The sequence below is a fragment of the Convolutriloba macropyga genome, chromosome 4 (genome assembly GCF_964194025.1).
Source record: "Convolutriloba macropyga chromosome 4, txConMacr16.3, whole genome shotgun sequence".
NCBI classification, from domain to species: Eukaryota; Metazoa; Xenacoelomorpha; order Acoela; family Convolutidae; genus Convolutriloba; species Convolutriloba macropyga.
The window spans coordinates 79,235,643-79,370,847 of record NC_134471.1 but is presented as its reverse complement, the minus strand read 5'-3'; the positions used below and the strand labels follow the sequence as shown (position 1 = coordinate 79,370,847).

Sequence of the window (135,205 nt, the reverse complement as noted above, 5' to 3'; positions counted from 1 at the left end):
CGATTATTTTCAAAGTTAACTTTGAAGTTTTCTTTCTCATGGAAATACTCTGACTGAATTTCACATAAATATAAAGCTGTCTGCTGTTTGAAGTTTTGGGAGGACAATGCGAAGCCCTGTATTCGTTAGTTGAAACCATGGCAAACAAAAGTAAAACACTTGATGCCAATGATTGGTTTGAGATCGAGGCTAATGTTTTCTTTGAATCACTCTTCAATAAAAACTTTTTCATCTAATTTTGAATCCGTTGGCGGAGAGTTGCCCGGAAAGAGCACCAGATACATATAAGCAAAATTTCTACCTTATCTCGACAGGGCGTCAATGCTACCAAAGCTTAAAATTGAACCTTTGTAGAGAAAGAGTGGCTGTTATCTTAATATTAAAACATTTCTCAAGTTTAAATCTTCAAGTTAAATGCACAAGAAAATTTAATTTACAATGCTTATGTAATAGCTGCAAAGCTGTAAGCTGAGCATGGGTTCGTTGCAGTGTTATTGGTTAATTTTTTGTCTTATGTTCTTTTGTTTAAAATTTGATCTAAAGTTGTAAGTTGTTAAAATATGTTGTGAACATTTTTTCACGTTGGTGAGCTGATATTTTGCTTGATTTTTCACGTTTGTCTTATGGATTTCGGCGTGATCAAAATTGCAAATTGCAAAAGTTGCATCGCTGAACTATCAAGGTCGCTAACTGGCATGCAGAGATCGCAGGTTCGAACCCCTCCATTTTCAGAACTGTGCGCATAAGAAGATCTATCTTATGCACACCCTCTGAAGTAAATTTCTTAGACTGTTGTGTTCGGATATTGATATGCGTGACTACAACACTCAACAAAATGATTTTCGTCTTTTAAAACTTAAGTTTGAATTGAATTACGAATGAAAAGATTTCTGCCAAGTGAATTTGAACAAGCCCTATCAAATGCTTGCTGAAAGTTATTCCATATTGTAAGTAGCGCAGTTTTTTGTTTTTTTTAATCAAGTCTTAAAACTGTTTTTTTTTGCCATGGAAATTTATTTGGCAACTATTCTTGCGGGCTTTGTAATTATTTTTATTCTAGTTTATCATCAACTCGAATGTTTTTGCATTATTCCTTATTTGCTTTTATACTTGTATGCGGTTACGTGCCCAACTTTACGGTCTGCCCTTTATGGTGAAAAGCTTTTCTGTTTTTGACAATTTTTCTTAAAATTTTTGTGTTTTTTTACTTTTAGCCTCCCCGAATTTTTATATTTCCGCGTTATATTTCTCGTTTTGTTGTTAATAGCCGCCCTCATCTTCTCAGCCGGCTTTTATAGCGCTCCTATTTTTTTTACTTCGTCGAACTTTTTTTTCGCTTTACCCATTTTGCCGCTTTTTCGACATTTTGCGTGAAATCTTTTGGACTTCTCTAGGCTAGTTTCACTCTTCTGTCATTCTGCTCAAAGTGCCTTTAAACAGCAGCTGCTCAGCAAAGCAATTCAAAATGAGAGTCAGTATAAAGAAATCAGTCAGAAATAGAAACGGGGATATACCCATAAAGCCCATTTTTAGATGCTACCTATAATGCTTATTGGTATTGATACTAGACCCTGTAGCCTCTCACTGAGAGACAGGAGCATGTTCAATTTCGAAATGACATCAAAATAAATCGCACTTAAAAATGTTTTAATACAAAAATCAATTTTTGTTGATATTTTCTTTTCTTTCAATCCCAATAGAGTTTTGGGAATCAACGGCGGCTATTTTCCGGCAGTTTGCCGGGTATGTTTTGTGATTTGAACTGAGGCATTTTTTTACGTCGCATTCTTCAAATCGACATTTAATTTCTGAATACAGTGAGTTCAAATTTTTTTGGCTCTTGAGACAATTTTGAAGCAGTTAATTTAATCGTGTCTTCTTAATGCAAAATTTTTGCTTGGCCGTTTTGACTTTTTCTGGAACATTATTTCGCTCTCTTTAGCGATTGAATTGCTTTTGACCACGCGCAATACGCATCCCCTTTTTCTAGATTTCCGTTTCCAGACCCCAACCCATCCCCCAACTAGTGAGGTTGGCCTCTCTAAGTTTAAACTAGCTACAACCGTAGCCAAAGCCTTGCTTGTCTGTTGTTCGAGAGCAATTCGTACGACGGTAATCGATTTATGATCTTTTTCCCCACAGGAACTCAACAAGGTCGTGTCCGCGTTTTGTTGAATACTATCAGGGTTGAAAGAATTTTTGGATCTTTTCCTTTTGTGCTACCTAGCTGAGTGGGTGCATATTATTTGGGTCCCACAGACGCACGTGCCATATTTTTGCATAGTGATTTATTATGTAATGGCACGTGATCTGCAACGGGGGGTGCATTACGTGATGGGGGGCACAAACGGAAATGATCCGATTTTGTTGTTATAGCAAAAGTGCTGACTTGGAGACGCTGCAATCATACTTCATAATGTGTGTAAAAGAAGCAGATGCGCTGAGACACAGAAGTCAAGTTATGTCAAATCTTCAAAAGAGTGACTACAACAAACTCTGGTTCGGTTTCAAAGATGCCAACTTTGACCAGTTCTGGTCTGTGAATAGACGTCTAATTGAGAGGATTTATGATGAACCATTCAAGTACATTCCCTTCAGGATTTACGATTCTGAGTTGAATTACAAAACGAAATTAGGTTAGTTTGTGTTTGTTTTTTTTATATTTGTAGAATTAACATCCGATGAGTTTGATGATACGGTTTTCTATCATATGAGGAGTTACGTCGTGCAATATTACCTGTACAAGTGTTTGGCAACTAGCTATTGTTTTCTGTTCTTTCATTTATATACTTTCATGATGATTTTGATGAGCCATATTTCTACTATGCAGCGGCCCTAATTTGCGGCAGTTTATTGCATAAAATCTAAATGAAAATTAATTAAGAAAAATTTATGATCTTTTCCGTTTGTGCCCTCTCCCCTCAGCTTAGTGGGTGCATGTTATTTTCACCCCCCAGACGCAGGTGCCATATTTTTACATAATGATTTACTATGCAATGGCACGTGCTCTCTTACTGGGGGGGGGGGCACAAACGGAAAAGGTCCAAATTTTCAATACTGATTTGAATTTCACCTCTTTCAAAGATGTCTGAATTGAACTCCTGAATCTTGACTGGTATGAAAGATTCTCTATTGAGCTTCAATTCTGATTTGTGGCGCGGCAGTTTATAATCAAAATCCCGTTTATATTCTGTCAGAGTTATTGAGGAATTCATCCGGCGTTAATCGGTTGTCTATTTTGCTTAGTTTCTCCTGTTTGTTACGACACTGGTGACGTTGCCACTCTGGGATCTCTTTTGAAACAAGTGCTTCCAGAATCAACATACTCCAAAGTAGCCAGAGGTCTGCTGTCTATTCTAATACACGGACTGGAACTGAAACTAGACATACCAGTTCAGTGGATGAGCGAGAACTTGTCATACCCGGATAACTTTTTGCATATTGCCTTAGTTTACCCGAAGACCAATTTAGATTGATTGATTAATCTCCCTTTAACGGCTGAGCAGTATAGTTTGTTTTTTTCTTCTGGTCAATAGTGATAATGAGTAATGCCGTTTCGGAGAAATCCTGCAAACATCAATGGCTCATTTCCAATATAGAACCTTCCCGGTGAAGCCAGAACATAAAAACCCGCCGCAAAATATTAAATTTCTGTAATGGGGGCATGTTTTCGAGCCAAGAGGCATACTTGAGGAAAGAGCACAAACTTTAAAACGAGAGGTAACACCGCTTAGAGTTCAATCAGCTGAAATATTTTTAACGGCCGGAGGGAGAATCTGTGCTCTTTCCTCTTGTAGTCTTTTGGCTCGAAAACATAGCCCACATTATAGAAATTTAATGTATTTTGGCGGGTTTATATGTTCTGGCTTCACCAGCAAAGTTCTATAATGGGAATGAGCCAGCATTAAAGCTTTTTCGTGTTGAGTTTTGAAGTTTAAATGGTGCTCTAGATTTACAAATTTAATATTTTAGGCATTCTTTCTATTGCGTAACGCTATCAACATCGATCAGTTGTTACGTATCAGTTGTTAAATGACTGCACATCAATAATGATTTTCAAGATATAGGAAGCAATTTCACTGAAAACATGCCAGCGAAAATACGGTTTTAAATTACTTCGTGTGACTGATTAACCTGATTAACTGTGTTGCTTTGATTTTTGATATTATACAGGTATCTTTGATCAGATACAGTTACATGTTGTTTCTTTTCAGATATGATTGCTATTAAGCGATAACTGAGGATTTGTTCTTGCTCCAAATCAACTTATTCGCTGCTTCCTTTCTTGATTCCGTTCAAGTCCACAACCTCACTATTTATTTTCTTCTTTCCCTCTATCTCTAAAAGCTAAAAGAAATGCCCGGTCTTACACCTTGGGACTTTGTTCCTCCTACCAGCCCTATTTCCCTGAGGTCTGCAAATCGTCTGGGGAAAATGAAGTCATCCTTGACGAAGTACTGGACCGATCCGGATAAATACATTGCATTTGTAATGGCGGGCACTGGCATTCTCTTCGCATGTTTTGGAAGCGTTCTATTCTCAATCGGAATCGGGCTACCTATCGCCTGCTATCTATCCTACAAAAGGTTAAATTTTATAATTTACTTCTCTTTCAGATTCTGAGAACTTTTTATAATCATCAGATTTTTTAAACATTGAGTTTTGCTGAAATAGAGTTGAAGGATTGTTTTCGAGTTTGAAAATGAAAATTCTTCCTTTTAAGGTCGAACAGTGACATCTACACAAATTCGAGAGTAGTGCTCCACGATCTGCTCAAATTCCCAAAATACGCCGGCCAAGTTCTGGCTATGCTCAAAAGCGCCCAACAGGAACAATTGTTTCTCAACACTGACACAAAGGAAGACTTCACAACCTCGAACCAACGTGCAATTTCGCAACCAGCGGCAAAGGTTGAAACAAACGAGGAATCTGAATCAGCTAAGAATGACATTTTCACTTCGAGTATTGACAAAATTCAGTTCAAAACTGCCTTCGCCGGCGATAATATGTTCCCTCTCAACATAGTCTTGCTGGCCAAACCGCTCAACCCAAATATGAAAATGTCGGTCCAGGTTGTGGGCTATCTATGTGTTGATTTCATTGACAGAATTTGCTCTGAAGATGTGCAAAAGCACGTGGAGATGTTGCTAGCAAACCGACATCTTGAGCCGAAAGTATTTCAGGCAGAAATTGAGAAGCTAGGAGTGCATTATGATTTACTGAAACGAGAACGCAAGGATCTGTTTGCGTACACGTTTGGCACGGCGTGTATTTTGAAGACTATTGTCATCAAACCAGAATTTAGAGGTAATCTATTGCTTTTCGAGGACTTCTCTACCTTAATTTGATCTGAAGACTGTCTAATTGAGCTCATTGCGTTTTTTAAATGCGTTTCTCCCCAAAATAGAGAGGGCCATATTAGAAAATTTGACGATGCTGTTTATGAATGAATGATCTTTGCTTCGGGGTACCAATATTAGCTGATTGTTTCATTTGCAAATTTTGCGACCTATAAGTGATGGTTACGTGACTCTGCTTGAAGTCACTGAGAACTTCTGCCGTTTATCGAGAACCGCGAAGCGTTTCAAGATATTAAGTCAGAATATTAAGTGATTTCTACAGAATCACGTAACCATGCTTGAAACACGAAACCCGCACGTTTTAAAATGACGGAAGTCAACCTCTGGCGTTTTAACTTCTGGCACTGCAGACTTTCGGCATTCTTAAATGTGCACGTGCGTGTTCTAAGATCTGTTTGTGACATGTAAGATTTAAATTTCAATTTTTTAGGAAACAACCTCGGTCAAGTCCTGTTTGCCTACGCAATGCAAAAACTGCGAAAGATGTCTGTAATAGATGTTCTAATCTGCAGAAGAGATGCATATGTTGAACATGCCTTGATGGACAAATTCTACGGCCGATATTACACCCCGCCCGATTTCTGCACCGTGAACGAAAATCTGCACCAAGCATTGAGGCGTGAAACAATTTTCTTCCCTATATACAAACACAAGCTCGATCACGCGTGCGACATTGCCCTTGAAAAGTTCTTCACTTTTGAAAAGCTGAAGAAAAATACAATACCCTATTTCACAAAAGATTCATGTTCGAATTATTGTCTTGAGGAGCGCGAGGCTTCTGTAGAAATTGTAGGACCATCAAATCGTGGGATAGAAGACAGCAGTAGCAGTACTTCCGCCATAAAGCACGACAATAGTGTCTACTCGAGCTTGCAATAAATATTAAAATATTTGACGCTGCTAAGGTCACTAAAAAGTTCTGACTGAAATTGAGAGTCATGTAATGACTCGAATTGTTGAGTCTTAACTTGATCGTGACTTTAAGAGGGTCGTAGTCTCTTAAATGGCATACGAGCAAATTATTGTCGTTCGAGAGCCCCAAAATTAAACCTTGCCATTTTCAGTTTAAATTCGTGAATGTCTTTTTCAGGCGGCTGATATTGAGTTTATGAAGTTCATTCTCATCTTCAAACTGATTTATTGCTTTCCCAGTGAAACGAAACTTGAAAGCCTTGAAAAGAAACATACTTAGTCATGGATAATCTTGCCAAGATCTTGGCATGTTATATGGCAAGATATCAAGATATGTACGAAGTTGCACGATCTTTGCAAGGTTACCAAAGATCATGGCAAGACTTTCAAGAAAGCTTAACCATGAAATAGCTATATTTTTCATTTTTCAAGTATTAAAAATTCAATAGCACCCAAAAACAATTACAACAAAATCATAAGATTGAGCAAAAATTATCAAGATTTAACAAGACTTAACAGTTCGAGGTCTTTCACTCAATATTGTGGTTTCAAAGGTCGAAGTCTCATTCGATGGATACATTGCGTGTAATTTGTGTTGGTTTTGCGTACAATTTAGTTTGCATTCGTGAGCACTTTTTCTACTCTGTATAATGGTATCCACCTGCTTTGCTGTTTATTCATCACTGCTACTTGTGTTGTGCTTTTTGGGTCAAGGATCAGGCAGTATGATTTGGGTTTTAGTGTTGTGGCGTTGGCTTTTCTGTCATAGTACTTTTTATATTTCAGATAAGACGAGATAAGGTTGTCTTGAGAAAAGCTCCGTAGTTTTATCTTGTAGCTCTTTACTGCAGTCGTATTTTGGGTGAGACTCCCATAATTTTGTGTTTTGAAAGCTGAGGTCCAAAGGGTTTATCGGTGTTCTGCCGTGAAAGACGTCAGATGGCGTGCAACCAAGAGCTGGTGCAAATGGTGTCTTGTGTATGAATACTGCAATGTCAACGTATCTATGCCAGTCCGACGAAGTTTGGTTTTCGTTGATTCTCAAGTTTTGTTTGAGCGGTGCGTGGTTTCTTTCAAGTAAGCCAATGGTTTGCGCATGTTTCAATGTGCAATGTTTGAGCTCCACCTCCAACAGGTTTGCTAGTTCATTCATTAGTTCGGATGTAAACGCAGGTCCAATGTCACATATGATTCTTGAGCGAATGTATGAGTGTCTCGACAAAATTGAGACAAGGGCTCGTGCTACGATGTCTGCGTCGCCTTTCATAAGAGGTGTGGCGAAAAGGTACTTCGAGAGGACATCAATACCTGAGAGAATGTACGTGTAGGGAGAAGGGTGCATCTTTTCCACCAGATCTATTAGTAAGAGGTCTGCTGGGAAGTTTTGCAGACGAAAGTGGTTGTAATGGAGGTTTCAATGCAGATGTTGGTGCTGGTTTTTTTTGCATGTGAGGCAGTTTCTGAGATATTCTGTTAGCCGTTCAGTGAAGTTCGGGAAGTAAAATCGTTTTCTGATTTCTGCTATTGTCAGTGAGACTCCTTTGTGCCCACTCCAAACACTGTTATGAACTCTGTAGAGTACTTCCTTCTGTAAGTGCGACGGGACGCAATATTGTTTAATAAATTGGTTTCCAGTGTGGTTATAGAACTTCGATGAAGGACGCCTTCTGTTATCGATAGTCTTGGGAACTGCTTGAGATACTTTTTTAGGTCACTGGATAGATATTGTCCTGTAGTAGGTGAACCTCTCTCAAACCAGAGCAGTACCCGTTTTATATGTTTGTCTTGTTGTTGTTTGGCACGCTGGTCTAAAGGTCCGTGCCCATGAGTGATGAGTTCATCCAATGGGTTTTTGTTCATGCATGGCGTTTATTTGTTGCGTTGCAGGTGCAAGAATTTGCAGTTGAACGTCAGCTCGAACATTCATAGGATCTTCTCCGCTGGTTTGTTTACCCTCAAGTAAGTATGTTTTCATAATTTTTGGGTTGTCGTCATCTTCTGAGCTGCTCAGATAACTGATTGAATTGTCAGGTGTATCTGCTGCTGTGTTGATTTCGATTTCGTGCATCGGTACCCGTGAGTTGATGCGTAGCTCGAGCTTCTCTTTCGGGTTCATGTGTATTCTCGACAGATAATCCGCTGCTAAGTTGGCTTTTCCGGGTATGTGTCCCAGTATGATGTCGAAGCTGAGTACATGGTCGAGAGCATTCGAAAGGGTTGGCGGTATTTTTGTTTGAAAGAACGTAGTTTGTTTGAAAGAACAACTGATCTGTTGTCTGTCAAAATGAGAACTGGTTTTTTACATCCCGATTTAATATTCGCAAAGGTGGCTAGGGCAAAGTGAACTGCGTGAAGTTCTTTCGCATATCGAAAAATTGAGTTGGTTTGGGTGGAAAATTCTAGATCCAAAACTGACGGGTTCATAAACTTTCAGTTCCTGATTATCTTCATTTGTTGTGTAGTCTTCTATCATGAGTACGTAACCTGCTGCGTAAAAGGATGCGTCGGCCATTTTAACATATTGCTGGTCAAATTTGGGTAATCTGAGTGAGAGGTCGCAGGCTGTTCTTAGATCATTGTTAGCTTTTCCAGCATAACTTGGTGTTCTTCTTGTATCACGAAATTGGTGTCTTTGCTTAGTAGACGATAGAACGGTAAAAGTTTTTCAGCAAGGCTCTGATGAAGGCTTTGTAAAATTGAAAAAAGCCGATCATTCGTTTGACTTTTGGGTTTCGCGGCATTCTGAATGTTTTCAGAAAAGTTGTAATCTTCTGTGTAATTGGTGTGAGACCCTCAGAGGTTATCGTATTACCAAGGAATTGTATTTCTCTTGACTCCTAATGCGCATTTGTCTGTTGCGAGCTTCATTCCTGATTCTCGGATGCATGTAAAGACTGCTTGAGGTTTTTTCAACATGTCGTTTGTGTCATGTGCATTGAAATTCTTTGGGTTTTTGAGTATACAGGTCTTGTGTCAATTTGACTGAGAATTTGTGAGTGTAGCCAAAGTCAAGGCGGAGCCTTGTGAATATATCACTGAATTCTACTAGAAGCTGTTCTTTCTTTATCGTTGTCAGAGAGTACGCTGTCGCTCCATTTGAATGCGTGTAGAAAAGTTTTCCTGTCTTCGTTTTTCGAGTGATTGAATTGCTTCAAGATTTTTAAACTTAACAAGTTCGTCATATATGCGTTTTTCAACTGCACTCATCTTGGGGTTAGTTTCTGTGTCGGGATTAGTTTCTGTGGTCGGAAACCAGAATTGGTTTTCGAGTATTATTGTTATATGATTTCTTTCGCCTTTTGCTGTTCTCTCTATAGATTTTTCTATTTGTTTTATTGTTTGATTGGAAAAGTTTTGGCTCAAGTGGTATCAGATAGCGCGCTTGCTCTTGTGTGATAATTTCGAATGTTGCTACTGGAGAATTTTGTCTAATGTGAAGTGGAACTTTGTTGTATTGATTGCAAGTAGGGTGGTAGTTTGGTTTTTGTAAGCTTGTCAAGCGTGCTTGTTAGACCAAGGCCCAGTTTTTCATATTTGACAGTAGGCTCTATGAGTCCAATTTGTTCGTGTGCATCAGATTCCTCTAATAGGATTAGTTCCAGTATTTTTGTTCCCCAGGTGAGAGCGTATAGGTTGTTTTGGTTTTGAGCATGATTTTCTTCCGGCTGTTGAGACGTTTTATTTGTTGTTGCCTTTTATGTGCATTAGATTTAGCTGAAAAGTAAATTCTGGTGTTTGGAGTAGTCTGCTGTGGGCATCAATAATAATCTCATTTTTGTCAAAGAAGGGAAGCCAAGAAGGATAGCTGAAAGTGTTTCAAACACCATGAACTGTTCCTCAAATTGTAAATGGCCAATTTTGAATGTCAGTTGGACTGTAAATAAAATGGGTGATTGGTGTAGGAAAGCTGTAGAAACGTTTATTTCAGGAGGATTTGTTTTTTCTGGCATAGTACTTTTTATATTTCAGATAAGACGAGATAAGGTTGTCTTGAGAAAAGCTCCGTAGTTTTATCTTGTAGCTCTTTACTGCAGTCGTATTTTGGGTGAGACTCCCATAATTTTGTGTTTTGAAAGCTGAGGTCCAAAGGGTTTATCGGTGTTCTGCCGTGAAAGACGTCAGATGGCGTGCAACCAAGAGCTGGTGCAAATGGTGTCTTGTGTATGAATACTGCAATGTCAACGTATCTATGCCAGTCCGACGAAGTTTGGTTTTCGTTGATTCTCAAGTTTTGTTTGAGCGGTGCGTGGTTTCTTTCAAGTAAGCCAATGGTTTGCGCATGTTTCAATGTGCAATGTTTGAGCTCCACCTCCAACAGGTTTGCTAGTTCATTCATTAGTTCGGATGTAAACGCAGGTCCAATGTCACATATGATTCTTGAGCGAATGTATGAGTGTCTCGACAAAATTGAGACAAGGGCTCGTGCTACGATGTCTGCGTCGCCTTTCATAAGAGGTGTGGCGAAAAGGTACTTCGAGAGGACATCAATACCTGAGAGAATGTACGTGTAGGGAGAAGGGTGCATCTTTTCCACCAGATCTATTAGTAAGAGGTCTGCTGGGAAGTTTTGCAGACGAAAGTGGTTGTAATGGAGGTTTCAATGCAGATGTTGGTGCTGGTTTTTTTTGCATGTGAGGCAGTTTCTGAGATATTCTGTTAGCCGTTCAGTGAAGTTCGGGAAGTAAAATCGTTTTCTGATTTCTGCTATTGTCAGTGAGACTCCTTTGTGCCCACTCCAAACACTGTTATGAACTCTGTAGAGTACTTCCTTCTGTAAGTGCGACGGGACGCAATATTGTTTAATAAATTGGTTTCCAGTGTGGTTATAGAACTTCGATGAAGGACGCCTTCTGTTATCGATAGTCTTGGGAACTGCTTGAGATACTTTTTTAGGTCACTGGATAGATATTGTCCTGTAGTAGGTGAACCTCTCTCAAACCAGAGCAGTACCCGTTTTATATGTTTGTCTTGTTGTTGTTTGGCACGCTGGTCTAAAGGTCCGTGCCCATGAGTGATGAGTTCATCCAATGGGTTTTTGTTCATGCATGGCGTTTATTTGTTGCGTTGCAGGTGCAAGAATTTGCAGTTGAACGTCAGCTCGAACATTCATAGGATCTTCTCCGCTGGTTTGTTTACCCTCAAGTAAGTATGTTTTCATAATTTTTGGGTTGTCGTCATCTTCTGAGCTGCTCAGATAACTGATTGAATTGTCAGGTGTATCTGCTGCTGTGTTGATTTCGATTTCGTGCATCGGTACCCGTGAGTTGATGCGTAGCTCGAGCTTCTCTTTCGGGTTCATGTGTATTCTCGACAGATAATCCGCTGCTAAGTTGGCTTTTCCGGGTATGTGTCCCAGTATGATGTCGAAGCTGAGTACATGGTCGAGAGCATTCGAAAGGGTTGGCGGTATTTTTGTTTGAAAGAACGTAGTTTGTTTGAAAGAACAACTGATCTGTTGTCTGTCAAAATGAGAACTGGTTTTTTACATCCCGATTTAATATTCGCAAAGGTGGCTAGGGCAAAGTGAACTGCGTGAAGTTCTTTCGCATATCGAAAAATTGAGTTGGTTTGGGTGGAAAATTCTAGATCCAAAACTGACGGGTTCATAAACTTTCAGTTCCTGATTATCTTCATTTGTTGTGTAGTCTTCTATCATGAGTACGTAACCTGCTGCGTAAAAGGATGCGTCGGCCATTTTAACATATTGCTGGTCAAATTTGGGTAATCTGAGTGAGAGGTCGCAGGCTGTTCTTAGATCATTGTTAGCTTTTCCAGCATAACTTGGTGTTCTTCTTGTATCACGAAATTGGTGTCTTTGCTTAGTAGACGATAGAACGGTAAAAGTTTTTCAGCAAGGCTCTGATGAAGGCTTTGTAAAATTGAAAAAAGCCGATCATTCGTTTGACTTTTGGGTTTCGCGGCATTCTGAATGTTTTCAGAAAAGTTGTAATCTTCTGTGTAATTGGTGTGAGACCCTCAGAGGTTATCGTATTACCAAGGAATTGTATTTCTCTTGACTCCTAATGCGCATTTGTCTGTTGCGAGCTTCATTCCTGATTCTCGGATGCATGTAAAGACTGCTTGAGGTTTTTTCAACATGTCGTTTGTGTCATGTGCATTGAAATTCTTTGGGTTTTTGAGTATACAGGTCTTGTGTCAATTTGACTGAGAATTTGTGAGTGTAGCCAAAGTCAAGGCGGAGCCTTGTGAATATATCACTGAATTCTACTAGAAGCTGTTCTTTCTTTATCGTTGTCAGAGAGTACGCTGTCGCTCCATTTGAATGCGTGTAGAAAAGTTTTCCTGTCTTCGTTTTTCGAGTGATTGAATTGCTTCAAGATTTTTAAACTTAACAAGTTCGTCATATATGCGTTTTTCAACTGCACTCATCTTGGGGTTAGTTTCTGTGTCGGGATTAGTTTCTGTGGTCGGAAACCAGAATTGGTTTTCGAGTATTATTGTTATATGATTTCTTTCGCCTTTTGCTGTTCTCTCTATAGATTTTTCTATTTGTTTTATTGTTTGATTGGAAAAGTTTTGGCTCAAGTGGTATCAGATAGCGCGCTTGCTCTTGTGTGATAATTTCGAATGTTGCTACTGGAGAATTTTGTCTAATGTGAAGTGGAACTTTGTTGTATTGATTGCAAGTAGGGTGGTAGTTTGGTTTTTGTAAGCTTGTCAAGCGTGCTTGTTAGACCAAGGCCCAGTTTTTAATATTTGACAGTAGGCTCTATGAGTCCAATTTGTTCGTGTGCATCAGATTCCTCTAATAGGATTAGTTCCAGTATTTTTGTTCCCCAGGTGAGAGCGTATAGGTTGTTTTGGTTTTGAGCATGATTTTCTTCCGGCTGTTGAGACGTTTTATTTGTTGTTGCCTTTTATGTGCATTAGATTTAGCTGAAAAGTAAATTCTGGTGTTTGGAGTAGTCTGCTGTGGGCATCAATAATAATCTCATTTTTGTCAAAGAAGGGAAGCCAAGAAGGATAGCTGAAAGTGTTTCAAACACCATGAACTCTTCTTAAAATTGTAAGTGGCCAATTTTTTATGTCAGTGTGATTGTAAATAAAATGGGTGATTGATGTAGGAATCCGGTAGAAACATTTATTTCAGGATTTGTTTTTTTTTCTGGTTTTTGGTAGAGGTTTTTGCTTATTTCAAAATGTTTCTTTGACATGGCGCTGCTGAATGCTCCAGTGTCTGCGACTGCTTTCATTATTAATGTTTCGAACTGCAGAGGTATTATAAATACATTTTCGCTATAGTTTGTCATGCTATCTGGTATATGTTTTAGAAAAACATGCAGGTTTTTTAGTTTTTTATTGCTGTTTGAATGACATATTTCCAGCGCGGTATGCTGATTGTCGTTCTGGACAATCTCGGGCAGTGTGCTCATTGCTAGCACATGTTCTGCAAAATGTTCTCATTGATGTAGGAGATCTTTCTGTACGTCCATTACTTCGGTCGTTTCGTTAGAAGTTTGACCTTCCTCTCGAATAACTTCCTCGACCTCTTAAAACTTCCACGGTTACGTCCTCTGCTGTTGTAGTTGTTACTGTGTCCTCGGCCATTTTGGTTTCCATTATACTGGTATGTTTGCTGTTGTAGTTGTAGCCTCTGTAGTTATTTACTCGTCTGTAGCTGGAGTACTGATTACTCTCCACGCGCCGGTGCGATGGCTGTGCTACTTGCAATGATGCTATTCCTGCCGCCATTATGCTTTCTATGGCTTGGGCCACTGCAGGGTTTCCTGATGCGTTTAGTGTCTTGAATGCCGTGGTGTATTGTGATTCGGGGTTTATCTGATCAATTCTGACTCGTCGTTTGATGATAGCGCATAGTTCGTTTACAGTGACGTTATCATTCTTTTTCAGCAACACTTTCTTGTACTTGAAGGGCATGCCTTGAATGAATTGTTCTCTTATTCGTCTTGTTCTTCCGTCTGTGCGGTCTATGTGAGCTGCAGGATCGTCCACAGTTGCGAGGTTGGCGAGGCGTTGCAGATCTGTGAGGAAATCATCTGGTTGTTCTTTCACAGGATCAAGTTTTATCGATTGCAGAACGAGCTCAAAGTTTCTTCTTTGGTCTGCTCCTGCATATCGGTTGCGTGGTTGTTCAAGCGAATCGTCTAGGTCGTTTCTTGTATTTTCGGCGAGTCGGAAGTAATAGTTGAGTGCATTACCGGCTAAGTGTAGGTGAAGATATCGTGCACGTTGATGGTGCTTCAGGAATTCTAGATACGGCAATGCTTGCTCTCAGTAGTCCTTCATATCTAGGCCAGTTTTCGTTTGGTAGTCCTGAGAATCTTTTCAGATGTACGTAAGGCGGACTTGGATCTACCATTTTCTTTTAATCAGTTCGTTGTTGAAATGTCTTTGTGGAACGAGCAATTTGTGCGCTTCTCCAATTTAGCTGTGTCACAGAGTTTGCTGTTTAGGCTATTTGATTTGTCTTTTTTGTTCTTCGCTGCAATTTTTTTACTTACTTTTCTGTCGATTGTTTTGTCTTTGAAGAAAACGAACGGGTTTCTAGGGTGATAGCCTTCCAACAGTGTCATACAAGTATTGTTGTGGTTTGCGTTGTATTTTCTCTCTGCTAGCAAAACAAAAAGGTTGATGCTCAAATAATTTCGAATGGGTAAAGTTGGTTTGTGCTTGTGGTTTGGTTAATTACACGAATTCGATAATTTTGAAAGAAATTGTAAAGTTCTGAGTTTTTTGTAATACGGATCGGTTTGATATCGGTTTGATTGTCTTCTTGTGCGATAAAATAAAGGCTAATTCCAGTGTTTGTTTTTCTAATGATTCGAAGATTGTAAGTTTTTCCGTTAATGGCTAATTCCATGAGTTGCAAATTTTTTCTTTTTAACAGAAGTAAGCGTTCAACATCTGTCGCCATATGATAACTCTTTTTAGTTTGCTTATACTTTTTCTATCTTTTAGAGGCGGCTATGTAGGTGCTAGGGCCAAGTGCTATGTTGTATGAAGACAGAGTTATCGTTGCAATATCCCTTCTAATAAAGGCTTTTAATCGCAAAATTTTTGCTAAGTGCTATTCGGACCGCGGGTTTGGTGAAAATGCTCTTTTTCTGCTATAAGTTTTTATTCAAGTATTTTCGTAAGCAACTGAACTGTACTGAGCAGAATCGTCTGTCTGAATTTGAAGATAATAAAAGCGTGCTGTATAAATTTACAAAAGTCTTTCTCAATCAAAATTCAGCATCGTCATAATTGTTGTCAACGCTTGACTCGAGAATCAATCGGATCCCAAATACTTATTTGAGGAGGTGAGCCTACAAGGGAGACGGTATTCGTTTCATGAAAATAATAGGGCTCACATAGAAAAGCCATTTAACATACTCATTGACCTTGAACTCGGTCGTTTCATCCAGTGGCCTTATCTTTCTTGAATATGCAACATCTTCTCGTGGACAAGAGCGGTTGTTGAGAATTTTGTTGGTTTTGACTTATGGTGATCGGAAAGCGCTCTGTAACATAATCGTAGACTATCAGGGAACACACCTAACAGAATACAGTGCATGTAGTCTATCGGAGCTGTCAATGGGAGGCCATCGATTAGAGCCGCAATAGCAGTTTTTCAATTCAAGCCCACTACATTCACTAAATTTTCAACAGGCAGCAGTGGGGCAAACTCAACAAAATTATTGTTATCAGAGGGCTGGCGTACATCTCCATTTTGAACTCGGCCCTTTCATCCACCGGCCTTATCTATCTTGAATATGCAACATCTTCTCGTGGACAAGAGCGGTTGTTGAGAATTAGGTTGATTTTATCTTTATGGTCATCAGAAAGCGCTCTGTAACATAAACTTAGAGCAGTTGGACAAACTCAACAAAGTTATTTTTATCAGAGGGCTCGCGTACATCTCCATTTTGTAAAACCGGATTTTTGGCGGGAGTTTTTCCGATTGTTTTACCATGTGCAGTACAATAATGGCACCCGTAAAAGCTGTTGAACTTAAACATATTTAGCATATGGTTTTCGGCACCCAAATCAGCTAGAAGTAATTTAGACTTGAAAGACACGCGGAACGATATTCCTTTATTTCTCAACCCAACACTCAAAGACAACTCAGCGTTTAAGCTGGGTACCAGCTCATTCCATTTCGGATATGATTCCTTTGAATAACGCTGCATAGAAATATTTTGCCGAGACAACCTTTTTCGGGTTGGTAAGTCAGCAGTTTGTATCAACACTGGCCAAAGAGTTTTTCGGAAATTAGACTTTCTAACAGCTACGCCATCAGTGAACAAATTCCGGAACCGGGCAAACAGTTGAACTAAAGTCTTTATACGGATTATCTTTGCGGTGTTCGCTGTACTCAATTATCTCACTCAAGTGTTTCTGAACATTATCTCGTAGTTGAAACCGAAAATTTGCTACAATGTTTTCGTGGCGAGTTCGTCAATATTGTTTCTTCCTGCTCGATAGGCTCGTTATCTTCATGCATTGACACAATGTCTTTGCAAAAGTTCTCTAGAAGTATCTCAGCTGCGGCAACGCTGTTGTAATTGCTTGACTCGAGAATCGGTTCCCAAATACTAATTTGAGGAGGTGAGCATACAAGGGTGACGGTATTCAGTTCATGAAAACAATAGGGCTGACATAGAAAAGCCGATTAAAATACTCATTGACCTTGAACTCGGCCGTTTCATCCAGCGGCCTTATCTTTCTTGAATATACCACATCTTCTCGTGGACAAGAGCGGTTGCCGAGAATAAGGTTGATTTTATCTTTATTGTCATCGGGGAGAGCGCTGTAAAATAATCTTAGACTATCGGGGAACACACCTAACAGAATACAGTGCATGTAGTCTATCAGACCTGTCAATGGGAGGCCATCGATTAGAGCCGCAATAGCAGATTTTCAATTCAAGCCCACTACATTCACTAAGTTTTCGACAGGCAGCAATTGGGCAAACTCAACAAAAATATTGTTATCAGAGGGCTGGCGTACATCAGAGGGCTGGCGTACATCAGAGGGCTGGCGAGTTTTTTTGATTGTTTTACCAGGTGCAGTACAATAATGGCACACGTAAAAACTGTTGAACTTAAACATGTTTAACATATTGTTTTTGGCACCCAAATCAGTTAAGAGTAATTTAGACTTGAAAGACACACGGAAGAACGATATTCCATTATTTCTCAGCTCAACACTCAGACAACTCAGCAGTTAAGCTGGGTACCAGCTGATTCCAATTCGGATGATTCCGTGGAATAACGCTGCTTAGAATTATTTTGCCGGGACAACCTTTTTGGAGTGGTAAGTCAGCATTTTGTATCCAAACTGGCCAAAGAGTTTTTGAAATGTAGACTTTTTAGCAGCTACGCCATCAGAGAACAAATTAAAACTAAAAAAGGTCATCTAATTCGGGAACCCGGCAAACAGTCAAACTGAAGTCTTCATACGGATTATCTTTGTGGTGTTCGCTGTATTGAATTATCTCATTCAAAAGTTTCTGAACATTATGTCGCAGTTGAAACCGAAAACTTGCTACACAATGCTTTTGTTGGCGATTTCGTTACTATTGTTACTTCCTACTCGATACCTTCGTTGTCATACAACGGCACAACGTCTTCGCAGAAGTTGTCTAAAAGTATCTCAGCTGTGGCAAAATTGTTAACGCTTGACTCGAGAATCAATCAGATCCCAAATACTAAATTGAGGAGATGAGCATACAAGGGCGACATTATTCGGTTCATGAAAGCAATAGGTTTCACATAGAATAGCCAATTAAAATTTTCATTGGCCTTGAACTCGGCCGTTTCATCCACCGGCCTTATCTTTCTTGAATATGCAACATCTTGTGGACAAGAGCGGTTGTTGAGAATTAGGTTGATTTTATCCTTATGGTCATCAGAAAGCGCTCTGTAACATAAACTTAGAGCAGTTGGGCAAACTCAACAAAGATATTTTTATCAGAGGGCTCGCGTACATCTCCATTTTGTAAATCCGGATTTTAGGCGGGAGTTTTTCCGATTGTTTTACCATGTGCAGTATAATAATGGCACATGTAAAAACTGTTGAACTTAAACATATTTAGCATATGGTTTTTGGCACCCAAATCAGTTCGAAGTAATTTAGACTTGAAAGACACGCGGAACGATATTCCATTATTTCTCAACTCAACACTCCAAGACAACTCAGCATTTAAGCTGGGTACCAGCTCATTCCAATTCGGATATGATTCCTTTGAATAACGCTGTTTATAAATATTTTGCCGAGACAACCTTTTTCGGGTTGGTAAGTCAGCAGTTTGTATCAACACTGGCCAAAGAGTTTTTCGGAAGGTAGACTTTCTAACAGCTACGCCATCAGTGAACAAGTTCCGGAACCGGGCAAACAGTTGAACTAAAGTCTTTATACGGATTATCTTTGCGGTGTTCGCTGTACTCAATTATCTCACTCAAGTGTTTCTGAAAATTATCTCGTAGTCGAAATCGAAAATTTGCTACAATGTTTTCGTGGCGAGTTCGTCAATATTAATTCTTCCTGCTCGATAGGTTCGTTATCTCCATGCATTGACACAATGTCTTTGCAAAAGTTCTCTAGAAGTATCTCAGCTGCGGCAACATTGTTGTAAACGCTTGACTCGAGAATCGGTTCGCAAATACTAATTTGAGGAGGTGAGCATACAAGGGCGACGGTATTCGGTTCATGAAAACAATAGGGCTGACATAGAAAAGCCGATTAAAATACTCAGTGACCTTGAACTCGGCCGTTTCATCCAGCGGCCTTATCTTTCTAGAATATACCACATCTTCTTGTGGAAAAGAGCGGTTGCTGAGAGTTAGGTTGATTTTATCTTTATCGTCATCGGAAAGCGCTGTAACATAATCTTAGACTATCGGGGAACACACCTAACAGAATACAGTGCATGTAGTCTATCGGAGCTGTCAATATTAGGTCATCAATTAGAGCCGCAAGAGCACTTTCCTTTCACGCCCACAGCATTCACTAAATTTTGGGCATTAGTTGGGCAAACTCAACAGAGATATTGTTAACAGAGGGCTCGTGTAAATCTCCATGTTGTAAAACCGGATATTAGGCTTGATTTTTTCCGATTGTTTTACCAGGTGCAGTACAATAATGGAACCCGTAAAAACTGTTGAACTTAAACCTTTTTAGCATGTGATTTTTGGCACCCAAATTAGCTACAAGTAATTTAACTTTGAAAGCGGAACGATTTTCCTTTATGTCTCAGCTCAACACTCGAAGACAACTCAGCAGTTAAGCTGGTTACCAACTCATTCCATTTCGGATATGTGATTTCTCTGAATAACGCTGCTAATATTTTTTGCCGAGACTATTTAGCAGCTACGCCAACAGAGACCAAATTCAAACCGAAAAAGGTCCTTTAATTCCGGAACTCGGCAAACAGTTGAACTGAAGTCTTCATACGGATTATCTTTGCCTGGTGCAGTACAATGATGGCAACCGTAAAAACCGTTGAACTTAAACATATTTAGCATATGATTTTTGGCACCCAAATCAGCTACAAGTAATTTACTCTTGAGAGCGGAGCGATGATCCCTTATGTCTCAGCTCAACACTCGAAGACAACTCAGCAGTTCAGCTGGGTACCAACTCATTCCAATTCGGATATGATTCCTTTGAATAACGCTGCTAAAAAATATTTTGCCGAGACAACCTTTTTGGGGGTGGTAAGTCAGCAGTTTGTATTCACATTGGCCAAAGGGTTTTTCGGAAGGTAGACTTTTGAACAGCTACGCATCAGAAAACAAATTCAAACAAAAAAGTTTATTTAATTTCTGAGTCCGACAAACAGTTGAACTGAAGTCTTCATATGGATTATCTTTGAGGTGATCGCTGTACTCAATTATCCCATTCAAGTGTTTCTGAAGATTGTCTTGCAGTCGAAACCAAAAATTTGCTACACAATGTTTTTATGGCGAATTCGTCAATATTGTAACTTCTTACTCGATACGTTCGTTATCTTCTTGCATCGACACAATGTCTTCGAAAAAGTTCTCTGGAATTATCTCAGCTGCGGCAACATTGTTGTCAACGCTTGAATCGAGAATCAATCGGATCCCAAATACTAATTTGAGGTGAGCATACAAGGGCGACGGTATTCCGTTCATGAAAACAATAGGGCTCACATAGAAAAGCCGATTAAACTCATTGGCCTTGAACTGGGCCGTTTCATCCAGCGGCCTTATGTTTCTTGAATATGCAACATCTTTTCGTGGACAGGAGCGGTTGCTGAGAAATAGGTTGAATTTATCTTTATCGTCATCGGAAAGCGCTCTGTAACATAATCTGAGACTATCGGGGAACACACCTAACAGAATACACTGCATGTAGTCTTTCGGAGCTGTCAATGGTAGGTCATCAATTAGAGCCGCAAGAGCACTATCCTTTCAAGCCCACTACGTTCACTAAATTTTCGACAGGCATTAGTTGGGCAAACTCAACAAAGATATTGTTAACAGAGGGCTCGCGTACATCACCATTTTGTAAAAACGGCTATTAGGCGCGAGTTTTTCCGATTGTTTTACCAGATGCAGTACAATAATGGCACCCGTAAAAACTGTTGAACTTAAACATATTTAGCATATGGTTTTTGGCACCCAAATCAGCTAGAAGTAATTTAGACTTGAAACACACGCGGAACTATATTCCATTATTTTTCAGCTCGACACTCGAAGTCAACTCAGCAGTTAAGCTGGGTGCCAGCTGATTCCAATTCAGATGATTCCTTGGAATAACGCTGCTTAGAAATATTTTGCCGGGACAACCTTTTTCGGAGTGGTAACTCAGCATTTTGTATCCAAACTGGCCAAAGAGTTTTTTGGAAGGTAGACTTTTTAGCAGCTACGCCATCAGAGAACAAATTAAAACTAAAAAAGGTCATCTAATTCCGGAACCCGGCAAACAGTCAAACTGAAGTCTTCATGCGGATTATCTTTGTGGTGTTCGCTGTATTGAATTATCTCATTCAAAAGTTTCTGAACATTATGTCGCAGTTGAAAGCAAAAATTTGCTACACAATGCTGTTGTTGGCGAGTTCGTTACTATTGTTACTTCCTACTCGATACCTTCGTTGTCTTCATACAACGGCACAACCTCTTCGCAGAAGTTCTCTAAAAGTATCTCAGCGACTGTTGAGAAATAGGTTGATTTTATCTTTATCGTCATCGGAAAGCGCTCTGTAACATAATCTTAGACTAATAGGGAACACACCTAACAGAATACAGTGCATGAAGACAATCGGACCTGTCAATAGTAGGCCATCAATTTGAGCCGCAAGAGCACTATTTCCTTTCACGTCCACTACATTCATTAAATTTTTGACAGGCAGCAATTGGGCAAACTCAACAAAGATATTGCTAACAGAGGGATCGCGTATATCTCCATTTTGTAAAAACGGATATTAGGCTTGAGTTTTTCCGATTGTTTTACCAGGTGCAGTACAATAATGGCACCCGTAAAAACTGTTGAACTTAAACATTTTTAGCATATGATTTTTGGCACCCAAATTAGCTACAAGTAATTTAACTTTGAAAGCGGAACGATTTTCCTTTATGTCTCAGCTCAACACTCGAAGACAACTCAGCAGTTAAGCTGGTTAGCAACTCACTCCATTTGGGATATGTGATTTCTCTGAATAACGCTGCTAAAAAAATATTTTGCCGAGACAGCCTTTTTCGTGGTGGTAAGTCAGCAATTTGTGTCCAAACTGGCCACAGAGTTTGATAGACTTCTTAGCAGCTACGCCATCAGAGAACAAATTCAAACCAAAAAAGGTCATTTAGTTCCGGAACCCGGCAAACAGTTGAACTGAAGTCTTCATACGGAATATCTTTGCCTGGTGCAGTACAATAATCGCACCCGTAAAAACCGTTGATTTTAAACATATTTAGCATATGATTCTTGGCCCCCAAATCAGCTACAATTAATTTAATCTTGAGAGCGGAGCGATATTCCCTTATTTCTCAGCTCAACACTCGAAGACAACTCAGCACTTCAGCTGGGTACCAACTCATTCCAATTCGGATATGATTCCTTTGAATAACGCTGCTAAGAAATATTTTGGCGAGACAACCTTTTTAGGGGTGGTAAGTCAGCAATTTGTATTCACATTGGCCAATGGGTTTTTCGAAAGGTAGACTTTCTAACAGCTACGCCATCAGAGAACAAATTCAAACCAAACAAGGTCATTTAATTCCGGAGTCCGGCAAACAGTTGAACTGAAGTCTTCATATGGATTATCTTTGAGGTGATCGCTGTACTCAATTATTCCATTCAAGTGTTTCTGAAGGTGTCGATATTGTTACTTTCTACTCGATACGTTCGTTATCTTCATGCATCGACACAATGTCTTTGAAAAAGTTCTCTGGAATTATCTCAGCTGCGGCAACATTGTCAACGCTTGAATCGAGAATCAATCGGATTACAAATACTGAATTGAGGAGATGAGCATAAAAGGTCGACAATATTCGGTTCATGAAAACAATAGGGCTCACATAGAAAAACCAATTAAAATACTCATTGGCTTTGAACTTGGCCGTTTCATTCAGCGGCCTTATTTTTCTTTAATATGCAACAATTTTTCGTGGACAAAAGCGGTTGTTGAGAATTAGGTTGATTTTATTTTTATCGTCATGGGGAAAGCGCTCTGTAACATAATCTTATACTTTCAGGGAACACACCTAACAGAATACAGTGCATGTAGTCTATCGGAGCTGTCAATGGTAGTCCATCAATTAGAGCCGCAAGAGCACTTTTTCCTTTCACGCCCACTACATTCACTAAATTTTCGACAGGCAGCAGTTGGGCAAACTCAACAAAGATATTGTTATCAGAGGGCTCGCGTACATCTCCACTTTTGAAAACGGATAATAGGCGTGTTTTTCCAATGGTTTTACAAGTTGCAGTACCATAATGGAACCCGTAAAAACTGTTGAACTTAAACCTTTTTAGCATATGATTTTTGGCACCCAAATTAGCTACAAGTAATTTAACTTTGAAAGAGGAACGATTTTCCCTCATGTCTCTGCTCAACACTCGAAGACAACTCAGCAGTTCAGCTGGGTATCAACTCATTCCAATTCGGATATGATTCCTTTGAATAACGCTGCTGAAAAATATTTTGCCGAGACAACATTTTCGGGGTGGTAAGTCAGCAGTTTCTATCCACACTGGCCAAAGGGTTTTTCGGAAGGAAGACTTTTTATCAGCTACGCCATCACAGAACAAATTCTAATTAAAAAAGGTCATTTAATTCCGGAACCCGGCAAACAGTTGAACTGAAGTCTTCATACGGGTTATCTTTGCGGTGTCCGCTGTACTCAATTATCCCACTCAAGTGTTTCTGAAGATTGTCTCGCAGTCGAAACCAAAAATTTACTATACAATGTTTTTCTTGGCGAATTCGTCAATATTGTTACTTCCTATTCGATAAGTTCGTTATCTTCAAGCATCGACACAATGTCTTTGAAAAAGTTCTCTGGAATTATCTCAGCTGCGGCAACATTGTCAACGCTTAACTCGAGAATCAATCGGATTACAAATACTGAATTGAGGAGATGAGCATAAAAGGGCGACGGTATTCGGTTCATGAAAACAATAGGGCTCACATAGAAAAACCAATTAAAATAGTCATTGGCCTTGAACTCGGGCGTTTCATCCAGCGGCCTTATTTTTCTTTAATATGCAACAATTTCTCGTGGACAAAAGCGGTTGTTGAGAATTAGGTTGATTTTATTTTTTATCGTCATTGGGAAAGCGCCCTGTAACATAATCTTATACTTTCAGGTAACACACCTAACAGAATACAGTGCATGTAGTCTATCGGAGCTGTCAATGGTAGGCCAACCAATAGAGCCGCAAGAGCACTTTTTCCTTTCACGCCCACTACATTCACTAAATTTTCGACAGGCAGCAGTTGGGCAAACTCAACAAAGATATTGTTATCAGAGGGCTCGCGTACATCTCCACTTTTGAAAACGGATAATAGGCGTGTTTTTCCGATGGATTTACAAGGTGCAGTACAATAATGGAACCCGTAAAAACTGTTGAACTTAAACCTTTTTAGCATATGATTTTTGGCACCCAAATTTGCTACAAGTAATTTAAGTTTGAAAGAGGAACGAATTTCCCTCATGTCTCTGCTCAACATTCGAAGACAACTCAGCAGTTCAGCTGGGTACCAACTTATTCCAATTCGGATATGATTCCTTTGAATAACGCTGCCAAAAAAAATATTTTGCCGAGACAACATTTTCGGGGTGGTAAGTCAGCAGTTTGTATCCACACTGGCCAAAGGGTTTTTCGGAAGGCAGACTTTTTATCAGCTACGCCGTCACAGAACAAATTCTAACTAAAAAAAAGGTAATTTATTTCCGGAACCCGGCAAACAGTTGAACTGAAGTCTTCATACGGGTTAACTTTGCGATGTTCGCTGTACTCAATTATGCCACTCAAATGTTTCTGAAGATTGTCTCGCAGTCGAAACCAAAAATTTGCCATAAAATGTTTTCTTGGCGAATTCGTCAATATTGTTACTTCCTATTCGATAAGTTCGTTATCTTCAAGCATCGACACAATGTCTTTGAAAAAGTTCTCTGGAATTATCTCAGCTGCGGCAACATTGTCAACGCTTAACTCGAGAATCAATCGGATTACAAATACTGAATTGAGGAGATGAGCATAAAAGGGCGACGGTATTCGGTTCATGAAAACAATAGGGCTCACATAGAAAAATCAATTAAAATAGTCATTGGCCTTGAACTCGGGCGTTTCATCCAGCGGCCTTATTTTTCTTTAATATGCAACAATTTCTCGTGGACAAAAGCGGTTGTTGAGAATTAGGTTGATTTTTTTTATCCTCATGGGGAAAGCGCCATGTAACATAATCTTATACTTTCAGGGAACACACCTAACAGAATACAGTGCATGTAGTCTATCGGAGCTGTCAATGGTAGGCCATCCAATAGAGCCGCAAGAGCACTTTTTCCTTTCACGCCCACTACATTCACTAAATTTTCGACAGGCAGCAGTTGGGCAAACTCAACAAAGATATTGTTATCAGAGGGCTCGCGTACATCTCCACTTTTGAAAACGGATAATAGGCGTGTTTTTCCGATGGTTTTACAAGGTGCAATACAATAATGGAACCCGTAAAACTGTTGAACTTAAACCTTTTTGGCATATGATTTTTGGCACCCAAATTTGCTACAAGTAATTTAAGTTTGAAAGAGGAACGATTTTCCCTCAAGTGTCTGCTCAACACTCGAAGACAACTCAGCAGTTCAGCTGGGTACCAACTCATTCCAATTCGGATATGATTCCTTTGAATAACGCTGCTAAAAAATATTTTGCCGAGACAACATTTTCGGGGTGGTAAGTCAGCAATTTGTATCCACATTGGCCAAAGAGTTTTTCTAAAGGTAGACTTTTTAGCAGCTACGCCATCAGAGAACAAATTCAAACTAATAAAGGTCGTTTAATTCCGGAACCCGGCAAACAGTTGAACTGAAGTCTTCATACGGATTGTCTTTGTGGTGTTCGCTGTACTGAATTATCTCATAAGTTTCTGAACATTGTCACAGTTGAAACCGAAAATTCGCTACACAATGTTTTTCTTGGCGAGTTCGTCAATATTGTTTCTTGCTACTGGATGCGTTCGTAATCTTCATGCATCGACACAATTTTTTTCAAAAGTTCTGTAGAAGTACCTCAGCTGAGGCAACATTGTTGTCAACGTTAGACTCGAGAATCAATCGGATTACAAAAACTGAATTGAGGAGATGAGCATAAAAGGGCGACGGCATTCGGTTCATGAAAACAGTAGGGCTCGCTTAGAAAATCCAATTGAAATACTCATTGGCCTTGAACTCGGCCGTTCCATCCAGCGGCCTTATTTTTCTTTAATATTCAACAATTTCTCGTGGACAAAAGCCGTTGTTGAGAATTAGGTTGATTTTATTTTTATCGTCATGGGGAACGCGCCCTGTAACAATCTTATACTTTCAGGGAACACACCTAACAGAATACAGTGCATGTAGTCTATTGGAGCTGTCAATGGTAGGCCATCAATTAGAGCCGCAAGAGCACTTTTTCCTTTCACGCCCACTACATTCGCTAAATTTTCGACAGGCAGCAGTTGGGCAAACCCAACAAAGATAGTTATCAGAGGGCTCGCGTACATCTCCACTTTTGAAAACGGATAATAGGCGTGTTTTTCCGATGGTTTTACAAGGTGCAGAACAATAATGGAACCCGTAGAAACTGTTGAACTTAAACCTTTTTAGCATATGATTTTTGGCACCCAAATTTGCTACGAGTAATTTAAGTTTGAAAGAGGAACGATTTTCCCTCAAGTCTCTGCTCAACACTCGAAGACAACTCAGCAGTTCAGCTGGGTACCAACTCATTCCAATTCGGATATGATTCCTTTGAATAACGCTGCTAAAAAATATTTTGCCGAGACATTTTCGGGGTGGTAAGTCAGCAATTTGTATCCACATTGACCAAAGGGTTTTTTGGGAAGGTAGACTTTTTAGCAGCTACGCCATCAGAGAACAAATTCAAACTAAAAAAGGTCGTTTAATTCCGGAACCCGGCAAACAGTTGAACTGAAGTCTTCATACGGATTGTCTTTGTGTTCGCTGTACTGCATTATCTCATTCATAAGTTTCTGAACATTATGTCACAGTTGAAACCGAAAATTCGCCACACAATGTTTTTCTTGGCGAGTGCGTCAATATTGTTTCTTGCTACTGGATGCGTTTGTAATCTTCATGCATCGACACAATTTTTTCAAAAGTTCTGTAGAAGTACCTCAGCTGAGGCAACATTGTTGTCAACGTTAGACTCGAGAATCAATCGGATTACAAAAACTGAATTGAGGAGATGAGCATAAAAGGGCGACGGTATTCGGTTCATGAAAACAATAGGGCTCGCTTAGAAAAGCCAATTGAAATACTCATTGGCCTTGAACTCGGCCGTTCCATCCAGCGGCCTTATTTTTCTTTAATATGCAACAATTTCTCGTGGACAAAAGCGGTTGTTGAGAATTAGGTTGATTTTATTTTTATCGTCATGAAGAACGCGCCCTGTAATATAATCTTATACTTTCAGGGAACACGCCTAACAGAATACAGTGCATGTAGTCTATTGGAGCTGTCAATGGTAGGCCATCAATTAGAGCCGCAAGAGCACTTTTTCCTTTCACGCCCACTACATTCGCTAAATTTTCGACAGGCAGCAGTTGGGCAAACCCAACAAAGATGGTTATCAGAGGGCTCGCGTACATCTCCACTTTTGAAAACGGATAATAGGCGTGTTTTTCCGATGGTTTTACAAGGTGCAGTACAATAATGGAACCCGTAAAAACTGTTGAACTTAAACCTTTTTAGCATATGATTTTTGGCACCCAAATTAGCTACAAGTAATTTAACTTTGAAAGAGGAACGATTTTCCCTCATGTCTCTGCTCAACACTCGAAGACAACTCAGCAGTTCAGCTGGGTATCAACTCAATCCAATTCGGATATGATTCCTTTGAATAACGCTGCTGAAAATATTTTGCCGAGACAACATTTTCGGGGTGGTAAGTCAGCAGTTTCTATCCACACTGGCCAAAGGGTTTTTCGGAAGGAAGACTTTTTATCAGCTACGCCATCACAGAACAAATTCTAATTAAAAAAGGTCATTTAATTCCGGAACCCGGCATACAGTTGAACTGAAGTCTTCATACGGGTTATCTTTGCGGTGTCCGCTGTACTCAATTATCCCACTCAAGTGTTTCTGAAGATTGTCTCGCAGTCGAAACCAAAAATTTGCCATAAAATGTTTTTTTTTGGCGAATTCGTCAATATTGTTACTTCCTATTCGTTAAGTTCGTTATCTTCAAGCATCGACACAATGTCTTTGAAAAAGTTCTCTGGAATTATCTCAGCTGCGGCAACATTTTCAACGCTTGACTCGAGAATCAATCGGATTACAAATACTATATTGAGGAGGTGAGCAAACAAGGGCGACGGTATTCGATTCATGAAAACAATGGGGCTCACATAGAAAATCCAATTAAAATATTCATTGGCCTTGAACTCGGCCGTTTCATCCAGCGGCCTTATTTTTCTTGAATATGCAACAAATTCTAGTGGACAAGAGCGGTTGCTGAGAATTTGGTTGATTTTGTTTTTATCGTCATGGGAAAGCACTCTGTAATATAATATTAGACTATCAGGGAACACACCTAACAGAATGCAGTGCATGTAGTCTATCGGAGCTGTCAATGGTAGGCCATCAATTAGAGCCGCAAGAGCACTTTTTCCTTTCACTCCCACTACATTCACTAAATTTTCGAGAGGCAGCAGTTGGGCAAACTCAACAAAGATATTGTTAACAGAGGGCTTGCGTACATCTCCATTTTGTAAAACCGGATATTGAGCGTGAGTCTTTCCGATTGTTTTACAAGGTGCAGTACATAAATGGCACCCGTAAAAACCGTTGAACCTAAACATATTAATCATATGGTTTTTGGCACCCAAATCAGCTACCAATAATTTAACCCTTGAAAGACACGCGGAACGATATTCCATTATGTCTCAGCTCAACACTCGAAGACAACTCAGCAGTTAAGCTGGGTACGAACTCATTCCAATTCGGATATGTGATTCCTTTGAATAATGCTGCCAAAACAATACTTTGCGGAGACATTCTTTTTCGGGGTGGTAAGTCAGCAATTTGTATCCACACTGGCCAAAGGGTTTTTTGGGAAGGTAGACTTTTTAGCAGCTACGCCATCAGAGAACAAATTTAAACTAAAAAAGGTCGTTTAGTTCCGGAACCCGGCAAACCGTTGAACTGAAGTCTTCATACGGATTGTCTTTGTGGTGTTCGCTGTACTGAATTATCTCATTCAAAAGTTTCTGAACATTATGTCGCAGTTGAAACCGAAAATTCGCCACAAAATGTTTTTCTTGGCGAGTTCGTCAATATTGTTTCTTGCTCGGATGCGTTCGTAATCTTCATGCATCGACACAATTTTTTTCAAAAGTTCTGTAGAAGTATCTCAGCTGAGGCAACATTGTTGTCAACGTTTGACTCGAGAATCAATCGGATTACAAAAACTGATTTGAGAAGATGAGCATAAAAGGGCGACGGCATTCGGTTCATGAAAACAGTAGGGCTCGCTTAGAAAAGCCAATTAAAATACTCATTGGCCTTGAACTGGGCCATTTGATCTAGCGGTCTTATTTTTCTTGAATACGCAACAACTTCTCGTGGACAAGAGAGGCTGTTAAGAATTAGGTTGATTTCATCGTTATTGTCATCGGAAAGCGCTCCGTAACATAATTTTAGAATAATAGGGAACACACCTAACGGAATACAGTGCATGTAGTCAATCGGAGCTGTCAATAGTAGGCCATCAATTAGAGCCGCAAGAGCAATTTCCTTTCACGCCCACAGCATTCACTAAATTTTGGGCATTAGTTGGGCAAACTCAACAAATATTGTTAACAGAGGGCTCGCTCAAATCTCCATTTTATAAAACCGGATATTAGGCGTGATTTTTTCCGATTGTAGTACCATGTGCAGTACAATAATGGCACCTGTAAAAATTGTTGAACTTAAACATATATAGCATAGGTTTTTTGGAACCCAAATCAGCTAGAAGTAATTGAGACTCGAAACACATGCGGAACGATATTCCATTATTTTTCAGCGCAACACTCGAAGACAACTCAGCAGTTAACCTGGGTACCAGCTCATTGCAATTCGGATATGATTCCTTTGAATAACGCTGCTTAGAAATATTTTGCCGTGACAACCGTTTTCGGGGTTGTAAGTCAGCATTTTTTATCCAAACTGGCTAAAGAGTTTTTCGGAAGTAAGACTTCTTAACAGCTACGCCATCAGAGAACAAATTAAAACTAAAAAAGGTCATCTAATTCCGGAACCCGGCAAACAGTCAAACTGAAGTCTTCATACGGATTATCTTTGTGGTGTTTGCTGTATTGAATTATCCCACTCAAGTGTTTCTGAAGATTGTCTCGCAGTCGAAACCAAAAATTTGCCATAAAATGTTTTTTTTTGGCGAATTCGTCAATATTGTTACTTCCTATTCGATAAGTTCGTTATCTTCAGGCATCGACACAATGTCTTTGAAAAAGTTCTAAATTCTAAGTTCGAAAATTTTACCGAGATATTCTTTTTCGGACTGGTTACTCAGCAATTTGTATCCACACTGGCCAAAGGGTTTTTCGGAAGGTAGACTTTTTATTATTTACGCCATCAGAGAACAAAATCAAACTAAAAAAGTCATTTCATTCCTGAATCGGGTAAAGAGTTCAACTAAAATCTTCATACGGATTATCTTTGTGGTGTTCGCTGTACTCAATTATCTCATTCAAGTGTTTTTGAACATTATCTCATAGTCGAAACCGAAAATTTGCTACACAATCTTTTTCTTGGCGAGTTCGTCAATTTTGTTTCTTCCTACTCGATACGTTTGTTATCTTCATGCATGGACACAATGTCTTTGCGAAATTTCTCTAAAAGTATCTCAGCTGCGGCGGCATTGCTAACGCTTGACTCGAGAATCAATCGGATCCCAAGTACTAAGTTGAGGAGGTGAGCATACAAGGGCGACGGTATTCGATTCATGAAAACAATGGGGCTCACATAGAAAACCCAATTAAAATATTCATTGGCCTTGAACTCGGCCGTTTCATCCAGCGGTCTTATCTTTCTTGAATACGAAACAACTTCTCGTGGACAAGAGGTTTTTGAGAATTAGGTTGCTTTTATCTTTATCGTCATCGGAAAGCGCTCTGTAACATAATCAAGGAACACACCTAACAGAATACTGTGCTTGTAGTCTGTCGGAGCGGTCAATGTTAGGCCATTAATTAGAGCTGCAAAAGGCCCACTACTTTTAGGCACACTTTTTTCTTTCAGGCCCACTATATTCACTAAATTTTCAACACGCAACAGTCAGGTAAACTCAACAAAGTTATTGTTAAAAGAGGGCTCGCGTACATCTCCATTTTGTAAAAACGGATAATATGCGTGAGTTTTTCCGATGGTTTTAACAGGTGCATTACAATAATGGCACCCGTAGAAACTGTTGAACTTGAACATATTTAGCATATTTTTTGGCACCCAAATCTGCTGCAAGTAATTTAACCTTGAAGGACACGCGGAACGATACTCCATTATGTCTCAGCTCAACACTCGAAGACATTCATACGGATTGTCTTTGTGGTGTTCGCTGTACTGACTTATCTCATAAGTTTCTGAACATTATGTCGCAGTTGAAACCGAAAATTCGCTACACAATGTTTTTCTTGGCGAGTTCGTCAATTTTGTTTCTTGCTACTCGATGCGTTCGTAATCTTCATGCATCGACACAATTTTTTTCAAAAGTTCTGTAGAAGTATCTCAGCTGAGGCAACATTGTTGTCAACGCTTGACTCGAGAATCAATCGGATTACAATTTTTGAATTGAGGAGATGAGCATAAAAGGGCGAAGAAATTCGGTTCATGAAAACAGTAGGGCTCGCTTAGAAAAGCCAATTAAAAAACTCATTGGCCTTGAACTTGGCCTTTTCATCTAGCGGTCTTATCTTTCTTGAATACGAAACAACTTCTCGTGGACAAGAGGTTTTCGAGAATTAGGTTGATTTTATCTTTATCGTCATCGGTAAGCGCTCTGTAACAATCTTAGACTATCAAGGAACACACCTAACAGAATACAGTGCTTGTAGTCTATCGGAGCTGTCAATGGTAGGCCATCAATTAGAGCCTCAGGAGCATTTTTCCCTTTCACGCCCACTAATTTCGTTAAATTTTCGACAGGCAGCAGTTGGGCAAACACAACAAAGATATTAACAGAGGGGGGATCGCGTATATCTCCATTTTGTAAAAACGGATAATAGGCGTGAGTTTTTCCGATTGCTTTGCCAGGTGCAGTACAAAAATGGCACCCGTAAAAACTGTTGAACTTAAACATATTTAGCGTATGATTTTTCGCACGTCAAATCAGCTACAATAATTTAACCTTGAAAGCGGAACGATATTCCCTTTTGTCTCAGCTCAACACTCGAAGACAACACAGCAGTTAAGCTAGGTAACAACTCATTCCAATTCGGATGATTCCTTTAAATAACGCTGCTTAGGAATATTTTGCCGAGACAACCTTTTTCGGGGTGGTAAGTCAGCAATTTGTATCCACATTGGCCAAAGAGTTATTCTAATGGTAGACTTTTTAGCAGCTACGCCATCAGAGAACAAATTCAAACTAAAAAAGTGAACTGAAGTCTTCATACGGATTGTCTTTGTGGTGTTCGCTGTACTGAATTATCTCATTCATAAGTTTCTAAACATTATGTCGCAGTTGAAACCGAAAAATCGCTACACAATGTTTTTCTTGGCGAGTTCGTCAATATTGTTCCTTGCTACTCGATGCGTTCGTAATCTTCATGCATCGACACAATTTTTTTCAAAAGTTCTGTAGAATTATCTCAGCTGAGGCAACATTGTTGTCAACGCTTGACTCGAGAATCAATCGGATTACAAATACTGAATTGAGGAGATGAGCATAAAAGGGCGACGGTATTCGGTTCATGAAAACAGTAGGGCTCGCTTAGAAAAGCCAATGAAAATACTCATTGGCCTTGTACTTGGCCATTTCATCTAGCGCTCTTATCTTTCTTGAATACGCAACAACTTCTCGTGGACAAGAGAGGCTGTTAAGAATTAGCTTGATTTCATCGTTATGGTTATCGGAAAGCGCTCTGTAACTTAATTTTAGAATAATAGGGAACACACCTAACAGAATACAGTGCATGTAGTCTATCGGAGCAGTCAATGTTAGGCCATCAATTAGAGCCGCAAGAGCACTTTTTTCCTTTCGCGCCCACTACAATCATTAAATTTTTGACAGGCAGCAGTTGGGCAAACTCAACAAAGACATTGTTAACAGAGGGATCGCGTATATCTCCTTTTCGTAAAAATGGATATTAGGCGTGAGTTTGTCCGATTGTTTTTACCAGGTGCAATACAATAATGGCACCCGTAAAAACCGTTGGACTTTAACAGTATTTGCATATGGTTTTTGGCACCCAATTCAGCTACAAGTAATCAACTTGAAAGCTGAGCGATATTCGCTTATATCTCAGCTCACCACTGGAAGACAACACAGCAGTTAAGCTGCGTAACAACTCATTCCAATTCAGATATGTGATTATTTTAATAACGCTGCTAAAAAATTTTTTACCGAGATATTCTTTTTCGGACTGGTTACTCAGCAATTTGTATCCACACTGGCCAAAGGGTTTTTCGGAAGGTAGACTTTTTATTATTTACGCCATCAGAGAACAAAATCAAACTAAAAAAACCATTTAATTCCGGAATTGGGAAAACAGTTCAACTAAAGTCTGCATACGGATTATCTTTGCGGTGTTCGCTGTGTAGTCTATCGGAGCAGTCAATGGTAGGCCATCAATTAGAGCCGCAAGAGCACTTTTTCCTTTCGCGCCCACTACAATCATTAAATATTCGACAGGCAGCAGTTGGGCAAACTCAACAAAGACATTGTTAACAGAGGGATCGCGTATATCTCCTTTTCGTAAAAATGGATATTAGGCGTGAGTTTGTCCGATTGTTTTACCAGGTGCAGTACAATAATGGCACTCGTAAAAACCGTCGAATTTGAGCAGTATTTGCATATGATTTTTGGCACCCAATTCAGCGACAAGTAATTTAACTTGAAAGCTGAACGATATTCGCTTATGTCTCAGCTCACCACTCGAAGACAACACAGCAGTTAAGGTACGTAACAACTCATTCCAATTCAGATATGTGATTACTTTTAATAACGCTGCTAAAAAATATTTACCGAGACATTCTTTTTGGACTGGTTAGTCAGCAATTTGTATCCACACTGGCCAAAGTGTTTTCGGAAGGTAGACTTTTTATTATCTACGCCAACAGAGAACAAAATCAAACTAAAAAAGCCATTTAATTCCGGAATTGGAAAACAGTTGAACTAAAGTCTGCATACGGATTATCTTTGCGGTGTTCGCTGTACTGAATTATCTTATTCAAGTGTTTTTAAATATTATCTGGTATATCGAAACGGAAAATTTGCTAGACATAATGTTTTTCTTGGCGAGATCGTCAATACTCTTTTATCCTACTCGATACGTTTGTCCTCTTCAAGCATCGACACAATGTCTTTGCAAAAGTTCTCTAGAGGTATCTCAGCTGCGGCAGCATTGTTGTCTACGCTTGACTCGAGAATCAATCGGATCCCAAATACTAAGTTGAGGAGGTAAGCATACAAGGGAGACGGTATTCGGTTCGTGAAAACAATAGGGCTCACTTAGAAAAGGCAATTAAGATACTCATTGCACTGAAATGGGCCGCTTCATCTAGCAGCCTTATCTTTCTTAAATATGCAACATCTTTTCGTGGACAGAAGCGGTTGCTGAGAAATAGGTTGAATTTATCTTTATCGTCATCGGAAAGCGCTCTGTAACATAATTTTAGAATAATAGGGAACACACCTAACAGAATACAGTGCATGTAGTCTATCGGAGCAGTCAATGTTAGGCCATTAATTAGAGCTGCAAAAGGCCCACTACTTTCAGGCACACTTTTTTCTTTCAGGCCCACTACATTCACTAAATTTTCAACACGCAACAGTCAGGTAAACTCAACAAAGTTATTGTTAAAAGAGGGCTCGCGTACATCTCCATTTTGTAAAAACGGATAATATGCGTGAGTTTTTCCGATGGTTTTAACAGGTGCATTACAATAATGGCACCCGTAGAAACTGTTGAACTTGAACATATTTAGCATATTTTTTGGCACCCAAATCTGCTGCAAGTAATTTAACCTTGAAGGACACGCGGAACGATACTCCATTATGTCTCAGCTCAACACTCGAAGACAACTCATCAGTTCAGCTGGATACCAACTCATTGCAATTCGGATATGTTATTTCTTTGAATAACGCTGCTAAAACAATACTTTGCCGCGACATCCCTTTTTGGGGTGGTAAGTCAGCAATTTGTATCCACACTGGCCTACAAGGATTCTGTGCCAACCTCGCAATTAACTGAAGGAAACTTGCCGTCATGCGTTAATTGCTTCCGCTACGTCTTTTTTATTATTTTTTAATCGAGTATTATCGGGGGTTTAACAATTCAAAAAGAAGTATCGTTGATCTTAAAAATCGATGGATAATGTGAACTGCTTTGCTAAGAACAGTGCAAACAAGTAGACTGGCAGCACACATGAGAAATGCCAGATGACTTCAAAAACCACAAGAACAGTCTGAGGAATTTGCACTTTTTGATCTCTTATCTAATTTGTTGTAAGATAGATCAATTGGCATTAAAACAGTTGCGGATCTACTCAAGTATCTGCATTGAAACCACAAAATGCTGTTTCTGTTTTTAGAACAAATGTATCCTAAATGGTTTTTAATCGGTTTTTAAAATTAAGCAAAGTTTCTTTAAAGTCATTTCTGCTGCAGAAAAAATTGAGAGGTACTGGAAACAAAATGATATGCAGGCGACGCAAAAAAGAAATTAATAGATTATTTTGCAAGACTCAATGATTTACTTTTGTCCTTTTTTGGGTTTTACATAAATGATAAAAAATAAATTTTTCAAGCTGAAGAATGCGACTGATCTGATTTGCCTTTACTTCGGGCTTTCAGAAAAGATTGTCTTGTTTGCGTTTTGTGTATCAGAAAAAACGTGGAAATAATTTTCAAAATGTTGAATGAAATTGTTACAAGAAATAAAGACTACTGAATACAAAAATTGAACAATTGTTACTGTATTGCAGAAACATCAATATTTTGAAGTTGAAACTTATAAAGCTTCTGACATGAAGCATCCTTTCATTCTGATATTTACTGAATTGTTTTCCATAGATGACCAGGGATCGGTGTGGGGACCTCTTATTGGAGATAATAGTCCTTGGTTATTCGAAGTTGTGGTGATTTTTGTTCTACTAGAAAAAAAATGAAAAACTTGACACAAAATGATATGAATCCGAAGTAAGAAAGATGTTAATGTTCTGCAACTTTTAGGGATGTTTTCTGCCCTCTATTTGTGAGCTTGAGTTAATTATAAAAATTTATTGTTTTAGGGCCGAGAATTGCCATTGATCCGCGTTACCCTGACTTTCTACTTTCAGTTCACCTGAAGGTATTTTGTTTTTTTTTGTTAGCCTGAGTTATATCGAACAAGGCTTGAGATTGATGTAGTATTTTTATTTTGAAATTATGTTAGCTTTTATAAAAAGAGATGGAGAAAAAACGCATTCTTAATATTTGAATCAATTCAATTGAGGTCCTGTTGTTTGAGATTTTATCCTTTCACTATTAAAATATTTTCTCATTTTTTGAGAAGAAAAGACGAGAAGGAGACTGCCTTGAAACAAATGATATGAAGCCGAGGCAAACACAGATTAATTCCGCTAGACAAGTAGAAAAGATGGACCCCGAAATTTGATTTTGGTTTATCTATAACAATTTCAAAAAATTTCCAGTTTTTAAGTCTGAAACTGGTACTGATACGTTTTGCCCTCACTTTGCGTTATCTAGAACAGAGAATTGTGTTCTTTGTTCTTTTTATAACACTATGCGTCAAAAATAACCTTGAAATCATGTAAAAAAAACTTGGCTGCACATGTTAGAGTTATCGGAGATAAAAATCAGAACTGCTGAAACAATATTTGAATCAAGTGATAATGCATAACTTTAATGAGGAAACAATTAGTTTGAAGTTGAAACTTTCAAAGCCCTTGACATTAAGTGTCTTGTCAGTCAGATATATCCTTATGTTACTGAAATGTGTGCAATTGCAGGCCGACCAGGGATCAGTTGGGTACCTCTTATTGGAGGCTTTAGCATCGGCTATTCAAAGTTCCTTCTTTCTACTAGAGAAAAAAATAATACGAGACTGACATGAAAAAAAATGACTTGAGGTTGAAGAAAAAAGTTAATATTTTCCGCAATATTTTAAGACGCCCCTTGCTGTTTGTTTTTGGGTTAAATTTTTAATTATAAAATATAATTTTAAGGCTGAATATTGGCTGATCATCTTTACAGGACTGTTTTCTTTTCTTGGAACGAGATACATAGAGCGGCAATTGGAAACGATAAAAAGCGTTATCAGGATTTGCATAGGTTTTGTCAATAGCTGTCAACAAATTTTCTTTTTCTTGATAAGATCTTACCAAGATCTTGTCAAGTTTTACTATGAAATGTTGGTATTTAAGTTTCTGGGCAAGATGTTTCGAGTTTTGCAAGAGATATCAAGATCATGCATATCTAATCAAGGTGTATCAGGTTTCGGTTCACGGGATTAATTTTTTTGTTTCCAGTTTCAATTATAAAAACTTAGACATTAAAGTAAGTTAGAACAGTTAGACAGGAAAGCCACGCCCGTGTTTCCACTATAGACCCTAGATATTTATGATCAATTACCATATTTGGAGCTGTAATATGGTAAACGTCCCTTACAGCCTTGCAATTAAGTGCTTAGAATGTATCAATAATGTCTCCGTATCAATAATGACTTGTAGTTCTCCGAAAAGGGATAAATTCTAAAATTTGCTCGTGTGTGATTGAAGCGACCCCGAACTGAATTCTGAATTTGGAATCTCTATTACCACAACCCCCTTACCTCACTCTCGTTTGGGACCCCCCAGTTTTAATGTGCTGTTATATAGCTCGTTGCTGTAAAAAAAATAGCAACCGGAAGGGGAATGTGTGGGGGAGGGGTGGGGGGTAGATAGATTCTTAATTTGGGTAATAAATGGCACACCACATCAGTTTGCTTCCTCTTCCCTCAATCTGCTGCTGACTAATAACATGTCAAATGCTTGCATTCAGTGTCACATCAATGTCAAATTTGCAATTTTAATACAGACAACATAGCTAGCCTCTATTTGTATTATCATTACGTCACCTTTTGTTTTTCACGTTGCTTGGCAAACTTTACTCAAAACTCTGTTTGATTTGTAGCAAATAGAATTTATTTAGCTTTGTTTTCCTAAAGAAAGTGATATTCAAGCTGTAAATTGAAAAGTTTAGGACAGCCACTAGAGGTGTCATCGATTCATTATTGAACAAGGCTTTACTTCGTTTCATCAAGAATTTTTTTCCCAAACGGTACGACGCCTGAATGAGCTTACGAATACTGCGAATGAGCTTGCAAGAGCTGTCTTGTGAAGTTTGGTGGCGTGATAGCTCAACGTTTTTTTTTCTGACTCAATATTAAATGCTCGCGAAGTGTAAAGCCAATACTGTTGTCGTGCGTCTGTTTTACCCAAGTTTTGCGTGAACGTTTTGACTTTTCCATTCAACTTTTCTCCTTGACTCTGGGAATTGAAATTCTTTTACAGAAAAGATTATTAATTACTCTCAAACAAAATATGTTGCAATTATATTAGTCTTGGGTCTTTTTCAACGTAGCTATTTGCGGGGTAGATTTAGCTGTACAAGTCTCTAAGTCTACAATTCACCGAAGAAGGTGAGATGGACAGTTTTCTGGCTGTTTTGACCCCAACCCCCCCCCCCCCCCCCCCGGCACGTTTTTCGTGACTCACCTTACACCCTCAATCCTCCCACGCCCTCATCCATCCGCAAACCCCTAAAGCACCCCTTTTTACTCCCTCACCTCCCCTGATCAGTCTCCTAGGGCTAAACTAACTAATCACCAGTCGTTTGGGAGCAATTCGATTGAAGTTAGTCGGATGTATTTGTAAGATTTATGGATCTTTAATAGCCGCGAAGCAATAGCTGAAGATATTATTGGCCTTCTCTTGGTTTTTTACAATTCAAAGAATTTGAATTGTATTGGGGCGCTGTCTTTTTTTAAGGTCTGTTCACAAAGTTTCATGATTTTTGAAGTCAAATTGGAGTGGTGATTTTGGTCACGCCGAAACAGGAAATGGAGCGAAAAAGCGAGTCGTTTTGCGGCGTGAATTTTTTTCGCTCTTATTTTAAAGTAGAGCTTCGCTCTTATTTTAAACGGTGTTTGAACAAAAATTCGGTTTCTCGGTAGTGGTTTTTTCACATGCGGCAATTTTACTCTGATTTTTACTGTTTTTTTTATTTTTTGGATCGGCTTTTTTTCTAAATGGTTTTCCGAATCCATTCACAGCTCATTCTAGGCCTAATTTTTTTATTTGAATTAAATTTTAATTTCTCGCTAGTGGTTTTTTTGTTCACATGCGGCATTTTGACATTGATTTTCTGTTTTTTTTCTTATTTTTTTTATCTGATTTTATTAAAAATGGTTTTCTCAATTCACTCATAGTCCATTCTAGGTTTAGTTTTTTTTGTTTATTCAATGAAAATTCTTTGAATTGTACGTCAGGACTTGTCCTGCTATGTTTTGTTTATTTCGTCGTCAAGATTTTTGTTACGACCATATGACGTCACAACCACTTCAAATCTGCTTTGTGTTCATTCGTTCATGCAATTTCAACTGAATTGCGTGCGTGACGTCATTTTTCACTCTTAGTGGAGCTAGATTTTTTGTTCCTTCGCGTGATCTAATTTTTGGTCACACATGACTTACCTCACTCTTAAAAAAGACTTCCTCACACTGAATTTGACTTTTCTTTGCTTTAGTTTAAAGAGATAAGGTCAAATGAGTGCTTGTCTCTCTAATTGAAGGTTATTTAAGAGCAGCTAATAGAAACAACAATATGTTATGCAGATTGCTAATCAAAATTTATCGTCTCATCCCTTAATGAAAAGAAAAAGTGTCTTGGTCTGTCTTTTTTTTACCTTCTTTTTGAGACTACAGATTTATGAAGCTATTGTGGCTGTTTTCTGGCAATTTGCCAGCTATGTTTTCCGTTTGTATCCCTCCCCCAGAACGTTATGCACACCCAGTTACATCACGTGCCATTACTTAGAAAATCTTTATGAAAAACTGGATCTTTTCCTTTTGTGCCCCCAGCTTAGTGGGTGCATATTATTTGCCATCAACATTGCTTGGTGCACGATTGCATCGAATTGAAATACAGCCGCAATCCTCATAATATTTTATTTCTCTTAAAATAATCTATCGCAGCTATGTCAGTTGTTTTAGGTACTTTCGGAAGTTGAGGCACGGCAAGAAAAGGTCAGCTCTCATTTGAAACTGTTCGAAAGTAATCTTCGAGACCGTTAAATGTGAAACTCAGAGATGAATTGATGAAGCGCTGTCAATCTTATGATAGATTACTTTTAGAAGACTTTTTGTCTTTTTAAAAGACTGATGTTGCATTGTCTTAATAGTTTTAACCTCCTAATTGTGAAAGATAAGAGTAGACAAAAAAGCAAATTCTAAATTTGATATTCGTAAATATCAATTTTTTTCAAAAATAAAGGTTTTCAAGAACAGTTGATACTCGTCGCTAGTTGCTCCTAGTTGAACTTTTCTGGTTTACCTAATTATTTAGTTCAAATCTTAGGTAGAATATTTATTTTTAAAGTTTATATGATGTATAAACGAATGTTAATTTGTCGCCATTCCAACCTACCTTATTGACAAATTTCACATAATTGGACCAAAATGGGTCCAAAGCTGCTAAAGTAAAATGTCAAACCATCTCAGTTTTTGTTGAAAGTATTGACAAAAACCAAATTTTACTGTTTTCTGACATTATTACGTCACAACAAGTTCTTTCGAGTTAAAATATTTAAGTGCTATAAATTCGAGTCAAATTGAGCAGATTGGGAAATTTTGATTACTAGTCTGATTTTGCCTAGTAACAACTTACAATATTAGCATAATTGTTGAAATTTTTAATGTAAAAGCAATATTTAAATGAAAAGCGTTTTTCAGTTATAGAGCTGAAAGTGTTAATATTAGCTTTCTTCTGAAGCTAAGCTAATCACCTGTAATCCCAACCGTGAAATATCAATTTACACAAAATATGCAATCGTTGTTTAAGGAAATTTAATTGTAAATTTCCATAAGGCCTTTGGTTTTCGGCGGTAGAGTAATTAGTTGTTGTGATTTTAAAGGCATCAGTAAGTTGGTGTACTATTTTCTGTCTTTCGCTCCTCTACGCTAGTACTCTATTTTCTGCAAAACAGGTAAATTTGTTTAATTTAGTTATAACTAGACCCGGTTATAAATTACCGGATGTGTCGAAAAGCATTACAAATAAAAGAAGGTCAATGCTTCTCGTCTCGTCCGCAAACAATCTCGGGTTATAACTTCTTGTATTTTTTCTATTATCATTATTATGAATAAACAAAAGCGATGTGTTAAAATTTTTGTGCCCATAAGCCTCGTCTTAAATCCGTTGCGAGGTATCTTGATAACTTTTTTGGAACAAAATTTAATATTGCGACAACGGTTATATATGTCATAACTTATTAGGCCAATTGTGGAGAATTAAAAATCTGCGAACATTTTCGGGTTATAAATGATAGTTTTTAAGCAGTGATTTTAAGTTTATAACCAAAAATGCTACACTTATTTTAAAATAAAAATGTTTTAATAATTTCACCATTCATGAATCCCATAAAAATTAATGAATTGACGTTAATCCATGGCCATTCTTAAGTTAACTCAGTAAAAACATAACTTTAGCACTTTGGTAATACTGAAAAGATTATTGACAATTAAACGACGCTTAAAGGTTCTGAAATCTGAAGATAGAGATGAAGATAAAGATAACGGAGATGGGGCTTCAGAGTACTGGAAAAAATTTTGGTGATCAGAATTGGAATGCTGTTTGAAGTTTGTAGTTTAATTTTACTTGTAATTGAAAAAAGGAAAACTAACCGAGATCTAAAAATTTACCTTTTATCATTATACTTTGAAAGAAATATTAAACCATGATGGCAAAATTAATGGTTTTAGATTGGGCTGTGTGATCTTGGGCTGATAGATTCATAATATATACAACAAATCTTTCGTGTTAAGATACCCCATCCGTAGTCTAGGATCAGTGACTCTTTTCTGTCTTGGTTTTGAATAATTGCCTTTAGTGTTGTTGCCCGGGCCACTGAACGGAATGCATGATTACTTGTAATTATACAAGCATCATATATGATTTCTCTGGTTTCATACTGGCATCGTACTAAGAAATAAAGTGGGCCGTTGGAAGTCATTTATGATCCTTATATGAAAGCAATGAAACTTCAACGCGAGTGGTTTCCCGGAAAACTAGGCAAACTTTTTATTTAGGTTTAGGAATCAAGCTTACAAAAATCTCTATAAAAAGTAAAATTTTAGGTGAAGCACATTCCCTCTTCAATATGAAAAACAAAATACCGATGTCGACTACAAGGATGATAGCAAATTTTTAAATTCTTTTCGAAAGATAACTGACAGAAGAATATTAGACAAAGCAGTATTGTTCATTCCATTAGCGATGTCTTTGTCGGTATAAATTTGTGGATTTTTATATGCCTATACCGTTATGTCTTATCCTGCCTTGTAGAAATTATATAAATAAATATTAATAGCCGCGAAGCGATAGTGGCTATTATTGGGGACATCCTGGTTTTTTTTAATCCAAGAATTGGATTGTATTGGTGCTCTGTCTTTTTTTTGTAAGATGTTTTCACACCTTTTTTCATGACTTTGAGCTTTCAAAACGGGATAAACAGGTGAAGCTCATTGGCCATCAAGAGGCCCGCGTTTAGTAGTCTCTCAAGTACTTAGAGTGGTGAATCTGCTGGGAAGGCGGTAATTCAAGGTTAAAAGGTCATTCTTAGGAATTTTTTAGCCAAATTGTTGCAATTTTTCGTATTTTTTCGGCATTTTTTGTTGGACCAGTCTAAAATTAAGATTTGTAAAATTTGCAAAGGTGTTTTGCAAGACGTAATTACTGTTTATGGCCATTTTAAGAGCTTATTTTTATTTTTCGTACTCCAAACATAAACACGCGAATTGTTTACAAATTTAAATTTTTTGAAAATAATTGTTAAGTTTGTTTAGGACTTTTTGTCAAGGAACCTCCTCATTAGTTTAATAATAGGTTAGTGCATAGTTTCTAGTTGTAATGGAATAGTTTTCAAGATTTTAACATCACGAATTTTTACAATTTTTAAAATAAAAGTTGCAATTTTCACATTTTCTGGCATTTATTGTCATTGTTTAAGTTTTTTCAAACCCAGGTGTCAAGAAACCTCATCTAGGGTTCGATAATAGGCTACTCAAAAGTTTTTATTGGTCATGGAATGGTTTTCAAAATTTTTTCTTTTCATAGTTTTTTTAACCTCAGCGCCCAAGGAATCTCCTTTAGGTTTTGATAAAAGGTTAGTTCACAGTTTCTGGTGGTAATGAGGAATGTTTCAATTTTTAATTTTACAAAATTTAGCGAAAATTGCGTTTTTTGAATATCTGAAAAATTATTATGTTTTCCTTAATGGCCACGGAACCTCCTCTAGGGTTTGGAAGTATGTTACTGCATATTTTCAAGCGGCAATGGAATGCTTTTCAATTTGTTAATATCACTAATTTTAGCAGGTTTTCTAAAGCTTGCAATTTTTCAAGTTTTTGTTTGAAAATGTTTGGATTCTTAAGTCTTTCCCTGCATCAGGGGTCCAGGAACCTCCTACGGGGTTCGATAATAAATTAAAGCATACTTGCTAGAGGTAATGGAATGGTTATCAATATTTCATAAAAATTTTGAAATTAGCAATTTGATAAAATTTTTTAAATTTTTTGAAGATTGTTATATTCCAAGTTTATGGATCTTTATGAGGCATTGAAGCTATTTAAGGCTTAAAATAGGGATACTCTCTAGTCATTGGCTACAATAAAATGGTTCGAATATAATATCACGAATTTTGGCAGGGTTTTGTTAAAATTTTTGGTTTGTTTATAAATTTGTCAGATTCTCATTTTAACATTATTTACTGGCCAACGAATTTTTTTAAAGTCTTGCAGATAGGTTACATGACAGAACTCCGGTTAAAAACGAGATTTTGAACTTTTTCTTCCAGCGAAATTTTGATATTTTTAAATTTTGCACTTTTGTTTTTTTGAACCAGTTGTTAGATTTCTCGAGTTGATCTAACTTTGGTGGAAAATTTATCCCTTTCAAGTCCTGTGCGTCAGTAAATGAGTATATTGAATTGTGCAATATATGGCCTTCAGGTTAAAAGGTTCAAGAGTTTTAGCAATGATTATTTTTTCGTTCAGTTTGTTCGACTCTTTTATTTTCTCAACTTTTGAGATTTTCTTTTTGGCTGCGATTTTTCGATTGCTACTGGTCAGGTACATTACGTCTCTTTTTTCATTCAAATCTTTGGATTGTATTTCAGGACTTGTCCTGCGATGTTTTTTTTCATTTCGTCGTCTCGATCGACGATTCTTGCCACCTGACTTATTGCAATTGACTTTCAATTTCAGTGATTTCTACGGCTCTGCAGTTAAAATTTGTGTGCGTAACGTCATTTGTTCTGCTTTCACGTTAATTGCGTGACTTAACTCACTCAAATAACACTGAAATGTGATGGAGTTTAACACTGAATTTTGATGCAATTAATTTTGAAATTTACACACGTGCTTAAGAACTTGTTGTTAACTTTTGTTTACGAAATTTGAAGCAAATTTTGTAGATATGTGTGCCTGTTTAAAGCAAAAATTTTGCGTGACTGTTTTTGCTCTGTTGTTCCAGAACCTTCTTTGACCTCTTAACTGACTTTTTCGCGCTTGTTTTCCTTTTTGAGTGATCCCAAATACTCTGATTCCGAAAAAAAGTTTTACAGCCAAAAATAAAGGCGATTGTGAGCGATGTAATCAAAGCAGGTAGAGCTTAGTGGATAAGATTTAGACTGCCAACCATGAGGTAACGTGACTGAACCCCGGTAATTTTGTGTGCATCATCAAAATTTTCTTAGCTGCACCCCTTCTAAGTTAGGTTGCCCTCGTCTGTCATTTGAGAGCAATTCATCCGACATTAGTCTATTTATGTTGTATGATGTACTGTGCAGCTTCTTTCATATTTTAAAAACTGATCACATCATCACACCCAAAAATAAAGAGTTGTTGCTACTGAGATTTCATGAAACAAGCCTCAATTTCAATTCAACATTTTAGTACAACAAATGACAGTCAATAGATTCAATTTCAAATACTTTGTTAGTTAGTGTTTGTGGTTGTGACAACGGAAATTTCCTTTAAAACGCGAAGAAGTGTCGAAATAAGAAACGCGAAAAAAGTGTCGAAATAATTAGCTTTGAAAATAACCGTAAATTTGATGAAGTTCCTCGAAAGTAGCTCAATGAACCTCGAAATAAAGCTTTCTTCAATTTGCAAACTTTACCGCCTTGAAGTTTCTTGTCGTAAAGCAGAAAAGAACGTGAATGACCCCTAGTGCAAGGATAATCCAAGACAAAGCGGAAGAGATGTTTATCTAAAACAGATTACATTTGACCAGATGGGGAAATCTGATTAGTCTCTTCCTTTTTAACTATCTCAAAGTTCCGCACTGTTCTGAATTTTTATCACTAGTGTTAAAAGCTCCAATTTTCAGACCATCTTTTCAGTCTTAAAAGTTTGTCTATTAATCAACAAATTAAACACTTTCACCATTTCGTTTCTCTTAAATAGATGGAGTCCTTTTACTCGATGCGGATTTCTGTCTGACTGTAAGGGTAAATTTGATTTTCCTACTCGCAAGCTGTTATCTAGCTTCTATATATCTGCACGATCTCGCAAAGTCGTAGAACTTCTGCTACAGGAATTTTTCCTAAACGTTGGTTTTCTGTCGTGAGACGGTGAAGATTCATATGCCGTCCGAATTAAATCCGCGGTGATTAAACGGCCGATCTTTTCATTTTTCATTGCCAGACAAAGTACATTGAGTTGACCCGTCTTATCTTATATGAACGACACGTCTTTTGTCAGCCGCTCTGACGTTTTTTAAAGTCATTGGAACAATTAATAGCTTTCCCTTAATCTAAGAAAAGTGCACCTAGCCTAAATTTATTACATTAATTAATTCAATGAAATCATAGGTTTTATTTATTTTTCAAAGATATTTTTTTAAAACTGACAATCAAATAGAATTAATGTTATGAATGAATTTAATTTTGACCGAGTGTAATATTCAAGAGTTTGTAGAACTAACAAGAAATACCACTATCTAATGCGACCGGTATTTAAATTTTTAAGACTTTTGAAAAATTGCATATTATTTCAACTTTGTTGAAGTCACACAAAATTGTAGAATTTGGCAAAGCTGAATGAAGTCAAGTTATAAATTTGCGACTTGATCGGAATTATTTTGTCTGTATTTTAGCATCATTCTTTTTGCATTGTGAACAGATACGCTTTTGGTGACTTATGAGCTAGTTGTTGGATCTCCAAATTACTTTGTGTCCGTGAAACTTGACACATGTGATCAATGTTGTAAATTTTTATCACCAGTGTTAATGTGTAAAGTTTTAGACCCTCTATTGACTCTTAAGTTTTGGGCTATTAATCAAAAAGTTAGACACTTTCACCATTTCTACTTCTGCCGACCCGGATAAGTGTTTGCAGCAACCGTGAAAAAAAAACAATTTTTTTTCAATCTGGGAGATAACGTTTAGATGTTAACTTGTGATTAGAAGATCAATTTTTTCTATGAGCGCAATTTACGTAAAATGGTTGGTATTATGCACGTATTAATTTCAAACTACCGCTCTGTTAATATTTTCTAAATGCGCATTCACGCGTATTCACATGTAATAATCCATATGCATACATAATGTTAAAACATACACAAATGAGGGGTGCCTAATTTACTGGGGGGGGGGGGGGGGCGCTAGCGGAAAAGATCCGAATATTGGAATATTTTTAGGTTCCGGTGTCTGAAACAAACCGTCCTGTTTTGTAATATAATGAATGGAAACTATACGCATTTTATCAATCATTACCTGAATTATGTTCAATATTTTTTTGTAATTTTTTTGTTTTTCTATCCACAAGTAGCCATGTTTGTTTGAATTTTTCAAGATTTTTTTAAAACGACAATTGAAAGAAATTCCTCAAATGAACTCTGATATAGATGAACAAATTCTGACTGTTGTCAAACATCAGAGGGCATGTATGCAAAATAAAGATAAGATAACTTGAGGCGAATGAGAAAAGTTTTGCATAATGGTAATTTCCACTCGTACTTTTTATGAAAATCTCAGATAATTTAAGTTGGCTGTTTTCCTTTGCAAAACAGGAAAAATCCTGGAAGTTGAATACCAAAATTCAGATGCCTCAAAGATATATTTGCTTTGATTATTATTAAAAAGCTTTCTGCAAAATTTAACACAATAATACTTATAATTAATTATTTTACCTTCTTTTACCACTCAATTTTTAAGACACGCCCCAGGACAATAGTGCGTGATATTTGCTCTGTGCTTTGATAGCCATTGAACTTATATTTTACATTGTTGTTTACTGCTGTAAATGCTTGAAGCAAAACGCTGCTTGAAAGTAAGCCGCGTAAAATTTGCCAAGTTGCTTCTTTTGTCTAGACTGGCGGTGAGAAACTAAAAAAAAACATGCGAAAAATGAGAGCAAATTTAATCAATAATTCATCTGCCTAGCTTGGTTATTAAATAGTGGCTGTGGTAGTGGTTGTGATTTTATTTATAGCTTGCCTTTATGGTCCAAGAAAGCCCACAGTGTGCATTGTTAGCCAAAACAAAAGATAATCCTAAGGCCACTGGATTAAGTGTTCGATTTCGAATCTCTCTCTTTATTTTTCTTGCCTTAGTTCCTTAGTTGCTTATTTTTCCGAGCTTTTGTTCGAGCTGCAGTTATATACTACTGTGCGTGTATTTCGTTCTTGTGTTTTGTGCTGGTGATTTTATATCCAAGTCGTTATTTGAAATGAATGGTCCTTTTTTCTCTATTATATTTTCATCACGTTTAGTCGATTGAGTTTTTATTCTTTATCGTCAGGTAAAAATTGCAAGTTACTAATGCTATATACTACCAAAATGAAGTTTAAATTGCTTGAATTTTTTTTCTTAAAAAATATAACCTTATAGTATTGCGTCTATAAATTGGATTCATTGTGTTGATTACAATATTATTGGGGTGAGGACAATTGGAAGCATTCAAAGGTTGATAAATAAAATTTCTGAATATTTTTCCTAAGGCAACATGTAAACTGCTTTATTAATTTGGGCGAACTGCAATAAGTACATGTTCATGTAGTGTCATAAATATTCCTTTCCTTTTCGCTTTTCCTTGAAGCCCTAAAAGTTGTCTAATTCTCGTAATTCCCTGGGGTGGTTTTAAAATCACGTGGTCTTCTATCAACCCATAGTGTGTAACACAACCTAACCCATTCTTCGCCTTTTCTAATACCCTTCAATATTATTCAAGTCGATGATACCTTCACCCACGACACCCCCCCCCCCCCCCACACACCCTACGCCCCCTCCCCCTCTGCGGCCATCTACCGCTGCCCATTTTCAGTGGGATACTCCCCTAACCCTGACAACCACAATTTGAGCCCGAAATGTGCTGAACAAATTGACACTAATGCCCGCGAACTGAATTTTCCATGCATTGCCCCCTCTCCGATACAGCCTCAGATTTTATTGGGTTTGTTAGCAAAATGTGGACCCCAACTGATCACAAACAATAACAAATTAACTGGGTGAACTGAATTTTGATTTTTTAGATTTTGAAATTGGGTTGATTTTTCAATCTCGTCTTATCAAACGCATTCGAACTGATTTTCCTTGAATATGCCTTAAAATCTGTAGAGGTCGAAAGTCCAAGTTTTTCAGTCTGCAAAATTTTAAATTTGATTTTTCATTATTTTTCTAACAAATTTGTTCATTTAGAAGTCAATAATCTGTTAATACACTTTGCAGTTACTGGTAGATTTAAGAGACTTTAAAGATTATTACAAGTTGTGTTATCTCTAAAAATAATTGATTCAACTGCTTGAAAAGTGATTGCAGTTCATTCTTCTTGTTTACTACTGACTTACTTTTAAGAATGTAAACCTTTTTCTTATGTATATTTTTAGTTTATTGACTCTACAACGTCGTGAAACGAATGTTAACGTTCTTGTGCTGACTGAACTATTCAACTGCGTGGTTTATTTATAACCACATAAAATTCTCTAATTTATTTTTAAAACTCTACTTGCGTGCAGCTTTTCACAATACCTCTTGAGGGGAATTTGAAAAATGTTACTTCATCAGCAAGCAAACAATTCGTATTCTATAGATTGATTGCTGCAAGTTGTTTCTTATTTTCAATCCATTAAATTTTTCCCACTTTTTGTTTAGCTATTTCTGATGCGCAAACTCTGAAGCCGAATAATTATTTACGGTGAATGTTTCCTGCATCAAGTTGCTAAACGACAAACCAATCATTCCGATCAAACTGAATTTCAGCACATTTTTTGTGTAAAATTAACCGCCAAATGTACGCCATTATTAGATTATTTCAATGGAAAATGTTGATTGATACGAAGAATCTCACGGGAATGTTTCCTTTTCGAACATTTAATTCTGTTTGTTCACTGACTTAATGGTTCCAACCGTTTTTCAACCCAAATTGTTCCAATCCAAAAAATTACTGTTTTCTGACGCCAGGACTTGTTTGTTTAATAACTTTTGTGTAAAATATCATTCAAACAAAAATGGGATCTTTTCCGTTTCTGCCCCCCCCCCCACAAACTTATCTTAGTGGGTGCAAATTATTAAATTATTTGCACCCCCCAGAGGCACCTGCCATATTTTTTACATAATTGTTTACTATGTAATGGCACGTGCTCTGTAATTGGGGGGGGGGGGGGTGCATAACGTACTTGGGGAATGCACAAACGGAAAAGATCCAAAAAATTGCTTTATCTGAGGATTTAACAACAGTAAGTTATTTTTGTTCCCACCCACTTTAGTGGGGGAGGAACTATATACTCAACTGGGATTTTTTGTTCCGACTATTACCTCTTTATTGGTGTCGCAACCTAATCCTTTTTGGTTGAACTCATGAGTCTGCTATGACTTTTGAAAGCTTCGTCTTTTTTTAACTCGTTTTTTGGTCGGTTTATAGCTCGCTCTCTGTAAGCACACGTCACAACCCGTTTCCAGTGAGCTATGGTTTAATCTTTATATCGATTTTAGCTTCAAACAGTAGCTTCTAGGCTTCGTAACTACGAGATTTCTCAAATTATTTGTGATTTTTATTTGTTTGTAATTTTAAAGGATTTGATTTTTTTTAATTTATAACAATAGTCGTTGGTCCCATTGGCTTTAAAATTTTGCTCAATCGAACATTGGATAATGGTATGTCTCAATTGCTGGCATTGAAGATATAAATGAACTTTATAGTGATTTCAGTTGATATCTAATGACAGTAATAACTGTGAAATTAATTGTTTTCAAAAATAGAAACGTATTTTTGAACTTGTTTCTTTTTTCGTCGACCTGTTAACTAGTCGTATTGAGGACAGGTCCCATATTTTTAATGAAGGATAGGTTAAAGTGTTCAGGTTTTTTCTGATGCGAGTTCGATTTTGTTATCTTTTTTATTATAGACATTGAGTTTTGGTCGCAAATACTCAGTTGTTTGATTTTTATTATTGTCATTACTTGTAGTCCTATTATCAAAAACTTTCATCGGCCCTCTAGCGTGGCATTTTTGTATTTCATTGGTTGTTTATTGAACGATATGTATGTTTTTGAAAGTTTTCTATCTCTTCATCATTTGGTAGCGAATTAAGTCAAGAATGAGAATGAGCGGGGTCGGAACATTATGTGCGTACGAACATTACCGAGCCTCTTTGTTTGTTCTGTTTGCAAACGTTTTTGAAGTCGTATTTTAAAATAGCCTTTTTTCAAAATAAATGGCCGATTGAGTTCTTGAGACCATCTTTTTGTCAACAATCTGACTAATTGATAAATGTCTATAAAATAGTGCTGGCCAATCAAAGATTTGATTCATTCGACCCACACCTGATGTCATAAGTTGACAATGTCATGAAACGTGCTTGCGATATTTGTTGAGTTGTGGCGTTTATGTCATGACATTTATGTCGTCATTTATTTTGTGGATTGAGTTGAATTAGCAAATCAAGTTTGCATTTTGACACTGGTTTTTATAAATTTCAGACCCAATGAATAAATGGGGATAGTTCCATTGCAACTATACTTTGCAACCAATTGCAATAGAGTGACTGCGTGCGTCGAGATGTATCGGAGGACAAATTGGAGTCGCAATTTGAAGATGCTACTTAAGTCTTTTAAGCTTGAGTTGAATATTTGAAGAAAACAGAACGGCGTCTTTTATCTTGAAGTTCTCAGTCAACAACATTTCACTAGAGAACCATTAGAACACTATTTGAACAGAAGTAGACTATTTGATCATCCTTTTGACACAAACTTCCCGCTCAGATTTAAATTACTGAACCGTTTAAATTAAATTTGTATACAAACGGTCCCTCTTGTTCAAAACTATCTCACTTACGTAGTGTCTGAAATATCCACAAAAATATTGCAGTATAGTTTCTTGAAAATTTCGGTCACATTTGGATTCATGTGTGGAAACTCCCCGAAGCCCTATAGTACAAATTGACGCTTCAACCTTCGAAATTTATCAGATTTTTTCCAAGTATTCGAAGGTATTCGACCGTTGACGTTGAATTACGTCAGTGCTAAAAAATAAGTCACAAGGAAAAGAAGTCGAGAGTCTCTGCTGATTGTGCAAACTATATAATGTTCAAATTTGACGATATGATGACCGTAGCAAAGTTTATGATTGCTCAAAACGATTTTCCAAACAACGACAATGACGACAACTTAGATATGACAGCCGGACAAATTCAGCAGGGAGGCGTGACGTCATCACAAGGAAGGGGAACCGTGGGTGTTGGGGGTGGTGGCAGTGGAATAGTGTCGGCAGCCTGCTTTACAAACTGCTCTGGTCATGGCCTTTGCCATGAGGTTAGTTCTGCTTCCGAATCCAAAAAAGTCCTTCGAAATTTTGTATCTAATTCTATTAGGAAAAAAAGGGAAATGTTCATCGACTGATCACATTATTTAGGAGAAGTCATTAATTTTGAGCATCACTGAATGCTCGCAAATAAAGCTGGTGGGTATTTGAGTTTTACAGATTTCACAGCTAATAATGTGGTTTAAAGTTGACGTTCAAACCACTATTTTGATTGCTTCTTTCAAACCACTATTTTGATTAGCCGCGTCATCTGCTGAGGTGCCTATTTTAGCTAGCCCCTTAGTTTTTTTGCTCCATCAAACAGATTTTTGTTTTATCACTTTTTCCAGCTTTTCAACCTATTCTGTAATGTTTTGTTGACTCATTTAAAGATTCAATCTGCATTCAAAAATCATTGCTCAGAAAATCTGCGTAAAATCGACAGAGTTAATGTCGAACGATGACATCAAAATTAGAAGAGATAAACACAAAGCCCGGTTTTAGATGACCGTTGCTTATTCTTCTCTTTATTTCATCTTCGTTTTATTTTAACTTAGCTGCTATAGAAGATCTAATGCTAATTGTTGTTAGTATTTGTTTATTTATCTCTCATTGAAAAGCAGAAGTAAGAAACTGATAAATTTTTATCTCGTTTTCAATCCCAATTGGGTCATGGGAATGAATGAATGAATTGAGTTTATCTGCCGGGTATGTTGCATGATCAGCTAATGTTTTTAGGAGCTTTTGTGGCCTTTTCAAAGTCTGTTTGCTGTTTTTTTTAAATGGATTAAATGGATGATCTTTTGCAGGATTTTAAAAAAGCTGCTCAAAAAGCAGTTTGACTTGTGAAATGCGAATTGGAAGGTCTAAATGTTATTTATTCCACTGTTTTTTCACTTTACCTAAGTTCACAGCTGGTTCAACATCTAGCTTGAAATCCTTTTGACTTCTGTAGGCTAATTTCGCTCTTCGCTCATTCTGCTCAAAGTGCTTTTAGACAGCAGCTGCGCAGCAAATGAATTCAAAATGAACAGAGTCAGTATGAAAAAACGAAATCAGAAATAGAAACGAGATAAGTCCATAAAGCCAAATTTTAGATGCCCATTACTCAAACTTTGTTCTTGTAATTCTTAGTTACCATCTTTAATGCTCATTGGTATTGATACCAGCTTCTGTATCGTCTCACTATGGAACAGGAGTATATTCAACTACTCAATGACATCAAAATAGTTTGCACTTTAAAATTGTTTTCCTGCAAAATTTTTTCATTATTTTCTCTTCTTTCAATCCCAATCTTGGTTATGGGAATCAACCGCGGCTGTTTTCCGACAATCTGCCGGGTAGGTTTATCTTTAGATGGTATCATTTAATTAAATATACTATTCAGAAGAATAGCAGAATACTGCATATAATACGACTAGAGAATTTAGCAACAAAAATTTTCTTTCGCAAGTATTTCTCTAAGTACCCTATCGGGTATCAAAAATATTATTCTGCTGCACTATATTGAGATAATGGAAAAACCCAAAATTCTGATCAGTAGAGCTCAAATGCTCTTATTGACCATACTTAAGAGGAAATCGAAAATGCGTCAAATTTAATTTTATGTGTAAATTGATATCGACTGAGTCGACCTAATAAAGAATTGACGTCTCTATTTGAGACTAATTGTAAACCCTCTAATATTGCTATTCACAATGTCTGAAATCTAAATTCTATCTTTGTGTGAGCAGCTTTTCGACTTCAAAGGTTTTGTTCATTTGGGAACGACGCAATGCTGCTTTCCAATTTACTGCAGCATTTTCATGACTTGTGTTTTTTCGGAAGTCTTAATGAAAGCAATGTGTCACTGCAGCTTTTCATTAATAATTGGGAGCTGGTGCATCTCATTTATAATGTAGGCAAATAACTTAACGACCTAAATTGTTCCTGTGCTTACGAAAATTAAAAACCTATAAATTTTGGGCATTCAATGAAGCAGATCCTAACTCGATTTGGTTTCATTGATCTGTTAGTTATGTTCTATTTCTGTGGTTGCACTAAATTGAGAAATGAATTCTGCTTCTTTTCGTGTTAGTTTTTGTGAGCGGTTGATGGTGAACCAAGCAACAGGTTGCTTTAATTGGAAAATCTTAACCAAGAGTTTCGTGGTTATGAATACAGAGCAAAGGTTATCAAGGGGTAGTGGTAGTGCTTCACCCCTTAATGAATTGAATTTGTGAGCCTACTAAAGAGCGTAACAGTTTTTTCCAAGATTGCAGGATAAATTTATCGAAATGAGTCGCATTTGGAATGTAAAAAAAGTTTGGAAAGAAATGTTACGCTGATTTTTTAGTAACGCGCGATTTTTTTGGAGTGATTTCTTTAAAATATCAAGCTGTCAAATAAATTTTTAGCTTTCATTAAAATAGATTGAAGGAGTATTTTTCCTCCTGTTTTTTCTGATTTTTAACCTGAGGGAATTTTGTTCACATATTTACTTATTTGATTCTCTTAGGTGGTATACATCAAAGAAAAATTGATTAGTGTTTTTTGGTTTGAGTTTTAATGCGAATTTTTTTTGCTTTATGCTGCATTGGAGAAATAATATTTCAAGGATTTTTGCTGGAGTTTTTCACATTTTATGCCAATTTCTGGTCTATGTTATCTTGGTGTATTCACAATAGCTACTATCCTTTCAAAAAATTCAGAGTGGTCTGCCAGCTATTTTCATCACATTCGGTTCAAGCAGATTTTTCATTAACCTCAGAAATAGTTCATTTTCCTGCACTGTTTAAGTTCTTTTAATTATTTATTCTTAAGAATAGAATCTTAAACCTCGCCCAGTAAGGCAATCTTAAACCTCGCCCAGTATAAAGCATTGGATATTAATAAAGGCTAGTCTAGACAAGAACGCATGTGGCGAAATCAGTTGAACTGAATTTAACCTTTTTTTAATTGTTCATCATTGTTTGCAATTTTTTATGCGGTAGAACCATTCAAAAAGTTTTGATGAACTCAACTAATGAAGATTTATTACTCTTCAAAGAAGTCAGAAGTTGATCAAAGTAAAGGATCACTGGGGGAAAATTGATGTAAAGTTTATATTTGATTAATGATGAGGTGTAATTAAGCTAATCTTTTGGGAGAGTTCGATTTCAGCTCATGAGTAGTGTAGATATGGCAAGTGAAGTTGTACTGGAGAACAGATTATATGTCAAAAAAATAAAGTGTAATAATTTTTTGTTCTGTATATGGAATGTACATTGTGTAAAAGTAATAAAATGAACTAAAATGAGGCATTCTTTTCTCCAGTACAATTGGACTTGCCGGTGAACAGACAAAACAGTCCCAGACAAAACAGTCCCGGACAAAACAGTCCCAAATAGCAAAATATTCCCAGACAAAACAGTCCCAGACAAAATAGTCCCAAGAAACCAGACAAAACAGTCCCAGACAAAATAGTCCCAAGGCCATTTTAACAGCTCTCACACGTATGATTTAAAAGACGGATAATTTAATCCCATGTTCGGTTGTGATAGTTTCATATCAAGTCCCACGGGCCGCTGAGGCATGGCCATGGCCATTAAGTATGTTAAAACATACGGGTAATAGCTACTGCTAATTTGTTGTCGGATTATTGAACGAACTTTTCAAAGTACATTGGGTATAATGGCATTAGGTACATATTATTTGGGACTATTTTGTCTGGGACTGTTTTGTCTGGTTTCTTGGGACTATTTTGTCTGGGACTGTTTTGTCTGGGAATATTTTGCAATTCGGGACTGTTTTGTCTGGGACTGTTTTGTCTGGGACTGTTTTGTCCGGACACGGGACTTGCCATATCTACATTAATTTCATGTTCCCATTGTGATTATGTAATCATGATCGGTTGTAGAAATCAACTCAAAATCAAGTCCCAATGAGGCATTGTCATGGCAATTATAAATAATAAATGTATTATTAATTATCTAAACAGTTTTCTGACCATTGCTGATGAGGATCACTAAATGAGGATTATAATGCAACATGGATAACCAGTTGTGTGTGTTGCAATTTTAAAAATTTGACCCAAATGACGTTTTGATGATTGACAAATGTCGAGAATGATTTCAAATGACGGGAATTTTGCGATTAACTGAAATTTTGAAAGATGTCGAACTCAGGATATTTTTTTAGTTCTGATGACATTGGTAAGATATTGGGTATATTTATTGTGGTTTCTGTGTAATAGCAGTGGAACAGCAAGAGGCCACATCGGCCTGTTCTCATCTGCCGTGTAGTTTTTTGTTGATTTTTGTTGATGTGTAGTTTTTTATGATTTATTGGATAACTTTGCACTTGTTTCAGGGCGAGTGCTGGTGTGAAGTGCAGTTCCGAGGGACCTCATGTCAAACTACAAATTTGCTTTATTATACAATCTTTTCATGTCTCTTTTTCCTTCTCTCATTAATATCCCTCATCCAATTAGCTGTCTGTGTCCAGGCCGAGTACCACAAACGACACAAACCCACAATACGAGACGTATTTCGTCTGACCAATCAGAAATTAGTTTACTTTTTCGTAACCATAGCAACCGCCTCCCGAGGCTTTTACTTTGCAATTCAGCTAACCCACCCCGTTATTTCCTTTAACCTTCAAACTGTGTACTATCCGCTAATTCTGACAATATTCTCGCTAATCGTTTGTAAGTGGGCTGAATGGTTTCACATTAATGACATGCCTCCGACTGGTGCCCCGGGCTTGAGCAGTCAAACCCCGACCACTCCGCTTTCTCGATCCCCGAGTACGAATCGGTTTTACACAGCTCAAATCTCATCAACGTCGAGTAATTCTGCTGCAACGACGTCACAATTTAATCAGAGAGTTCATCGTGACGAAATCACACCAGCGTCAACGTCGGCCTATCATGTGCACACGAATCGGGTGGCTGGGAACCATTACCAGCACCCCCATTTTGCTGGGGGACATCATGGAATGAGCCCTAATTCATCTTTTCTGACTAAATCTCTCGGAGCTTTCATCACTTTCAATGTTCTGATGTATATATTGCTGTTTCTGCAGTTGTTGGCTACCAATACGTGGGTAAAGGATATTGCAGGTGAGTTGATTGTTTAAAATATAACAGATAGTTTTTAGGTCCCACAGTCATATTAAACTATTTAATTTTGAGGTCATACAGTCAACAATAGAGAAGTGAGACGTTTTGCAGAAAAGCCAAAATATTTGAAATTGTTTCAGAAGCTTAAAAACCATGACATCTATATATTCAAATCCATTTTGTATATTTTAAAGTTTTAATTCACGGAGATATGACTTCAAAATAGTAAGTTTCAAATATTGGGCATGGCATTGTGCTGAAGAACATAATGTTCGACCCCTAGCATTCTCAATCTTTGGTCATTTTTGTCAACTAGAGAACAGAGGGTGAACTTTAAAAATGCGAAACCTCGAGAAAATGAAGACAAGTTTTTGGCAACGATTATCAAATCTTTATTCAGTGTTAATCTCAAGTAGAACAGAAAGAATACTATTGTGAAGTGTACAATATATTGATAAGGACCATTGTCCAAAAAATTTTTAATTTGAAATAAAAACAGACTTTTCAATAATTTTCGTTTATTTGAAAAAAACTGACTTTTGGATAGTTGTGGAACTCTCATGTACTCAAACCAGCAAACATCTTCTGTTCATTGCATCCCCCTCAAAATGTCCATTTTTTGTGTACATTTTTCAACCGCAAAAAAAAGAGAATGAAATTAGTAAAATGGCATATCAATGAAAGACTAGCTGTAAACTCTCAATTTTCTTATTTATATGATTACGCGAAGACATCAAAACCAACAAAAACTCGATTATCTATTAGTTTTTAAAATTTCAAGACTGTCAATGTCATTTTTACATTCAGGAATGATTTTAATACTGCATTTGAGCCTCAAAATTTGAATTCGGCGCTTGCTTCTTTTATACCCTAGTCTGAGGCAATAAAATAAATGGTTTAAGCGTATTTGTTGCATGCATAATGAGCAAGAGACATGAAAGGCATAAATGGGAGCGCCTTCTTTTGTTGATTGGTAATTTATGGCGGAAAACTGTCAGATGAAAGAGCTCTTTTTGTATCAAAGATTGCGTTGTTTGGTGTTCAATTAATATGCAATACATGTACAGATTTCAAAGGCGATTTTTCAGAGTCAATTTATGGAATTTATGCGACGTTTCTCCTCAAAAACGGCGAACGTTCTGCAAGCTAACAAATTGAGAACTGATTTTGAATTATAGCTCTTAGCCAAACTTTCGTAATTTGTGAATCAAGAATCAGGATAAATGTCATTATCTTAAACTGTAGACAGGCAAATTCAGCCATGATTTAAAAACCCCTCAGTTCATGAATTTAACCCTAATTCATGAAAAAAGTTGCTGATCAATCTTCAAATTTAAATTTTGTCTACTATTTTTAATCCGTTGTTTAATGCTGACTAGTTGTTTTCTCATGGATAACTCCGATGCTATTTGTTTTTGAGAAAGGTCTTTAATATCTGGGAGTAATGGCCGAAAGCATCGCTACATTGATATCCTTCTTGAAAATGAAATTTAAATAGCAAATTTTTGTCAAAACGATGAAGTGTGCCGTTATTTCGAAAAATCCTCAATCTCAAAAATTAGCGGACTTATTTCCTTTAATGATAATTTTTCATGTTAATGTCATTAAACCAGTATAGCTACACAAAAAGAGCAGTATATTGACGCATTAACATAAAGACCTATCTGATCACTTTTTCCGTCGAACCAATTAGACAGTGCTATGTAAAAATTTGTTTCGACATGCATTGTTCTATATGGTGAAAAATTTAATGTGCTCAATGTCAGTAGCAACTACCTCAAACATCTCCAAAATGCTAGCGTTTGAACACAAATTATGTTGATTTGTTCTTTAAATAGAGAAAATTTAGACTAAAAATTTGTCATCTATAGGCTTGAGTCAAAAACAAATGATAAGCGACAGTTTTTGAAGTATTTGAATCAAGCCTACAATCGAGCGGAAAACGGTAAAGCAAAAACTTTGCCAAACACAGGCACGCTAATGCTTAAATTATTTGGTTCAAAAGTTAATGGTTAAATTATTTGGTATCATTAGAAAGCTTGTCCAGCGTAGAATATGGAATTGAAAAGATTTTTTTAGTTTCGTTTTTGACAGGGAGATATCGAGGTTTAAACTTTCGAGAAAATAGAGTGAATTCCGTTGATTTCATTCACTTTTTTTCGAAATTTTTGACTAAAATTTCGCCAATTTTGATAAAATTTAATAAAATTTTTCAAGAAAATGTTGTTGATTTTACGTTTAAAGACAAATTGAATTGTCGTCTATTTTCATTGAATTTTTTTGCCACAAATTCCGGCTAAATATTTCACAAAATTCAGACTTTTTCATCAAAAACAGCACGAATTAAGTTTCTTTAGTCCACTCTGATTCAATTTGAAGGAAGTGCACACCCAAACACCACTAACACAATCGTGGTAGACTGAAAAGGGGCTAATTCCACTTCAACTTCCGTTGAGAGTGCTCTGTAAATAAAACTTTGCCGTTTTTTGCTATTTTTATTCGTTGATTATCAAAAGCGCAGCATTTATTTTTGAATTAAATATTCCTAATGGACAATCAGCATTAGCAGGACTAGTTCTGTGCCAATTTTGGACCGTTACAATCCAAAAATAATTCGGATTGTCGTCAGTCGGTTTTTTATTAAAAAAATTCGATCTTTTTTATATTAATTAAATAACAGAACATTTGAAATCAAAGCTCACTAGTGATAGGTCCTATTGGCTTACTAAGTAGCTCGAAATTAAGTTATCTAGTTGATTGCTTGAAAGCTCATGGTCGTTTTGACATTTAAAATGTTTGCTTTTTAAATAAAAAAAGGCTTATTGAACTCTGCCTCCATTTTTCTCTTAATTTGGTCAACTTGTAGCTTAGTGTCCGCAATCAAAGAGTGCTACTTCTTTCTTCTGAATTCAAATTGAATATATATTGCGGTTATACGCCTTATGTTATGGTGTTCTGGCTTTGATACTACTAGATTTCACATTTTTTTTAATTTTTAGGTATTTGCCCATTTTTCATGTTTTCTAGTTTTGTCAGATTATCACGATATAGTCAGTTCATATATCACATTTTTCGCTTTCAAAGTAACGCACAACACAATTGATAATAATTAAATCCTTAAAGATTTAGATTGTGGTTCTTTACCGCTTCTTTAACTGTCTTTTTTTCTTTGTCTTAGTCGTATTTAATTTCCTGAACAATGACCCGGTTTGATTGGCTTTTCCTGGAAGAGTGGATGAGCCGATTTTCTGATATTAGAAGATAGATAATGGCTTTCATGACTTTGAAACCAATGGTTTTCCAAAATGAAAAAAAAAATTTCAATTTCGCAATTTTGTTCCTTATTTTTTTTCTGTTTGTTACCTGGTCTCGTTAATTCATGGTTAAAGATGACATTATTTTTGTCAAGGGAAGGTGTCAAAAAGGGATTGGTGTCACAAAATCTAATGTTTTTAAAGAATTCGTTGTGACTTTACTGGCTTCGACAAGGGTTTTTCACAAAAAATTATAAATTAATTTTTGATTTTTGTCTATTTGACATTCTATTTGTAGACGTAAGACTTGTTCTGGATAATTTCAGGTCTCGCGGGCTTCCTTCGGAAGAATAAACGAAGCTATTCAGTTTTTCATTTTGTAATTAATGGCTTTCATGTCTTTGGAAATAATTTTTTTTCGATTATAACAAGTATTACAAAATCTCGCTTTTTTTGTTAGTCTTATTGTTACCTAGTTTCATTAATGAGAGGTCACATAATACATTTCAAGGGAAGGTCTAAAAAAAGGGATTGGTGTCACAGAACTAATGTTTTAAGAGAATTCATTATGACTTTACTGGCTTCCACACGGTTTTTCACAAAAAATAGTAAATGAATTTTTGATTTTTGTCATATTTGACGTTCTTTTTGTAGACGTAAGACATATTCTGGATAATTGCAGGTCTCAAGGGCTTCTTTTGGAAGAATGGACGAACCTATTCAAATTTTTCATTCTGTAATTAATGACTTTTATGTCTTTGGAAATAAATTTTTTTCGAAAAAAAAAGTATTACATAATTTTGCATTTTTTTTTCTTTTTTGTCTAATTGTTGCTTTTTTCGATAATGAGCGGATACATAATACATTATCGGTGTTCGTCACGAAAGTGGAATCGAACACATTTTGGGGGCCAAAGTATGGCTTAACGGCTTCCGAAACCTTTTCTGGCAAGTTTTAATTGATTTTTAATTTGTTGTCTATTTGCTGTTCCTTTTGTAATTGTTCCTTTTGTTATTTTGTTTTTTTTTTCAGTTTTATCTGACACTATTTTGACTTTTTTATTAAGTTTTGTTTTTAAAAACGGACAAAAATTTTTTTATGTAATTAATGTTTGTTGTTGTTGTTTGAATTTGCCGTTCGTCTTCGCTCGCGTTCTTAATATCGGCATATCTCATCAATCTAATGCATCATTTTTTACTCCACTGAGTTATTTGCTTTGGAGGCTATCTTTTCGTTCATACACCAGTTTTTTCTGAAAAATACTTGAATTTTTTTCCATCTGTTCCTCATTTGGTAGACAATTATGCCAAAATTGTGGATGAGCGGGGTCGGAACCTTATGTGCGATCGCACATTACCGAGACGCCTTGTTTTTTTAATGTATTTTAAAAATCTATATAGGCTTTGAAAATCCTGAGGCAAAGATGATTGTGGAAATTCTTTAGTTATGGACGTTCATATACTCTACTTTCAATCGCTATAGATCAAAGTTTGAAGCAAGTATTTTAAGCGTGCTTGTGTCCTGCAAAAGTTTTGCTTTAACGACTTCGATTTACTTTTACGTCGACTTTTGAGTTTTACGTGATCTGAATTGCCCTCTCGTTCACAATCTCAACCAGCTGAACTCTTCTGCTTAAACTTTGTCAATTTTTTCTAGAATATTTTTGATGGCTTGAGTGATTTGACATTTTCAAATGAAATAATATATAAAGGCAAAACCCGTGGTCGTGAAGACTTTGTAGCTCCCTTGGAGCAGTTACATGACATTTAACCCAATGCAGTTTTAGCCGACCTGCCATTTTACCCAATGCCAACTTACCCAATGCTAAATTACTCAATGCCCTTTGATCTTTTCGTTCAATTATCCTATTTTTGGTTGTGATAGTTTCATATCAAGTCCCACGGGCCATATAATTATATAGTCGGCTAAATAGTCGTTCTGGTAATTTTAACAATAGGGCAAATCAAAGTTGGCATCGGGCAAAATGGCAGGTTGGGTAAAACGGCATTGAGATAGATTGGCATTGAGGCAACGGCATTGAGGCAGGTTGGGTTACGGTTTGGCGAATAGTCCTAACACCCTTGGAGCCTTTGAAGCCTCTAAGTTAACGAAGTTCTTACGGTTCAGCGAAGCTCCCTAGGGCGTTGTTTTGTGATGGGGATCGTTGGATTTTGGTACGTTTGGAGGCCTCCCGCACTTTTTTAACCAGTACGACTGGCCTCCCTAACCTTGAGCTTGTTATAACCAAAGCCTACCCCTCGCCTGTTTTTCGAGAGCACTTCTTCCGCCGTTAGTTAGTTTGCCTTTATCTTTCTAATGTGCAAATTAATATGCGAAGTTATCAAGCTCTTCAATTAAACTATTACACCTTTAGGTCCAAATGTTGTTTCTAAGAATCTTTATAAAAGATACGAATTGAACTATCCCATCCTATTCAAGTGATCCTTTCCGTTTGTGACGCCCAGCATAGCGGTTGCATATTATTTACATCCCCAAAAGCACGAGCAATTTTTTGTTGACGTTGGGATGTAATGATGTACTATGTATTGGCAAGTTCTATATAACTGGGGGGGGGGGGGGGGGGGGTTAACGTAGTGTGTGGGGTAGGGTGCAAATGGAAAACTTTCAATTCGAGTCACATCATGAATGACTCTCAACAAAAGCGCAACCAACGGTAACGTATTTATTCGAGTGGTCGAATGTGCGTTTAGGTAAGAAGTACTGGATGCGAATATCGAAGGCCTGTTTCGCCTCTCTGACCCTGCTAGTGGTGGTGTTTTTCCTCATCTACGGAGTGGAGATGTTCTTCAAGGTGAGAGGTGCATTCGTGGATGCAAACAGAAGACTGAACAAATTTGTCGCCTGTTCATCCAGACTTAGTCTCATAGCACAGGCTGGCTGTTTGCTCTTTTTGGGTGAGTTCAAATCAAAGATTCATTGAAGAAAAAAATTCTCAACACTTTTGGCCGTATTGGTAATCTTATTAATAGCAGCAAAGCGATAGCTGAGGCTATTATTGGCCTTCTCTAAGTTTTTTTACGACTCGAAGAGGAGTATTGAGTTTCTTGAGGTTTTTTTTACCAGAAGTAATTTGTTCAAACGGGTTTTTGACCTAAAAGCAAAGAGAGAAGTTTTTTTTGATGATGCGCTGTGTTCAAGAATGACTTCGACTTTGAAAAGTGTTTTTGAATGAATCGCGCATATAGATAACCGTTTTTGACCGTTTTTTTTCCGTCGATTTGGTGCAATTTTTTTTAAAAAAAATTTTGTATTAACCACAAAGTTTTTGCTACCACAAAGTTTTTAAGAGCCTAATGATGCGTTTTAAGTGCAATATAGGCACAGATTTCTCTTATATTTTTTAAAAAATTTTCATTGATTTCTTTATTTTTAATAGCCGCCATCATCTCAGCCGGCTATTATAGCGCTACTATTTTTTTTACTTCGTCGAACAAAAAATGTTTAGCTTTACCTCATTTTGCCGCTTTTTCAATATTTTGCGTGAAATCTTTTTGACTTCTCTAGGCTAGTTTCTGTCTTCTCTCATTCTGCCTGCTAAAACTGATTTTGAACATCAGTTGCTCAGCAAAGCAATTCAAAATGAACGTAGTCAGTATATAAAATTGCAGTCAGAAATAGAAACGGGATAAACCCATAAAGCCCAATTTTAGATGCCCGCTATTTGAACGTCGTTCCTATAAGTCTTAGTTACCATCTCTAATGCTGATTGGTATTATTGATATTAGCCCCTGTAGCCTCTCTCTAAGAAACAGAAGTATGTTCATCTACGAAATGCCATCAAAATAAATCGGACTTGAAAAATGTTTTCATACAAAAATCTTTTTTTTCTGTCTTCTAATCTTTCAATCCCAATCATGCTTATTGGAATCAACGACGGCTATTTTCCGGCAATCTGCCGGGTACGTTTGAATTCTGAATGGACATTATCCAAGAAAATAAATATATTTGGCAACCTCCGCTTGACAATTTTTTGCACAATTGTCTTCAACTTAGTCATTTTTGTTATATAGAATTGCGCATGTACTTGTCCGATTTTTGCGATTTTTTGTCCAATTTTTATCAGGTTATTAGTTGTTTTTCGGTTATAATTACAAGTAAGCCTTTCTATGCACCGGCAGGGATTGTAATTTTGTGTTATGAGTAATTGGTTTAGTTTTTGGTGTTCTTTGAAATTCAGTGAAAAATGTATTTCATAAAGGCATTTTCAACAATATTTCGACTTTTTTGCAAAGTATTTAGAATATCGAATCTTTGAACTGTTTCAACTTTATTATTTAGACAAGAGATTGGGTGGGCAAGTGATCTTCCGAGCCATCAATACTAAGTAGAATTGTCTGTTCTAATTTATTTTTCTATGTTCAACTTTCAAAATTTACGAACTAGTTTTTTTGTTTCTGTTTTTTCGCTATGTTTTTGTATTACCCTGAATCTAGCGTGTATCATTCTTGCATTCACCTGAGACCTAAGATTTCCTTAAAGGTTTATTCCTAAGATTTATTCCTTAAATTTTAATTACAGCGTTCAGATAGATTTTTCAAATGTTGTTGGTGTGCAATTGATTTCATGTATAATGTAGCACTTCGACTTTGCTGGAAATAGTTTGAAATTTTTCCTCATAATTAGTTTTTGTGGACTTTAGGTTTGGTTAGGTTCTGAATTAATGATTTTTTGCTTTTGAGTGTTAATATTTTCCTTTTGTTTTTAGATTATTTAAATCTTGCAATGGCTTTAAATTCATTTCGTCTGCTATCTCCAACAACAGAAAATTTAATCTTATTTAAGTGCTGTGACGCCAAAGAATTTTTTTATAGCGTTGTGTTGAGTCCAGTTAATTTTTGCTTTCTTTTGAAGGCATTTTGGTTTCAAAGAGTGAAACCTGCCCTATGCTTTTTGATTTTGTCCTCCGGGCTGGAGTTTTTTAAAAACATATATCACTTGTTACTTGGTGACAATTTTCAGCTGGTCAGTTTTTTTGAGCCTATGAAGATTTTTCCATCATAACCCATCATAACCCACCAATGCTGTTTCGCCGTTTTGAGTCGCTTCGGGAATTCTTCCCGCCCTGTTTTTACCTCATCGAATTTTTTTTCAGGCCATATGACCTCTCAAAAGCCTCAAATCTCTGGTTTTTGTTCGCTAAATTTCAAACTGAATTTCATGCGTAACCTCATTTTTCACTGATTTGATTGACTTTTTTGTTCATTGGCGTGATTAAGTTTTTGGTCACACGTGACTTACCTCGCTCTGAGAAATGGATTCCTCGCACTGATTTCTTCACTTTAATTCAAAGAGATAAGGTCAAGTGAATGTGTATCACTCTAATTGAAGGTTCTTTTAGTGCAACTAATAGAATCAGCCATAAGTTATACAGAATATTACTCAAAATATAACATCTCGGCATCTAATAAAATGCAATTTCTTTTTGGCGCTGCTTTTACTATTTTTTAGACTGCAGATCTACGAAGCTATTGCGGCTATTTTCTTGCAATCTGCCAGCCATCTTATATAATTGGTACGATTATCATTAAAGATTAGGAGTATGCAGTGTTTGGGGTGAAATGTTTGAGGGATAAATTGATAGAGGGTTTAATTGATGTGATGTTTAAGTATTGTGGGGATAAATGAATCGGAGTGAAATGAAGTAGAACCAATTGCAAGCTTTCCGGCGGCTTGACTTTTTATACACTAAACAATAAAAAATTATATATTCTTTGAATACTATGGGTTTAGCGGGGCTTTCTTGTAAGCTATTAATTGGTGAAATATAGCGATAAAACTATTTCTAGTAAAATGTATCGAGAGCAATTATTCTTGCTTATTGCCAATCCGCTCACTTGTATCAGAAGTTGGATCTATTCTGTTTCACTCTCCAATCCCCCCCCCCCCCCAGATTGACCCATATTGATGAGCATGTAACTTTAAGGCCCTCAGGCACATGTGCTATTTTTTACATAGTAATGTGCTTTATAAAACCCCTTGAATTGTAACGGGGGGGGGGGGGGTATAAGAGATCCAAGAAATTTTAGAAAAAGATAATTTTAACCTGGGAGTGGTACAGTTGTGCTTAAATCGATTCTGCCACTGCACCCCCTCCGGGGGATGGGGGTTAGAACTGATCCGGAAGACGTGTTCAACAAGAACTGACTAATTTACTTGATAACATTTGTCGATGAATTTCAGCCCTCTTTCTCTTCTCCGATGTGGCCTTCATTCACTTTGAGAAGAAGATCACTGACTTGGGCATCAGTTACTTCGACACAGCTTGCAGGGCAGTCGATCTATGTGTGGCCATATGGTTCCCTCTCGTGCTGTGGAAGTCGGCAAAGCCAGACGAACTGTGGCTTCTCAATCCCAGGGTTCTCTTCCAAAAAGGACCCGGAGGTTGGATTGAATGAACTTCAACGTTTCCCGCTCGACTATCATTGCTGCTTCTTAGAAACAATACTTGAGACACTCAAGGAGGTTTTATTTCCGAGATACCGTATCTAAAACCTTGCATCAAAATGGATGTGGTCGTAATCCACATCTTGCGTTCGTTATGTAAAACAAAAGGGATCTTTTCCGTTTGTGCCCCCCCCCCCCCCAGTACGTTACGCACCCCCAGTTACAGAACACGTGTCATTACATGGTATATCATTATGCAAAATTATGGCACGTGCGTCTGGGGGGTGCAAATAATATGCGCCCACTAAGCTGGGGGGGGGGGGGGTCACAAACGGAAAAGATCCAACAAAAGATATTTGGAGTATTAAAAAATTTTAGTGGACTCTGCAATATCTAGGGTTATCGTGTAATAACCGAATTGTGGTATTAGCTAACTCCATACACTGCTAAAGAATTAGAGATTAGAGGACTCGAACCTACTATCTCCAGAATTGCGGCCAGGCATGCTGCCGTTGCACCAAAGCTCTGCTGAAGCAGAAAATTTGTTAGCGTGATATACCGCAAACTGGGTGATCGCAATAGTCTTTTATTGCACTATACCAAGAGCATACGCAATTTCTTTGGATTCTGAGATTGTTTTATTTAAAAACCGATTATTCTTAACTCATTGGATTGGAATCAACCTTTTTGTTATTTTTTATAATTGGTGAGGGCTGAGATTTGCGTGACGCAGTCATTCCCATATGTTTGCTTAAAGTAACTCTACGTGACGTCAGTACCTGTACGTGACGTCACATCTATGACGTAGTTCACTGTTTGATATTTTTCGGTTCGATGCCAAATCTAAATACTGGTTCAGACTCATTGATTTCATAATCCTAATTATCTCCTGTAATTGACATGACCGTCCTGCTTAGCTAAGTTAATTATTTCACTTCTATAATATTTCCTTTTATTAGGAAAACAGGTACATATTGAATGCGTGTCATAGTTAGGTGAACTGCTAATATATGATCTAGTTATTGTTCATAGCAGTGATGTTTTAAGATACATTTGAAAAGGAATCTTGACTGCGTTTGGAGCGCATAATCTAATAATTCAAATCATAATTGGGAATGTTTTCACTGAATAGTTGAAATTGTTCTACATTTCTGCTTAATTGCTCTCGAACGAAGTTATTATTGATGTGAAGTATTTATTGTAACACTCGAATGAAGTAATTATTGTAACGTCTGTCTTTTTATGCCAAATTTTTGCTTGACTTTTTTGTTCTAGAACATTCTGTCGATTTCACTTTGCGAGTGACTTTTTAACGCTTTATTTCTTGATTTTTTGAGTGATTTGAATTGTGCGCATTCAGAAATTACGTCTGTTGCCAAAATAGCCCGTGTAGTGGATTATGTACCTGACGATCATTCGAGAGGTCGAGGGTTCGAACCCCCTCCCCTCCCTTAAGTCGGAGGTTTTTGCATCATAAGATTCACTAGCCTTATCAGTTGTTCGAGAGCAATTCGTCCGACGTCAGTCGGGTTATGTTTATAACTTGATATATTGCTCGAATATATAGTAGTTATGTTTGTTTCAGGTTATGGGTCTGATGCAATCGTTGCAGTGTACACCTCTTCAGTTGCTCCCAGAGAGTCTTTCACCGATTCGCTTGATTCAGGTCAGTGCTCAATTTGAACTACTTAACTGTGCATTATAGACGGGGTTATTTGAGTTTGGTTGATCTTTTACACGTATGTATTTGATAATCGTTTCGATCTCTCGTATTCGAGTTTGTAGTAATTATATTACTCCGGCTGGTGCTTTTTATGCGATCCGCTCTCGCAGGATGTTTGTCTTTTAGGGACTACTCTAGGAACGGTTTCCGCTGTGTAGAATATGACTAAGTTAAATTTTACGCCTTTTAATAGTAATTCAATAGTTACGCTACAGTCCCACCTGTAATAGTGTGGTGATAGAACCATAACTCTGATAACGGATTATAAACGGGTGAGTAATACAGCATACACAGTCTAAAAAACAAATTTTGTTCTCGTGAGAAAAAGAGTCCCCTACTCTTTTTGTTAGAGGTGTGATCTCTTAACCAAAATACTCGCACTTGATCTTATACGTACCGCGTTACAGTACTCGCCGTTCAATTGCTCTCAATCGAAAACTTTCGTAATTATTTTAGTCATGTTGGTCCCATTAATGTGGTTTTTCGTTCTACCAATTTTGTGTCTGACGGTTAAATTACAGGTCTTGTTAATACTGTTGGAGCTGAGCTTAAGGAATAACAAGCTTGCATAGGCGGGGAAAATAGAAACAAAACACTTTCTGTTGTCTTAATCATTTAATAGTTATAGTTCTAGTTCTAGTTACAGTTTGTCACGTGAGAAAAAAGAGAAAAAGGGGGAAATAACAAAAGCAACACACAGAACTCAACGTAGTAGCCGCAGAAAACGGCTGAAAGTATAACTCAGCAAAATATTGCAAAACAAATTGTCTTGAGCAGTAAATAACGCGTTACTGTGTCTTGAACTAGAAATATTCCTGAGCAGTAAATTGTTACTGTGTCTTGTATTCAAAATATTATTCTTGAGCAGTAAATTCTGTTACTGTGTCTTGCATCAACGAATTATTGGAGCTGAAATTCAACTGTTACAACCCCAACTTCTGGTATTTTCAACTTGTGAGTACAAACAGCAAAAGCCAACTTAAGTTTAAATTTAAATATTTTTGCACAAACAGGTCTTAGACATATATCTTTGTCTTCGATTTGTTTTTTCTATCGGATTGAACTGGTATACATAAAGAGATCCCGTATTGTGTGATCTGTAGCAATCCAGTTTAAATTGATAGTTGAAAAAACTAAGATCAGCGAATAGTTACGAACTAAAATAGTTAATGCAACGGTAAGTACAGCAGAGCGGATATACAGTTACAAAAGCGAACTGCATAAACGAAGTATCCGGACAGATTTTGTAACCACTCAGAACGAACTGGGCGGTGTAAAACTTTCTTTGTGAAACACAAGGAGAGCAGCCGTTACATTTGGTCCGCCGACCCGGACAGTGGAATAAACTGCTGTCCAACCCCACAGTCGAAGTGACGAAGTCATCGACGAACGAGAACAAAACTCAACGAGCATTTCAACAACGCAAAGCCAATTAGGCAAAGCAAATAGGAACGTTGAAAAGCAAAACTCAATTAAAGCAAACAAATAAAGGAGCTGTAGAGATTCAAGCTGCAGTCCCGAAGTACACAAGAAGTGACTCCGTCACCGAGTCAAAGCGTTTTGGATCGACAGATCAACAACTTGCGAAACAAGTGGATTGAGAAACAGAAAGAAGGTTTTGAGCTCATTGATAATCGAGATCGACCAAGCAAGCTCAAGACTCTTTATCAGCAGATACTGCAACTGGACGACAGCATTCAAAAACTCGTGAATAAGAAAGCTGAGACTCTCCGAGACCCAGATATTTCTTTAAAACGCAAACTTGAGAGAGAAAAATACTTTCAATATTTGAACGCAGAGTGGTTACCGTATATCCACGGAGAGACAAAAATGTCAAGCCAGCAAAGCCAGTCAACTCTTCATGCCAATGAAGAGCAACCGCCTGCGAATAATGTGCATCAATTAGAACAAAACGTTGGAATTCCAGAGTTTAACCAAAATCATGGTAACACAAGCAATGCAACGACGAATACGGTTACACGGACAATCAACCAGGATACAGAAAACGCTTCGGAAACTTCTTCAGTGAAACGTCAGGTTGAAGAACGATTTGAAATTGAATTTGAAAGAAAGTTGCAAATCGAACGAGCACAATTTGATCGAAAGATGTTGGATCTAGAAATGCAAATGAAAGAACTAGAGATGCAACATCAGCTTCGGCAAAAGGAGCGAGACCTAGAGCGCCAATTGCAAAGAACAGCATTGGAGAAAGATGACTTCCGTTCTCAATCGACTAAGGCGCGTGACAAGTCACCTTTCAATTGGACCCCAAAAGGGAGAGATGTCTCGGAGTGGGCGAATTCGATGAACGACACGCGAACGCCAATTCGACCAAGAGCTCGCTTTGACGTCAGCCCTGAACGGAATAAGCAGAGGCATTACCCATGGTACCCAAACTCTCGCGAACGCTCAGTAAGTGTTGAAGGGCGGGATATATCGCCGATAGCTGGAAGGCACTACTACAATGGACATTCAAGCAGTAGTTTACCAAAATTGAGGTTGAACAATTTTGACGGAAACCCGCTGGAGTGGCCTGAGTGGTCTAGCATGTTCATAGCAACAGTAGATAAACGCACGATTCCCAACTCAGAAAAAATGAGCCATTTGAAGACACTGCTAACAGGCAAAGCAAAATCTGCAATCTCGGGAATGGGCTATTCTGGACAGTTTTATAGTGCTGCCTGGAACATTTTAGAAAGAAAATTTGGAAGACCGCATGTAATTATAGATGCGCAGCTCGAGAGCCTACGAAAAGCTAATCAAGTGAAACCTCATGATTCAACCAGCCTGATTAATTTTTCTGTTATTGTATCTAACTTCGTGAACGTGCTCAAAGAGTACAAACATATTGGTGATTTGCAATCAAGTTCGACATTGTACATGGCAGTTGATAAGCTACCACAGGTTCTTAAAGAAAAATGGTGGTTCTACGTCGATGACAAAGACGAGGACTGGCCTGACCTTATCATGTTTGAAAAATGGCTATCACGAATGGCATTCGTGCATGAAGGTTTTTCAGCGTTTAAAAGGGAACGCAAAGAAGAAGACCGACACAACACAAATAGAGAAAAACGATTCTCGAAGACATCGAACTTCAGTGCAAGTTCAAACCTGCAAGAAACCAAGCAAATGCAAAACAACAACTGCCCACTAGCGGATGGCACTCATAAAATATGGAATTGTCCAATATTTAAGAATATGACTGTCACCGATCGCTATGCAGCAGTGAGAAAAGAACGTTTATGTTATGGATGTCTGGGGAAAGGGCATGCAATCAAAGATTGTAAAGTCCACCCGTGCGGTATAAATGGATGTACCAAAAGGCACAACAGACTGCTACACTCAGAAAACCAAATGGACGAGGGTAGTCACGCAGTTAACGTAAGCGCAGCAACAATCAACCAGAGTAACCAAGTTACTAGTTTTCTTCAAATAGTTCCGGTATCGGTTCAGAGTGGTGGTAACAGGTTGACTACCTACGCTTTCCTCGATAGTGGTTCAACAGTATCATTCATCGATCAAAGTGTTAAGGATCAACTACAAGCCAAAGGCACGGACGTTAACTTAAACATAGCTGGCATACATGGGACGCAAGATTTGAGGACAGAGAAGGTTCCTATCACAATAAAGGGACTACATTCAAAGGTGCATTCAATTGAAGCGTTTGCACACCCATCAATCTCGTTGGGAAACACAACATATGACTACAAGGAACTGAAGAACAAATTCAGACACCTGAATGTTCTCACTAACAGAACATTCAACCTGATGGAAGTAGGCATCATACTTGGACAAGATGCCTACGAAATTCAACGTCCATTGGACTATAAGATTGGAACACGAAGTGAGCCTTTCGCCGTCTTAACAGAATTAGGATGGGTAGTCAGTGGTCCCATGACAGGCAAGAAAAGTCAAAATGTTTGTCATTTTGCCTTCACAGAAGATGTGAAAGTGGCAGAAAATATCCAATCATGGTGGGACATAGAAACTTATGCTTCCAAAATAAATGTTGTAAGTCAATCAAAGAAAGAGCAACAAGCTCAGAAGTTTCTAGAGAGCACTACAAAGTTTACAGGCGAGCGGTACGAAGTGGGCATGCTCTGGAATGAACCAGAACCCAGTCTTCCAAACAACTACGGCTCAGCCCTTGGTCAGCTCTACTCACTGGAACGAAGGTTCCAACGAGACCCAAATTTAAAAGAATTGTATCAACAGTCAATTGATACAGATGTTGAAAAGGGATTTGTGAAGATCCTTGGTAAATCGGAAGTCAAAGGCACTTTCGGAAAGGAATGGTATTTGCCACACCACCCAGTACTAAACCCCAACAAACCGGGTAAAGTTCGCCGTGTTTGCAACGCTGCAGCAAAATACAAGGATGTATGCCTAAATGACAAGTTGTTAACCGGACCCGATCTGCTACACGGGTTGATCGGAACAATTTTCAGGTTTCGAGAAGGACCAATTGCCCTAACCGCAGATATTGAATCAATGTTTCTTCAAGTGCAAGTTCCTGAACGGGATAAAAGCTGCTTGAGATTTCTGTGGCGACCAACAATGAACGAACCTGTGCAAATTTAGTATCAGCGTCATGTTTTCGGAGCAAAGAGTTCACCAACATGTGCCAACTACGCTCTGAAGCGAGTAGCGATTGATAACGAGGACGAGTTCCCCATTGCAGCAAAAGCAATCCAAAACAACTTCTACATGGACGATTTCATCAAGTCAGTCGAAACACCTGAAGAAGCAATCAAGGTTTTCAAACAACTGCAACCTCTTCTCTCAAAACATGGATTTGAACTGAAGAAGTGGATCACCAACAGCGACGTGGTAACCAACGCAATCCCAGAGGACTTAAGATCAATCAGCAAAACAAAGCAGGTTGAAGTAGAACCCAGCCAGGAAGGGTCATCAGTGCTTGGGCTTCAGTGGACGATTACCGATGATAGTCTACAGGTTTGTAGAGGTACAAGCAAAGAAGTTGAGACCCCAATCACCCAAAGGAAGATCTTATCTCTAGTTTCTTCAGTGTTTGATCCTCTTGGACTGTTTGCACCATTCAGTGTCCAGATGAGACGACTCCTGAAGAGCATCTGGAGCAAAAATGGACAACATTGGGACAACTCAGTAGAACCTAACGAAGAAGAAGAGTTTCTGAAGTGGAAGGCGCAGCTTCCAGAAGTAGCAGAAACCAGCATTGATAGAAGATACTTCAGCACAGCCAAGGACAAATGGGAACTTCATGTGTTTGCCGACGCATCTGAAGACACAATGTGCGCAGTGGCTTACCTACGTTCAAAGCCCAAAGAATACTCAGCAGATTTAGCATTTGTAATCGGGAAGTGCCGAGTCGCACCGATGCGACACCTTTCCATACCACGCTTGGAACTACAAGCAGCAGTGATGGCAGTGAGACTTAAAGAACAGATAGTGAAGGAACACGAATCGAAGATTCAGAGTTGCAACTTTTGGTCAGACTCCACTACTGTGCTGCAATGGATTCATAGCTCCCACCGTAAGCAACAGGTGTTTGTTGCAAACAGAGTGGCTGAGATTTTGGATACAACTAATGTTTCACAGTGGAATCATGTGAGTGGTATTAACAATCCAGCTGACATCGGTACAAGAGCGATCGATGTTGACGAACTCAAGAGAAGTGAATGGCTCACTGGGCCGGCCTGGTTGAAGCAACGAGAGAACGAATGGCCTGAACAGTTGAATTTAACATTTGCTTCAGACGAACAAAACGACGAAATGGTTTTCTCAGCAAAGGTTGAGGAGAAGAAGCCGATGATTCAGTGGGAACGATTCAGCAATTACAATCGACTAGTAAATACAATGGCATACGTACAGCGTGTATTCAAAAAACACAAACCGGCAACAAAAACACTAAGTGTTCAAGAAAGAGAGGATGCACAAGCAAGCATCTTCAGACTACTGCAGCGAGAACAGTTTGCTGAAGAGATGAAATCTCTAGAGGCTGAAAGGGAAATTCCAAAAAACAGCAAAATCCTCCAGTTTTCACCATTCATAGACCAGCAAGGACTTATTCGTGCCCAGGGCAGAATAGGTAAAAGTCAATTGAACTTCGAAACCAAGCATCCAATACTGTTACATTGGAAGCACCATGTAGAATTATTCTTGCGAAATGAACACAAGAATAGTCATCATGAAGGTACTGAACATGTCAGAAACATAGTTCAGCAGAAATTCTGGATCCTAGGCATACGAAATGCTTTGAGATCGATCAGAAACAAATGCATTAGATGTCGAAAGGGAAGAGCCCAAACAAAGGCACCAGTAATGGCAGAACTACCTGAAGAACGATTAGTCGCATCAACAGTGTTCTCGAATGTGGGCGTAGACTATTTCGGACCATTCACAGTAAAAATTGGTCGAAGAAACGAAAAGCGTTGGTGCTGTCTATTCACATGCCTTACTGTACGTGCGGTACATATAGAGATTGTACCAAAACTAGACACTGATTGTTGTCTGAACGCAATCATGCGATTCATTGCACGAAGAGGCAAACCGGTCAAAATGATTAGCGATAACGGGACAAATTTCGTTGCAGCTGAAAAAGAACTGGCAGAGTATATAGCAGCATGGAACAGGGTGCGAATTGAAGAACATCTATTTCAACAAGGTATCAGATGGAAGTTCAACCCACCTGCATCACCACACTTTGGAGGAGTGTGGGAAAGACTGGTTAGGAGTTGCAAGAAGGCAATGTACGCAGTGCTGGGCAATCGATCAGTCACGGAGGACGTTCTGTCAACCACGATGTGTCTTGTTGAACAGACGCTGAATGCTAGACCGCTGACACAAGTCAGTTCTGATGCTACCGATTTAGAAGCTATTACTCCAAACCATTTCCTACTTGGCAACAAGAACCTTTGTTTACCGTATCTATCAGGTGCAGAGCATCTTGTTGATCATAGAAAGCTCTTCCGACAAACACAAGCTTACGCAGACCTCATCTGGGACAGATTCCGTAAAGAATACTTGCCAACGTTGAATAGTCGAAAGAAATGGCCGACCACAACGGACAGAAGTCTTCAGCAGGGTGATCTTGTGTGGTTAGTGGAAGACAGTGACAAACATGGATATTACAATCTGGGTCGAATAACCGAAACATTTGAAGGTTCCGACGGAGTGATTCGATCAGCGAAAATCCGAACAAAAGACGGATACTACAAGAGGCCCGTAGTGAAGCTCGCTCCAGTACTTCCAACTGACGATGATGTTTTCACGAAGGAAAACAGGGCCGGCGATGTTGGAGCTGAGCTTAAGGAATAACAAGCTTGCATAGGCGGGGAAAATAGAAACAAAACACTTTCTGTTGTCTTAATCATTTAATAGTTATAGTTCTAGTTCTAGTTACAGTTTGTCACGTGAGAAAAAAGAGAAAAAGGGGGAAATAACAAAAGCAACACACAGAACTCAACGTAGTAGCCGCAGAAAACGGCTGAAAGTATAACTCAGCAAAATATTGCAAAACAAATTGTCTTGAGCAGTAAATAACGCGTTACTGTGTCTTGAACTAGAAATATTCCTGAGCAGTAAATTGTTACTGTGTCTTGTATTCAAAATATTATTCTTGAGCAGTAAATTCTGTTACTGTGTCTTGCATCAACGAATTATTGGAGCTGAAATTCAACTGTTACAACCCCAACTTCTGGTATTTTCAACTTGTGAGTACAAACAGCAAAAGCCAACTTAAGTTTAAATTTAAATATTTTTGCACAAACAGGTCTTAGACATATATCTTTGTCTTCGATTTGTTTTTTCTATCGGATTGAACTGGTATACATAAAAAGATCCCGTATTGTGTGATCTGTAGCAATCCAGTTTAAATTGATAGTTGAAAAAACTAAGATCAGCGAATAGTTACGAACTAAAATAGTTAATGCAACGGTAAGTACAGCAGAGCGGATATACAGTTACAAAAGCGAACTGCATAAACGAAGTATCCGGACAGATTTTGTAACCACTCAGAACGAACTGGGCGGTGTAAAACTTTCTTTGTGAAACACAAGGAGAGCAGCCGTTACAAATACCTTGTAGCAATCTCCGGTGAGAATATTTATTTTATCTCCGCGGACCAGCTTGCAAGTTTTTGTATCTTTTGTAAATTTTCCACCTTTTTTGCAGTGCTAAACCCCCTATTACTTTTTCTCGGTGCTGAGAATGTTGAATAAGGAATAGGCCATTAATAGCAAAGCGAAGATTGCACAGTTTTGATCTCTATTATCATCGTGAACTTTGTGGTCGTTCAAGACGAATCCGTCAATATCTCAAGAGTAAAATTCCGCATTCAAAAATAAGTTTCAGTTGAAGTCAACCCCCTCGACGTCTTAAACTTCTTGTGCTCAACTTGAACTCGATATAGTGCAACGTTACTGCTTTTCGGAGTTTTAAAAGTTGTGGATATTTTAAAACAAAAATAACGCTGCGTGGTTCTTGTTAAATTCTTGTTAAAGCTGGATTATAGAGTAAGAAATTTTATCTGATGAAAGATTTGTTCATTCTTGGAGTTTGAGGCCACGCATTAAGAACATCAGTTAATTGTTGATCTGGGCAAAATTTCATTTTGTATATAATATCTACATATATTGTTATATGTTTTGTTTATAATCAAAGACTGTTCATTTTACTAAGGATTATAGATAGGTCTATAGGGTCTATGGCGTGCGATGAGGATAATAGTCAAGGCTTTGGTTTTTAGTTCAGGACTTGCCTTGAACTAGTCAGGTTTTTTAAATTGCGTCAATTATCTTGGTTACCATTTGAATTTTTTCATTTTCAGTGACTTGCACTGCTGTGCATTTGAATTTACGTGATGTCTGTTGTTACTCTCTGTAGCGTCAGTTTTTTGTTCAGTCAATTTGTGTTTTATACTTTTTTTTAATTCATTCAGCCGAAAGAAATTACTTCTGCACTCAATGAAGTTTATTTTTTATAACATTTTTTCAATTGGAGATCTATAGAATTAATCTAAGCGGTACCTCAAACTTAATTGTTCTAGTTTTCGAGGATTCAATTTTTGAACTTTTCTTCTCGAACAACTAATGAGCTCTGTGCTTTTTTGAGTTTTTCTTTAATGAGTTTTTCTTTCATGTATCATATAACATTACCACTCCGAAACACACTCCCTCAGAATTCTAGAAAATAACGTGGTCAAATTATTAATTGCTCTCGAACGAAAAGCAAATAATAATTTGTTCGTTCGAGAGCAATATTGGTCCTAATAACAGATGCCATACTACGAACTGTATCTTCAAGTGAATTGGTGTACGACAATTTTCATGAGGTGCCACTTTTCGTGTTTAACAATAGAACATCGGGAACGCCTTTTAATTTCATTCCAATTTCTTTTTCCCGTGTATTAAATATTTGTTTTGTCTTAATAGTTAAGGCTTCTATCATGATTCAATGCGGAGATGTAGAACAAAACCCAGGGCCAGTTCTGAAATACGCTGAGTGCGTTAAAACAGTAGGCGCGTCTTTTAAGAATAATGTAAAGATTTTCTCCCTTAATTGTAGAAGTATTGCTGGTCAGAACTCCACCTTAAAGCAATTAATGGATGATTTGGGAAAAAGCACAATTTTTGGCTTTACAGAAACATGGCTCAAAATGAATGACGACATCCGTTTTTGGGAAGAACGCAGTGAAAATTTCCAATGTTTCAGAAAAGATAGGAATCTTTCCTTACATGACAAAACAAGTGGAGGTGGTCTGCTGCTCTATATACCTAGACCATTCAAACCTAAAGAACGTTCAGATCTTACCACCATCTCGGAATCCCGTTTCGAAAGCATCTGGGTAGAATGTGTGTTCAATAAAAAAAGTTTTTGATAAATGTTTCGTACTGCCCGACCAAACAGCTTTCTGAAATATCTGTCAGAACTGGCTCTGGGAATTGACTGTGCTGCAGCTGAGAACAAACGAATAATTTTGATGGGCGATTACAAAATTGACTTTTTTCAGAAGAACGAAAAACGAAAACTAGAAACGCTATTTATTCCGTACGGTTTGGTGTCATGTAACACAAAGATAGGGACAAGACAGAGTATCAATAAGACTGCACTGATTGATTATATCATCACAGAAAACTTCAAAAAGTGTTTTGTTACAGAGAGCATCTTGAACAGTGATCATTACGGAACAGTTGCTATATTAGAAGAAAAAATGATGATGAAACAAATGCCAATCAAAAAAACTTCGACAAAAAGAACTATTCTAAAGAAAAATTCCAGGAATATATTCGGAGTTCAGATTGGAGTCTTTTCCGGATGTCACAAAATGCTAACGAAATGACGTTCCAATTTTGTATCATAGTCGAGCAAGCAATAAATGTGCATGCACCATTGAAATCTTGTTTTGTGAGGAATGATAAACCGAAAATTTTCCTTAATAGAAATAAATTACTATCTGGAAAAAATTTCAAATCAGAAAATGAAGTTTCCTTGTTAAAAGACTTTATTTCTCTGAACACAGAAAAAATTCGGTGGAAATTTATACAAGAAGTTAGGAACAATGAAAAACAACGAATTGTAATAGACACTCTGCGTAACAGCTTCGGTGAGCGTATTACGAACGGAAAAAACATCGCAAACCTTTTGAACTTCAAGTTTTCAGTTTTGGGGGAATACTTTGGCGAAAGTAAAAAATTTGATAAAACATTGTTCTCAGCTGATACGGGAAATGCAAATAGATTTTTCTTCAAATATGTTACTTGTAAAGAAGTCCATGATTTAATAAAATGTTTGAATGTGAATAAACCTTTGGGTCCTTCACAAATTCCCGCATGGGCGTTGAAAGATGCCCAATCGGTCCTTGCAGAGCCTCTCTGTTTTCTGATAAACGAGTTTATTTCTGAGTCTTCTTTTCCGACTGACCTCAAAAAAGCTTTGGTCTCACCTCTTTATAAAAAAGGAAACAGAAGATCCCACTAACCAGCGTCCAATATCAGTAACCGGCGCATTGGCAAAAATTTTTGAGCAAGTTAAAAGGAACCAAATTAATATTTATTTGATCTCAAATAACTTGCTGTCACCTAAACAATTTGGATATAGGAAAAAAGTGTCCACAACAGATGCCATTCTACAATGTACGGAATATGTAAGAACTGAAATGGAAAAAAAGACTACAGTTTGTGGAGCATTCCTCGATCTCTCAAAAGCATTTGACTCAATCTCACACGAAATACTAATAGAAAATTTGAAATGTTTAGGATTCGACGGAACATTTACACAATTGATTAGATCATATTTGAAAGACAGAACTCAAAAAGTAGTTTTCTCGGGAAATGAGTCCGACTGGATTTTACTTAACAGAGGTGTGCCACAAGGGACAGTATTAGGACCAATATTGTTCAACATTTATGTGAATGATCTTCATAGAGCTTTTGATAATGACAATTGTCAAGTAATCCAGTACGCCGATGACACTTTTCTCTATTCTTCTCATACTAATGAAAATACAGCCAAAGTTATTTGGAAAAAAATATTGAAAAACTATGTTATTACTTCCAATCACATCAATTAATGATGAACAATAAGAAGACAGAATATATCGTGTTTGCTCCAAAAAAAGCACGAACTCCGTCTTATCTCAATGTTAACGATGTGAACATAGGAGAATCTTCGTCGGTAAGATATCTAGGAAAAATATTAGACAACAAATTAAACTTCAAAGAAGAGATCAAAAGAATACTCTCCAGAATAGCGTGCAGCATCAAAATCTTGAAAGATATAAGGAACTGTTTTCCTATAAAAACTAGAGTAAGACTATTGAACGCGCTTGTTTTAAGTCACATTCAATACTCATCTCTTATGCTTGTTGGTATCAGAAAAAATCTCATGATAACATTAGAAAAACAACTTCATTGGGGAATAAAAGTGTGTTTCAAAAGAAAAAGTATGATCGCTCGACTGATTTAAAAATAAAGAACAGAATCATGCCTGTTGAATTCCTTCTCAAATATCGATGTATGGTATTTTTCTTGAAATATGTTAGGAAACAATTACCAGCTTTTAGTAACAACAATGTATTGCAAACTTCCAATTGTAAACAGAATGCGAGAACGGGAAAAATTTATCCGGCTATGAAAAGTAATTCGGAATTCCTCGATAAATCATTGATGCTGCAAGCCATGAAATTGTACAATGAATTTCCATATGAACAAAGACAAAAACTCGATAAGGTTAAAAACATCAAAGGTTTTTTGAAAGAATTCTATTTCAAGGAATATATGAAGGACCCAAAGGCATTGGAATACAGAGATTTGTTGAGGGACCTTTTTTAATTTTTCATTGTTTTTAATTTCCTTATTATCCAATATATTTTTTTTTATTTTTTTAGTATTCCAAACGTTGTAAATAAAATATATTCTCATTGTTTTATGTATTTTAGAATTTGTACATTGCCATTTTGTTGACACTTTTAAGTTGTGTAACATTTTGGAATTCAATGTTTCTTTTTTATTTGACCACCAGTTATTTTCTAGAATTGTAAAGGTGTTGCTCTTTTTTATGCAAATTAATAGCCGAGTGGGCAGTGATTCTGGTGAGGGAGCAGGAGGTCCGTGTTTCGAATGCCATCATGGGCAACTTTTTTCTGCACTCATAAAGAAAAATTTATCTAGGCTACAACCCCTGAATTAAATTGCCTCTCCTGTCGTTCGAGAGCAATTCTTCCGACATTAGTCGGTTTATGTTCTACTTTCTTGCTCTGATTGTTTCAAATCCAGTTAAGGAAAGTCACGCAAGTCTATTGCGCTATATTTTATCGCAAAATCTTCCGGTTATAATTAATTGACTTAATTTAGATGAGTGCTTAATTTAGATGGTTCGATTCGATGAGTGCTTTCGTTTATATCCATAGAAAAGGAAATTTACTTGAGCTAACTAGTGATTCCATGGCTTAGTTGTTACACGTTTCTTTTCACAAATTGTGAAAAAGTTATTCAAAAACATCGGAAGCAGTAATTGAAGAGTGTTGTAGTATATTAAGGTACACGTGTTTTGTTTTAGATAGTTGCGTGGGCTTCCGTATCGCTTTGTTCAAGTATTAAACTGTGTAATTGTGGTACCATTGCGAGAACGATTTATGATCATTCTTTGTTGTATCTAGCTGGAAACGAGACTGGAGGTGGACGTGGTTGTACTGATGATAGTGGCTATACAGAAGACACGCCAACTGCAGCCTTCAGTGTGAACAGTCCTCTCCAGACAGTGTTTGATGAATCGACTCAACAGGAGTGCTTCATTTGCTATGACTCTGAGAGGGACGATGCAGGCCCATTGATAAAACCGTGCAAATGCAAAGTGAGTTGGTTGTGCTGGTCGTTTCAACGTTTAGATAATTCGGATGTTTTCCTAACACACCCCCCCCCCCCCCCCCAGCTTAGTGGGCATTTAACATCTACGCCTCCTGGGCGGACGTGCTATTTTGGTACATAATAGCGGGCTATAAAACAACACATAATTTCTGTGGGGGGGGCATGAAAAAACTGGGAGTGGGCATTGTTACAGAGAAGTACCGGAACATACACAAGGAATTAAAGTCCTATATCTTTGAACTGCTCTCGCTCTGTTTGTAGAAATTGTCCTTAATACGTAGGCCTAACTGAGCAAGTTAATTATTTTCGAAATGTGGGAAAATAGTTAGTCAGGAATGGTGGAAGTTGAAATGGAATTTATTAACTCTGGAAACAAAAATATGCGCCTCTAAATCTTATCTGCGAAATTTGTTGTTTATGGTGGTTAAGTGAGCGCCAAATGTCAACTTTAAATGCGGATGTCGGTATTGAAATCAGAATCGTGTATTTGAACCTGTGATAGAGTTGCGTAATTCATGTACCATATAGGTGAAATTTCTGACAAGAGATTTTTCAGGGCGATACTTCAGTTGTGCATCACGATTGCCTCAGAAGGTGGATTCTCGAATCATTAGGAGGTATTCAGCATGATTCTGAAGCAACTGAGAGGATCACGAATTCAACATTATCATCTAGTCCTCGACAGCAATCTATCAGATCATCTTTAAGAACAACCACCACCACAACAAATGGACATTATACGTCGTTGTACCAACCTACAGCTTACCACCAGATACCGAACATGGAGACATCCGATGATTCCAGAGTTGAATCTGTTTCTTTCGGACCAAGTCGGTACTTCTCTTCAAATTACCCCGCATATTCGGGTATCGCGTCCTGTGACCCACCTCAGACTATGATTAGGGTTAATAACTTGGACTCGCGTTGTCATAATGAAAATGACGTAGGTTCCAGAAGAGTCGGGGAAAGTGGTTCTTCCGAAAGTGGCCAATATCAAGGAAGTATTAACGGTGGACTAAGCAACGTAGTGGGGTCCAGGACGCGTTTGGACAATTCTGTGACTTCCAGTACCAGCCAGAGGAATTTGAGCAGTTTGACAACGAGGCTGGAAGCGCCGTCTTCTTTTAGGACAACTACCACTGCAGCTTCGACATCTAGCGGACCTCTTGGAGCTCTCAGCAGTAGTTTCAGGTTCGTCTCATCACATGAACAATAATTGTTAGCGTCATCCATCTGTCAAGCTTTTATTTGCTCCGTTCGTTTTAAATTGAATTAAATTGAACTCATTTACCAAGGTACAAAGATTAACAAAACAGAAAGACCTTAGCATCATTGAAACCTTGTTAGGGAAACCGAAGAGCGACAAAGCTCGACCAGCGGTAACCCTAAGCATAAATTACTTAACACTGCACAGAAACCCAATTTTCCTGGTTCTATTAAAAAAAAACTGTTTTATCAGTTCACTTTTTGCAGTAAAATTTTCTCATATCACTAAGTGACAAAAATTGATTTGTTTATTTCTGGAATTGTTTGTGATATTGGCATTGGTATTGATGGTACGATTGTTTATTTTTCAGGTTGTCAAGTGGTGGCCTCGGTCTGCTTCTGGGTGGAACAGATGCTCGGAATCAACTCAAATGCAAAGTGTGTAACCAGCCCTACCAACTGCAAACCTCTTTCATGATACAGTGCCAAGTTAGCATTAAGTATTTGGTTTGTGATTTTATTCAAGGTCTTATTCGAATTAACTCGGGCTCTTTTCCGTTATTGAACCCCAGTACGTTGTGCTCTCCTGGTTAGAAAAATTATTGTCATTGCGTAGCAAATAGTTATTTGGGAAAATATAGGACATACGGGGTCGTTCACATTATAGACCCCCCCCACTCAGTGGTCATATAACCTAACCCCCCCCCATCATGGTTATTATACCGTAATGAGGGGCTGTAATTTGGTGGTGGGGGAGGGGGGTATGATGAAAAGACCCGGGCATACATTTCGAGACTGCAAATTATCTGGAATCACTAAGGTCTAGCTATGGAATTGAATGCCCTTTTGGTGGGCTTGGACCCCAAACCTCTATTTACTCTCTGGGCTTAGACTTTAGATTCCTCAACTTGAGCTAGCTGAAACCAAAGCTTGCTCCACAGCACTCTTTTGAGAAAATTTTCTCGTTTTTCGGTTATGCTATGGTTCTATACTTTTGAATTATTTTCGTGTCATTGATGTTTGTCTTAAGTCGCCCTTATGGGAGCAATATCCTCGACGTTATGATTTCTGCTTCCCTCTATTTGAGGCTTAATATATTAGCTTTACCAGTCTACTGTAAATAATCTGCCAAAATATTACTATCAGAGTTAGAATAATTCTCTTTTTTTTGTACTACTGTGTCATGCGATATAGCTTCAAATTATGCGTGTGTTTTAGGCTCAGAATTGGAAGGTGTGGCTGAGGTGGGTTTTGGGACTGTCTGCGATGACCGCCCTGCCATTCGCAGCCTCTGCCGTCTTCCAAATCACAACTGAGCCAGCTCCTAGAGTACTATGTTAGTACTGTCTGCTCTTTCTATGTTCGCAGAACGTATATTTGACCCAGTAATAATAAATTGGTCAGATATCAGTAGTATATAATACCTACGTAAAGAAAGGGGGGGTTATCATTCGACTCTTAACCATAGGATAATAGGTAGTGGCGGTTAAGTGGGAATAGGATAGGCGGGATAAAATCTTTCCGCCGCTGTTTATATCCCTCTCCTATTCAATCTTTCCCTTTTGAGTCTTGCCGCTTTTGTTTCCCTTTAACTTTGCCTTCTGTCTCGCCGCTTGCTTTTGATTTCAAAACACTCAAACAAATTAAATTAAAACCAAATTTCACACTGCATGCAAAATCAATACTGGTTCAGTTTTGCGTGTCTCTCTCTGGGCAATTAAATTTAATTATGCACACTAATATCGCCTTGCAGTTTTGCACACTGGGCCCTCTGACTCGCTTTCACTTGCTTCTTCTGCCTCAAAATTAATGAACGGATTATCGGGCGTAGAGTTTTCTTCAAAACTGGCATCGAAATCAACGATATCGCTACTTTCAATATCCGAATCATTTATATTCTGAGCAGCGACAAAACCGGGGTCTGGTGGTTGCCATGTGTTGGAGCTTTGGGTGGTATCTGGAGAGGAGTGTGGTACAACAAAACTATTATCCCACTCTGGGCTAGAGCTCAAAAGTAAGTCGCTAAAATCGTCATAATCCCATTCCACATCGTCGTTATTCCAATCAATTTCATCGATAGCATAATCGACAATTCCATAATGGCCAAACGGGAGGGTTTTTATGCCATCGGGTAGTATATAGCGCTTGTTGTCAAAAGCTGACAGACAAATTTTGTTTGTAGTAACTGTCTGCAGCCTGTGGTGGTCGGACACAATCCTGGTGTTCTCTGAGCGCAGGTGGTTTCCAGTGCTGAGAGTGTTTAGGAAGTCGACGTGGCGAAGATGTTGTTGTGCGGCCCTCGTCACCCCTTTTGCTGAAAGTTTTCGACAACCTAAAAGAAAGAAAGAAATGAGAAAAATTAGGTGCTATTATAATTACTAACCCCCTATGTAAATATAATACGATTTAACACCTTCCAGATGCCTAATAACCCAATACGAATTTTTATACAACGACTAACAATTTTGTTTTATGAGAGAATAAACTTACTTTTTGACAGGATGGAGTACAGCTTCGGCTTCAAACAGATAAAGTCAGTAATATAGTCGCCGGCGAATTCGTCCTTGTATTTGAGGACGACTCTTTTGTTAGTGGTATCGTAAAGAAAGTGATTGGGTGGGTAATTTGAGAAATCAAAATGACTTAATACTGACTGAGGCTTCTGCGATAACTCTGTATAAAAATCGTCGCTTTTTATCGCATAAAGGAGACTATCTGTATCGCTGTAAAGAAGGCGACAATTAAAGTTGGGGCGCATGACATTGTAATGGAATGAGTACATGTGGAATTTTGCAAGATCTAATATAGTCGCTCCCACAATAGTGGGAGTGTTCCAATAAATGGACTTCGGCCGTGTGGTCAAGGCTGCTAAATTCTCCCCAAAGATCATATAGCGATCAAACTCAAATCTGGATATTATCTTCAGCGCATGCTCGGCATCTCGTGAGATTGTTATTTTATTTCTGCGTCTTTTCGATTCGCAGTTTTTACCATAAACTGCATTATTCATCAGTTTATAAAAGTTCTCTTCAAACTTGTTTGACGCAACTTGCCGCTTTTCACTATTTAGTGTAATGTATGGCGACAGCCAGTTTTCTTGTCGAAATTGAAGCACTCTGTGAACTTTCCTGATTACCAAGCCGAGTTGGACATAAAGTTTAAGCAGTTTGTAGTGGACCACGTATCTCTCTTTATCAAAGAACGTTTGCAGGAGTTTCTTTACTTTGGAAGATGGGAGATTGTGTTGTTCTTTTAATTCGATCTGGTAATCGCTCAACCACTCATCTTCAACCACGTCTTTTGTGGGCGCCAACGGAAAATCGCGATGCTCATCATGAAGGCTCGGCGAGTAAGAGATATCGACCTCTACAAAGTATCCAATGCTAGCGTCATCGGCGGTGTCCAAAATCTCTTGAAGTTGAATATCTGTGTTGAACGCAAAGTCGGCGAGCGGTAGTTTCTCTAATTGCATTACGCCACCATAAAGGTTATTAGCGTCGACACAGAAACCAAAACAGGATTCCTTCGTGCTATCGTGGTTGGGAATATAGGAGTTATTTGCAGTGAAGCGCCGACTTTCAAAGACAGATGTGACTCCACCGCGAATTGCGGGTTCAATCATGTCCAAGTGTTCGCGCTCAGTCAGTAACTCGACATTGGCTTTGCAGATTCTAAGTGATGCTTCCTTAGCCATATTGGGTAGGGTGAAGAAATGCATACAGTCCAGTTTATACGTATCGAAACTCAACTGTCGATGGAATTCGCAAACACATGCGAGTAGTGCACAGTCGAGCTTCAAGTATGAGTCATGATAATCCTGCAGTGTTCCACATTCCAGAATTTCCCACATCCTGCGTGCATGTTCTAAATTAGTCTCCGTTACCTTCACTGCCCCTCCGTCCAGAGTGTTACCCCACTTGCTCAGTGGTGGGAGACTGGTGTCACTGAACTTGGACCGACTAGTCACATAAAAGTAAGGGTAGTAGCCTTTCTGTTTAAGTAGCTGAAGGTTAGCATCAGATAATGTAGAAAACATTGCCCTCATTATTTCGAAACGGTCATCGGGTAAAATTTCAACAAGTTTCTCTAAAGAACTGTTCATCATCTTGAAGGAGTCTATGAATCGAAGATATTCGTAAACTTTCACTGTTTTTCCCTTTTCCGTTACGAAAGTGTCAATAAGCACACCAAATGTCATTGATATGTATTTTTCGTCGGTGGCTGGTATGACGCTGATGGTTGTGGTTGGCTCGCAGTTGTTCAGTGCCAAGCAAATGTGATGTAAGTCATAATTTTGAATATTATGACCCACAACAGGGGTGAAATTGATATTTCGTCTCAAGCGATTGCATTTCTCATGTGCCCATCCCAAGAATTTACCACTGTAGTGGCAATGGTCCAGGTCAATTGTGTTCTCTGGATCTTCCGTTTCTGAAAACGATTTTTCACAAATCCAACAGTGCGTAGCGTTAGACTTTCCCAAGTTTCGTCTACATGATGAAAGATTGGCTTTGATGAATGGTGATCTATCACTGTTAGCGCAAAGCCACACGGTTCATGTATCTCCTTGACCTGTGTAAAGGCTTTATCACTTGGTCCCTTGCAAGAAGACACGGGTCGTAAGAAAGACTCGAAGTCAAAATAGATAACAAGAGGGACAAACCATGTAGCAGCCAAGTTCGTGAATTTGTATGAGTTGTTCTCACTTGAAGGCATATGAATAACAGCAGGTGCATTTTTGCAACAGTTATTGAGATGTAGGTTGTAACTTTCAAGTCCTTCTCGACAAATCAAAAAACAGTTTCGACAAATTTTGTAGGAGAATCTGTAATCAAGTCCTCGCACGTAGCAAACAACCTTCACCAGGTTTGTAATGAGGACGTAGTGATGACGGTCACAGTCGTACAGCAAAAGTAAATCCATTACAAAATCTGAGCTGTATGACGAAATTTTTAGAGGGAAAAACTGGCCGTTATCGTATCCAAACACGTTTACCTGAACGTTGTTGAGTGTTTCAAATTGAGGAATGTCTGCAAAGCCCATGGGCATAGTAAAATCGCCCAGAGGTTGATGCAGTCCTGGTTGATTGTATGTAGTTGGTGAAGTTTTGTCGGTTTGATAGTTTCGATCAATTCTATCTAAACTTATCTGATGATACATGTGATAAGCGGCCACAAAGCAATACCTGAAGCAATCTCGATCTTCATGGTTCCTTACGTTGAGCAATCCTCTGCAGTTGGCAATTTTTGACGGCAACGCGATGTATGATGAACCAAGAATTGGTCTGAAACGCGCGAATTTGACGTCAACTTTGAGAACTTTTTCGAGTGTCCAACCACTCCCCAAAGAGTTGAATGTTGTCAATACGCTCATCATCTTCTCCACCATTTGCCAATACGCTTCATCCGACAGTCCGTTTGCATAGACAGGAGTCATCAGAGAGTTTGCGTATATTTCAATACGGTCATCTTCTGGCATATCTGGCTCATCATACATAACTTTGACAAGCCGCAATTTTGCACACAGTTGAACTTTTTGAGGACCCTGGGTCAACTGCTCACTTATTAGAGTGTCTATTTTGGGTTTTTGTATCCGCATAAAGTTTTCGAGATCATTGGACTCTTCGGCCGCTGTTGACTCGAACGATCTCAGTACTCCATGGAATGCACTTTCCAACGGAGTGTCTCGAGGCTGAAATTGTTCACCTAGGACGGGTAAGTGATGAACGGAAGTCATATGCTGTACGTAAAGATGGCAATCGTTGAATCCGAGTAGGCAGCTTTGACAGCAATTGGTGAATCGTTGGTGTGCAGTTTTCATGTGTTCTTCGAGCAAAGAAATCTTCCGACAAGTAAACTCACATAATGAGCATTGATATACGGGTAAACCAATCTCATCAGGATGGAGTTTATGCTCATGCCTGGAGCGATTTCCTTTTGTACTCAGAATAGAATCACAATAACGACACTGGAAACCCATTTTTGAATTGTCTAACTTTAGTAAGAACGAATTGTTAAACTCGAGTACGAACAGTAGAAACGAATGAACAAGAAATGGCTTCTCGGGTTTACAGTATTAGAGACTACAGTACTGCATAGGCGCCAAATTCGAAGTTTTGAAATGCTGTTTTCTGATTGGTCGGTTTTGGCGCATACCTTTATTTCGAAATTTTGTTACTTTTGAGAGAAAAAAGATGTGTTTTCAACTCTCCATTGCAATCGTATGCCAAAATATACCACCACAGGGAACCCTACCGAGTATTGCTGATCATCGTTTGTGTCAAAAAACTTTTTTTGAGAACCTGGAAAAACATGCTAATATTCAAAATTGTAATAAAAAGCGCTATTTTATGCATTTTCAATTACGGATGGTTAGAGTTGTCCTACGTTCTTAAGTGTGATGAGCAAAAATGCTCCCCGTGCCGAAAAACATAGGACCCATATAAAAAAATTGCTCAAAAATAAACAGAAAAAAAGTTTGTTTTTCTGTCAATCAAGTCATTAATTAACAATTACATGACAATTACATGACATAAACATGTGTCTTTTTTCTGAGGCCTTTTTTGATGACAGCTGTTATGAGATAAATTTACACTGAGGGCCCAATAAGTCCAAAAATTTAAAGAAAACCAATCTAACATCTTTCCTTAGGGTACTTCATATGCTAATTAATGCCAGATGTTAATGTGACATTAATTGCCAGATGTTTCGAAAATCGGTGAAGGAGCCGTTTTTTGATGATGATGCTTATGAGCAATAATGTCGGGCATCAAGCAGTGAGTATAAAACCGTTGCAAAAATTTGAATTTTTTTTTTCAGTAATTAGTAATTAGGTTAATTAACCCTTAATTAGTCGCTAATTAGAGGCTAATTATCTCCATAACGGATAGGTAAAATTTGACGAGTGTGATGAGATGTTTTGTACTTTAGAGTATGCTGAGTCTTACTGAACAATCAGTTTCATCCCAAGTATTTTTTGGAACCCTCTTTTTTGGGGTCAAAGGTCAGAGGTCATGTGTTAAAAAAATTTTTTTTTTGAGTTTTTTTCGTTTTTTTTTAACTAACAAGCTCTTTTTTTTTCAATTGATCCCCAAGTAACAAATGAGAGTTGATTCTAGTGTAAGCTGAAGAGGGCATCTACTGAATTAAGTGTCAAAATTTGACGTTTGAAATGCATTTTTTCGAAATATTTTCTTTGATTATTTTTTATTTTTTGAACAGTTCTTCGACTTATGAATTGAATTTGGAATTCAATCCATGCTACAGCTGTGGCATGGAGTTAACATGTCATTAGCGTCAATACCGCATACTCTCACATATGGCTATATCTCTAAACTTTATGTTTAATATATATAATAATAATAAAAATTTTGCAGATTGGGAAAAGTATTTCTGGATATAATATTGAAAAATCTCACCACGTCATAGTAGTTGTAATAATTGAGTGTTTGTTAGGAAACAAATGTTTACGTCATAATGAAAATCTTTTCTGAACATGTTCGAACTTGGTCAGTAGCAATGTTTTAATTTCTTTGACTCAGCAGATTTAAAGCTATAAAACAGATTTAAAAAGTTAAATTCAGCTTTTAAAAAGTTGAAATCACACATTCTTGAAACAAAATCAAGTTAGCATCTTACTATATAAAAGAGTTTTGTGATGATCCATTAAGTTTAGTTTTCAAGTTAATCAAATAAGTCCATTAAAGTATTCTCAGGTAGCCGTTTCTTTGGTGCATTGCAAATCTTTGGCGTGTCTGTGACACCAAAAACACGTGCTGGTTCTGGTGTTTGAAATTGTGTAGCTGACAGTAACGTTGTATCAAACTGGTTGTCACTAAACAGAGCCGTAGAATTGTTCTTTTGAATTCCCGCAAAGAGAGATGGACTAGATGCCGGTGTCAAACTGGGACTCGGATCAACTGCTGGTGTTACTGGCAAGCTGGCTGAATCCAATTGGGATTGATTTTCTGGGGAGCATGGTGATGACTTTATGCCCCACATGTCAGCTAAGTTTTCGCAAGCCTGATAAGCCCCTAGCTGGTTTTCAAACAGAGGCACACAGTGGCAATCGTAACGAAACAAAATTCGTTTAACGTCGTCAGGTAATGACTCCATGCCAAGATGTTGAAATGTTGGCAAAGTTTTTGGAGGTAAATGTCCTCCTGATGTAATAACACTGCAATCTGCTGGTTCTGTCTTCTCTGGTAAAGAAGCAATTGCGTTAATGAAAAGCTTGGGTATCAAGCAGTGCTGGTAAGTTTGCCAAACATCGCCTTGTCTCTTCTGTTGAATAAGCACAACAAAGTTTTCGAACACTGTCTGATAAACCAATGTTCGCTCCAAGGAAATTACAGATTCAGCAAGTATTTGAACGGACATAATTTTTGTACAAATTTTGAGAAAGAAACTAAAACCAATTTGATAGAAGACGGTTGATAGGTGTTTGTCTGGTAACGAACTGTTGAAAGAAAGCAAAGTGCACTGAACGCAAGGTTTAAAGAAAATGAATAACTATTTTTAAAGTAATATTGCACAACGTGTAATTCAACAAATTATATCTGGGGTCAAATATGGTTTTAATTTTGGTATTGTATGTGCTCTGATATATGCTCTAAATTTTGTTATTATACATGGGTCGATACACTTTACAGTGTGTACTAACTCAGTTCTTATCCAGAGCGTATTTTATTATTAGCATTTCATTGTACGCTGGTGCATGTTTATTCTTATCAGAATTTCCTTACTGCTGTAGGTTCACTTGTGCTTCTAATTATATCACACACCCAGGGTCACATCTGTTCCAAGTTATAAACATATGGTCCGCATATAATTCCAATAAACAGTGTACACTGCACTGCTGGTCCAAATACACACCTAGGGTCACATCTGTTTTCTCTATAGAACCAAAACATGTGGTCCGCATATAATATCAATAAACAGTGTACACTGCACTGCTTGTTCAAATGCCCACCCAGGGTGGGTCACATTTGTGTTCTCAAAACATATGGTACGCATATAATTCCAATAAAAAGTGTACAGTGCACTCCTGGTCCAAGTACACACCTAGGTTCACATGTTTTTTGTCTTATCTAAGGTCACAGCTGAAATTAATTATGCAATATGTGAACAACAGACAGACTCAAGTACGCCATAGGCGTACTTGAGCCTGTATTCACAAATCATTTGGATTTAATTAGGCAGTTTGACGACACTTGTTTAAACCCAACTTGCCGCCCCATTGAGTTGGAGTTTTACACATTATAACACTTGAAAGTAATAAAACAAGTTGCACACTATGCCTTTCACGTCCACTAAAGACACAGAGTTTGGAGATTGTTATTTCGATATTTCCAAAACTGATAAGCGCTTAATCAGAGCAACGCTGAAAACCTATGAAAGGACAGGGACATATGTATTTCTGAAATTGTTCAAAAAAGCAACAGACGATTACGAGTTTGAACAGAGAATTTCTCTAACTCTTGGAGAGTTTGAAAATTTGGTCAGCTCAGCTAGCAAAATACAGAACTCAGTGGCTGACCAGCTGTCAACAACAAAACCACCACTAGCGAAGAAACCAAAAATTCAAAAAGAAGTTGCCAACAACGATGGTTGAGGCGATGTTTGAGCGTTCTCCAAATTACTTTAAACAATTTCAGAAACAGTTCAAATTTCTCATTCTTGAAGAAAAACCTAGCTTTTCTATTGGAAATTTTTATGCAGTGTGTGCACATTTTGATTCCGAATTTTGCAATTTAGTAAACAGTCATTATCACGTTCTGATTGATACAACTACTTTTGAAAACGAAACAGTGAAACGATATCAGAGCTTTCCTGTGCCTTGTGTTTATACAGCTTTCAAATTCTTGTTTTGGACTGCACCAAACTTGGAGACTAATGGAGACGTTTTTACAAAACTCAAATTGGCAATCGAATTCAACGGTTCGGGAGAAAAAACCGATTCACAAGCAGTGCGCAAACGACTGCCAGCTTTTGCTAACCACAACAACTTATCGAAAAGCAGCTCTGCAAAACAAACAAATGTCAATCTCAAACCGAGTGCCAAGATGCCAGTAGTTGCTCAAAAAACTATCTACAATGCCCGGCCTCCATCGAAACAAGTTCAAACTGATTTTGTTAATAGTGAAACTTTACGAAGAGTTGAAACAATTTTGTATGGTCCTCATTCTGGCGCTTTTTGTCAAATTATGGATATTTTTATGAGTGGATATGGAAAATTGAATATTGATTCTGATTTATTGAGTGTTCGCTTTGTGTATGAAGAAAAAGTAAAGTTTTGAAAAAAAAATAAATTTCTCAAGTTAGTAAGGTTAGAACATCATATGAAAAGCGAAACGAATCAATTCATTATCGCTAATATTTACAAGTTTTTGAGCATTGAAAACAAAATGAGCAATATAAATACAAAAAAGTCCACAAAGTTTAGAGTTTGCTCTTTGAATTGGTTGATTCTCCAAGAGTTGATAGATGTTGTGATTGCTGCCAACGGAAACGATTCTTTGATATAGGTGTTTGTACGATGAAATGGGCTGACCAAGGGGATCGGCAAACAAAAGTTGATTGTTTTTTCTGCATAATAGTAACCAGTGGCTGCCAATATTTTCAGCAGTCGCTGCATTAACAATAAGGAAGCTGTTTCTGTTCATTTTTTCCGGAAAGTTGTTGGCCGCAAACACACCATGGAATTTATATTTAAGAGTTTTGCAACCTTGGATTAAACCATTAATATCATCTTCATCCATCATTAATTTGTCAGAATGTGATTCTTTGATACTCTTCTTGCACTATCAACAAATATTGTGCTAGCTTTTTCGCCAATAATGAATATTTCTATATTGTTCGGTAAGGCCGCAGAAAATTTCAACTCAATAGAAATTGACGAATTTGTGAGCTCAGGATGAATAAAATCGTGGGATGCTTGTTGGGTGCTGGTCAAATCAAAAACCATTATGAAATGATTTGGGTAATCTGTCAAACTTATTCCATGACCATTGTCGATGTAAGCTAAATCGGATATTGTGTTAAAGTAAAGACGTTTGTCATCACTTGTTGATATCGGACTGTCTGCCACAGGTAAACCGTTTCGATAAATATAAATCTGCTCAAGGTTGAATTTGCGGAAATTAAATGGATTTTGTCTGTTGTTACCAAGAAACGCTTCGTTAGTGTTCAGACAAATTGCTAGTCTACGAATCGGTTCTCTGGCAAAAATATCTTCTTGTTTCCAACTGTGGAGACCCGTTGACGCCAGAAACGTTTTTGTTAGAGTCTCCAGGTAGGGATACGAAGCTGGACTTGTTAATAAAGTTTTTTCAATAGCCGATACAACATCATCGTTTAATGTCATCTTGCGCACATACAAATTAGCTTCGACAATTTTTACTTTGTAGTGCTTGGCAGCATCGTCAGACATTATAACAAAATCATCTATTGACCGTCTAAATGCAATGCGAAGTGTCACACCACTTAGCAAATGTCTGTCACAGGTGAAAAAGTCGACTGCAACTTTACCGTAGAATGTGCACTCAGCTGATTGCCTCACTATTTTTTCCTTCTGTTCACTTCCGCAGTTGACAGCGCTCCTGGATTTTCTTCGTAGGAGTAACCCTGACATGCCAACCAGGTGTTTTTTGCATCTTTGTTATGTGAAAATTCTGTTTCAATAAAACTTTTATGAGCATAGTTTCCGTTAGCGTTTGAAATTTTTAGTCCATTAGCAGACACTGTACAGTCAGAGAAGAGTGAATGTAACACATTATTGCAAAAATAGGGAGCATCTGTCTTCGTAACATCTATTGCTGCTCCTGCGTCATATCTCAAATCAGCTTCTGATGACTGGACAATTTTACATTTTACTTCCAAGAAAATTTTCTGTAAGTCAATAAAATTATTTCGCTCACCGGCGACTTCAAATTCTAACATGGGTCCATTTGGACTGTAGACTGGGCCCAACTTTTGACAAAAACTACCATCGAAAGTTACTAAAAGAGAAGGTTTTTCGAATAAATCCAAAGAACTGTGAGTTGCTTCTGATGGTAACAAATTAGCGATCATCGTTCACTCTGGCAAAAAAATCTGACCGACTTCTTTTTGGAGCTCTGTGCGTTGAAATGGTTTTTTTGCGTTTGTTGATCGCTTTCTGTGGCTTGACTCGACTTGACTTCCTCCGACGTGAAGTATTTCGTCGAGATCCCCCAGTCTGTTTTTTAACAGTTTTTGCGATTGTATTTTTAAACGCCTGTTTAGGAGATTTTTTGCTTCCGACTACATCCAAAATCTCTGAAACACTTTGTTTCAAAAGCTCTTTCCCGATACGCTTCGCTGTAGGCAAAATGAAACGACGTGCTAAAGGCAGCGCAACACGTCCAATGCCTGCAGCTAGGGCTCCAAAACCACTTCCTCTTTGACGATAATGTCCAGAGAAGTGAGGCAAAGGCGTTGCTTGATTCGCATAATAAGAATCCATTTTAGGAGGAAAATTTTTTGAATTGTAGTCTTAGAATAACTTTTCCAGTTCCCGAAAAGGGAACTAATTGTCCTGTTTCTGTTCTCAGTTCAATTGAAATCGATTGAATTGTGTTGGTTAGGAGCTTCTTATAATCTAAATTTGTAAAAACTATCCGATGAGTTGGCTCAAGCTCACAAACACTACCGTTTTTCAGACGTTGTTTTGAATCAATGACTCGCAAAAGAGGAGCCTTAGTGTCACCAACGTATTGATATTCAATTATGTTAGTGTAGATGAAAATTAGATGCTTTCCAGCACAAAGATCAGCTGGGAACTCCCCATAATAAGCTTTCGTATCATCACTTTTCATAAACCTGTTCGCATTGGGAATCATTTTGTACCCAATATGTATTCCATTACCGTCAGGAATACCCTTAAATCCAATAATGCTCGGAATTTCCTCGCTGGGAAATGTAATTCCCTCATATTTGCCAAATAAAATTTCATATTTTCCAGAGCTCTTCAACTCTCTGAAAGAAAAATTGGGAAGTCCAATTGTTCGCTTAATTGTAGCAAGAAGTTGTGCCAATGTATCAAAGGTTCCTGGCATAAAACTAAATTGTTGTCCACTATAAGGTCTAGAAATAACATTAGCTCCCGAAGACATCTTTTGGGAATCTTCATAGTCTTTTAAGTTGTACACAATTAGATCTCCGTTTACTATGTTTTCTATTTTTGTTGGGAATATGATTTCACTTAACGCCACTCTCCAATCACCTGCAAGTTGAATTTCGTCATTAAAAAAATTTCGAAATGATGCAAGTGTGTTTGAATCAAATATTTCCATTGAAGCGGATGAAACAACGTGAACTGTAAACTCGTCTTCAAACCGGTTGTTGGACATTTTCAACGAGAGGGAGCCTGACAAGTTGTAATTCTGGTTGATAAAATTTTCCTTGAATTGGTTTTTTGTCTGTGTCGACTAAGGAGTATGTTGGTGGGCTTAATGTCGGTATTCCCGTTATTTCAAAGACTTCGTCTGTGAATGATTGCTTGTAACTTTTCCTGAATGCTTTATCTTTTTTAACTATTCTCACAAAGTCTCCAATGTAAAACTTGGGCTTCTGATTTGAGCTTGTTTGGACTGTCAATGAAACTAGTCGTGGCACATCTTTTTTTGTAACTTTGTTGGGAGCAATTTTAGTTACTCGATTGACTCTTGAATTGATTGTTTTCACAAATTGGTCTAATTGGTCAATGTAGCTATAGGTCCACTTTTCTTCGAGATACCGATGAATTATCTTTTTGAGAGATCTAATGTTCCTCTCTGCAAAAGCTGACTTTTTTTCACTGAAAGTACTATATAACTGAATTCCGCGTTTGTTGCACAATTGTTTGAAATCTCCCAGAAATTCTGTGCCATCGTCAACCCATACTTTTTCGGGCTGTTTGTTTTTGATCATCTTTTTGAATGCTTCAGCTACTTCTGTTGCGTACTTTGTTTTTAAAGGTTCCACTCGTAAATATCTTGACAAACAATCAACCGCTACTAGGAGATACTTGATGTTGCGGTTATACTTTGCTAATTTATCAACGTGTGCCAAATCTAGAGACCAAATTTCGTTAATGTCTTTTACAAAAACTTTAAGCCTAGGAAATTTTAATCGAATTGAACGGTACTTTGTGAAAGACGGCTTTGTCTCCAAATAGGACAGGACTTTGCCTATAGGGAGCTTGCTTTGAGTCTGTAGTCGTTTTATGCTTCCATACGAAGCTGGTCCTTTTAAATACAACTGATCCAATTTTTTTACTTCAGGAAAAGAAAGACCACATCTTCTGACTGGTCTCTTCTTTGTCTGGCGTTTGGTCCGTTTCTTCTTTATATTTTTTTCGGGTTGGTTTTGAGTCACTGAGTCGTTCTCCAGTAGAGGAGAACTCTTGTTGACTGGTTTGTTCTCTACTTGGGAAAAATTCTTGTTCACTTTCAGACGAGGCTTCCAAGATTTGCTTGGCATGGGTATTTGCAACAAGATGAGGTGAGATATTAAGAGCAAATAAAATTTTTGAGTATTTTTCAATGTCAATTTTTTTTAGTTGGTTGTTGTAGATTGTACAGAAATGTTGAAGCTTTGATGCCCACTGTTTCTTTATTAACGTGAAGAACGTCGTTCGACTCTATGGTGACTGTTTCAGATTGGTTAATCAAGTCAAGTATGATTTTTGATCTTTTGATTTGGTTTTTATTCATAACTTCTAGCTCTATCATTATAGAGGTGAAATCGTCGCTTTTTCTTTGTTTTTTCACTACCGGTTCAATCTCGCTATCTTTGCTCATGGGTTCTGTTTTCTCCTCATCTGCTGTTTCAATCATCAGTTTGTTTGCAGTCTCAACTGGTTCAAATGCTTTCTCTGGTTTTTCCATTGAGTTGGACTGGTTTCTTTGCAAAAGAGACAGCTGTGTAGCTTTCTGTTTATAAAGGGGATTGTCCAAAACTTCTTTTTTTACCGGTTGATGTGAAGCAAACATTCGTTTTGGAATTAAAATGAATTCTTCGGTACGCATTATGATTTTTTCAAATATCGATAACAAGCGAAACCAACAATTTTGACCAAATCTGTTTCTCTAGCCAAAAGTTGCCTCTTTTCTTTCAAACTTGTTTGTCTAGACAATAGCTTTCTGAATGAATTTTCATAACCTTCTACAACACTTTTTCTTATTGGAACATTACCATTGACAATGTTAAGCAAACATTCGCAAAGGAATTTAATGAATTTATTTGGAGCTCTCTCGATCTTCTCTTTTAGTTTTGTATCCGATATGTCTAGCAGCCGCCCCAGCATACAAACTTCTTTCTCTCTCATCGCTCAAATTTGTGATAACGGCTTTAGCTGATGGCAGATAAAAAATTGATGGTCCTGGAGGAACAATATTTGAACAGTAGCGCAAGACGTCTGATGTTTTTGGATCCAAATCAATTAATAAATGACCAAACGGTTCTTTGGTTGCGAGCTCATAGCTTTCTTTTAAAAATTGTGCATTATTCAACTGTCGACCAATAAAACTAATCTGTTGTGTGTCACGGGGTGATTTGAACAATATGATATGTGTTGTGTTTAGATCAATTGTTCTAGACCATCTGCTTTGCTGGAACAAATTGTGTTTAACATAAATTACACTGATGTTTCTATGTCGCCCTGCGGTTGCTAATTTGGAAAATTCTTTGTCATTAAAAATTTCTTCACATGAATCATTGAACACAAGAAGGCAGTTCTCTAACTCTGAAATGAGCTCAAAATTGGAGAATTTTTTAAAATGTATGTTCAGTTTCTTCTCTAACGATTGGAATTTTGGCTGATCATGCTGATAAAAATAATAAATTGTTTGAAACTCTGGGAAAAATGCGCCAACTAATAACATTTTGAAAATGAGCTCAGTTTTCCCGCAGCAAGACGGCCCGCAAACAGCCATGAACAACCGGTCATTGGTAGAAATAACTTTATTCATAACTTTGGATTTGGAAGAGCGTATCCAACTGTACAAGAAAGAAGTGAAAACCAAAATGTGGATTCTTCACAGTCAAGACTGAAAAAAACCAACTTGGTGAGAGATACAGTTATAAGAAAAATTATTATAATGATTTGTGTAAAGTATACAACCTCTGATCGAGGCAATCTCGAATTGCAAAACCTCCAAGATTGTCTTTCTTGGTGCTCGGCGTCAAAAACCAAGTCAGTTATACCTCCACCCGAATCTAATTGATCTTCGGTTTGACTCATTGTGAAATAAAATTGTTCAAAAAAATGAATTGCTTTCCAGGAACTTTTACATAATTATTTAACTATAAAAAATTCATAAGAAACATATCCAGAGTCTTCGTCTCCTTGTTTGTAAGTGATTGTATAGTTTGCATTCATCGAATCTTGTTTATCTCTAAAAACAATTGACTGTACATTGTTCTCTTTAATCAGCTGCTTGATGTCATCGGGAAGAGTCTCATCGTCCAGAGACATCAGAACTGGTACTGCACGCTTGGGCGTAGGTAAAGGGGTTAGTTTCAACCTTTTCATTTTCTCTTGTAAAGACATGGTACAATTGAAAGTACTCCAGTAGAGAAAGATACTTCTTGAAAGCTTCTATTTCAGCACCAGCACACACAATCTGCTGTTTTCTCAAAACTGTTTGGCCTCTTGTATCAATTTTTTCTTCCTTGATAAGAGTAACCGTTAACTGATTTTCAGGCGTTATACAACTGTAAACTGTCAAATTTGGAGACAAATTCACTTGTAGTAGAGACGGAGCTGGTTTCTCTAACCGACGATTCATTCGTCAGCCACTGGTAAAAGAGTTTTGCCTTCTTATTGGCACAATGCTTGGTTCTCTGTCGTTTTGGGCAACTCAATGCATGTAATTTACAAACCGGTGTCTCCCGATACAACTTCAAGTGTTCAATTTTTGGGCAGAACAAAGTTTCCAAGTTGATAACGTTCCTCTGTAACAGCTGTCGTAAAGTTTCCGTTTTTTCTAATCCTTTTGCGTAAAAATCAGAAAAGGGAAATCGAAGAACTATACTTTGAAAAATCTGTTGCAAATAATGATAAGGGTACTCTCCTGTCTCCCACGAGAGACCATGAAGGAATTTAGATACCCACAGGAAAGATCTTTGCTCACTCGAACAAAAAATGTTAAATGATTTTGGAGGTAAAAATGAAATTATATCATTGTAATTTTCGGTAGATACCGCAAGTTCTTTTATTATAAATCCAGATTTTTTACTTCGAAAGCCTTCAAAATCAAGAACAACCGCTCCGGATTTCAACATTCCAGCAAATTGAATAAACTATTTTTGAAAGATTTTACGTATAAACAAAAAGCAATTCCAGTCACATGACCAAGGTACTCATTTGTCACTGAACAAGGTAATACGTAAGAATAGCCTGGACCCTTTTCACTATATTCATAAACAAAACCGGAAGCGTCGTGGAGTATGGCATGTAATCTCAAAATTTTTAAATTTTTGAAATATTTGTCTAACGAAGAATTATCAATACCAATCAAACCTCCGTACGGCCGCAACTTCAACGCAATATCCAAATCAAGATCCGGATCCAAATGCAAACAAGTGGCTAAAAAGTATAAAAATCGTTTACCATATTGTGAATATTCTTTTTCGATTTCCTTGTAAGTTTCGTGAATACTTTTCAAATCAAGCGTTGCTATAGTTGCCATTTGATCTATGCACACATTCTCCCAATAATGATCAATTTTTGCTAACAACTGACCAAAACCACTTAATCACACGTCTAAATATCACATAATAAGCCCCTCCCCTCTATTAGGGTAATAAGACTACTTTTTACATGTAGCGTTAAATTCAAACGACCAGAAAGAACTAGCAAGAACGGCGGAATAGAACAATCCAAACGGCAATAAACAGCAGGCGGAAAGATTTTATCCCGCCTATCCTATTCCCACTTAACCGCCACTACCTATTATCCTTTGGTTAAGAGTCGAATGATAACCCCCCCCCTTTCTTTACGTAGGTATTATATACTACTGATATCTTTGACTGATATCGTTTGATAATTTTCAGAATCTAAGCACATCAATTCGATACAAACACATACTGAGATCTGATTGGTCATCAATAGGCTTTAAAGAATTCTAGTCAACAGGTGCCTTGAAGCCGTTGAAAGATGCTTAAACTGCGTTTAATCAAAAACTGTTTTGTTTTAGCGCTGGCGGTGTTGTTTCTTTTTGAGTACGCACTCTGGCGTCTTGCTGGATTTAATTTGGTCACACTTTACAACTACGCGAAGTTTTCGTCCTTCAGAATTGAAGGAAAAGAGGTCAGATCTACCCCCACATCTGCAATTCCTCGTGTCTCGCCAAATCCGCAACCATCTATTGATAATGGTAGCCCTAAGGCAATCCGAAGCGACATGCCGACTCCTGGTAAAATCTCTTTCGATATTGGGCGATGTGTTCCCGTAGAACTTGTTAACGAGAGTCCGAGTAGCGAGCAACCAAATCATGTCGGTGGAACCGATCAGCAAAAGCAAATTGGGGAGTTGGGACTTGGAGATAGAGTTCCTCAAAACGTTCCAATCGAACATAATGACGGGATCCCAAACAACATGCAACAGATTTCAGATCAGGATTCTGAACTTCTTAGTAATCAGAAGGGCAATGTTGCTCATCCCCAATTGATTTCTAGGAATGTTGTAAGTTATGATTCAGCAGTTATGAACAGAATTGGCGACAGTACACGCACGGGTGAGACAAGTATTTCAAATTTGGCCCTAGAACACAACGAAGTGAAGGAAATTGACAATGATTTTGCTGCCGATGAAACGTCTGGACAATTTTTGGACGTTGAAATCAATCGATATTGTGTTGCTGGAACACAATATTCGGAGGCAATTCAGAATTCCGATGTCAATTACAGAGGATGTAGGGATCAAGTTATTTTGGGAGATTCTATAAACTCGCTTGAAATTTACGCATCCGATATAATCGCCGAAGCTTGTTCAGAACTGGCTCGAGAATCTGTTGATAGTTGTAGTCAAGTATAAAGTGCAGTACAAATTTTAAGCTGTGTTCGAGAAATCGATGAGATGTTTCAAGAGCCTTATCTCAATTTAGTTATCAGATAAAACAATCAAATTTTGAGTTTTATACAGATTGGTTAAAGTTCAGAGTCGAGATTGGATAATAGGATCTTTTCCTTTTGTGCCCCCCCCCAAGCTTAGTGGGTGCATATTATTTGCAACCTCCAAGCGCACGTGCCATATTTTTTACATAATGGTTTATTATGTAATGACACGAGCTCTGTTACTGTGTGGGAAGGGGGGTGGGGGTCAAACGGAAAAGATCCGGACAATAAAGACCCGGATAATATTTTTGCATATTGAAAAAAAAGACTTGATCAAATTCATTTTGCTTTAAAGTTAGAAGTCATTCAACATAGTGATCATAAGATGAAAGTTGTTGAAGGACATTTACCATTTACGCAGCTTTGGTTTTTGTGTTGTTGTTGAAAAGATATAGTTTTGAAAAGGTTTATGATAGTATTGTATCTGAACTAGCGTGCCTGGGAAATATTTGTAGCATATTTTGATATTTTTGGATTTCAGTTTTTTCTAAACTTAGCAGCACCGTGTGTTGATTTGGGTTCTAAACAAGGTTTCCTAACTTGTTATATCACTTACCGTTACTTAATTAGATTAGAATGATATAAAGAATTGTTATGTGTATGCAACTGTTTCCTTTACCACCCTTTCATCTTTTTCGGATTTTTCGATAAAAATTGGTACATTTAAATGGCTTGAATTCCTATTATTGACCTCTAAGTAAAATGTATAACTGTAGTTTATTTAACGCTGAATGATAACTGATAAATATCTGTTCTGTGAAGATTAAAGGAAACAGTCATCTATGTATCTTTTTATGCCATATTTATATTGTACATTTCATCACTTGTCTGTGTCATTATATTCACTGACATTAAAGAATTTTGTTTTTACAATATGCTATGCAGAATTTACTATTTTTTTGAATGTTTGTTCCTTTTTTTAACCAATTTGAAAGTTCATAATCAACTTAAAATTGTATTGTTCACAAGAAGAGCGGAAGTTAAGCACATGATATTACCGAATTTAGTTCCATTGTTGATTTAAATTAATGACGTGTAGTAGATATCTTATGCAGTCATTTTTCTCCGAATTAGAGTAATTATCACTAAATAAGGCTATAACCTACCTCCTAATTTTCGGAAGTTATTCTGGCTATTTTAAGCTGATGTTGATTGCTTTTCAACAAAGTGTCGCAAAAAAAATTCTCGATCGAAGCTAGAAGTAATTATTGTAATTTGTAATGCTAAATTTTTGCTTCATTGATTTGACTTCTTGCGTTCTCGAAGAATCGAAATTATCCTCTAGTACGCAATTTAAAGCTGTTAAAGTCAATTGATGGCAGTTTCTAAATTGACTTCTAAATGTCTCATATGAAGTGCGCCGAAATTGGCCTATTTATCAACGATAAGCTCTGTAAACATCATTTGCAGCGTTTTAGTGAAGTTTATACCCTCAAACAGGCCACAATTGAGCCACCAGATTGACGAGCGACCTCGGCTGGTTATGTTTGCGCATCCTTAGACCGGTTATGTTGACATGATAGATTTCCGTCCAATGACCTCCTTGCATTAAGGTTTTGAGATAGGTTAATAACTGCCCTCATCGTGCAGCCCGCTATTCGTGCGGTATTACTTTATTAATAGCCGCCCTCATCTTCTCAGCCGGCTATTATAGCGCTCCTATATTTGTACAATTCAAAGAATTTGAATTGTATTGGGGCGCTTTCATTTTTTAAGTATATTATTGCAGAGTTTCTAGTGACAAAAAAATAGTTCTCTGTTTTTTTTAGATTGCAAATATAAGTAATTTTATAAATAAAGATTGCAGTTTAAATTTTTTTATTGCTTTTAAATTTTTTAAATTTTGTCATTTTCTGAGTTTAACTATCTTTATTGGCCAACGAAACTTTTTAAATGTTGCAGATGAGTTACAAGACAGAACTCCCCAGAGAAAAAAGGAAATTGAACCTTTGTTCCAGACACATTTTCGAAAAATATCTTTAAATTTTTCCTTTTCATTTGAAGCATTTTTCACATTTCTTTTTGAATCATTTGTCATTTTTTTTCGAGATTATCTACCTTTAGTGTCAAATTAATCTCTTTCAAGTCTTTTGCTGAGTAAATGACTATATTGCTTTGTGTCATAAATGGCCTTCAGGTTGAAAGCTTCAAGAGTTTTAGGAATGTTTTTTTTTGTTTCTTTTAGTTTCTCAACTTTCGAGATTTCGCCTTTTTGGCTGGGATTGTTAAATTGATCTGCTGGTCAGGTACATTAGGCCTGTTTTTCATTCAATTCCTTGGATTGTATTTCAGGACTTGTCCTGCTATGTTTTTTTACTTCGTCGAACTAAAAATGTTTCGCTTTACATCATTTTGCCGCTTTTTCAACATTTTGCGTGAAATCTTTTTGACTTCTCGAGGCTAGTTTCACTTCTCTCATTCTGCTCAAAGTGTGTTTAGACAGCAGTTGCGAAGCAAAACAATTCAAAATGAACAGAGACAGTATCAGAAAACGAAATCAGAAATGGAAATGGGATAAACCCATAAAGCCCAGTTTTAGATGCCCGTTTCTCGAACTTGGTTCTTATAAGTCTTAGTCACCGTCTTTAATGCGTATTGGTATTGATACTAGATCCTGTATCGTCTCACTATGAAACAGTAGTATGTTCAACTACAAAATGTCATCAAAATAGTTCGTACTTTAAAATTGTTTTTCTACAAAAATCTTTTTTTTTCTTCATCTCTTCTTTCAATCCCAATCGTGGTTTTGGGAATCAACGGTGACTATTTTCCGGCAATCTGCCGGGTATGTTTTACAATTCAGAGATTTTAATTTTTAGTGGTGCACAGTTGTTTTAAATTCCTCTCAAACGAAGTGTTATCAATTATATTAGTCTGTGATCTTTTTTCTAAGCGATTTTTTGCTTGACCAATTCTTCTTCTGGCATTTTGACTTTTCGTCCTCAAAGACAGAAAAAACAGGTAGCATCCGGCGGGAATTAATTGGCTGTGCAGCTCTCTTAGAGCATTACGCCTAAGTAGTCTCTAAGAATGCGACTGACCAAAAGTTTTTAAAGACGATTTCAGTGTAAAGGGCAGTTCTTAAAAGTTTGGCCTCACCCCTCAGTCGCCCCCAACAAAACTTCTCCCGTTCATCCTCCTCCAGCTGGCGATTCGGACCCCCTCGTCCAGCCCTCCCAAGCCTACCCCCATCGCTTGACCCGCTCCCCCCCCCACTCCACTCACTCCACACCCAATGCTCGTAGTATCATTAAGCACCAGCTGGCTACTACCGATGCGAAGTTTGGTCAATTGAAAGAAATTCGCCTACAGTTAGTCGGTTATGTTTAATTGCTCTCAAACGAAGTTTTTAGCAATTATATTAGTCCGGTAGTCTTTTGCCATTTTTTCATCTGGGTTTCGTCTGACCCGTTTGACTTTTCGTCCTCAGACAAGGGATTAACAGGTAGCGCCCGGAGAGCAATCAGTTCTTTTACAGACTCGTTGTTTACCAGTCTTTGAGAGTGCGATTCAGAAAAACTGTTTTGAGAAGACAATTTTTAAATTTGAATGTTGCTTCTAAATCTTAAAAGTTATTAAAAGTTCTTAATCTTAATAGTCTTAATCTTAATAACCGCTCTTATCTTAGTCACCCCCTTTCACGCCCACCTAACCTCCGCCCCACGACTTTTTTTGTTAAAGCATGTTTGCTGTTAGGCTCTTAAAGGTTTAGGGGTAAGCTGCTCAAGTTGAAAGTCTTTGGATATATTTTTTTGTAAAATGGGGCTTCAATTGAAGTTCTTCATAGTCCATAGTTAATTTGCTAACGGTTGTTTATCTGTTCATATCTGTTTTTAGTATATATTCGCAATTTTCACTTGAAAACAAAAACAGTATTAAATTTTGCATTATTTTTTATGTTTAATTGATCTTGAACGAAGTTCATTGTAATTATTGTAAACGTATTGGATTTTTATGCAAATTTTTTGCTTGAACGTTTTGCGTTTTTCTTCTTGAACATTCTTTGACTTCTCAAGTGACTTTTTCACTCTTTTGTTCTTCCTTTTTGAGTGATCTCTATTGCTCTCACTCCGAAAGCGTGTTGCTAATATAAAATCGGTTGCAGCATAGCAACAATAAGGGTCTGATAGCCGAGTGGACAGTGCATGTGATTATGGATCGAGAGTTCAATGGTGCGTATCCCGGAGGTTTCAATTTTCTATCCGCCTGTCGTTCGAGAGCAACTCTTTGGACAGTAGTCCGTTTTTTTTCAAGCAGTATCTCTTCTAGGACTGTTTGTTCATAATATGTCCAACCAGATCTCGCCAAACTGAAATTGAATTTTTCGTGGGTTTGGCTATAATTGAATCGGTTTAACGGCTTCCTTGCCAGAAAATTACACAATTTCGCTAGAATTTTTTTTTCAAATTTTTTGTTTTCACTTAGTTTTTGAGTTCAAGGGGACAGATAAACCTATTTTTAGCTCGAAGATGGGTGTTAATAACCATTTTTATTTACAATGATAGTTCTGAAGATATGGAATGCACAATTTCCAGCAGCTGAACTCAATTGGCGGCAATTTAATACTAAAAGTCAAATAAAAAGTGCGCCGAAACTGGTGTCATTTTTTACTTTAAATCTTAATAGTGGTATATGTTAACCTCTAATGGGGTTATTTGAAGCCCACTATTGAACTTCTTAGTCCCATTTAGCCCCCCCCCCGACTGAAGCAGGCTGCAATTGATTAGAGCTCCCACTAGTCGTTCGAGAGCAATTCTTCCGACGTTTAGTCGGTTATGTTTTTCTGTTTTAGTTTTATTGCTCTGCAAAATGGAAACCTTGTGTTGCAACACTTTCAATCGAAAAATCTACAATTTAATGTCAATAGTGTCAGTTTTCTCTAACTTAATGAAACTAATTTTTGTCTCTGCAATGTTCAATTGGTCTGCTAGTGAACTATAGGATTTTGAAGTTCTTTCCACTCATTGGATTGAATTGCAGGACATGCCCTGCTATGTTTTTGAACGATGTGTTCACACATTTTTCCGTTACTCTGGGCTTCCAAAACGGGATAAACAGGTGCAGCTCGGTGGGAATTGTTTTTCGAGGCCCCGGAGCCGGCTCTAGTATTCTTTCAATTTCTTATTGTGCTAAAGTTACTGGTTTGAAATCAATCTGGAAAGGTCCTTTAAGTTTTTGAGCCCATAACTGTGCAGATTTTAAAATTTGTTTGTTGTTCGCAGTTTTTTAGTTTTTGTTGAATTGGTATTAAGTTCCTTGTCTTACCAGACAATGATAGATCCATGACTTCTTTATAGTACAAAAATGCGGAACAAGGCATGGGTATGGCACTTGGAGTAGTGATGGCCAGCTCTTCATCACTCCCACGAAGAAAAAAAATACTCGGAGGTTTCAAAATTATGCGAATGGCCGTATGTGGATAGTAAACTAGTTATTAATCAGAGAATTGTTCTCCCTGCATTAAATCTTGTAAGAATCTCAATATGAAAGTTAAAGTAAACGAATTAGAAAAGGAAGTCAGTATTTGATATTCATTAAAAATCGTAAATTGGTTTTTGTGGATCTGTGGCCGAAAACACGAAGGCGTTTTTATGAATGGACAGAATGTAAACTAGTTCTGTTGTTTTTCATGAGCAAATATTGCAATAGAATTCATAAAATCTTAAGAGATACGGACACGGTGGCTGTTTCCGCAGTTATAAATACAATGGTTTCCTTCCTGAAGAAAATATAGAAGAGAGAACATTATAAGTATTAAGGAACATATTATTCAGGAATAGAAACTTCACCCTACGTCAAACATTTCGGAAGGAGTCGAACGCTTAGCTAACAATTACTTTTGCATTTTTTAAACCAAAAGTGCAATCTAACATATTTGGAGGTATTAAAGATGGTTCGGGAATTACAATCGGTGCAAGACGCCGCAACCCTTAATTGGACTCTAACTTTGATGAAGCTTTGAACTAGGGAACAAAAGGTACCCCGAAAACGTGGCAACGAGAGACAAGGCGACAGAAACAGGTGACTTCTAAAAGCAGGAGTCATCAAAGATTGACCTTGATTAGAAAATATTTTCTCGCAAATAACGATCAGAAGAATTTGCTGGATCGGAAATATTTAAAAAAATACCAGGGTCAGTTGTAAACTAAAGTCGGGGATACCATTTAGTGGAAAACAAATTTTTTACGTTTTGAAGCTCTCTCTGTCATATATTTAATTATTTTAAAATTTGAAATAGTGTCTTATTTTCGCCCATTTATTGAAAATAACTAATTAAAGTAATTTCACCATTGACCATTTGCACACCAATTTGCAGCATGTCCTGATTTCTCCCGGCATCTCACGGTGAACGTCCAGATGTGGACTTGATGGTTACAAAGGAAAGATTGCTTATAATTTTTATTTTAATTAAACTTATAACAAATAGCTTAACCAACTTTCTCAAAAAAACTACATTGCTAATGTGACTTAACATTTTACTAGTGAAATTAATATCACCATAGCATTAAAGATATACAAAATCAACTGTAAAAAAAAGTTGAGATTTTTGATTGCTGGTGCTTCACGATTTTTTGCGAGGTTTTCACTGTACTAGTTTCTTGCGCAGTATTTCTTGACGATACTTCTATTTATAATTTATAATATCTAAAGGCTACAGTCATTCTCTATTGTTGTTGGTTTAGAGGTTAAAAATTTTAACTGAAAAATTTTTTTGTCGCCTATATTTTGTGTGCAGCAAGAAATGTCTAGCATCAATCAACGCCAAGTTGAGTTAGAGCTGCATTACTTTATAAAGAAGAAACAGTAAATGGTAGTAATATGGTAGTAATATTTTAAATGTAATATTTCAAATGTAATATTTCAAATGGTAGTAATATTTACCCCCAGAACTTAGACGCTTATTCTCTGCTTCAACTTAATCAAGCTGGGACCGAAATTAAAAAACCAAATTGATAAATATCTGTTGTGTCGATCTTTCAACACTCAAGCCCCTCTCTCTTAAAACGAGTAAAAATCATTTGAAGACTACACTCAAGTACAAAAATTATCGAAAGCCCGGACTGAATATCAGTACTGGGCACGTCAAATTGCAAGTCTTACATCAGTACTGATTCAGAGGTATGATCATGTGATTATACACCTATTTACCTTTTTCTCTATATTGTAGAATATAGGATAAGATGGGTTAGAACATTTTGTAAATGCTCATGCACTACCGTTCCTCTTTGTTTGTCTCGTCTATTATTCGTAGAACTTGAATCGATCAAGACTCGCTCACTTTTATGTTCCGCAAAACAGCGTTCATATGTCAATTTTCAGGTATGTTGTAGATTAAAACACGAGATGTCTGTGTTCGAAAATGTTCCTAATGATGTGCTGATTGCTATCTTTTTACATGTGCCTGCTGTGGAACTGGTACGACATTGTTCTCTTGTCTGCAGACAATGGTTCGATGCTCTGTCGGGTCGATATTTTTGGGTTCAGAAGTAAATATTTTCTCACTTTGTTCTAAAGATAACCGCGCTGCTTTATAGTAAGCAGGCTTATATTAAGCAAAAAAATTTTCCACCTATTTACTTTTTTACTTCATGGGTTAAATATGTTATCAATACAATTATCTGGGAATCAGTTAAAATAATAATGACTATTTGTGGTTAGCTTTTTCTGCCCTTGTAACGATCTATAGCCTTTTCCAAAAGTTTCATAACTTTATTAGCTTTCAAGTGCAACATTTCAAGAATAATATTAGTCGCGGGAAAATGTTTTGATATATTTTAGCTCTTTATTTCAAAGTTGGTTCTCAAAGGGAAACAATTACGCGAATAACTCTTTTTTTCGGTAAAACGCAAACGGACCTGCAATTTTTAAAACATTTTCTCGCTGTATAAACAGTTCGGTTCCGTGATTGAAAACAGAGCAAGTGTTGTTGTTAAAAAAACTGATACATGTGCCAACGCATTGGCACACGTTGCAGTTTTTTTTCAACGCAAATGTTTTTCAATGCACAAGGTGTTTAGTGTAACAAAGGAGTTTAGTGTAACTATCTTTTTTATTTTTTGTTTTTCTTAGGTATTATGGCCCGTAAAAGCATTTTTAACCGTAAGTATAAATATTGTGTTGGATAGAAAAAATTTGAGAGCATTTTTTTAATAAAATTTTTTCTCAGCGTTTAAATGTTGCAGAAGCAAAGCGGATATTACTTTGAAAAAATGTTTGGCTAAATTGAATGGGTTTGAGGAGGAGCCAAACTGTTAAATGGTGAATTTTGCTATTAATATGGGGCCATGTTTAATTTTTTCCGTGTATTTATTTCTGGTCTATTCTTATAAAAATTATCATGAAGCAACTGCTATTAATATTGCTTAGGTTTCGAAAATATTTTTGGTGTTCTCATTTTCGGTTTATTAATTGCTCTTGAACGCAGTTCATAGCAATTATTGTAAACGTGTGTGTCTTTTTTATGCAAATTTTTCGCTTGACAATTTTGCGCTTTTCTTCTAGAACATTCTTTGACTTCTCAAGTGACTTTTTCACGCTTTCGTTCTCCATTTTTGAGTGATTTCTAGTGCTCCGAAGTTGCTAATATAAAATCGGTTGCAGCATAGCGAAATTTAGTGACTTGTAGCGCATTGGTTAGTGCGGTTGGCCAGGGATCGAGAAGTCAGTGGTTCGAATCCCGGTGGGGTCTAATTTTTTTCATCAATAAAGAACAATTGGTCTAGACTAAAGACCTTGAATTAAATTGCTCGCCTGTCGTTCAAGAGCAATTCTTCCGACATTTGTCGGTTTATGTTTGTAAATTTATAATGAAACAATTGAGATTAAGTTTGTTCAGGAATGAGAATTGTTTCATGTTTTTGGTTTACTCCCACAAAATTATAATGAAAATACTGCGATTAATTTCGTTCATGTTTGAAAACGTTGCAGTTTACGGTCTTTTCTTATTGAAAAAGATATAGTGAAACAACAGCAAATATTTTTGCTCAGGTTTTTAAAATGTTTTCGTTATTGTTCTATTCTCTACGATAAAATGAAACAACTGTGAATGTTTATTGCTCAGGTTCGAGAACGTTTTAACTATAATGAAAAATTCCGATTAGTGTTCAAAACCAATATTATTCAAAACCAATAATAATGTCTTTAATATTGGCATGAAGACTTTTCCGTGTTTTCAGTTCTGGCGGGCTTTCATCAAAATTATAATGAAACAACTGCACTTAAGATTGCTTAGGTTTGAAAACGTTTTCGTTTTTCAGTTTCTTCGCAAGCTCTGGTTTACCAATGCTCTGGTTTGTCCTTCTCATAGTGCTCTAAACAAAGAGTTCTCATAACGCGCGCATTCCCTAAATTTTAAAAGCAAAGATTAATGCCGTGAGGGGCTGAAACATTGGGAACGCACATTGCATTACGTTGCAAAAGTATAAGTTAATGTTTTTGCAGACAACAGTGACAAAAGTTCTTTCCTCAGATTTCTTTTTTATCTAAGTCAAAGTTCTCATTAAGTTTTCTCAAGAGCCATCTTATCGATGAAAACTTTTTTCCATTTCTCTCTAATCCACAATTTTTGATGAGAGGGCTTTTATTGCGATTAGTTACAATGAAAGCTTTCTTTGATTTATGTCTCATTGACTTGCTGTTAATAGCAATCGTGGGCAGTAAATAACGATTTCTTTGACCTTCTCTGCTAAGCGATTCGTCAAGCTTTCTTAATTTTTTAAATCAATATACCTGTTTAGAATAGAATCGGAGGGATCGAAGATTTCCGAAAAAAATCGGCAATTGCTTCTCGACCATGAAGACGATGACCTGTGTCTCTATATTCTTATGGGTTTGGCTTCTGGAATATTGCCGTTCAACAGGAATCTCATAAAGAACCCTTGTGGGCAGGGTGAGTTATGAACTGTACACAGTTTGCACCTTCTATATGATCTAATTTTCACAGCATTTATTTCTTTCAGATAGGCTTCAGATATTTCTCATATCTCGTTTATATCGTTCAGATATTTTTCTTAATGGGTATTTCATTCAGATATTTTTTTTGCCTGGGAGACCAGACCATCATGCGCTATCAATGAGAACCTAAAATTGATTACCTATTTAAGTTGACCTAGTAATCTTAAAATGTCGTCTAGAATTAATGGCCATTTTTCGGTAACTGCTAGTTGAGCAGTGTTATTATTGTTTCGTTTCCCGTCAATATTAACTTGTTTTTCTCAACTTACTCTGATCTGATGGGCCTCAAGAAATTAATATGATTATTATTTATTTCAGATAGTCGGAAGCATTGGTTGTACAAAGAAAAAACTAGCGTTGGCTCTAAGAAAGGTCAGTTAACTTCCATTTTTGCTACCCTATGGCCGGCTCCCTTTGAAATTTTGTTGCCGTTAATGACTCCCAATTATAAGTTGCGAGTTATTTTACAGCACGTTAATACGCAAGAAAATTGAATGTACGCCTCGGGAGCAGAATAGATTTTGATTTGTGTTCATGCAACTTTGCCGCTAGTGATGACTTGAGGAATAATTTTTTATACTAAATTTGTTTTGCAGTACCTTTGCAGCTATTCTATTATTAATCTTTGACTTGGAGAACAGTCAAACCAGACCGAGACCAAATAGTCACAAAAAGACAAAACAGTCCCGGTCAAGGGCCAGTGGCAAAAACAATTTTTTGTTTCTTCTATTGTTATCCTTCTGAGCAACGTGGTGCTCTAGCTTTCATGGCGAAGCAGAATTTTCGCTTCAATGTCTGTAAGATCTGGTAAATGGCTGTGAACTGTAATAACGGCTGCAATTTGATCGCCTAAATTTTGTACCTTGACTATCATCACAGACGAAGACCGAACAAGTGACCCTACTGCTGCCATAAAATTTGGATTATGGGTGAGCAGGGCGCACGTGTCGGATGTGTAAATCGATTTACACTCAAGGCCTTCGTCTACGTTTAAAAAATTGACGCTAAGAGTCATATTACAACTACTAACTTTGAAGCTAGCGTTACTTTTTTGCGGTTTCTTTGGATTAATTGCTGTTGAACAGCTTCTGGCACTTACTGGAGATGTTTGTGTTCTTATGTAGAACTTTTGCTGAACGAATAAAGCTTTTGATAGATATTTCTGGCTGTATTTTGTAGATGTTTCCCCTAATTTTTTTTATAACTGATGCAGCTGAACATCATTAGCAGCAGTTTGATTAAAATAGTCAAAGCATTAATATACTGAAATGAGCATCACTTCTTCGATGTAAACAAATGACAATGTTTGGAGGATCAAATACAACTTTGATGGGATTATAGTCTTCAATCGAGAAATTTTGAGCTATAACAAAATTGGTGACGAACATCTCTGTCGGAGAATCGAACCGTGGTCCCCTGAGTGACTGCTTGGGATACTCACCAATATACTAAAAGACTTTAAGATTTAAAAGATTCTTGTTTTGCTATTGTGAACATTAGGCACGTGCACTTAGAGTGGGTGTCGAAATTATCTCCACTAAGCCTCTGAGGTGGCAAGGGGAGAGAACATGCATGTAAAAGTCTTTCTGGCGCGCAAAAGACTCCAATTTCTTTATCTGTCCTTGTTGTTCCGACCCCACTTGTGGGGGGGGGAACTATATACTCAAGTGGTTTTTTTTTGTTCAGTCAATTTTGGCCGATCGATATATTCATCGTAGAGAATTGTGAGTGGTATCGTTAAAAAGCTCGTCCAGCGTAGAATTCGAAATTAAAAAGATTTTTTTGAATTTCCTTTTTTTCGAGAAGTTATCGAGGATTGAAGTTTTGTGTGAACATGTGATATTTTGTTCACTTTTAGTGTAATTTATGTGTAATTTAATGTAATTCTTCAAATTAAGATAATTTTTATATAAAATTTTGATTCAAAATTACATTTCACGCCACAAAAAGAATCAATATTGAGTTCCTAATAGACGAAAAGTGATAAAAAAAAGACTAGTTCTGGTCTCATAGGGAAGTTTGCTATCAAAAAAAATTATCGAATTCTATTTGAGAGCTCTTTTTAAAAAAAACATTTTTTTTTGTTTTCTGATGTCACATAGAGACTAGTCACGTTATGATAAACCTGATTCACTGCGTTAATGATAAACCTAATTCACAGTCTAATGAAGCCCAATGAGCAAAAAATTCGTTTTCTAAGAATCGCTCGTATTTTTTTGGCTACGACTCTGAATCTTAAATGAAATTTTGATTTTTTTTTGAGGTTTTACTAAATTTTGGAGTCCTATGGCTTAAACTCGTTGCCTAAAAGTGCACTCGGTTTCATGATGAGCATTAAGAGAACCTATCTAGAGCTTTGAGTGGACAGCTAATGGCTGTTAAGACTTTAAAAATGGTTTCTCGAGAAATTTTTTTTAACATTAACCAATCATAAACTATTTTCGTGAATTGTAGGTCAACTTCAGTAATGACACGACCCCCTTTTTTCTACTGCAACGAAAATTATTTTGGTTAGCGGCATGACTTCAATGATACAAAACTTCGAAATTTAAAAAAAAAGGATTTTGTTTTATTGGTCCCTCTTGAAATCTGATCACATTCTCCTGATAGTAATATCTCCCATTGCCTTAGAGAATTTTTTCAATGGATCTTGGACAAAGTTTTCAGTGGAAAGCTTATGGTTTAAATGGCTTCGACACTTTCTTCGCGCACTTTCGCACTGATTTTTTTCTTTTTGCCTGTATTTGTTGTCGTTTCCATAGTCATAAGACTTATTGTGATGTCTTATCGATTACCTATGCATGAAAAATATCCTTTTTGTCCAATCGAGGGACAATTGAGCGTATTTATTGGCTTCCGTTGAAAGCTATTGGATTCAATGGCTGTTAAGACTTTAAAAGTGATTTTCCGTGAAATTTTGAACATTAAACAATCTTAACCCATAGTTCGCGAACTGTTATTCAGTCTCAGTAATGACCGGACCTTTTTTCTGATTCAACCAAAATTAATCTAGTTAGCGGTTTTATGTTCTAACTATTGGTTTTATGACTCCGATGCACGAGTTTTCATAACTTTTAAAAAAATTTTTTGGACCTCTTTTTCTTAATTCTGGTTCCTTTTAGAATCTTAACACATTATCCTACTATTGATAGATGCATGGGCTTAGAGATGACGATGTTCAATTGATCATACAAAAAGTTTTCAGAGAAAAGTTTTTGGTTTAAAGGGCTTCGACACTCCTCGCGCATTTGTCTACCAATTTTTTGGGTTTTGCCTGTGTTTTTTGTTGTTTTCATAGTCAATGACTTTTTGTAATGTCTTATCGATGAGTTATGAATGCCAAACATCCCAGCTTTTTGTTTTCTCACCGAATCATAACTTAGCGTATTTATTAGCTCCCGTTGAAGGCTGTTGAATTTAATGGCGTTGTTACTACGGGTGTTACTACGGTTTTTCTCAAAAAAATGTTGTTTTAATGTGTTTGTTCATGTTTGTTTATTTATTTCAGTCAAATTGTTAAAACGAAGAATCCCATTGCTGTTAGAAATTAATTGAATTTGGAAAAATTTTAACTGAAAAGTTCATTTTTTAATGGCTTCGACACTTTCTCGCTCAATTTTTTTTTGAATTTGCTGTGTTAGCCTGTTTTTTATTTTTCAGGTAGCCGTAAAAAGCTGACCGGTCTCATAAGCTTGTAAATGAGGATCTATTGAATAATGTTACCCGAAGAAGACTGTTTATAGCTATTAGTCTTCAAGTTTATAATATACATTTTTGGGATTTTAAGGAATTTTCAATTTTTTTCAGTTTTTGTTGTTGTTTTCATTAAATTGTTACGTGTTCTCATCATTGAGAGGTGCCATGTATTTTAAAAAATAACAGTTTTACTGATATTATGACGTAACTAATTTTTTGTTTGTTGGAGCATGTGTTTTCATAAAAAGTTATGTGAGTGGTGTATTTGTTTCTTTTTCTCTTCCTTTAGCACAATCGCGTAATAACAGATCTCAATGATTTTCAAATTTGGCCAAATTGAACTTATTTATTCATTCATTATTTATTTAGAAGAATTAGTATAAATGGAAATTGAAATAAAAATACATAACATTCAGATAATAGCTTATGATTTTAATGGCTTCACTAATTTGTGTTTTCGCTATGTTTGTAATTTTTATGCATCTATAGTCCGTTCCTATGGCTTAGTCTAACCAAAGACAGGTCCATTTGGTTTCATTATGACTCTTTAGTAAATTCATTGAGAATTAATTCGTTGAAAGCTATTGATTTTTGAGACTTAAATTTATTCGGTTTAAATAATGTGGATTGATTTTTGAATTTCAACTAATAATTTTTTTGGTAGAATTGTTACCTAGTCTCATTAAGAAAAAATCCCGTCTGCTGTTTAGTTAGGAAAAATTAAATTCGTTTAGTTAGGATTTTGTCTAATTGTAATGTGACGTTGTTACTAGGTGCTTTTAAAATTAGTTATTGAATTTTTGACGTGAAACTTTTTTTTTTTGCTTTTTTGTAGTTGTTTTTTTTCTCGTAGTCTTTTCAATGCAGATATCGTTGTAATGAGGCATGGCATTATTTAATTCAATTATTAGTTGGGTTGTGTAACGGTTTTTTTGAACTCAAACATCTACTTTTGATTATCGCTTTATCAAAAATGTAAGTCAAAAGTTAATTCAAAAATGTAGATGAGCGCGGGTCGGAACATCATGTGCCAACGCACATAACGGCCTCCTTGTTATATCACTATGTATAGTGTTGCAGCAAACTTTCTTTCTTTCTTCCACTAGTTTTTTTTCAGGTTCAAAAGTTTTGTCTGCTTTCAGCTCGCCTTGCGATTTACGAAGACGAGCCAGAAATACCCAGACAATTGACGGTAAAAGTTAAATCTTTTTTCATAATGTTGTTTGCAAATACTTTGACATCAATAAGCAATTCCTATTTTGGAGAGAAGTCGATAAATTTCTCAATTTGATAGCAGCAACGACTGATAACGCAATAATATAATTTATGGAGTTTTTTGTACAGCTACATTATATTAAAGGAGCAATTGCGAAGACAGTATCCCAATGACCAACACCCTGAGGTGTACTTACACAGTCATCATGGATTCAGCATCGAAAGGAAACCGATTGGCACTGAGCCGGTTCCAGAGGAAGCTGGTTAGTGCCATATCTTTGTGAAGACCAGATATAAATTTTGGGTCACTGGCGAATTTTGTCTTGTAACTTGCTTTGCTCATGAATTTTTTAATTGTTGGCATGAATTAGCCTTTTGTTTACGTAAGCCTATTCGAGCAAATTTTCAAGGGTGGCATTAATAAGCAGAATTAAGGGCGTTTTTATCATATATTTAGCTCTTTCTCCGAAACTGTTCGCAGTAAAATGTGAGGATTTTTTTTTATCTATTGCTCATTTTCATCTGGTTTTAGGCGTTCCAACGCAGCATTGTTTTGTGAATTCTTTTTCACTTGGAGTTAGAACACAATTTATTGACCTCACAAAGTACAAGATGAGAGATGCCATGATGGAACTGCTCAAACCAACCATCCACTATTCACAATGGTAAGACAAATGAGACAGCTCTCAATCTCAAATCTTTTTAAGAGCTGATTTCGGTTGTGACAATTCAATTGACGTCAACCGATGTCAATTTTGGTGTTTTTTATGGATTGCAGTTTTTGCTGTTACCATATCAAATAGGGATAGCCGGATATATTGAAGTGCGTTATTTTTGACGCTGCTTTTTTGCTAAATAATCAAGTTCTAAAATTTTTTGTACCTCTCATGAAGCGCATGAAATTTCTAGTTGTAGAATTTTGTAGAATTTCTATCTGTAGAATTTTGGTGGTCAGAAAGCTGGAGACTGGCTAGAGCTCACAACTCTATCAAAGTTCAAAAAGGTTTATTTAGTGGTTCGTCTACTTGTTGAGAATTTTCTGTTTTGTCTCCAAAATATTGATCTCTCAGCAGAATTGAATAAATTGAATTCAATAACTAAATTATTACTAAAAATTGATAAAATTAACTCAGTACAAGATAATTAACAAAGTTCAACAGTCACAAGTTTTTTGTAATACTAACTAATTGCTCACAGTAAATCCAAATTAATTCAAACAATCTGCCCAGCAGTGCCAAACCTTTACTCATTTTTAATAGCCGCCCTCATCTTCTCAGCCGGCTATTATAGCGCTCCTATTTTTTTTTTACAATTCAAAGAATTTGAATTGTATTGGGGCGCTGTTTTTTTTTTTTTTAAGTTCTGTTCACACATTTTCATGATTTTTGAAGTCAAATTGGAGTAGTGATTTTGGTCATGCCGAAACAGGAAATGGAGCGGAAAAGCGAGTGGTTTTTGCGGCGTGAATTTTTTTCGCTCTAATTTTAAAGTAGAGTGAGAAAATGGTGTTTGAACAAAAATTCGGTTTCTCGGTAGTGGTTTTTGTTCACATGCGGCAATTTCACTCTGATTTTTACTGTTTTTTCGATTTTTTGGATCGGATTTTTTTCTAAATGGTTTTCCCAATCCATTCAAACCTCATTCTAGGCCTAGTTTTTTGTGTGAATTAAATTTTCATTTCTCGTTAGTGGTTTTTTTGTTCACATGCGGCATTTTCACATTGATTTTCTGTTTTTTTCTTATTTTTTTATCAGAATTTTTTAAAAATGGTTTTCTCAATTCACTCTTAGTCCATTCTAGGTCTGGTTTTTCTGTTTAGTCAATGAAAATTCTTTGAATTGTACGTCAGGACGTGTCCTGCTATGTTTTTTTACTTCGTCGAATAAAAAAATGTTTCGCTTTACCTCATTTTGCCGCCTTTTCAACATTTTGCGTGAAATCTTTTTGACTTCTCTAGGCTAGTTTCTCTCTTCTCTCATTCTGCTCAAAGTCCTTTTAAACAGCAGCTGCTCAGCAAAGCAATTCAAAATGAACAGAGTCAGTATAAAAAATTGAAGTCAGAAGTAGAAACGGGATAAACCCATAAAGCCCAATTTTAGATGCCCGCTAATTGAACGTCGTTCCTATAAGTATTAGTTACCTCTCTCTAATGCTGATTGTTATTGATAGTAGCCCCTGAAGCCTCTCTCTAAGAAACAGAAGTATGTTCAACTACGAAATGCCATCAAAATAAATCGGACTTAAAAAAATGTTTTTGTACGAAAATCTTTTTTTATCAATATCTTCTGTTATTTCAATCCCAGTCATGCTTATTGGAATCAACGGCGGCTATTTTCCGGCAATCTGCCGGGTATGTTTTCAAGTTCTGCCTCCCAGTAGCTTCTAGTTTCCAGTGTTTCAGAGTTTACTACTACTTCAACTGCGCATTTTAATTTCCTGCAACTCAGTGCTCCCACAATGAAATAACTATCTAACTTTAATATTTTTTTAGAACCCACTGCTCAGTCTGAGCATTCTCAGATAGCTGCTATCTTTTCATTGCTCTCTGGTGGGGTTTTAATTGCTCTCAAACGGAGTTTGCAGCAATTATATTAGTCCTGTAGTCTTTTTTTGCAAATTTTGGCTTGACCGGTTTTTCCTCTGATCCTTAAATTTCTTTTTTCTGAACAATGGGATAAGCAGGTAATGCCCCCCGGAGTACATTAATTGACTGAGCAGATCTCGGGTGATGCAAAAAATATGCCTGATAGAAACACCTCACAGTGAATTTCCAAGACATAAATTCAAATACAAATATCTGAATTTTATATGAATTTCCACGTAGCAGCTGCCATAATGATCATAACATCAAATGATCTCCAATATGAACACTTTTTTCTGATTGTTTACTTTTACCGTTCTTTTACTTTTTTGAAAAAAATTGCTCGAACTTTTTTCTACAATTTTTTTGTTTTCTTTAAGACGCCTTTTGATAGTGCTTGCTGAACATAATTGAAGCAAAAGCTTCATGAGTTTGATTTCGCGTTGATTTATTAAAGCGGTGTGAGCAATAAAGTAATAACTGCTTTTCGGAAGTTTCAGGTTTGTTTTTTTGCCTATGATCTATAGTACTAGTACTAGTAATTATTGCCCGCAAAATCTCCCAAGTGAATCATGGCTTTTAATCACCCGCTATCGATCTCAAACTTTTCTACTGTAATAAAAACCTAAAAACCATTTGCAATTGTTTTTCTTTGATTCAACTCTTACCCGACATTTCTGTTAAAATTAATAATGCAACCAAAGAGGTTTCGTTTGTGGTTCGAAGACAATCTCATACAGACTTACACCTTGAACGCATCATATATTACTATGATTTCGCTTTTTAAGTATCAGATATTGCATTGAATTGAGCATCAGCTCAAAAATAGTTCTTTTTTGACCAGTATACACTTAAGCAATCTAAATCCACGAATAATATCGCTAACCTCCTTAACACGTGTAGAGTTTTCATGTGTCAAACTTTCACTTCAATAGAAATCTCTATTTATCATTATCTAAATCAGAGAGCAAGTCAATTCAATTCTCATCGCCCTAGTTTTGTTCACTAATGAAAGAAATAAATTTATGTTTCGAGTCAAAGAGGCCTTTGAATTCTTTGGAAGATCTTGTGGACAGCCATTTTCTATGTTGTAAAAAAACTCTGTGAACTGGTGATGTCAAACGCTAATTGGTTTTTGACGAAATTTTTGAATCAAAAAATGACCACAAAATTGGAAAAGGTTTTTGGGTTATTGGGAAAAAACGTCTGATTTGATGTTAATCAGCTTTGCCATATTTAATATATTTTTATCGGTGTTTCTTTCTTAAAATAATCTTGCTTTCAGTTTAAATCTCTTGGCTTTGTTGGATGGATAGGATAATTAATTTCTTGCATTGTTTTCTGTTAAACTAATTTCTGATATTTGCGCTTGCGTGTCTATTTTGTCAAAACTTAATTTCTATGTTTTTAATTTGTCATAGTTGTAAGGCAATTTTTTACAATCAACATAGGGGTTTTAAAATGAGGAATTGAAATAAAAACCTCTTTTTATAAAAGCATCTTGTCTTTGTTTTTTGGAAATGTTCGTTTGACTCAAATTTACTTTGAATCGGTTCCACAAAAGTTTCCATGCAAGTGAAACAATATAGATCAATTCGAAGTACTGTTTTTCATAAATATATCGTTGCTGGTAAGCTCATAATCGCTTTTGAATTGCTCTTGAGGAAAAGCAAATTTTGTAAACTTGTCTTTTTGTGCAAAATTCTTGCTTCGCCGGTTTTTGACTATTCGAGTGACTTTTACGCCTTTGACTTTTTGTGTTTTGCGTGATCCAAAGTTGTCTCATTCACAATTTTAAGCAGCTGAACTCAACTGGCGGAAATTTAATACTAAAAGTCAAATAATAAGTGTGCCGAAACTGGTGCCAATTTTTCACTTTAAATCTTACTAGTGTAATAAAAAGTAACCTCTAATGAGGTTATTTGAAGCCCCTGGTGAATTTTTTTGTCCCATTCAGGCCTCCCTCCTCCCTTACTGAAGCAGCTGAACTCAATCGGCGGCAATTTAATACTAAAAGTCAATTAATAAGTAGGCCGAAACTGGTGCCATTTTTCACTTTAAATCTTAATAGTGGTGTAAATAATAACCTCTAATGAGGTTATTTGAAGTCCCCTAGTGAATTTCTTGTCCCATCCAGGCCTCCGTCCCCCCACGACTGAAGCCGGCAAGCAGGCTGCAATTGATTAGAGCTCCCAATAGTCGTTTAAGAGTGATTTGTCCGACGTAAGTCAGTTATGTTTTTAAAAAAGTGAATGAAAGTAAAATTCATTTTCGGTTTTGTCTCGCGAGTGATTTTCTGTAATGTTTTCTTAAAATGTGTGTTGAAATATCTTAATATTCTAACAGAGTTTTTAGAACTTAAAATATGAAATCAAAAGAAGAAAACTAGTGTCAGAGCCTCTGTGTGAAGACGGCGTTTGTATGCAATGCAGATTTTTGAGAAAAATTGAGAATATATTTGTGAATTCACGAGAAGGCGAAGTTTAAGAAAGTGGTCGTACATTTTTGCGCACCTTTAGGCTATCCGTACAAATTATGAGTTTGCTATCTTCAATTATCTAATTATTGCCTGCATAATCTCCCGAGTGAATCATGATTTTTAATTGCCCGCTATTTATCTCAATATTTTCTACTGTATTAAAAACCCAAAAACCATTTACAATTGTTCTCCTGTGATTTCAACTCTTACCGACATTTCTGTTAAATTTCATAATGCAACGAAAGAGGTTTCGTTTTTGTCGTTCGAAGACAATTTCATGCAGACTTACACCTTGAAAGCATCATTTATTACTGTGATTTCGGTTTTTAAGTATCAGTTATTGCATCAAATTGAGCATCAGCTCAAAAATAGTTTTTTTGAACAGTACACTTAACCAATCTAAATCAACCTATAATATCACTAACCTCTTTTACACGTGTAGAGCTTTCATGAGGCAGACTTTTACTAAAATAGAAATCTCTAATCAGTTTCTGAAACAGTGAGCAATCAATTTAATTCTCACCGCACTAGTTTTGTTCACTATTGAAAGAAGTTAACTTATGTCTCGAGTCAAGGGAGGCCTTTCAATTCTTTGGAAGATCTTATAGACCTGCTTAAGGTCCTGTTGATAGCCTTTTTCGATGTTGTAAAAATAACTGTTGATGTCAAATGCTAATTGTTTTATGACGAAATTATTCATTTTTGATACAAAAATTGACCACAGAAATTGGAAAGTTTCCGCGTTATTGGGAAAAACGTTTGATTTGATGTTAATCCACAATTAATCGATAGTTTTGCCACAATTAATCCTGTTATTTCTAGCCTTATTTTATACTCCTTAAAATATCATTGCTTTCAGTATAAATAAATCTCCTGGCTTCGTTGGATAGCTAGGATAATTAGTTTCTTTTCTGGCATTGCTTTCTGTTAAACTAATTTCTGATATTTGCGCTTGTCTTTTTTTTCTGTTGACGTCATACTTGTGTCTATATAGTCAAAACTTAATTTCTATGTTTTACGTTTGTCATAGTTATGAGGCAATTTTTTAGAATCAACATAGCGGTTTTAAAATGAGGAATTGAAATACAAAATTTTTTAAAATAAATGTCTGGTATTTTTTTGGAAACGTTCGTTTGACCCAATTGTTTTTGAATTGGTTCCAAAAAGTTTCCAAGCAAGTGAATCAATATACATCAAATTTGAAGTACTGTTTTTCATAAATAATTCGTCGCTTTTACTTTAAGTCTTAATAGTGGTATAAATAATTACCTCTAATGAGGTTCTTGGTCCCATTCAGGCCTCCCTCCCCCACGACTGGAGCAGGCTGTAATTGATTAGAGCTCCCACTAGTCGTTTAAGAGCAATTCTTCCGACGTTAGTCAGTTATGTTTTTAAAAAAGTGAATGTAAAGTAATTCATTTTCGATTTTGTCCCGCGAGTGATTTTCTGTAATGTTTTCTTAAAATGTGTGTTGAAATATCTTAATATCTTCACAGAGTTTGTTAGAACTTAAAAAATGAAATCAAAAGAAGAAAACTGTAGTGTCAGATTTCGCCAGAGCTTCTGTGTGAACAGTGCGTTTGTACGCAATGCAGATTTGTTTTTAGAAAAAATGAGAATATTTTATTTGTGACTTCACGAAAAGAAGTTTAAAAAAGAGGTCGTATATTTATGCGCACCTTCAGGACATCCTTAAGAATTATGAGTTTGCTATCTTCAATTATCTCAGTGGACGCGCTAGTTGAAACTTGATGCCAAATTTTTGTTTTGGTGCTATTATATTTTCAATGCGCAATTTTAAAAAACAAAAACTTATAAAATACTATTGAATGTAGTTAGTTAATTTGGCTCTTTAGATGACATCCCGGTTTAATAACAGATTTTTGGCTTAACACCAAGATTAACCGTTGTTTCTTATAAAAGCATGTTTAATGCAAAAGGAATTTTAAAGTAAAATGAAGCAGCCAAAAAAATTGCATAACTAGAAAAACAAAAGATTCCGGATTGGTGATAAGAATTCAGTACAGAACTGTCACGGAAGACGTTAAATCAAACAGCCAATAACTTTTCTGTGAAGGAATGTTAGTTAAGTTTGCCCAGAATTGAATATTCCGCAAAAATCAAATAAAATGGTTAACTCTTGTTTATTTATTTTTATTTATAGTCGCCATCAGTCTCTCAACGGCTATCATTTAGGCGCTCTCCTTCTTTTACAATTCAATTTGAATTGTATTGGGGCGCTGTCTTTTTTAAAGATCACTTCACACATGAAGTCAAATTGGAGTAGTGATTTTGGTCACGCCGAAACAGGAAATGGAGCCAAAAAGCGAGTTGCTTTGCGGCACGAATTTTTTCATTCTAAATTTTAAGGAGAGTGAAAAGACGAAGTGGTTTTTTGTTCACATGCGGCAATTTCACTTTGATTTTTACTGTTTTTCAATTTTTTGGTTAGGATTTTCTAAATGGTTTTCCCAATTCATTCATAGTCCGTTCTAGGTCTAATTTTCCGTTTAGTCAATGAAAAATCTTTGAATTGTACTTCATGACTTGTCCTGCTATGTTTTTTAAACTCGCGTAACTTTTTGGTCACGTTTTTTGTGTTACATAAGTCACGATTTTTACGTTTGACTTCTGACTAACCTCACTCACTATTTCAACTGAGTGGATTTTAAGTTCTTTAACGCATTGAGTTACGTGATGTAATGAATGCGATCAAATTCAACAGAGGAAAATCAAAAGAAACATGATAAAGCGCGGTCATTAAGTCGAAGTGCATTGGGTTATCAAAATTCATTAGAGCAATTGCTTGCTGACTTTAATATTAAGCTTAATACCTTTCAGTTTAGAAGCTGAATTAAGTATAGTTTCGGAATCTAACTGAAACTGCACACTGATTTAGAACAATTTTTAAAACTTAGGAAAAAATTCTGTAAGTTTCTATCTCCTTTTTTTGTTTTAATCCTGATGTGCGTCAAGCGCGTCAACGGCGGCTATTTTCCGGCAATCTGCCGGCTTTGTTTAACTGTTTAAATTTTGTGTGCTTTTTAATATTTGTTAGGATATTTCTTTTCAGGGTAGCGGCTCGATATGACAGTGCTTCCCAGGCTGATTTGTATCTCCTTTTCATATGTGGAAAAGAGAAAATGAGTCTGCCGAGTGTCCACTGGGATACTAACCAGGAGGGTATCCACAGAAGAACATGGTACAAGGTAATATTACAAGAATTTCTAGATTCTTCGAAATTACCACAGTTACAATGAAAGTAGTCAACTCTTCCAAGTCCTTCGGGTAGGTTGAGGAGAGTGCTTAAATTTTATCTGATGGTCGTCTCACCAAATAAGCGAAGAGATCTGAAAGGAAAATTTTACGCCCCCAAGCGCATGTGCTTTTTTTTCATTGTAACATGCTATATAACAACACAAATTGTTAATTGGAGGCACAAAAACACGGGGGGTGGGGGGCTTGTGGAACAGAATAGATTCGAACTTTTTTTTGCTTTTTATCGCTCTCTCATTTTTAAATTACTGCTCTTTTTAAGTCGCTCTCTCAATCACAGTTGTAAGCAGCTGAAGTGGCGGTCCTTTACTATGAATAGTCAAAATGAAACAGAGTGCCAAATTGGTTGCTTTTTTTTTACTTCCAAATCTTTAATCTCTCTAATAACCTCTAAAAACGTAATTTGAAGTCTGAAGCTCTTCGTGCAATTGATGCCTGTTACTACCATGGGCTGAAGGTGTCTACAATGGGTTGAGCCGCCGTCTGGTCAGTCATAGGAAAGAAATTCGTCCGATCGTAGACGGTTATGTTTCTGAAAACAATGTAGATGACTTGTTTTGTATGAATTGCAACTTGGGAAGGTAAAAATTGTCAAAATATTTGAAGTTTTCATTGCAAGATATTTGACATATTAGCAAAATTTAGATCAGATTGCTTTTATCAATAATTAATTTGAAATGGAGCGCATTCTATTGTTTATATGATTTCGTGGTCATAAAATGGAGAAAAACTTGTTTCGCAATATTCAAAGATTCCAAGAGCAGAGCTCTATTTTCAGTTTTCTGAGTGGTTTTTTTTCAACTTTAATTAATAGATTGTTCTCGCCTTCTTATTTTTTTTGAGAGTTAAAAACGGAAAAACTCGAAAAAGGCAAGAAACAGAAGAAAGCAACTTGTCGCGCAATTTGTTTGTACTTTTTTATGTTGTATCAAAATGGATGTGAGCTGTTCACTATTATTGGTTCACATGCTGCTTGTTTCCTTTTTGTCGATATGTTTCTGATCATGTTACGAGTCTTTAAGTGTATGGCTCACCAAATTTATTTTGAAATACAAAAATTTGAAATACAAAAATTATTTATTTTGAAAGACAAAAATTTATGTTGGGAAGGGCTGTTCTTAATCTTTTAACCTCCTCGCCCTAGTACCTCAATCAACTCCACCCCCCCCCCCCCCCAACCACATACAAACACACACGCGCTGCTTCCTTGTCCATTTTCTTTTACCTGGTGAATTGAACCCCACGTCAAAAAATCACCCCTCCCCCGACCGCCAAAGCGATCATCCCTAAACCCCATCAGGTCGCTGGAGATCAATTCGCTCGACTTATGTTGGTTAGGTGTTGTTAAATGGTGTCTTTTTGGTCCTGTTTTATAACCGCCATCAGCCGCTCAAGGCTTTTATTTAGCTCTTTTTTTAAAATATCGCTTTTGTGATGACGTTTTTCGTTTTACATATGTCACAATTTTCACGGTTGATTCCTGACCTAATAAACTCAATGTTTCAACGGCATGGATTTTGAATTCTTACGCTCTTTGAATTACGCAATCTTTTGAATGCGGTCTAGATCAAAAGAGCAATCTCTAAAAAACGGGATAAACCGATAAAGCCCGGTCATTGAGTCATGCATGAGGTTACCAAAGATCATTAGAGCGGTTGCTTGTATTAGTATAGACTTAACAGACTGCGTAATAGACTTTTTCTTAGAAGCTGAATAAATTATGATTTTAGAATGTAACGGAAACTGCACGCAAATTAGAACACTTTTTTGACACTCAGAAAATTCTGTCAATTTCCAACTTTGTTTCAATCCCGATGTGTATCGAGCGGGTCAACGGCGGCTATTTTTTGGAAATGTGGCGTCTGTTTTTTTTTGTTTTTTAATAGCCGCCCTCATCTTCTCAGCCGGCTATTATAGCGCTCCTATTTTTTTTTACTTCGTCGAACTTTTTTTCGCTTTACCATTTTGCCGCTTTTTCGACATTTTGCGTGAAATCTTTTTGACTTCTCTAGGCTAGTTTCTCTCTTCTCTCATTCTGCTAAAAGTAAATTTGAACATCAGTTGCTCAGCAAAGCAATTCAAATTGAACGCAGTCAGTATAAAAAGTTGAAGTCAGAAATAGAAACGGGATAAACCCATAAAGCCCAATTTTAGATGCCCGCTATTTGAACGTCGTTCCTATAAGTTTTAGTTATCATCTCTAATGCTTATTGGTATTGATAGTAGCCCCTGTAGCCTCTCTCTAAGAGAAGTACGTTATGTTCAACTACGAAGAAATGCCATCAAAATAAATCGGACTTAAAAAATGTTTTTGAACAAAAATCTTTTTTTTAATATCTTCTATTCTTTCAATCCCAATCATGCTTATTGGAATCAACGGCGGCTATTTTCCGGCAATCTGCCGGGTATGTTTTCGACTTCTTTTTAAAAGGTTTCTTTTTGATATCTTAACATTTGTGTTCTGCATCGCCCAGCGATTCAGTGAGAAACGGGCGTTTCAGTAGTTTTTAGTTTTCAAATCAGATTCATTTGTGGATAATCCTGCAGTTTTGACATGGGTTTTTGAGCTACGTATATTTTTCGTCTCATTGTAAGTTTCTTTCATCTCATATTTTAATTTGGGCTTTATTAAAGGATTTTCTTGGCTCTCAAAGTTTTTTTACTCGACGTTTTATGTGGCCGTTGTGCATAATGGTAACGCAATTTATTGCACCGGAATTTGCACTAAAGTTATTAGGTCTTGATACGTTGGGAGTTATGGGGGACAGCCAAAAGACAAGATGATGATGTGTGGGAGCAATTTTTATTTTTCAATGTGTGGTTTCTGAACGACAAACAGGAACATTCAATCGAATATATGGAAAAACATCTTAATGATGAAGAAATTGATATTTTACAACAGTTTGACAAAAAGTTTTGTTTTATTTAGATGGAAGGGCGAGCGGAAGTGCCATCGTCTGTTGATGGGATTGTCTATCGAAGCACTGGAAGTGACCTAATGGGCTGGGCAGGCAACTTTGGGTCAAAAACTACGGCATGCTCTCTTGTTTTGCAAATATGACGACAAATGATCTTGTGATCCATATTTGTGCTGACACATTCGACCATGCAAAATCTCAGAGGCTGTTTTGAGATCATGTAAACTTAATCTTTCATAACTCTCCAATTTGATTATCATATCGTTTAATAATATACTTCGAAAGTCTATAAATTTATAGATACACTAAAATTTAATTCTGCTATACTTCATACTCATGTTTTCAAAAAGGTTTTTAATTGCTCTCAAACGGAGTTTGTAGCTATTATACTAGTGCTGTCGGTTTTTATGCGATTTTTCGCTTGACCGATTTTTTGTTTGACCCATTTGACTTTTCGTCCTCAAGAACCGGGCAAACAGGTAAAGCGCGGAGGGCATTAAGTTCTCTTAGAGCCTCACGCCTTACCATTCTCTGAGAATGCGAAACACCCAGACTGTTTTGAGGAGACAATTTCATTGTGTGAAGGGCGGTTCTTTATCTTGAAAGTTTGACCCCCCCCCCGTCTCAAGAGAAGAATAAATAAGCTTAAATAACCAACAATAAGCGTGGTTCCTGTCTAAGTACTGCCAGTAAAGTGAGTTGAGCTTCTTTTTCTGTTGTCATTTACCAATAATGGCTTCCTGATGTTGGTTTAAAATGCTATACACTGCACCCACAAGAAGTCAGAAGCAAGCAAATGACGAGAAAGAAACAACTTAACTTGTATCTGACGGCGTCTAGCTTCAAATGAGTGCTTTCATGAAAATCTTTTTTACAGATAATCAATGATTCCAACGAGTATGGAAATTTTAACATTCAACAACATAAAAACGAGAAGAATCTGAGAAAGAACTGTTTTAAGACGCTATGTCTCTCTCTAAGTATCAATTGAACTGATATTGATTTTAGTTCATAATGATTCAACGGTTTGTAGATCTTCTTTTTCTATATTTAATATTTTCGCTTATATGCCTGAAGATCTAGCATGTAACAATTTTGCCGCCTTCCCTGAAGCGCGTTCTCTATTTTTAAAATCTCAAATCGGGATAATTTAAATCTTTTACCAATGCTACTTCACTTCATCTTTCTAGTGCAGTCTATTCTTACTATGTTGCTTCACTCAAGATTCTTGTTTGAGTGTTGTTGTTTTTGAAGTTGAAATAAGTTGTCTTCGATTATCGTCTTTCAAAGTTGGTTCAAACAGAACAAATGGTGCAGTCCAAAGTGAGTGGCAGTAATTCCATTTCGAGCATTTAACTTTGTTTCTTTAGCTGCGATGTGGTTGTCTTGAGACTATGTTGCGATAGTCTTGGTTGTTTTTTTGCGCTGCAACCAAGCAATTCTACAATGCTACAACCAAGCAATTCTACAATGCTACAACCAAGAAATTCTACAATGCTACAACCAAGCAATTCTACAATGCTACAACCAAGCAATTCTACAATGCTACAACCAAGCAATTCTACAATGCTACAACCAAGCAATTCTACAATGCTACAACCAAGCAATTCTACAATGCTTCAACCAAGCAATTCTACAATGCTACAACCAAGCAATTATACAATGCTACAACCAAGCAATTCTACAATGCTTCAACCAAACAATTCTACAATGCTTCAACCAAGCAATTCTACAATGCTACAACCAAGCAATTATACAATGCTACAACCAAGCAATTCTACAATGCTTCAACCAAACAATTCTACAATGCTACAACCAAGCGCTGGTTCCTGACTAAGTACTGCCAGTAAATTGAGTTGAGCTTCTTTTTCGGTTGTTATATACCAATAATGGCTTTCTGATCTGGGTTTAAAATGCTATACACTGCACCCACAAGAGGTCAGAAGGAAGTACATGACGAGAAAGAAACAACTTAACTTGTATCTGACGGCGTCTAGCTTTAAATGAGTGCTTTCATGAAATTTTTTTCAACAGATAATGATTCCAACGAGTATGGAAATTTTAACATTCATCAAGAACATAAAATGAGAGGAATCTCAGAAAGAACTGTTTTAAGACGATATGTCTCTCTAAGTATCAATTGAACTGATATTGATTTTAGTTCATAATGATTCAACGGTTCGTAGATCTTCTTCTTCTTCTATAATATTTAATATTTTCGCTTATATGCCTGAAGATCTAGCATGTAATAATTTTACCGCCTTCCCTGAAGCGCGTTTTCTATTTTTAAAATCTCAAATCGGGATAATTTAAATCTTTTACCAATGCTACTTCACTTCATCTTTCTAGTGCAGTCTATTCTTACTATGTTGCTTCACTCAAGATTCTTGTTTGAGTGTTGTTGTTTTTGAAGTTGAAGTAAATTGTCTTCGATTATCGTCTTTCAAAATTGGTTCAAACAGAACAAATGGTGCAGTCCAAAGTGAGTGGCAGTAATTCCATTTCGAGCTTTTAACTTTGTTTCTTTAGCTGTGATGTGGTTGTCTTGAGACTATGTTGCGATAGTCTTGGTTGTTTTTTGTGCTACAACCAAGCTGTTCTACAATGCTACAACCAATCAAATCTACAATGTTACAACCAAGAAATTCTACAATGCTACAACCAAGCAATTCTACAATGCTACAACCAAGCAATTCTACAATGCTACAAAGAAGCAATTCTACAATGCTACAAAGAAGCAATTCTACAATGCTACAACCAAGCAATTCTACAGTGCTACAACCAAGCAATTCTACAATGCTACAACCAAGCAATTCTACAATGCTACAACCAAGCAATTCTACAGTAATACAACCAAGCAATTCTACAATGCTACAACCAAGCAATTGTACAGTGCTACAACCAAGCAATTCTACAATGCTACAACCAAGCAATTCTACAATACTACAACCAAGCAATTCTACAATGCTACAACCAAGCAATTCTACAACGCTACAACCAAGCAATTCTACAATGCTACAACCAAGCAATTCTACAATGCTACAACCAAGCAATTCTACAGTAATACAACCAAGCAATTCTACAATGCTACAACCAAGCAATTGTACAGTGCTACAACCAAGCAATTCTACAATGCTACAACCAAGCAATTCTACAATACTACAACCAAGCAATTCTACAATGCTACAACCAAGCAATTCTACAACGCTACAACCAAGCAATTCTACGATGCTACAACCAAGCAGTTCTACAATGTTACAACCAAGCAATTCTACAATGCTACAAACGAGCAATTCTACAATGCTACAACCAAGCAATTCTACAATGCTACAACCAGGCAATTCTACAATGCTACAACCAAGCAATTCTACAATGCTACAACCAAATAGAATTCCTATTCGATTTTTCCATACTTTAAACTCCAAAACAGCCGTTCGATTCATCTCTACTTAGTACTCTTCGACTACTTTTTCGTACGTCACGTCATAAGTTACACTCATAAACAGCTGACTAATCTTTTCAGTGAATCTCCAATTGCTCCTGTTATTTTTACTCGCTTCGTCTAAAAAATGTTCAACTTTTGCAGCTTTTTCAACATTTAGCTCGATTATTTGTTCTCAAACGGAGTTTGTAGCTATTATATTAGTCCTGTGGTCTTTTTCATGCGGTTTTTTGCTTGACCGATTTTTGTGTGACTCATTTGAATTTTTGTCCTGAAAAATGGTATAAACAGGTAACGCCCGGAGGTCTTTAAGGCCTCTTAGAGCCTTACGCCTCACGATTTTCTAAGAATGCGATTCACCAAAACTGTTTTGAAGTGACAATTTTATTGTGTGAAGGGCGGCTCTTAATCTTGAGGTTTTTCGACTTCAGTCACCGCGCACCACTTCTCACTCCTCACCCCCACCCAGTCAGCGCTTTTCTACCTGGTGATTTGACCTCTCCTCCAGCCCTACCCCCATCCCGCTCTGCAACCCACTCCGCTCAAACCCCCCCCCCCCAGTGGTGACATCTCTAAGCCCTTCCGGGGTACCGCCGAAACCGTCCTTTTGCCGGCAGTTTCAGAGCGCAATTTGCCCGACGATAGTCGTTTATTTGTTTACTTTTCTTGACTCATTTTGTTTCATTATGCTCAGGTTGAATTTAAGAAGCAGTTGCTGTGTAAAGCAGTACGAGATGAACAGAATTATTATCAAAACGAAAGGATGAATCCACAAAGGATAGTTGTGGAGGCCCGCATTACGACGCAGAGGTATACCCCAAAATTTCCGCCTTAGTAAAATTGGCTCGAAAGTTAGATACATACAATGAACGAATAGGAGAGATCCTTTGTATCTTACTTTTCGCAAAAGGGGTTCCGCCAGTTTTGCGAAATAAAAGAACATTCGGTCCGAAAGGTAGGTAACAAATCTTGTAGCACATATCCGCTCAATTTTGGTATCTATTATTTGCGCGCATTTTGAGCATGCAATAAGCACTTTAATAAAGATTTAATTGAAGCTTTCAAAGCTCTAAAGTGCTTTAAATACATGCAACCACAAAAACTGATTTTTTCCCCCGAAAAATCCCTCGCACATCAAAGGCTTTGGATATCAATGTCGGACTGGCCAATTTGATAACTAGTAATAAATAGTACTAATAAGTAGTAATAAAGTACTATAAGTAGTAATAAAGTAGTAATAAAGTACTACTAGTAGTAATAAGTTAGGCTTAATTAAATAAGTAGTAATTCAGTTAGGCTTAATTGCGGATTAAATGCGAAATCGAGCTACATTGCGTGCGAAAAATCGTTACATAAATCGAGCGGATGCGTGATACAAGCCGTGCGAAAAATAGGTTATAAAGTTTGTACTTGTATTTCTCGGCTAGGATTAGGACACTTTTGCGAACACGGGATTCTAATTTCCCTTCCATTTTGCCGGTTTCTGCTAAGGTACCTATTTTCCGGAATATTGTTCCACTTTCAATGTACTAACATAGTAAAAACGAACACGAGATACACGCATCGGGAATATCTGCCCGTGACGATTTGGGTATACCTCTGCGTCGTAATGCGTTACTTGAACTTTTTTAGTTTAACGTTTAATTCATCTTAGTTACTGGGTCTGATGTTGGTTGGTTTTGGTATTAGTCTTTTGACCCTCTCTTTTGTAAGCAATACTAATAAATGTCAAATCCAATTAAAATAACAGGTGTTTTGATATAGTTGGAAGAAAACGATCAGTTTAATCTCATTTTCTTTGTCATGATTGTTTTAGATCAATTATGTTTCGGCACCCTGTGTTTTATGCCCCCAGTTACAATTTGTGTTGTCATATAGCAAATTACGATGTTAAAATAGCACGTGCTTTTTTTTTTGGGGGGGGGGGCAAAATGATATATGAACTCTGAGAGGGGAAGGGACAGAATCGATCCATTGTTTTTTTTATTCCCACTCGCGGCTATTTTCCAGTAATCTAACGGATCTGATTATTATAGATTTTTAGCTGAATTTTATTAGCTTTTGGTAATGCTTGGCTTCCCCCATTCTTCAAATGACTTTTAACACCCCATATTAAGGTCTTTTGGGGCTACTTTGAAACCTTTGAAGGTCAATAGAGACTACTATATTTTGTATGTTATTAATCAGGATTCATTCGTGCAATGAGATAAACGATTGGAAAATAAAGTTTTTATATATTACATCGGCAACTTCATCAATGTTTTTTATCTATATTTTGGCAGTTGGTTCGTCAGTTACTTAGACAAATTGATGGCGGTGTTAATTCAATTTCGCTTCTCAATGTAAAGAACATCTGAAATCTATTAGCTTCTTTGTTCTCATTTTTTTTACTTAATTGTTTTTTCAGAGAATTGACAATTAACTTGGTTATCATGACTTTTGTCATCAACGCAACAGATTAGCAGTTTAATTAATCAAATATCAGCAGTCCGTTTCTTTTCTTTACAAGCAGTAGCCTCTATTGCAATTGGCTTTTGCTCTCCCCACTTAGGTCAGGGGGAGTGGGTGGTGTATTTTATTTGACTAAGTACTCAAAAAGTCACCTTCTCTTCTAGAATGGCTTCATCAAGATAGCTTTCAATTAGTTTTTCCAGTACGTTCTCAGAGAGACGTTCTAAAATCGAGTCGTTGTCTTGTCACCGACTGCCGTCAAATTCCGAAAGAAAACCAATAATAGCAAAATTTGTGCGCAGAATAACAAAACTGGACTGCATGAAAGAGAAAAGAAACTTGGCTCAATCGGACCTCTACAAAAACTTCAAAGTATTTGAAGATTCGAATAAAGCGCGAGTTAATTTTATCAACTTGATGAAGGCAGATGATAGAATTAATTCAGTATGGTCAAGAGAAGGCACTTTGTTCTATGAGTGGAAATACGACAACTAAGCCGACAAAATTCATGGTTTGTACGAAGGTGGAATTGTTATTCCACCACCACGCGCAAATATCTATAATCAAAGTTTTCGTCAGCCAATTTTCCCACATGACAAACAGAAAACCCAACGTCATTCAGCGATGCCCTCAATTTCTTCAAGTTTTAGATTTCTGAACCAAGGTTCTGGACAAAGATCTTTTTTCGTCCCCAATGCTGAAGGTTCAATACATAAAAGTAACACAAAAACTATAACTATACTCAATGTAAATGTCAGATCTCTTAGAAAAAACTTGTTGAACCTAGAAGCTTTTCTTTATAGTCTGGATGTACAACCTGATGTAATTTGTTTAACTGAAACCTGGTTTTCTGAAACAGAT

At 37.0% G+C, this 135,205-nt stretch overlaps 4 protein-coding genes across 5 annotated transcripts; all 4 read left to right on the top strand.

Annotated features, from left to right (window-relative positions):
• The first annotated feature begins 2,336 nt into the window (after positions 1-2,336).
• Positions 2,337-3,978, top strand: LOC142338693 (autophagy protein 5-like). The gene is made up of 2 exons (XM_075388562.1): positions 2,337-2,636; positions 3,247-3,978. The coding sequence occupies exons 1-2, from the start codon at positions 2,354-2,356 to the stop codon at positions 3,474-3,476; spliced, it is 513 nt and encodes a 170-aa protein (XP_075244677.1). The 5' UTR covers positions 2,337-2,353; the 3' UTR covers positions 3,477-3,978.
• A 107-nt stretch (positions 3,979-4,085) lies between these two features.
• Positions 4,086-6,419, top strand: LOC142338692 (uncharacterized). Of its 2 annotated transcripts, none has more exons than XM_075388560.1 (3): positions 4,086-4,586; positions 4,724-5,307; positions 5,791-6,419. In XM_075388560.1, the coding sequence occupies exons 1-3, from the start codon at positions 4,357-4,359 to the stop codon at positions 6,237-6,239; spliced, it is 1,263 nt and encodes a 420-aa protein (XP_075244675.1). In that variant the 5' UTR covers positions 4,086-4,356; the 3' UTR covers positions 6,240-6,419. The 2 variants fall into 2 exon arrangements, with proteins under 2 accessions (XP_075244675.1, XP_075244676.1); XM_075388561.1 differs by having other exon boundaries at positions 4,087-4,586; positions 4,724-5,312; positions 5,796-6,419.
• Positions 6,420-51,247: 44,828 nt separating this feature from the next.
• On the top strand, positions 51,248-102,713 carry LOC142337919 (uncharacterized). The gene is made up of 10 exons (XM_075387560.1): positions 51,248-52,211; positions 56,530-57,280; positions 63,246-63,449; positions 66,736-66,936; positions 68,525-68,605; positions 81,801-81,994; positions 82,565-83,199; positions 83,586-83,703; positions 84,433-84,550; positions 101,414-102,713. Exons 1-10 carry the CDS (start codon positions 51,984-51,986, stop codon positions 102,250-102,252), a joined length of 3,369 nt encoding a protein of 1,122 aa, XP_075243675.1. The 5' UTR covers positions 51,248-51,983; the 3' UTR covers positions 102,253-102,713.
• Positions 102,714-109,656: 6,943 nt separating this feature from the next.
• Positions 109,657-128,782, top strand: LOC142338691 (F-box only protein 27-like). The gene is made up of 8 exons (XM_075388559.1): positions 109,657-109,819; positions 112,070-112,221; positions 112,605-112,658; positions 117,125-117,174; positions 117,343-117,460; positions 117,730-117,862; positions 125,331-125,466; positions 128,463-128,782. Exons 1-8 carry the CDS (start codon positions 109,677-109,679, stop codon positions 128,592-128,594), a joined length of 918 nt encoding a protein of 305 aa, XP_075244674.1. The 5' UTR covers positions 109,657-109,676; the 3' UTR covers positions 128,595-128,782.
• Positions 128,783-135,205: the final 6,423 nt, after the last annotated feature.

Coding starts and splice junctions, on each gene's coding strand:
- LOC142338693 (XM_075388562.1), top strand. CDS start 2,354: ATGATCCGATTTTGTTGTTATAGCAAAAGTGCTGACTTGGAGACGCTG. Junction 2,637..3,246: donor GAATTACAAAACGAAATTAG/GTTAGTTTGTGT, acceptor TATTTTGCTTAG/TTTCTCCTGTTTGTTACGAC.
- LOC142338692 (XM_075388560.1), top strand. CDS start 4,357: ATGCCCGGTCTTACACCTTGGGACTTTGTTCCTCCTACCAGCCCTATT. Junction 4,587..4,723: donor TGCTATCTATCCTACAAAAG/GTTAAATTTTAT, acceptor CTTCCTTTTAAG/GTCGAACAGTGACATCTACA. Junction 5,308..5,790: donor CATCAAACCAGAATTTAGAG/GTAATCTATTGC, acceptor TCAATTTTTTAG/GAAACAACCTCGGTCAAGTC.
- LOC142337919 (XM_075387560.1), top strand. CDS start 51,984: ATGTTCAAATTTGACGATATGATGACCGTAGCAAAGTTTATGATTGCT. Junction 81,995..82,564: donor TAAAACCGTGCAAATGCAAA/GTGAGTTGGTTG, acceptor GAGATTTTTCAG/GGCGATACTTCAGTTGTGCA. Junction 83,200..83,585: donor GCTCTCAGCAGTAGTTTCAG/GTTCGTCTCATC, acceptor TTTATTTTTCAG/GTTGTCAAGTGGTGGCCTCG.
- LOC142338691 (XM_075388559.1), top strand. CDS start 109,677: ATGTCTGTGTTCGAAAATGTTCCTAATGATGTGCTGATTGCTATCTTT. Junction 112,659..117,124: donor TAGCGTTGGCTCTAAGAAAG/GTCAGTTAACTT, acceptor GTCTGCTTTCAG/CTCGCCTTGCGATTTACGAA. Junction 117,175..117,342: donor AAATACCCAGACAATTGACG/GTAAAAGTTAAA, acceptor ATTATATTAAAG/GAGCAATTGCGAAGACAGTA.